The sequence below is a fragment of the Cynocephalus volans genome, chromosome 6 (assembly GCF_027409185.1).
Source record: "Cynocephalus volans isolate mCynVol1 chromosome 6, mCynVol1.pri, whole genome shotgun sequence".
NCBI classification, from domain to species: Eukaryota; Metazoa; Chordata; class Mammalia; order Dermoptera; family Cynocephalidae; genus Cynocephalus; species Cynocephalus volans.
Window position 1 is genome coordinate 118,243,910 of NC_084465.1, and position 107,913 is coordinate 118,351,822.

General features: G+C 43.8%; 5 protein-coding genes across 5 annotated transcripts; 3 read left to right on the forward strand and 2 right to left on the reverse strand.

The window, feature by feature from the left end:
- Positions 1 to 4,992: 4,992 nt before the first annotated feature.
- Positions 4,993 to 22,372, forward strand: ERN2 (endoplasmic reticulum to nucleus signaling 2). Its single transcript, XM_063101118.1, has 22 exons — positions 4,993 to 5,082; positions 6,706 to 6,811; positions 7,151 to 7,184; positions 7,459 to 7,531; positions 9,316 to 9,388; positions 9,535 to 9,642; positions 9,967 to 10,068; positions 10,607 to 10,871; positions 12,507 to 12,585; positions 12,675 to 12,822; positions 12,939 to 13,060; positions 13,719 to 13,874; positions 14,141 to 14,303; positions 18,767 to 18,851; positions 18,999 to 19,188; positions 19,275 to 19,374; positions 19,460 to 19,659; positions 20,900 to 21,047; positions 21,136 to 21,263; positions 21,800 to 21,923; positions 22,007 to 22,074; positions 22,160 to 22,372. The coding sequence occupies exons 1-22, from the start codon at positions 4,993 to 4,995 to the stop codon at positions 22,370 to 22,372; spliced, it is 2,775 nt and encodes a 924-aa protein (XP_062957188.1).
- Positions 22,373 to 22,775: 403 nt separating this feature from the next.
- Positions 22,776 to 34,101, reverse strand: PLK1 (polo like kinase 1). The gene is made up of 10 exons (XM_063100725.1): positions 33,694 to 34,101; positions 32,770 to 32,938; positions 31,851 to 31,995; positions 30,747 to 30,840; positions 29,126 to 29,345; positions 25,144 to 25,299; positions 23,869 to 23,946; positions 23,516 to 23,670; positions 23,229 to 23,411; positions 22,776 to 23,016 (listed from the first exon to the last, which is right to left on the reverse strand). The coding sequence occupies exons 1-10, from the start codon at positions 34,099 to 34,101 to the stop codon at positions 22,810 to 22,812; spliced, it is 1,815 nt and encodes a 604-aa protein (XP_062956795.1). The 3' UTR covers positions 22,776 to 22,809.
- A 4,671-nt stretch (positions 34,102 to 38,772) lies between these two features.
- Positions 38,773 to 62,886, reverse strand: DCTN5 (dynactin subunit 5). Its single transcript, XM_063098854.1, has 6 exons — positions 62,760 to 62,886; positions 61,921 to 61,989; positions 54,932 to 55,050; positions 51,351 to 51,462; positions 47,049 to 47,151; positions 38,773 to 45,500 (listed from the first exon to the last, which is right to left on the reverse strand). Exons 1-6 carry the CDS (start codon positions 62,805 to 62,807, stop codon positions 45,403 to 45,405), a joined length of 549 nt encoding a protein of 182 aa, XP_062954924.1. The 5' UTR covers positions 62,808 to 62,886; the 3' UTR covers positions 38,773 to 45,402.
- A 114-nt stretch (positions 62,887 to 63,000) lies between these two features.
- Positions 63,001 to 87,700, forward strand: PALB2 (partner and localizer of BRCA2). The gene is made up of 13 exons (XM_063099870.1): positions 63,001 to 63,284; positions 65,586 to 65,645; positions 65,765 to 65,867; positions 66,990 to 68,468; positions 71,398 to 72,212; positions 72,566 to 72,637; positions 74,033 to 74,194; positions 75,079 to 75,164; positions 75,587 to 75,748; positions 76,760 to 76,876; positions 81,716 to 81,803; positions 84,520 to 84,668; positions 87,213 to 87,700. Exons 1-13 carry the CDS (start codon positions 63,126 to 63,128, stop codon positions 87,421 to 87,423), a joined length of 3,663 nt encoding a protein of 1,220 aa, XP_062955940.1. The 5' UTR covers positions 63,001 to 63,125; the 3' UTR covers positions 87,424 to 87,700.
- A 9,888-nt stretch (positions 87,701 to 97,588) lies between these two features.
- Positions 97,589 to 106,030, forward strand: NDUFAB1 (NADH:ubiquinone oxidoreductase subunit AB1). The gene is made up of 5 exons (XM_063100328.1): positions 97,589 to 97,785; positions 101,667 to 101,789; positions 103,051 to 103,138; positions 104,509 to 104,608; positions 105,870 to 106,030. The coding sequence occupies exons 1-4, from the start codon at positions 97,618 to 97,620 to the stop codon at positions 104,598 to 104,600; spliced, it is 471 nt and encodes a 156-aa protein (XP_062956398.1). The 5' UTR covers positions 97,589 to 97,617; the 3' UTR covers positions 104,601 to 104,608; positions 105,870 to 106,030.
- The last annotated feature ends 1,883 nt before the right edge of the window (positions 106,031 to 107,913 follow it).

Below are 107,913 nucleotides of genomic sequence, written 5' to 3' on the forward strand. Positions count from 1 at the left end.
TAGTTACTGTGCTAAAATTATATTGATATTGTGGTCTTATAATATGTTCTGATGTCTGGTGAGACCAGCTGCCTTCTCGTTATTCTTTGTTTTCCTTTTCTTGACTATCTCGAGCATTTATTCTTGCATATGATCTTTATTTTAGCCAATTAAAAAAAAACTTTGGATTAATAAGAATCTTATTACACTCATATTTTAATTTGGGGAGAATTGACATTTTAATTATATGAAGTCTTCCCACAGAGCGACATATCTATCCATTTGCTCAGATTTTGTTTTATGTCCTTCATAAGATTTCATAGTTTTCTTTATATATACAGGTTCTGTGCCTTTCTAGTTAAATTTATTCCTAAGCATTTTCTTTGTATTGCTACTATGATTGGAATATTTTTCCCATTTCTATTTTGTTCTGCAACAGAATGGAGAAAAGCTATTGATGTTGTGTGTATGTATCTAGGAACAGAGCACTTAAACGGAGGTGTGGGGAAGAAATGAAATTTTATTTCCTTATAACTTTATAAACTTTATCTTAAGCTTTCTTTGTGCCAGGTGGAAGACATTCAGTCCCATCTGGCTTCTCTCAGCCTTTTTCCCAGGTAGATTTAAGTTCCGTGGAGTTTACCTAGTGCCAGGAGGAAGAGGGCACAGAGTACTCATCACCACCTGTCTCAGCTGGCATCCCCTGAGATGCCCATGGTCTCACTGGGTCCTGTTTTTTGTCCTCACTGGTCTGTGCTGCATGGCCCCTCTCTCCCACCCGAAGTCTCTATCTCTATGTATATTTTGAGCACACACCTCTCTCTCTCTCTCTCTCTCTCCTCTCTCTCTCCCCCTCTCCTACAAGTCCCGCTTTCTAAGGGATCTGCAGCATCTTCTCTTTGTTTCTCCTTGTCCTCCTTCCTCTCCAAGTCTGGGTAATCTTTTCTAGTCTCATTATTTAGTCTCAAATCTAGGTTCATACCCTGAGTTCTTAGAAAACTCAAAAACTTCATATTTTTTTTCTTTTTCTGCTTCCTCATCCCTTCACTGAGGCAATACATTTAAAGCAGTCTTGCTTGAATGGGAGAAGGGCTATCAGGGGAAAAGAAAGCAGCTCTGGAGAAGAAAAACAGGTTAATATTTCAACATAGGATCCCACCAGACAAACAGGCATGGGGGGAAAAACTGGAGGAAATATGGCAATGAACGTTAACAGAGGTGCTCTGCTTCCAGGAGATGGAACCATGAATGAATTTCTTCTTATTTATATTTTTCTGAATTTTACAAAGTTTCTAGAATACATACTTCTTTTATCATCACACACACACACACACACAATTTATTCCAGTTCATTTGTAGTTCGTATTCTATGCAAGCCAAATTTATTGCATGAGAAATGATTATGAATCCAAGCATAGGTAACAAACACAACGTACATTCCAAAATAAATTTACAGTACACAAAATATAAAACGTAAAGAAGAGTTCATTCACACGCTCAGTAGCTTGGGTTAGTTTCTAAAGTGGCAAGCGATCGTTTTCGAAGTTGGGACTACTGTGCAATTTGGGGATATTGGAGCAGCTGAGCATGTGGGAAAAACCAAGTAAACCAAAAGCATCAGGAGGTACATATTTCTAAAAGAGGTTGTGGTGTCTTGAGACAGTTGGGGTTTCTATGGCTACATTTGATGCAAATGTGATCAGAGGGTGTCCTAGATGAGGTATATAAAAGCAGAGCCTGAGACAGGGATTCTTGCTCCAGTGACGTGCTGGGAAGAGCTCTCCAGGAGAAGGGGAATGAGAGGAACAGGTGAGGCAGGAGAAGGAGCCAGGTAAAGAAAGGAGACTGGCTTCAGCCTGATCCCACGGGGACTTCTGCAGCATAAATTCTTCCACAAAGTTGGTTCCACGTTGATGCAAAGGGGCCGGTCTTTTGTACCCCTATGTCACTTGGTCATGGGCAGGGTGGGCACTAGGCTGCTCCAGTCAGCCAAGGGCAATTCTGTAGAGAAGCAGGCACCTGTGAGCCCTTAACAGCCCACCCTTGGAGCAGCTGGGGGATGGGGGCACGAGTCGGACAAGAATCACTTGGGAGAGCCGATTACAGCAAGTATTCAGTGTGCAGAAGCAGGTGTCAGTGAAGTGGACAGTGTGCGTAGAGTAGGGGTGAAGTCAAGGGTGAGAGTAGAGTGAAACGAGAAGAATGAGGAGGGGAGAGGGTCATCCAGTCACTGATTCCAGGTGGCTTGACCTCAGATCTTCCTCTTTCCCCTCCACTGCTGTGCTTCTCAGAGCAGCGGTACCTCTCACAAGCAACTACTCCACCACTTAAGACAGAATAAAGAATCTGCTATGTAGTCTTAGCTATAAATCTGTGGTAATCACACTGGAAAAGATATATTGTTCATCTGCCCAACTTCTCCTTGGAGGTTCATCCATCCCTTCTCAAGTCCATGGACTCTAAATGGGACTGATCCTACCCCCATGCAGGTGAGCATGTGACCCAGGCCTGGCCAATCGGAGTATTCTAGCCCATTAGCCTCAGTGATTGGTTCAGGGATAGACACATAACCCAAGCCGGACCAATCGGAATCATACCAGAGACTTTGGCTTGAGCCCCTTTAAGCACTCACTCTCCACTTGGCTGCAGTTTCCGGCTGACTGTGTACTCAGTCACGTGAGCTGCCCCGCCCCTGTGGGCATCTGAGTGTCCATGCCTGCCTCATCCAGAGCAAGAAACTAATCAAGGAGAGTTAAATAAGTTGTGGTACTAGAGAACAGCAGGGCATTTTGCTTAAGAGTGTGGGCTCTGGAATCAAACCATGTGGGCTTGAATCTTGTCTCCACCACCTATTTGGTCACTGAGGTCATTTTGCTTAAATTCTCTCAGCCTCAGTTTCCTCCTCTGTTAAAGAGAGGTAATAATAGTTCCCTTCATTTGGAGGTTCAGAGGATTATGTAAGATAATTCTAAAGATTATATTTTTATTGGTGGTGTGATTGTCATTGTTATGGTTTATTATTATCCCAGAGGAAGCCAAAAGGGACTGCATCTGAAGAGAGAGGGGCACCATATCCCCTGAAACTTGGGGAAAGGAAGTAAGGGTGGGTATGGCTATCGATGAGCTTCTAGCTAGAGGTGAGAGAGGAAGAAATTTAAAGGATATCATGTACGATGGGCTCACTTTGATTAAAATGTAGGAAGACTTGAGCATTGTCATGGGTTTAGAAGAGTCAGACTCTAAGGGGAATGGGGGAGTGTTGAGAGAGTTGACCAAGTAGAGTAATCAGTGGGTAAACTGGCTGAGGTTTACAGACCTTGGAATAGGAGCAAAGAAGGTGGTTGGTAGCACTTTTTCCAGAATGGGGTATTGTTGGGTTGGAGAGGCAGGGCAAGGAAATTGAGATCACTGATTGCAGTGGATACTGTTGCTGGCCTGGCCAGATTCCCTTCGCGGGGCCAGGAACCCACTCCCTCCCCAACTGCTGAGAGTGAGCTGTTAAGGGGTCACAGCTGCCCCTTCTGCAGAGAATTGCCCTTAGCTGCTGAGAGTTGCTTTGCCTGGGAGATCAGACCCCACCCCCTGGGACAGGCCAGTGGCCAATGGGTGACAGAGTGGGGAGCATTAGGACTGTGGGATCAGGTTGAAGTGAGTCTCCAGCTGAGACCCTATCCTTCTCTAGTCCTCCTCTCCATCGGCCCCCTGCTCTATCTGGCTTCCCTCTCCTCCCTCTCCTCTGGAGAGCATCATCCCAATAAATTACCTTCACAAAAATGGAAACCCAGCCTAAGACAGGGGTATAGCTCAGATGGTCAGCTGGGATGTCCGAACTGGATAAGAATCAGGAAGGGGCTGACAGAGCGGGAGAGATCGAGGGAAAGACGCTATCACATGGGTCAGGGAAGAGGTATAAGGAGAATGAGGGGGTGACATAGCTGCGAGGATAGGAGGCTGCAGTTGGAGAAAGGGACATTGGAGGTAAAGCAGTTCAGGGTGTGACAAGGTCCATCACATGGATATGCAGTGGTGGTGTGGAGGACAGGGTCTCTACAGAGGTTCAGTCACTGAACTGAGAGGCCGGAATGCTGGCTAGGCTGTCTCTGTGGACACTGGAGACACCAATGACAATGGCAGGATTCAGGGTGGAGATGAAGGTTCTAGGCCAGCTACCAAGCCTTCAGTGACTGTGGGGAGTGACCAGGAGGGCCAAGGACGACAAAAGGAAAGGGAGAAGGTAACAGCCTGTCTGCAGGACCCTAATATCAGCAGGCATTTTTACACAAAGATGAAGGAGAAATAAATGAGCCTAAACTTGAAAACAGAATGGACCCTTGCTGCCAGGATCCTGCACACCCTCCCTGGACCAAATCAGGGAGGTCTGCCTGGAGCATGGCCGGTTATTGCCTAGAGAGGCATCCTTCCACGTGGTATTGTCTGATACCCACAGTATAGGAATCTATAAGCTTCACGAACACAGGGATCCTGTTCACCAGGCTGGCCTATAATAGGTCGTAATAAATATTCATTGAATGAATGACTGAATCCATCAGTTAATCTATATTTCATAATAGCTCAGCGGAGGCCACTAGTGCAGTATAAGGAGCACAGCTTTGCGGTGAGACAGATCTGAATTTCGATCCCAGTTCTGAGCCTCAGCTCCTACATCGGTAAAGCTGCCCAGAGGAAATGAGCTACTGATCAATCCGCCCAGTACTTGGCACGTGGTAAGTTCTCCATAAATGGCCTCGGTTAGTAAAAGCCCTTCCCCAGGAGAGCTCAGAGCTGTCCCTGCGGGGTGACTAGGTGGAAGACGCAGCATGAGGGACGCGGACATGAGTGGAAGGGACGGGCGGGAGCAGCAGAGATCTGTAGACTGAGGTCGCGCCCAAGCCTCTGCGTCCCCAACTGGCCCAGCCCGGGGCGGAGTCTCCTCTGGGTCGGGCGGAGGCAGTGCCGTCCCCTGGAGGCACCAAGGGACCCAGCCAGCCGTGAGGCTGCCCACAGCTCTTGCCCATGGCAAGCGCGACGCGGGGGTCTGGGCCTTGGCCCCTGCTCGGGCTCCTGCTCCGGCTCGCGGCGCTGCTCGGGACGCTCGGGCCACAGGTGAGAACCCGGGGGAACGCGAAGCCTCTGAAGTCGAGTCCGCGGGGCAACGGGGGCGCCTCTTCCTCCTTCGGCCCACATCACCCCAGGTCGGCCCCTGGCGAGGGAAAACCTCCCAGTTCCGAGGAACACACCTGGCTGGGGAGACGTGCCAGCGTGGAAAGGTGCAGGTAGACCCAGCAGCCCCCCTCTTCTGCCGCCCTGGGGGGGGGAGGAGGAGCCTGGGGGAGGGGCAGGAAAGCCAGGCCTCTTAAAACTTCTGGGGATCTCGGTTTCCTTTGAAAAAGTGATCAACTTAAGGGCCCTCTGCGAAGAAATGCGCCAACGCACTAGCTGTACAGACAATTTCAGGGGTGCGTCCCTCTTACCTATGACTGGACCCCAGGTTCAGAACTTCTGGGACAAAGGAGCCAGAGGTGTGGGGATTTGATCTAACCCTGCTTGGAGGAGAAGGGAGCCTTAGAGAAATGCAGCCAAACGACCGATGCAGCCAAGCGCCCAGCCTAGAATCCAGTTGTCCAGCCCCCATGAAGCTAAAGGGATCCTGATAGAGTGAGGCACCCCCATTCCCCCTTTCCAGCCCCTGGTCCATCCCATGGTTGCCAGGTAAGAATGTGGGCCCAGTATAGCCAGATGGTCTGTTCCCAGAACAATCAGAAATGAGAAAATCTAGAAATCTGGATTTTTTTAAAAAGTGAAATCTACCAATTAAAAAAAATTGGCAGTTAATTAAAAACAAATTTTTAAACCCTAGCATCATCAAACAAAATTCAATTGTGGGCAACCAGTCTGCAGCGTCTTCTCTAGACCATTCTCCCTCCTATCATGTCACAGATGACAAAATTGAGGCCCAGAAAAGAGGGGAACTAAAAAGCAGTGCCGTCTTGGAGCACGGATGTGGCCTTTGCCGGGGTGCGGCTGGGCCACCCGGATGTTAGGGTTACTGCTCTGAGCTCAGCCTCACCCTGTTTACTCAAGGAGGGGTAGAGCAGGTGAGTTAGCCCAGCAGGGGCCAGGTGTAAGGGGAGCTCCAGTCCAACCTCTGTGACCACCCCCAGTCTGGCTTCAGGGGTCCGGCTGGAACTTGGCACCAAAAGCAGCTGGGCTGGTTTGGGGAGGCAGAAAGGGTCATCCCAAAAGAGGCAGAAATTCTGGCAAAGGAGAAAGAATCAGAGAGGAGGCAACTCAAGTCACAGATTAGCCATTCATTGTCTGTTTGGCTTTAGACCAATTACCTAACCTTCCTGAGCTTCAAGCTCCTCACCCGTACATGGGGAGACTAATAGTCTCCAATCCCATAGGGAGGCTGTAAGCATCAAGAAGTCATTGTGTAAAGGCCTCAGTCTTCTTTGGAAAACCAGAAGGAATTGAGGGGAGGGAGAGGAAGTGGGAATTAGACACATGGAAACCAGAGCACCCTTCCCACCACCGAACCCCTCAGCTCCCACTGTAACCTCTCTCTAGAGTCAAGGAGGTAACTGGTGGAGCCAGCGGCTTCCCCAGTCATCCTTCCACCCCTTCTCTGTTCCCCTCTGGTGAAGGGGAGTCACAGCCAGCCCTGCCTGGAGTGGGCAAAGAGTAGTTCCAGGCCACTCAGAAAGCTGACTTTGTTTCCCACCACAGGTCCAGACCCTCAGGCCGGAGAGCCTCCTGCTGGTGTCCACCTTGGATGGCAGTCTCCATGCACTGGACAAGCAGACAGGGGACTTGAAGTGGACACTGAAGGATGGTGAGCAGCGGACACCCATGCCTCCCTCCCTGGGCCCCAAGTTTGATGGGGGGGGTCACTGTGGCATAGAGGATCCAACAAGCCAGTGCCTGCAGGCAGCTTCACCTCTTACCAGCTGTATGGGCTTGGGAAAGTCACTTTGCCTCTCTGAGCCTCAATGTCCTCACCCATAAAATGGGGCAAAGTGTAACAACCCTACCTCACAGAGTTCTTGAGAAGATGACATTACATTCATGTCACATGCTGGGCTTGGTGTCTGGCACACAATGAATATGAGCTATGCTTTTCATTGGACAGTCTGGAAGGGGCTACTCATGCTCTATGTCGCTATTTCTGCAGATCCCATCATCCAAGGACCAATGTATGTCACAGAGTAAGTGAACCTGGGACCTTTTAAAGAGGGGGCAGCTGGGAAATGGAGGAGCCATAGTTGTCTGGAGAGAGTTCCAGGGGGCAGGTGTTAGAAGTAAGGGAAGAAAAATGGGTCTGGATGTGATATGGGGGAGGAGCTCCAAGGTGTTTCCTAAAAGTTGGAACCTATTACCTCCAACTTTTCAGCTTTTTGCTAGCTAAAAAATTGGAGGTAGTAAGGGCCTCGTGCAACCAGGAGGCATGCGCTCTACTTTGTCTGTGTTTCTACTCCACAGAATGGCCTTTCTCTCAGACCCAGCTGATGGCAGCCTGTACATCTTGGGGACCCAAAAACAACAGGGATTAATGGTGTGTTTCCTACAGTGCTTAGGGATGGGTGGAGCACTGAGGGGTGAAGGGACAGTATGAGCAGTAACTGGGCGTCCTGCAGAGGATGCGAGTCAGGGCTCTGAGTGCATTATGGGAAGCCTCTCTGGAGGGGCCAGATGTGCAGAGAGCTCTGGCTGTGTCTGCAGAGCAGGCTGACTGTCAGGCCTCTGAGGGTACTGCAGGGGCTTCTCCCTAACTCTGAGGGTTTTAAAGGAAATCTATGTACAGTTAGTTTTCACTAAATAAAAACTCAAGGGCTGAAAACCCAAACAATTTATTCAAGTCAAAATTTGGTGGGATGACCATTTAGGCTGGGCCCAGCTGGGAGGTTCTTCTGCTGGTCTTGGTTGAGCTTGCTCATGCATTTGTGATCAGCTGCTGGTCAGCCAGTTGGCTCTGTTTCTGACAGTTGATTGGCAGTTGGCTGGCAACTGGGCCATATGTCTCTCATCCTCTAGCAGGCAATCCTGGGCTTGTTCATATGGTGTCAACAAGGGGCCCAAATGGAGCAAGAGTGGGCAAGCCCAATGCAAAAGCACTTTTCAGGTTTCTGCTTGTATCACATTTGCTAATATCTCATCAGCCGAAGCAAGACACATGGCCAAGCCCAGAGTCCAGGGGAGAAGAAACAGACTCTGTCTTTTTGCAAGAGGAGCCGAAGAGTCACCTTGCAAAGGGACATGCATACAGGGCGAGGAGGAATCTGTGGCCATTTTTGCAATCTGCCACAACAGGACTCTGATGGGTGCTATTGGACTTGGCTCTGGATTTATCACAGGGTATGGGGTAGAATGTGCTTTGTCAGAATTCAGACCATTCCATCAGAAGCCTGCCAGCAAGGTCTTAAGTATGTGATTTAGGAAGCTGAATTGATAAGAAATTTTAGTGTGTAAGTCAGGCCAGGTCCTAGCAGCAAACACGCAGCACACTCAAAGGGTTGTGTAGTTTGAAAGGGTTTTATCAAAGGGATTGCTTACAAAGACGTGGGCAGAGTGTAGGAAACCACCAGGGATAGTGTAGTATCCAATGGCTCACAACAATGGGGTTATCAGCCCTAAGCCTGGAGGGTGGGAGGGAGCAGTTACCACTTCCTGGAGCCAAAGGGAGCTGTACAGAATGGCAGCTGAGGTCTTTGGTGGAGGGATACAACCAACCCATGGTGACTCTGTGGAGAGGAAACCAGGACATGCATACACTGATCTCACTCTGTCCCAATTATCCAAGCCCAACGGGAAGCCAGAGTGCAGTGCACCCACCCCAGACAAGACTGGAGAGAGAGCAGGGTGGAGAAGGGTGCATTTCCACTCATAGCCAACTCCGGGTCATGGTCTCTTTTGTTCTGGAAGAGCTAGAGCTCCTCAGCCTCTCTGAGTCTCTTATGACCGTTGACAGTCTCCGTGTGTGTTTTTGAGGAGGTTGTCAGGTAGCAATCACGTGTATCACGTGGCACGTTAGTACTGGGTGTGGGATTTTCATAGTTCCTCATGAGGCTGTACTGCAAAGTGGTTAAGTGTGCTAGCTCTGGAGCCTGACTGCCTGGGTTCAAGGCCTGTCTCTGCCACTTACTAGCTGTGTGATATTAGCCAAGTTACTTACCCTCTCTGAACTTCCATCTTTCTCACCTGGAAGACGGAAATGATAACAATGGTACCTAATGATTAGGTTGCTATGGAAATGGGTTAACCTTAAAAGGGTGCCTGACACAGAGAGCACTGTAGGTATTTCCACTCTTACTCATTCCTGGAACTTTTCCCTTTCCTTAGAAACTTCCATTCACCATCCCTGAGCTGGTTCATGCCTCTCCTTGTCGCAGTTCTGATGGAGTCTTCTACACAGGTGAGCATCTCTTCAGCGTGTGGGTCCAGGTCCAGCCAGCAAGGACAGGGACTTAGGTCATGATGGGCCAGCTGGGAATAGAAGCGACAAGACACACTCTGCCTCCCATGCTATCTTGAAAGCTGGTGCTCTTTCCACCTCCACAGGCCGGAAGCAGGATGCCTGGTTTGTGGTGGACCCTGAGTCAGGGGAAACCCAGACGACACTGACCACGGATGGTCCCTCTATCCCCCGCCTCTACATTGGCCGAACACGTGAGTCAGGCCCCAGCTGCTCCACAAGCTCTGGGCAGCCCCCTCTTTTGCTTTGCCCAGGCTGGCAGTTGCTATCTGAGTTGAATCCAGGCCAGCCAGTCAATTTGTTAGTCATAAACAAACATTCCACTGAGCTCTGAACAGGTGCTGGAGATATAGGAGTAAACCAGATGGCCCTGGTCTCTGCCATTGTGATGCTCACAGACTTCTGGGCCTCCAGGCCAGGCGCTCAGGAAGCCCCCACTCCCACAAGACGAACAGCCCCTGGGGTTGGGGGAGTATCCCATGGGCATTCCTGGTAACCTTGCTTCTGGGGATCCCCAGAGTACACAGTCACCATGCATGACCCGAGAGCCCCAGCTCTGCGCTGGAACACCACCTACCGCCGCTACACGGCACTCCCCACGGATGGCTCACCTGGGAAATGTGAGTGCCACCTTTCTCTGGCCCCACCTTGGAGCGAGGTGCCCAACTCAGGGAACCCTGAGTGACCAGGTCCCACTCATATTCTAACCACCTGACCTCCTCAGGGACCCCATATTCTGAATGACACAGCCCTGACAGCTTACTTTTAGTGACTCCCTCAACACCCAGACTGACCCTTGTATACCCTGAGCAATCACTCAGCATCCTAACTCTTCTGTACTCCAGTGACCCCAGACAGGTAACCCTGGCTGACTCCCCACATCCTGAGTGATCTCTGTCAAGAGACCTGGACTGACTCACACACCTGACTCACGTTTGGATGACCCTGACTGATCCCCTCCTGTTCAAAGTGACCCCATGAACTCTGACTGACCTTCCCATGTCCTGATAACCTTCCAAGTGATGTTACCTCACCTTGACACACCTGAATGACCCCCCAGGCGACCCACTGTAAGGGCAGTGCCCCCACCCCAGATGCTCTCAGGTGCCTCCCATGAGAGCCCTCTGACCACATCTCCCTAGCCACCTTTCTTGGCAGACATGAGCCACCTGGCATCTTGTGGGATGGGCCTGCTTCTCACTGTGGACCCAGGAAGTGGGATGGTGCTGTGGACACAGGACCTGGGTGTCCCCGTGATGGGAGTCTACGCCTGGCAGCAGGACGGCCTGCGCCAGCTGCCCCACTTCACACTGGCTCGGGACACGCTGCACTTCCTCGCCCTCCGCTGGGGCCACATCCGACTACCTGCCTCGGGCCCCCAGGACACAGCCTCCCACTTCTCTGCCTTGGACACCCAGCTGCTGTAGGTGCCCATGCCTGGGGCCTGGGGAGGGGCCCCTAGAAGTGTTGCAGTCTGGGCCCAATGGCCAGGTGTGATGTTCAGCCATGACACACCAGGACAGCTGAACCACCTGCCGACATATTTCAAACTGGTCATTTACCAAACTGGTTGTAAATAACCAGTGCCCTGCACCTCTGCCATCCACCCAAGTGCTCCACAGACCCCCTGGATAGCCCTACTGTTCAGAATTGATAGGGTAAAATCTGGCCTATGAGGGGGTCTCCAGGTCTCAACCTGTTCTGATTGGTAGGTGGTGTGCCTTATTGATTGTTAAATACTCTAAATATCACCTTTACTTGTAGCACCTAACACCTTAGTGTCCCCATCTTGGGGAACCAGGAGACAGTGGGACTTGTAGGATCATTTCAAAGGTTTGGACATTTTCTCTTAAGACTAAGGAGAAATCCGTAGAGGATTTTAAGCAAGGATCTGATTATATTTTAATTTCAGAAAGATGACTCTGGTTGCAATGTGAAGAATATCATAGAGTGATACAGGGAAGAAATGAACAATTACAAAATACTGTTAGTTCAGGCAAGAAATGAAGATACTTTGGACTGGAGTGGAAACCCTAGAGATGGAAATAAGTAGAGGGTAAGAGATATTAAGAGGAAAATCCAGCAAGAATTTGGTGATTAGGGAGTTTGGTGATTGTGAGCAAAGAGTCAAGGGTCATGCTAGGGTTTCTAGAAGCACATGGCTCTGTCATCTTCAGAGATAGGGATGGCTGGCGGTTGGTTCAGTTGGTTAGAGCACAGCCTTGTAACACTAAGATCAAGTGTTTGGATCCCCATACTGGCCAGCCACCAAACAACAACAACAACAACAAAAAGAGGTAGGAAGCACTAGAGGAGGGAGAGAAAGAAGAAGAAGGAGTGAGGAATGAGGTGATGAGCTCAGATTTAGAAAAAAATTGGGGGGTGGCTGGTCAGTATGGGGATCTGAACCCTTGACCTCGGTGTTACCAGCACCACGCTCTCCTAAGTGAGCTGCCCAGCCAGCCCAGATTTAGAAAATTGAGCTCTTAAAAGAGGTCTAGGCTAGACATAGATTTAGAAATCATAACTGTAGAGTTTGTATCAGTTAGGTTTTGCTGCATAACTAGCCACCCCAAAACTTAGAGCCAAAAAACTTAGAGACAAAAACATATTTATTATTTTTCAAGATTTTGTGGGTTATCCAGATGGTTTTTCCGGTCTCTGCAGTCAGCTGGTGATTTGGTTGAGCCAGGACGATCTAGGATGTCATCACTCTGCTATCTCATAGTTGGCATCACATAGAATTTGGGGGCATCACATAGAATGGTTTGTCTGTGCTCCATGAGGCCTCTCATGCCCCAGAAGACTAGCTGTGGTTTCTTCACACAGTGGTCTCAGGGCCCCAAAGAACAACACAAGACGATGAGCCCCAGTGCATGAGCACTTTTAAACCTCTGCTTGTGTCACATCTGCCATTGTCTCACTGGTCACAACATGTTACATGGCTGAGTCCAGAGTCAACGTGGAAGGGGACTCTACAGGGGCATGGATCCGGTGGTAACTGAAACTACCACTCACCATCATTCATCCTTCTCTTCTTTTTCTTCTTTCGCTCTAGGATGACGCTGTATGTGGGCAAGGATGAAGCTGGCTTCTATGTCTCTAAAGCACTGGTCCATGCAGGAGTGGCCCTGGTGGTGAGAAGGGGTCTCTGAGTGGCCTGAAAAGAGGGGATGGGGCAGCAGAGGCACCTCCCTCACTCATGGCTCTCCATCTCCTGCTATAGCCTCGTGGACTGAGCCTGGCCCCCAAAGATGGCCCCACCACAGATGAGGTGACGCTCCAAGTCTCAGGGGAGCGAAAGGGCTCCCCCAGCACTGCTGTCAGATACCCCTCCGGCAGCGTGGCCCTCCCTAGCCAGTGGCTGCTCATTGGTGAGGTCCCCTGGCTCAAATTTGGAGTACATGAAGATAAAGGACCCAGGAGCTCAGCTTCTGAGCTAGAAGGCTGAGGTCACCTTCAGCCCACTGACCTTTGACCTGCCCCATAGGACACCATGAGCTACCCCCAGTCCTGCACACCACCATGCTGAGGGTCCATCCCACCCCAGGGAGTGGGACTGCTGAGACAAGACCCCCAGAGAGCACCCACACCCCATCCCTCTTCTTGGAGGTCAGTGCTGGAAGGGCAGGGGGTGGGGGTACCCAGCAGGTGCGTGGACAACCCTTGCACTTTTTCCTCAGGCTTCTAGGAATAACATTTGGGGGTGGGCCAATTGACCTCACACAATTTCCCAGTAGACATTTTTTCAGTTGCTGCCAGAAATGTGTTAGAAGTGTCAAAAATGTATTGGCTACCTAAACTGTAAAACATAGGTCACAGTTTTCTATATTCATCTTCAGTGTAAAAATCATAAAATATTCATCAAGTGAGAAATTGAAAACAGAACAACTATAAAAGCTTGCTCTCCTGGGAGAGGGTTGGGTAAGAATCACTAGTAAGTAGTTCAAGGTTAGAAGGAACAGCCATGACCTAGGGAAATAATTCTCAAGTCTGATTGCCCCCCAGAATCACCAAGTTTAGAATCCCTGGATATGGATATATGTATTTTTAAGTGACACCCCATGAGATGCTGGTCATCTATTAGGGTTGGAAAATCACTCTCGGGCACCACGATGTTTCAGCACCACGGACAGCGCCACATTTCCCACTATGTGCAGACCACTCACCAGCCCTTCAGCTAAGCTCAGTCCTGTACTGGGTGATGAAGAAGGGTTAGGGGCTCCACGGTGGGAGGCAGTGCCAAGGGCAAAAGTCTGTTTGTCCCCAGCTCCTGAGCCTGAGCCGGGAGAAACCTTGGGACCTGGAGCTGCATTCTGAAGAGAAAAGCCCAGACTCTTTTGCAGGGCTGGGCCCCCAAGACCTGCTGGCAGCTAGCCTCACTGCTGTCCTCCTGGGAGGGTGGATCCTCTTCCTGATGAGGCAGGTAAGCCCATCATCCTGACCTCAGGTCCATCTTAGTGTCTTCCTAGGGGGCACTCTGCCCCTCCCCCCTGAGATCATTCAGCAACTTTCTCCCTCACCCAGCTCCGACCTTGCCACTGCCTTCCCCCAGCAGCTCCTCAAGCCCCTGCTGTTTGCTGTGCTCTGTAAGTTCATGCTCCAGTGTGAGGCCATCTCAGGCAAGATGCTGGGCCCATGGTGGGCCAGGGCCTGGCCGGGGATGAGCTGTCTTAGGTCCTCATGTTGCAGCAGCAGCATCTGGTGGAGAAGCAGCCACAGACCCCCCTGGCAGCTGCAGGCCCTCCGCACATCTCACAAGATAATCAGCCCCAGCCTTTGGGGACCACCGCACAGGGCCAGAAGAGGCTCCAAAGCCCCTCAGAGCAAGACCAGCCAGTCGATGACCCTGAAGGTGAGCACTAACGAACAAGACAGGGCAGAGTCAGGGACAGAGAAAAGGGAGGGGCAGGTGAAGCTTCAGATTCAGCTTATTAGAAGCCACTATAGTAAGGCAGTTAAGCCTAAATGAGTTAATAAGAGAGTCTCTTGAATAGTTCCTGTTATGTAGTTGAGTACTTTAGAAGCATCTGCTATCATTATTTTATTCTTATTATTTTCGGGGACTCTGGATGTAGGTAGAACTTGGTATAGATCTAATTTCACTGTCTGTTAACTTTGACGGGTTGCTTAACTCCTCCGAGCTTCAGTTTTCTCACCTGTCAAGTGGGAAAAATGACACCCACCTAATTACATCACCGCACCGTAAGACATTACCACCATAGTTATTATTATGTCATATCTCGGTGATATTATTGATATTTGTGCTAAGATAATATTGTATTTGGGAACAATACTAGTAAGTGACCTAGGTACAATTTGGTACCTTTTCCCCTCTTTAGGGCTTTTTATTTTTTTAAACATTGCTCTTGTCTTTTCTCAATTTAATCCTGTGGAAAAAGCCTTTCCAAACTTCCTATGCTTCCTGTGGGATGCTCCTGGGATCTCCACATGGCTTACCGGCCAGCCCAGGCCATCTCTCCTGTTTCTTCAGCTCTGGTCTTGGCACCTCCTGGTCACTGCTCAAACCACTACTTCATGCCTCAGCCCCAACCTACTGTCACCTTACTCCGACTGATGTCCCCACACTTGGCCTCAGGTCTGTCCCCAGCATTCACCTTTGTGTTCACTGTGCTTCAGCTGAGAGGGAAGTAGGTCCTCTTCCTCAGGGGTCAGCTCTTTTAGAGGGCCCCACAGCAGAGATACCTGAGCCCTGAGGTGTTGAAGTTCTTGTCATTTTACTGGCCCAGGGTGGGTCTGAGTAATACTCACCCCATCATGCCCCAAAACATTCATGTCCCTGGACCTCCTGACTCTGGAGCAAGTCTGGTTTGTCTTTTCCTGGACAACCTGGACTCTGTCTTTTCCTGAGGTGATTCTTGTTAAAGAGCCCTTCGACTCCTCCTTGCCATTTTCATCAGCTGCCCCTCACTACCACAGTTCACTAGACCCCAGTCATTAACATGAGTGACATTCCTTCCCCAGGAATCTCCTCAATTCCCATCTAAGTCAGTCGATAGCCCCCTCTCAAGGGAGGGGGATGCAGGAAGAGAAAAGAGGGCATTGAATCCCAGAGGTGGCCCAGCCAGGACACCTAGTTATATGAAATGCCAAAAATTCTTTATCACCATGAGAAAAGAATTAGAACAATATCAGTGCTTTAGGACAAGACTCCAAGTAAATAAAATATTTAGTTAGATCCTGGTATCCTTGTTACTAAATTCCGTGGTAACGATTTCTATATAATACTGGATTTCCTCTATCATTTAAAGAAAACCCTCTATTTCTTTGACTTTCTTTGTTTAAAGTGCTAATAAACTCTTTGCTTTGGCACTTTCATGACCTCTAGGCAGAGCCTAGGGAAAACAGATAATTGCTAGGCAGGGTGATAAATACTGTAATGTGGGGTCATATAGAGACTATGGGAACACAGAGGAGGGGCACATAACCCAGACTTGGGAAATACAAGGTGTCCTAGAAGTGACATTTAAGCCAGGATTTCAAGGAGGGAAGGAATTATCCAAGTGAGTAGAGAGGAGTGGGGCAGGTACATCCTAGGCAGTGCAAACAGCACAAGCAGAAATTAAGAGATGAGAGAAAGCAGGGGACATATTCTAGAAATGGAAAGTAGGATTGCAAACTCACACCCATGGACAGGCCAGGTGGGTAAAGTAAATGAATGAAGCAACTCTGTAGGAGAGAGAATAGGGAGCAGAGAGACTGTGGCCAACTGGGGGACAGCTGCCCTTGTGAGCATGCTGCAGTGGCTATGGCTGTCTTGCTTACCACTGCAACCCATCGACACAGAACCTGGTTCAGTGAACATCTGTGAAATCGGTGACGGCACTAGGCACTGGAGATGCATTCTAAAACAGCAGTTGTCATTAGCTCAGTTGGGTAGAGCACAGCCTTATGACACCAAGGTCATGGGTTCGGATCCCCATGCTGGCCAGCAGCAAAAAAAAAAGAAAAAAGAAAAGAAAAGAAAGAAAAAGAGAAAGAAAGAAAGAAAAAAGAAAGTAGCACTTCTCATAAATAAATATGGAAAGAATAGGCGATGAGCAGGTGTGAGGAAAAGGCAGAGCTGGTTAACAGCCTGGTATTTGCCCATCCTAGGCAGAGTTCAGTGTACCAAAATCTTGGCTTAACCCAGGGAGAGCCAGAACTGTGGCTGATGGCAGAAAAGCTGCAAAAACCACTCCATAAAAACCCTCCAGCATCAGCTCCTTGCAGCAGCCTCTAGCGTGTTCATAGGACATCTATGCCCAGCTCAGGAACTCTGATCATGGAAATCTTGGTCGTCTTATATTGGAGGGAGAGGCATTCCTCGTAGACTTCACATCCTTCTCTCATTAAACTTACCCAGATTCATCTACATGTGCTTGGCTTGGCATCCTTCAGGACGCTGACTGCACCATGTGTTCAACACCAAGTACATGCAATCAAGCCTGCACCAGAGCAGACATTAATATAGTACTTACTGGGTACGGTTCTAAACACTTTGCACCTATTACCTCTTATGATATTCGCAACACTCTTGTGAGGTTGATACTGTTATAGTGCACCTTTTATGGGACAGGAACTGAAGACAAAAAGGTTTACTGACACCTCCCACCCCCACCCTAGGCTCACAAAAGTAATAAGTGGCAGGTCAGATGCTCGAATGCTGGTCAGCTGGCTCCAGTATATGCTCTTGATCTATGTGGGATGGTCCCCTCTTTGAACACTGCCGACACCTATGAAAGAATGTGACCTGATTTTACAGGCTCCCCAACCTGTCTACAAAAAGCAGCAACATTCGTCAGGTACTTAGGATTTGCAAAGGTCATTCTGACTGTGTGCTACTTTCCCCTGACATGACAATTTTTGATTGCTTTAGCACTTGACTCCTGCATGTGCTGGACTCCACCATAATGATGCAGAAGGCTGAGCTAAGTGATGGCAAATACCTATGTGTGCAAATGGAGCCTCTGCCAGCTCATTATTTCTGCAAAGTCTTTGTGGCCATAAGTCTGGCCTCTATCTAGCATTGAGGGTGCTCTGGAACATCTAACCCAGCAAACTCTTAGCAACTGTTTACCCCATGCCAACTGCATGGAGAATGGAGAATGCAGACATGCAAGAGACTGGAAACCCAGCAGAACCCAACAAGTGGTACAAAGAGGGCCTGGAAAGGTGGCCCTCCCCTGGAGTCAGATGAGCAGGGCTCCTTCAAAGAGGTTTTCAAGCAACTATGTCCCTGCTTTCTGAGCCACCTGTCTCTCTTACATGTGGTGATGTGCTTCTAGTAAGGCTGTATCCCATCCACTCCTGAGAGTCCAGTGTATGCCAATTTAGGTTGCTGCCTGCATCCTGCCAACAGATGAGAGTGAACATTTAAGCAAATAATTCACAGCCATACTGAGGCATAGCTTGGTGCTCTTCTCACTGATCCCTAGGGCTGATTCTCATTTGCTTTTCCTAGAATTGATTGAAGCCTGCAGCTCTTCCTAGTAGAGTGCCCTCAGGGCCACTGTGCTGCATAGCTCTGCGGCCACCACATGCATTTAGCTGTGTGGACAGTGCCCCTGGAGCACAACCTGACCAGATGTGCCTGGGTCAGAGTGAAAAGTCTCTCACAGGCTACCCAAAGGGAAAAGTAGTGACTGTCCAAACCCAGAGACCTTTGCCCGCCTGCACCCAGCTCACCCATCTTAATGGGAAACCAAGTCTTTCTCGGCGCTCGCTGCTGCCCTAGAACAAACGCTGGGGATCTAAGCATCCAAATGCCTGCCGCTTGCCCCTGCTGTCTGGGACTGTGCTCACTCGCATCATGCTTCCAGCTGCTAAAACTCACCTTCCTGTTTGAAGTCGATTCAACCTCAATTAAAAGGATTTAGCTACACTAGTGAAGGTGGAGAGAATGACAGAGGACATAGAGGAAGGAAACCTGTGGAAGATGCCAGAAGAGGAAGACAGATAAACAAGGATAATATAGCAAACATCACCTTACTCTTTCTCTCCATGTATTCACTTAATCCTCACGATAGTACACTGTGGGATCATTAACATTTGCTCTGTGTTACAGCTGAGGAAACTGAGGGCGCAGTGGTTAGGTAACTTGCCTAAGCAAACACGAGTAAGTGGCAGCATCAGACATTGGACCACGAAGGCTAGCACGTGGGTCCTTGCTCTCACCCACTGCACCAGGCTGAGCATGGAAGGGTGGAAGTCCAGAGAAAGGTCAAGGTGGCAGGGACGCGTCTGGACAAGGTGTGGATGGCAAAAGTGGGTAGAAGAGTGGTGGCTGTGGGTCCCTGAGATGCTCCTCTCCCGTAGCTGAGCAGCTCACTGTAGTGGGGAAGATTTCCTTCAACCCCAAGGAAGTGCTGGGCCGTGGGGCCGGCGGGACTTTTGTTTTTCGGTGAGTGGCAGCCAGGAGCCAGTCTGGCACTCTCCCTTGGAGAACCATTCTTTCAAAAACTCCCTGAGGTGGGTACAGGTTGATCCCTCGCCCACCAGTTCCTACCTTTTCCTTTATCTGCTCTTTCTGAACGTTCCACCCTCCCAGTGGACAGTTCGAGGGGCGGGCTGTGGCTGTCAAGCGGCTCCTGTGTGAATGCTTCAGCCTGGTTCGGCGGGAGGTCCAGCTGCTGCAAGAGTCTGACAGGCACCCCAATGTGCTCCGCTACTTCTGCACCGAGCGGGGACCCCAGTTCCACTACATTGCCCTGGAGCTCTGCCGGGCCTCACTGCGGGAGGTGAGTTGGGAGGTCAGGGAGGGCCGGGTGGGGTGGCAGGGAGGTCCTAGGCTGGATAGTGACATTTTGCCCCTGCTGCCGCTCAGTACATGGAAAACCCTGACCTGGAGCACTGGGGTCTGGAGCCTAAGATGGTGCTACAGCAGCTGATGTCTGGCCTGGCCCACCTGCATTCCTTACACATAGGTACCCACACCCCTGCCTTCAGCTACCATCCTCAACCCCCTGCAATCAGCAGTCAGCTCCCTCTCTACTCCCCTCCCTGCCACAGTGCACCGGGACCTGAAGCCAGGCAACATTCTCATCACTGGGCCTGACAGCCAGGGCCAAGGCAGGGTGGTCCTCTCAGACTTCGGCCTGTGCAAGAAGCTCTCTGCTGGCCGCCGTAGCTTCAGTCTCCGCTCAGGCATCCCCGGCACGGAAGGCTGGATGGCCCCCGAGCTCCTACGGCTCCTGCCCCCAGACGGCCCTGTGAGTCTTCCCACCAAGCTGCCCGGGCAGATAACCACCCCAGGCCACAGGAATCCCCCCTCTCCAGACGAGGCTCTGTGCCACTTGCTGTGTGACATTGAGCCACTCCTCTGAGCTTCCATTTCTTCATCTGTAAAGTGGGGATAATCTCCCATCTTAACTAGAGCAGTGGTTCTCAATCAGGGACTATTTTGCCACCCAGGGGACATGAGGCAATGTCTGGAGACATTTTTAGTCATCGTGACTTGGGAGGGAAATGCTACTGGCATCTGATGGGTGGAGGCCAGAGACGCTGCTAAACACCCTACAATGCACAGGACAGCCCCTGACAACAAGGAATTATCTGCACCAACATGTCAACAGTGCTGAGGTTGAGAAACCTGAGCTACAAAATGATTTTCAATCCTCACTGTGCTTTACAATCATTAGGGAGTTTTTTAAAAAAAGATGCCCAGGCCCCACACCTAGTGGTTCTGACCTAATTAGCCTGGGGTAGTGCCCCAGGGCAATTTCAATGTGGAGCCAGGGCTGAGACCCACCAGTTTGGAGGGTTTGGGGAGCAACATGTGAGCAGTAAGTATAGTGGAAGCACAGAGCAGTGTCTGACCCCTACAGACACTTGAGTTTGGGGCCCCAAGATTATGACTTTTGAGTCATAGTGTGTGGGTAGAAGATGAAGTCACAGGCATAGATGACAGTAACACAAAAGGACAGTCCCTAGGCAAAGCCACTCCCACTCCTAAAGTCGAAGTGGTGACCTGGAGGTCCAAGGATGAAATGCACTGATGTTATGAGCCTGTATAGTTTATTTTCAAATTTGGGAAATTCCACACAAAAATCTGAATTTCTGGATTCTCTTGGAAAATCAGCTCTGCCACCCTACAGAGTCCTCTGGTGACAACCAGCTGGAGCTAAGGACCAGCTTCTCCTGTGGACAGGACCCGTGCCCAGTCACCACGGTGCTCACTGTCTCTTGTTGCCGCATGCCTGGCCAGCTTTACTCAGCTGTGCCTGCCTATGCCCTGCAGGAATGGAGTTTGGAAACCTGAACTAGAGGCTCTTTATTCCAGATGAAACACATGGGCCCCCTTTAATGGTGCAGAGGGGAGGGGATCTAGAACCGAGGAGGTGCTGCCCAGGAAGCATTCTGGAGCTCTGGGGTCGTCCAGGGGAGAAATTAGCCAGGCCGCCTTCCTGGAAACAGAGACTTCTCTTTCACGCCCATCTCTCTGGCCCCCAGACCAGCGCAGTGGACATCTTCTCCGCAGGCTGCGTGTTCTACTACGTGCTTTCTGGAGGCAGCCACCCCTTTGGAGAGAGTCTATATCGCCAGGCAAACATCCTCATGGGGGCTCCCTGTCTGGCTCACCTGGAGGAAGAGGCCCACGGTGAGAGAGATAGGGCTGGCAGAGCAGGGAGGGAGCAGGGCGTGGAGGCTGGGCGGGCCTGAAGCTGTCCCTCCCCATCTTCCTCCAGACAAGCTCCTTGCCCGGGAACTGGTGGAAGCCATGCTGAGCCCGCTGCCGCAGGCGCGCCCCTCTGCTCACCAGGTGCTGGCCCACCCCTTCTTTTGGAGCAGAGCCAAACAGCTCCAGTTCTTCCAGGTCAGAGGGAAATCTTGGGAATGACCCCCAAAAGTCCCAAGTTTGTGTCAGGGATGTAAGTTTGGCTGGGGGAAACAGGAAGAGCTACCTGTTCCAGGCAGCCTGGCTCTTATCTGAACCAGAGGGGAGCCTGGACCCATAAGCTCTGCAATTTCAGCACTCCACGGTCTGCTCATGACCAGCTTCCCCAGCCCTGCTGCCCTCTGTGTGGGAACAGACCCCATTTCTTCCCACCTGAATTGTCGTCCATGCTATGCCTATGCCCAGACAGCACATTCCACTTCTGACCTTGAGAAAGGGACACTGTGCCTCTGAGCCTGTTTGTTCACCTGTAGAATGGGGATAGCAGTACTACCTCCTCGGCTGGAGGTAAATAACATAGAGGCGTGGCACAGAGAAGCCATACTCCCCAAGGACACAATCCTTATCGTCCTAAACCAAGCTCTGGGCTTCACTCCTCTATGACACACAACACACACCTGGCCTCGTGGCCACTGGTACTGGTTATGAGGCTCAGGAGCTCTGTGGGATCCTAGGATGTCAGTGACTGGCTAGAGAAGGAATCTGAGCAGGGGCCCCTGGTGACGGCACTGGAGGCAGGAGGCCACATGGTGGTCCGGGACAACTGGCACAGACACATCTCCATACCACTGCAGACAGGTAGGGGCCATACTCAGGGTGGACCTGGGAGGCTGAGGGGAGCCCAGTGGGGACAGCTTTGTCACCAACTTCCCTGCCCACAGATCTGAGAAGGTTCCGGTCATATAAGGGGACATCCGTGAGAGACCTGCTCCGTGCTATGAGGAACAAGGTGCGTTTCAGGGCCTGGGTGGGGCCTGGACATGGGGAAGGCCTGGCCACAGCTGAGCCAGGGCTCTGTGCTCTGCCACCCGCAGAAGCACCACTACAGAGAGCTCCCGACCAACGTGCAGCAGACGCTGGGTCAGGTCCCTGACAGCTTCATCCAGTACTTCACAGACCGCTTCCCACGGCTTCTCCTCCACACGCACAAGGCCATGAGGAGCTGCTCCTCTGAAAGCCTCTTCCTCCCCTACTACCCAACAGCCTCAGAGGCCAGGGAGCCATGCGCAGGGGCCGCAGGGAGCTGAGGTAGGCTGGGGGCCCTGGAGGCGGCCTCCACGACAGCCAGCCGAGGACTTGCACCAGAAAAGACAGAGGCTGGGCAGCCTGAGGCTGCTGGAGCAGATGCGCCTGGAGCCCAGGCACCCCTCAGGGAACACAAGAAGAAAAAGAAGATTCACATACGTTTAATGTGCATAAAGCCAAGGAAAGGACAGTCCAGAATTCAATAGAAATATTCTGTACAATTCATGTGGTGTGGTTGAGGGAAGGGGAAGAGAACCCACACCTGAACATGTACAAAAATAATTCACACAGCAACCCCTGCCCGCGAGGGTGATGGAGCTCTCTGCCCAGCCCCCAGGGCTGGGGGCATATTATACAAACAGCACCATGGGAGCTAACAGTGCAGGCCCCAGGAGCTGTGGGAGGTAAAGGGCAGCAGTAGTCCAGGAGGGAGGGAGGCCTAGGCGGAGGCCTTGAGGCGGTTGGAGGCCGAGCGTGAACTCAGCAGCTTATCCACCATGGTGCGGGCGTAGCGGAGCCGGCTGGCCAGCTCCTTGCAGCAGCCGAACTCCTCGAGGAGGCTCAGGCGGTATGTGCGGAAGTCCCGCTTCTCATCGATGTAGGTCACGGCTGCCATCAGTGGGCACAGTATGAGTTTGGTGTGGTCCTATAGGGGGAGAAGGGAAGGGATTGTGTATGTGGGGTGTGCGGTGGAGAGGAAGATACCCCAGCTGACGGTGAGGCAGGCCCCCCACTTTGCTCCCTTCCTACCGCCAAGCACAGGTGCCCACGCCTCCCACCCACCCAACCCATTTGCCACTGCCAGGCACAGACAGCCTGCCCCAACTCTCTCCTGCCCTGGGTTCGCCTCTGGCTCACCTGGAAGAAGTTGATCTGCACGGTGCCATTGCTGAGGTGCAGGATGATGGCACTGCGGGTGCGGAACCAGGTGCGCAGGTAGGGCAGCCGGGCCAGCTCATCGCCCTCCCGAGGCGTGATATTGGCACCCGCCTTCAGCAAGTGTTCGCTCATGTAATTGCGGAAATACTTAAGGAGGGTGATCTGGTTGAAAAGTTGGGGAGGGACTCCAGAGTTACAGTCTGCCCCTGTTTGGCACAAGCTCCACTCCCAGCACCACCAAGCCCCATGGGCCAGCCAGCACTCACCTTCTTCATCAAAGAGTTGGGATGGGAACTAACGGTGAGGTAGGACTCGGTGCCATCACGCTCTATGTACTGCAAGCTGTCGCCGTCGTTGTAGAGGATAAGGCGTGTCGAGTCATTGAAGAGCACCCCCACACTGTTGTCACACAGCTGGTACCCTAGCGGTAGTGGAGAGAGACCTCAGAAAGGGGGAGTAAGGGTAGAGGGGCACTGGGACTGGAACTGGGAGGCCTTGGGATGGAGACAGGAGTGTAGAGAGAAGGGGACTTGGGAGACAAAAAGGGCCAGAGCCTGTAACACATTAAAGGGTCACTTGGCTGTACCAGAGCCACCCATCCATTCTGAAAGAAACCTACCGAGGCCATACTTGTCTGAATAGTCCACCCACTTGCTGACCCAGAAGATGGGGATGCAGGCGGGATCCTCGGCCTCCTCTGGGATAGAAACAGACAACTGATCAGGACCAGGCTCTTCCCCTCTGGCCCATTCATGCAGCCCACACCAGGGAAGTTTGCTGAGCACTGGGCTCAGTCAAGATTTCTGGGACCCCAAGAGGAGCAAAGCAGGGCTTCTGCTGCAAACAAGCTCAGACAAGCAGCAGCAGATGTTTAAGCAGAAAGTTACAGTACAGCACACTGAGTCCCACTCACCCCGTCCCTTTTTTCCATTGACCCGTTTATCAATGGCCTACTGTGTGCCAGGCACTGTCATAGTACAGGCAGCAAGAGACAAAACCCCCAGACTTCATGAAATTTACACACTAGTTATAGAGAGAAAGACTAATCACAATGAGTATGGACAAAATAAGTAAGTTACTTGTATCACGGTAACAGTCAGTGGCTGATATTATCTAGTTTTCCAGTTTGGAGTGATTAGGAAACTGCGAGAAGACAGACAGTTCCAAATACCATACATCAGTACGTTGTGTTCTGTGCATGCAACAACTCCCTTATTTTAAATACAATAAACAGAGAAGGAAATGTTGTAATATGTTGGGTAGAAGTGTTGCAGGAGGGCTGGCCCATGGCTCACTTGGGAGAGCGTGGTGCTGACAACACCAAGTCAGAGGTTAAGATCCCCTTACCAGTCATCTTAAAAAAAAAAGAAAAGAAAAAGAAGTGTTGCAGAGAATTAATGGTAAAGCAGGTAAGGGGGTGAGAAGTGCTATCAGTGGGGACTCATGGAGGTGACACTGGAGCAGACACTTGACAGTGTGAGCCACGCAGATGTCTGGAGGAAGTGCCTTCAAGAGGAGAGAGCAGGATGAGCAGAAGCCGAGGCTGGAGCATGTGTAGGTCTGTTATTTCAACCATCAGGAAAGGTCAGTAGGAACTGACTGAGCAGAACGAGCAGTGTGTACAGGCGTGTGGAGATGGCTTATCAAGGTGCTGCACGGTGCAGCACTTGTGGAGTAAGAGATGGAGCCGGAAAAGAAGGCAGGAGCCCCAACACAGAGGGCCTTGGAGGTCAGCCTAACTCATTTGGATTTTGATTTACAGGAAATGGGGGAATCAAAGGGCTTGTGGAGGCAGGGACCTGGATAAGTTTCCAACACTCTGTTGGCTGAGACTTCCCCTGCCTTCTCCAAGTGCCCAGGCAAACCTCCCCCACCCAGACCCCCCAGTACCCACCTTGCCTCACCAGCCCTCGCTCTGAAGGCTTGGAGGCATTGACGCTGTGGAGCTGCTGCAGCATGTCGCCAAGGTGGCACTCGACGGCCTCACCTGTCTCCCGAACCACTGGTTCCTCTTTTTCCCGGGGACACTCAGACAGAGGGTTCCCCATGCCTAGGAAGGTGACACAGTCATTACTTGGGCACAAAAATGGGGAGGGGGATGGGTGTTGAGAAGGACACAGGACTCCCTGCCACAGCTGGCACTCTATTGTTTTAGGGAAACTGAGTCAGTGCCAAGTTATTTATTTATTTTTTAATTTTATTTTGTCGATATACATTGTGGCTGATTATTGTTGCCCATCACCAAAACCTCCCTCCCTCCTCCCTCCCCCCTCCCCCCCACCGATGTCCCCTCTGTTTGCTTGTCGTATCAACTTCAAGTAATTGTGGTTGTTATATCTTCTTCCCCCGCCCCCGGTTTTTTTTGTGTGTGTGTGTGTGTGTGAATTTATTTATTAATTTTTAGCTCCCACCAATAAGTGAGAACATGTGGTATTTCTCTTTCTGTGCCTGACTTGTTTCACTTAATATAATTCTCTCAAGGTCCATCCATGTTGTTGCAAATGGCAGTAGTGCCAAGTTATTAGAGCAGCAGCACAGTACTCACTGCAAGGCCAGAGCTTCAGATGCTCAGGCCTCTGACCCAATGGCATGGCCCTGCAGGACACCACCTGTCACTCAGGGAAGCAGCTTGACGCCAGCAGCCCGGCTTCAAGCAAAGAATTAAAAGCATCTCCAGCACTGACAGAGATGAGAGGGCTGAGTATATCACAGCTCATCAACAGGATGGATTCAGCAGGCATTTAAATGAAAACGTGGGGCTGGCCAGTTAGCTGAGTTGGTTAGAGTGAAGCCTTGTAACACCACGGTCACAGGTTTGAATCCCCGTACTGGCCAGCCACCAAAACCGAAATAAAATAAATAAATAAAAACATAAGAGATTTTTCCCACCCTAACCAAAAGAGTCTGAAATTTTAACATCGATTATATTTGGGCAGTAGAAGCATGGATGGTTTTTACTGTCTTTATGCTTAAATATTTAACTTTATCCCCCACCAACATGTGCTAGATCTCCTTGTGTAATATAAAATTTTTCTTAAAATAAGTTTTCAATGAAGAAAAACTATGCTGTGATAGGGACTTAAGTTTTATATTACGGATTCACTTTTAAAACTCTAACATAAAGGCAGGGGAGGTGAATAAATGAACCAAATGGGGCCAAATGTTGGTAACTATTGAAAATGGATGAACTCAGGGGACCAGGAAGTTCTCTCTACCTCTGGGTAAGTTTGAAATTTTCCATAACAGGTTTTTTTTAATGCTATATGTTCAAAAATTAAAAGCAAAAGCAAAAAAGTAGTCCTTAAAATAACAGTATGACATTCCAGCCCAAAGAATAAAATAAATACCCATGAGTCCATTACTGACATAAATAAGTAAATGGGAGAGAATGGACAGCTCTTCCTTACAGAAGAATTCCAATTAATAAATGTAGGAGGAGCGAGGAAAAGTGAAAACTCGCCATTAGAATACCACAGTTAATAACTGTTGCAGGCAAGATCCACCCATGGATGCCAGAATTAGTGGGCAGCAGTTTGAGGAGAAACAGGATAATCTCAAAGTAGTTCCCTGCAAGACATTTATTAATTACAGAGGGAAAAATTGTAACTTCGCAGTGGAGAAAGCCATCGGATGCCACCTCAACTGAATGATCAAGATTAACATTATCAATAGAAAGAAAAGTCAACATGTGTCCCTGATATGACACACTGAAAAGGACACACCCTTCTGTGGTATTCTTGACGAAAATGCAGAACATCAATGGACTCATGAGGAAACAGCAAATCCAAACTGAAGGGCATTATAGAAAATAACCTACCAGGGCCAGCCCGGGGCTCACTCGGGAGAGTGGGGTGCTGATAACACCAAGGCCACGGGTTCGGATCCTATATAGGGATGGCCAGTTGGCTCACTGGCTGAGCGTGGTGCTGACAACACCAAGTCAAGGGTTGAGATCCCCTTACCGGTCATCTTTTTAAAAAAAAAAAAAAAAAGAAAAGAAAATAACCTACCAGTGCTCTTCAAAAGAGTCAAAGTCATAAAAGACACAGAAAGACCAAGGTCCTATCACAGGGTGGAAGAGACTAAGGAGACATGACAACTAAATACCATGTGGGGTACCGAACTGAATCCTGGCATGGAAAAGGGATATCGGTGGAAAAAACTGATGAAGTCCAAGGGAAGCCTGGGGCCCGTCAAGAGCATCATCCCAAAGGTTAATATTTTAGTTTTGATGATTCTTCTATGGTTATGCAAGATGCTTACTTCAGGGGAAGCTGGTTGAAGGGTATATGGGAACTCTTTTTTTTGGCAAATTGCCTGTATAAGCCTAAAATTATTCCAAAATAAAGTTAAAAAACAAAAAACAAGTAATTCCCCAAAACAGAAAACTAACTAAAACAAATGAACTTAAGTTTATATGAAATTAGTGATATATCCACAGAGGAAAAAAGTATTTCAAGTGATTTTTTAAAAAACTTATCTATCCTTAGTGAAATATATTTTAAGGACAAATAGAACTGCAAGAAAATAAAACATCATTTAATAATGGGAACTAGTATATGTTAAAAATTTTAAGTATATGGGGCCAGTCCATGGCTCACTTGGGAGAGTGTGTGGTGCTGACAACACCAAGTCAGGGGTTGAGGTTCCCTTACTGGTCATCTTTTAAAAAAAAAATTAAGTATATGAATGTAAGGAAACAAGACTTCAGTTTAAGAGAAAATAAATACAAGTGTAAAATCAAAGAAGTAAACATCCGTTAAAATTACATCTGAATCAGACACTTAAAAATTACCAAAAGATCTTGGCATGCTGTAACTCAAGAAATTAAAAAAAAAAAAAAAAAAAAAAAAAATTACCGAAAGAAAAGCAGTAAGTCCACAGTGGAGAAAAAGATTGCTATAAGACAATATTGTATCAATGTTAAATTTCCTGAACTTATTTTTAGGACATATACACTGAAGAAGAGGACATATACAACTTATTCTCAAATGGTTCAGAAAAGAACATATAGAGAGAGAGAAAGGTTGATAAAGCAAATGTGAAAAAAATGTTAATTGGGGTATCTGGGTAAGGGGAGTTTACAGGAATTTTTGGTCTATTCTTCTATTTTTTCATAAGCTTGAAATAATATCAAAATAAAATGTTAAAAAACACGAATCAGAATATCATAGAGCTGGACAGTTAGCTCAGTTGGTTAGAGCGTGGTGTTGATAACATCAAAGGTCAAGGATTTGGATCTCCAGACCAGCCAGCTGCCAAATTAAAAAAAAGAAAAAAACCATAAACTGAAGGTTTTCTTCCCCCCAAAAATATATATTTCCTAATTCTGTCCTCTGAAGAAACCTAGAAAAAATGACAGCCTAAGCAATGGCATGTGGTTTTAGATTTCTAAGAAAATGTCTATCTTTTTAAAGGGATACATACTGAAATTTATAGGGATAAAATGGCAAGATATCTGGTGTTAACTTCAAAAATATCTCAAAGGAACAAAAAGGATAGATGAAGTGAATGTGATAAAATCTTGATAACTGTCAGGGTCCATTGCATTATGCTCTGTGTGTACACTTGAAATTTTTCATATTTTTTCAATGAACCATTCAAGAATGATATTAGGAATTTTTTTAAGCAATCAGAAGAATTTTTCAAGCTAGGTGTACAGTCCATTTTCTTCTTGGGCCCAAAGAGTTGATCAGCCATGGTAAGGTCTATCTTTCCTGACAAGGCAGAGGGCACAAGGACCATGGATTCAAGGATAGGGGCCTGTCCTACTCCACATCTGAGCTCTGGGGGCCAGGAAGTAAGCCACACACACACACACCTAAAACCTGGGCTCTCTCTGGGGGTCTGCTGTCCTATCCAGACCTTTGTTTTACCTTTATTGAGGACTGTGAGAGGTTTCCGGCTGCTGGGGTCCAGACTGCTGGGAGCGATTGAAAACCTGGGCGGAATGGTGAGGCAGGTGATGGGGAGACGGGCAGGGATGTAGCCAGAAGTAAAGAACTTGTCATCAAGCAGCTCGTTAATGGTTGGGCGGGCAGAGGGATCCGTCTGAAGCATCTTCTGGATGAGGGAGGCAGCCACGGGGTTGATGTGCTGGAGCAGAGAGCGGGAGAGCCATAAGCAGGATGTGAGGGGGGCCCCGAGAATACAGCAGCAGTGCCACAAAGGCCCCCAGCCCACACACAGCCCCCTGGTCTCACATATACCATGGCTCAGTGGCTATAACCAGTGCCAGGTTCTCCACTCTCGGCTTTACTTGGTCAACAATTGTCAACCTAAATTGTGAGAATGCTCATTTCTCCTTCCTCTTGAGCTTCAAGATTAATTTGGGGTAACTTTTTTCCTGAACCTGGCCTTGCATACTTAAATTTGCTCACCACTAGAGTAGCACTTGAAAACACAGGTTTGGAGGCCCTAAAGACCTGGATTTAAATCCCAGTTCTGTTCTTAACACCAACTGTGACAGGTAACCCAGACTTTCTAGGGCCTTTGTATCTGCATCTGTAAAACGGGGATATAGCACTGAGCTTGGAGCCCCACTGAGAAGATTCAATGGGATATAAACTAGCACAAGTCAGACACACAGTCACTGCCTTGCATTAACTCTGCACTTCCTACGTGCTGGAAAAGGGCTCTACGTACTCCCTGTTATTTAACTCATTTAGCCCTCACAAAAACACCTAAAGGTGGGGATACCTATGATCACCCCTCTTTTGTAGATAAGGAAACAGGCACAGAGAAGGTAAAGGCCTTGCCTCAGAGTACAACCCTAATAAGTGGTGGAGCCAGCACTCACACCCCGGCAGTCTAGTTGCCTTAAGCCATTCCATGCTCTGTTTCTCTGACAGCAAAAATCTGACACTTTGTGACAGATTTACTGTGTCTGTCCTTACGGTGACAGTGCTCCTGGCTCCACACAAGAATACTACACTAGAAAGTGGCTTCCCCAGGAACTGGCTATTCCCTTAAATGCATTTATGCGGGTGGCTGTGGAAATTCACACCATTTTGCCACTGGTACGCCCAGAGATTCACAGTGGTTCACGATTCTGTGAGCGCTTACTGTATGCAAGACACTCTATGAGGTACTCCAAGGCAGTAACTCCATTTTATAGATGGGAGACTATGGATCAGAAGATTCAGGCCATTTGCCCCATGTGCTCTGGCTGCTAAGTGGCACAGTGCATTAGGATTAAGACAGTCCACTTCCAGAGCTTAAGCACTTCTGCCTCCTACTCTCTCCCCCTTCCCTTTTTCTGCTTTTTACTCATCTTTTGGGTTATCCACCCAATCTTTTGAGAATCTGCAAACTCTCTTCCCCTAGAAAAAATGCTTATGTATACATATGTGTCAAATTCTGTATGCAATTTCAGATATAGGCTCTCTAAAGCTCCGTAGCTGTCCTAGGGGTGAGATTGACCTATCTCTGTCCCCAGGATGTAGCTGGGCTCAGTAAATAGCTTTTGGGAAAGAAAAATAAAGTATTATTAGTCACCTTGGGAATACTGTATTCATTCTTCTTGATCCGGAGGTAGGTCTCTTTTAGGCAAGAGGTCTCAAAAGGTGGTTTGCCCACTAACAAGGTATACCTGTAAGCACAAGGTGGGATTTGGCTCAAGGCTCCCAGCCAAAACCCAGACACAGGAGGAATCATCTCGGGGCCAGAATGAAAGGCAGGGATCCTTTGGACACCCAGTCTGACTCTGGGGGCCCTGAAGACAATCCCTGAGTCCACTTAGCAGCCCCAGGAGCCAGGACACTGGGTGGGATGAACCCTCAGTAGAATACAGGTGATGAGACCCAGATTCTTACAGGCCAGTGGCTTTTCAACTATAGCCTGCGGTACTCTAGGACTCTGTGCAAGGGTGTCAGAGGCTGCTGGCCATACAAAACAGATCAAAGTGGGTGGGTTACCTGCTCCTACAGAGGTAGCTCCACAGTTAGTAGTTCCGTAATTAAGGGTTAAAGTTTTCATTTGGAAAAAGCTCCATTGCAAAGAAGTATGAAAGCCATTGATACAATTCATTTCTAACTCTCCAGTATGCAGACCAAAAATAACAGAAAAGATAATGCCCGAAAAGGCCCAAGCTCCTGCCTGCCACCACCCTCCTCTGATGGTCTTGATCCAGAGAGACCACAGGCACCTCGTCCAGCCAGCTATAACTCCTGGTCTAATTTCTCCCACGCAATGCTGATCAGTGTTTCTAAATCTCTACTGAGCATGGGAACCACCCAGGGATCTTGTTAAAAATCCAGATTCTGATCCAGTAAGCAGTCTGGATTTTGAAATTCTGCATTTCTAACAAGTTCACATGTGGTGATAATACTGGTCTGTGGACCACTCTAGCAAGGGGCTAGATCAGGTTGAGAGACCTTTCCTTCTCCTTCTCTGGAACCATGGCCCAGGCTACAGGAATCCTACAGGATTCACCAGAGCGACAAGGAAAGACAGGAAGATTAGACTTTATTCTGGGACAACCAGCCCTCTGGAGCAGCCTTTTTGTGAGGCAGAAAGGTCGACAGGACAAGGGCAGCCAGATGAGATGTCCTAAAGTGCTACTGCTGAGGCTGGTAGGTCCTGAGACAACTCCCAACTTACATGATGCACCCAATGGACCACACATCCACCTCGAAACTGTGCCCTTTCTTGCTCAGCACCTCGGGAGCTATGTAATTAGGAGTCCCGCACAGGGTCTTCTTCCGCTCCCCATCATATTCGACTTTGGTTGCCAGTCCAAAATCCCCTGGGACAGAGGGAGGAAGAGGGGGGTACTCAGATGCCAGCCTCTGCCATCTGTCAATGCAGACAGCTGGGTCAGGTTTGACCATCAAGAGCCAGGGTCATTTGATCGCAGAAGCTTCTGCTCCTTATGTGCAGCAAGGCTTGCCCAGGAATCCTACCACCATGCTAGCCCCAGGGAGATGCTCCAAGTGACCCTTCTCACCCCTCCCCTTAGAAAGGAGGGCTATGCTTCTAAAAGGGAGTCAACAGGGATAGCAAAACTCAAATGCTTTCAAGGGTCAAGCAAAGAACCTCCAAGACTGCTACTTGGCAAGTCTGTGAAGCATAACAGTGAGGGGTGGGGGCTGTGGCAATCCAGATGGAATCTCAAGGGAACGGCTGCTTTTCAGCCTACCAAGAAGCTGCCCTAAGGGAATGCTGTCCCTGTATTGCTGGAGATTCAACTCTTTAAAAAGTGCTCCAAATCCAAATTTTTATGTCAATCCTCCCAATTTAAAAAATGAAAACAAATTCAAATTCTTTTTAATAAAAAAATACGGAGTTGAGGTACGGAAATAATGCACCTGCAGGCAAGATACTGACTTGTGCGCTTTGTTTTAAACTTCTGGACTAAAGAGAGAATTCTAGAGGCAATCAGCAGCCCAGACTTCCCACCATCCTCTTCCTCCCTCCCTGTCTCCTTCCTATTTCCTTTCTTCCTCCCTTTCTCCCAGCCTCTTCCTCATTCCTACCTCTTGTAGTGGTGTCAAGCACCCCTGCAGGCCTAGCACCTCACCTATTTTCACCTCCAGATCCTCGTTCAGGAAGAGGTTGCCCAGCTTGAGGTCGCGGTGAATAACCCGGTTTCGGTGCAGGTACTGGCAGCCCAGAACGATCTGCCGCAGGTAGTATCGGGCCTCGGGCTCGGTCAGCGCCTTCCTCCTCTTGTGCAGCTCCAGGAGCGACTGGGGTCGGGGGAGAAATGGGGAGGCGGTATTGAGGCTCAAAGAGGAAGGGAAAGGAGGGGTACAAGGGAGAGGCAGCCCAGGACTGGACCGTGGACTCTCCAGGAAGATGAAGGAGGAGTCTTGACAGATATCTCTCCTTCCCCACTCCCACCCCCAATTCCTTCCCTAGGATAACCGGGATCTGGACCCTGCCCTAACACTGAACACAACCATTCCCAGCACCCCCTCCCCTACTAGCTCTCTCTCTTACCTGGGAACCCTCTTTCGGTCCCACTCCGAAAGCTCGGAGGCTCCAGTATTCACTCCCCAAGCCTCCTCCCAGCAACAGATCCCTTTCTTGACCCCTCTCTTCCCCGGAAGCTCTGAATACTGGCTCCGAACACCCCCTCCCTGACCCAGCCCCCCTCTGTAAGCTCCGGGTCCACGGTACCCTTAACCCAGGATTCGTGTCAGGGCCCTAGTGTCCATTACCACCCCCACCCCACCCCACCCCAGCCAACACCTCCAGTCCAGGAGCTGCTTTCCCCTGCAGCAACATGACTCCGCCTCCACTTACCGGGAACTCCTTTCCCTAGCACTTCCAAGTGCTAAGCACCTTTTACCGGAAACCTTCCCCATCCCTACCTAGCTCGAGGTTCCCAGCACCCCTACTCTAGCAGCTCCAAGTCTTGGGCACCCCTTTCCTGGAAACTCCTTCCCAGCAGCTCCGGGTCCGGGCGCCCCAACCCCGGCCCCCAGGCAGTCCAACTCACCCTCCGGCGGCAGAGCTCCAACACCACGAACACGAAGTCGTTGTCCTCGAAAAAGCCGTGGAAGCCTACGACGTGCTGGTGGGCGAGGCTGCGGTGAATGGATATCTCCATGGACATCTTCTCCTTCTGGTGCGGCTTGAGCAGCAAAGACTTAGGCACGATCTTGCCCGCGAACACCTCCTTGGTGTCCGCGTCGGAGATCTCGAAGCACTTGGCAAAGCCACCCTTGCCCAAAAAGCGGCCGCGGACATAGCGCCGCTGGCTGCGTGGGTCCAGTAGGACCTCCGGGATCTCCTTCGCCGGCGGAGCTGCCGCCGGGGCCCCGGGAGCCGCGACTCCGGGGCCCCCGGCTTTCCCCGTGTCGGCCGGTGCCCGCGTCAGCTTCCCTGCAGTCTCCGCCGCACTCATGCTCCAGGAGTTGCTCGGCGGACCAGGAGGGGTTGGGCAGAGGCTCGGTACAGCTTCGCTGCTCCCCGAATTCAAACGCAGCGCTGGGAACGTTACAAAAGCCTGCGCGCCCCTGATTGGCCGCGGGGATTTAAAATCCAAACCCGCCCGCCGCGCGGCACCATGGGAGCGCCCGCACCGCGGCGCCTTTAAACCCGGCCCGGCGGGCGGAGAGACGTGATTGACAAGCGCCACGGGCGGCGGGCACGTGGGACACCCGGGGAAGCCACACCCGGCGTAGGGAGGCCAAGACCCAGCCCCAGAAGACGCGGAATTCGCACCGGGTTCCTCCCTTTCTCCGGCGGCCGCGGAAGCTCCCGCAGTTGCTCCTCCGGGTAGCCTTTCCTGACCTTCCTCCACTCCACCCCGCCTTCCAGAATGTAAGCTGTGCAAGAGCAGCGCCAGGAAGTAGCAGCTGAAGTCATCAGCTCTCTGCGAAGCCACCCCAAATAAATTAACATTTAAGTAAAAACAAGAGGCTTGTTAGGCAAAAGCACTTTCATAGCAAGTCCCCTAGCCTCCCTCCTTCTAATAACAGCTGCTCCTGAGCCCCTCTGTATTACAAAGCAACTACGCAAGGGAAGGCCCAGAAACCGGCAGCAGCTGGGAGCTTGTTAGAACGGCAAAGGCAACTTTTCAGACTCTACCCCTAACCGACCAAGTCAGAATCTGCCTTTCAACAAGACTACCCAGGTGATTCCTACACACACCGAAGTTTGAGAAGCACCGTATCAGAGCCCCACAAGATGCAAGAAAGCTGTCTGGCTCGCTCACTGCTGCATTTCCCAGTTCCGAAATAGTGGACACTCAATTTTTTGGTCAGAGGGAGTGATGGCCGATTGGAAGAATGCCTACCAAACTGTCAGGTCATGGCCAAATTTGTCGGGAAGGGGGGGCCTGGGAGGTGGGGTGTGTGTGTTTTGTTTGGCCTTCCACTTTTCAAAAATTGAATTCATTTACAGCATTTAAAAAGAGAGCTCACCTAAAAATTCACATTTGTGGCTTTTCCTGAAAAAAACAGCTCTAGAAATTCTAGGTCTACACACTCTACCAGTTTGCCATAGTTTGCAGCTACTTCCTTTCCCCATTTGCCTGTCTGGCTTCTGTAGGCACTTGTGGCCACACTGGAAAGGCAAAACACCCAGGTTAGAAGCTCCTTCTCCGTGCCCCCTTAGCACCCTATGAAGTCTTTGATAGATTTCCAGCAAAACATCGGCCAAATTGTAAGCATCTCTTTACCCACCTCCCAATTAAGCTGAGAGACGATGATGATGGTCTTTTCCACCCCATTTCCCAAACTCCCAGCACAATGCGTTGGTAAAAAGGGGTATTACTAAAATGTTTGAATAAAAGGAAGTTTTTTTTTAAAAAATTAAGTTATTTTTATCTCCATGGTGTGCAATTTTCTATTTTAACTTTTAATTGAAATTGAATATATTTACAGGAAAAATGTACATTTAATTGTACAGCTTATGAATTTCCACAAACTGAATACACCCAGACTGAGAAAAACAGTGCCAACACCCCAGAAGTCCCCCTTATGTACTGTGTGGGTCCCTAACACCACTTCCCAGTTTCATGATTTACTATGAGAGTGACAGGACTCAGCATATAGTCATACTCACAGCTATAATTTATTACAGCAAAAGGCTATGAAGCAAAACCAGCAAAGGCAAAAAGTGCATGGGGCAAAGTCCAGAGGAAACTAGGCACGTGCTTCCCAGAGTCTTCCCAGTGCAGTCACAAAGGACACACTTAATTGCTCCAGCAATGAATTGGAACAACCCATGTGAAATGTTGTATAAAAGGAAAGCTCATTAGAGACTCTGAACCCAGGATTTTTATTGGGAGCTGGTCAGGTCATCATCCTCTGCCTAACACCAACCAAAATTCCAGACTTCCAGAAGGAAAGCAGGTGTTCAGCATAAACCACATTGTTTGCACAAAGAGTTTAGGCACTTTGAGCCACTCTTATTTAGCGAATGGTGAGAACCCTACAGAAATCTAAGCTAACAGATGCCAACCATGGGCCAACCTTGCCAACAGGCCTAAGGATAATAATCTCAGGCCTGGTATGTTATCTCTTTTCTGCACAACCCATTCCCTTGACTAAGGCTTCTTTACAGCAAAATTATCATCAGTAGGACCCCAGGCAAAAAGGTGAAATCAATCTGCAGTATGAACCTCAGTTATTCCTGTTAGGGGTCCTGGATTTAGCCAGTCAGAATAAATCCCACTAACCATAAAAATCCATCTTAGAAAGCTAAGCTAAGTAGCTTACTCCTTAAGTTTCTGTATGAACCATTTACCTGACCTGAGGCATCAATTCAGACACAGCACAACTATGGCCAGTAAAGTTGAAACTGACCTGACTTCCTGGCAGTGTCGTGATAGTTAGGGTCACATACAGAAGTACAATCCCAGAGGGCACAGGTGGTACCCATGGAAACAAAGAATTTACAGTTAGGGCACCCCAAGCAGGACATACATTAGTCAGGCAGTATAGATTAACAGAGCCCCCCAGTGTAGCCTCCTACCATAGAGCCTCCTGCTGGAGCATTTCCAGTCCTGTCTCAAAAGTCCTAGAGTCCTTAGTTTCCGAGGGACTGTGTGAAGGCAGTAAGTTCCAAACACTTTTGCTTGTTCATGATACAAGTTTATTCAGCTCATGAGTGTGGATTACATTTGAAGGTTTTCTTCATGGAAGTGCTGGAGCCAGGCCCCCATCTCTTGACAGCAGTCCGAACACAAAACACTCACAGCAGGTGGAAAGGCAGCACTGGGCATTTTTCTTCAGGAAGAGGAGAAAGCATCTAGGAATAGTTCTGAAGAACAAAGTTCAAGCCTCCCCAGATGCCAGGTTTTTATTTTTTCTCAAATGTCACAAAATCAGTGTGTCCCGTTCAATAATCCTATCTTTACATTTCTCAATCATCTCTCGGGTCTTTTACCTGGAAGGGTTGCATGCAAGAGGCACAAAAACATTTCTGCAGATAAGCATTTTTACACAACTTGACCAGAAGACACATTCAGGAATTGGTAATGATGTGTTACGGGCTCAATTGTGTCCCCATCTCAAGTTCACATGTTGAATTCCTAACCACCAGTACCTTGGAATGTGACTATATTTGGAGACAGGTCTTTAAAGAGGTGATTGAGTTAAAGTGGGGCTGTTAGGGTAGCCTCTAATCCAATATGACTGGTGTCCTTATAAAAAGAGGAGATTAAGACCCAGACACACTGACAGAGGGACTACATGAGGACACAACAAGAAGGCAGCCATATGCAAGCCAAGGAGAGAGGTCTCAGGAGAAACCAAGCCTCTCGACACCTTGCTCTTAGACTTCTAGCCTCCAGAACCGTAAGAAAATAAACTTCTGTTGTTTAAGCAATGCAGTTTGTGATATTTTGTTTCGGTAACAGTAGCAAATGAAAAAAGGATGAAATCCTGAATTATCCAAAATTTCAAAATGAGTTTACATAAGCTTCTACCCTTTTTGTCCTGATTATTTATCCAGTGCGCAGTCTAGAAAAGACCAATCTCTTTCTGAGGACAGCTACATTTTAATAATCAACCTACCTTACTAAGATGTGTGTACTAGGAGAAAAGGGAGGGAAGTTGAGTCAGGCTATCAGTCCATTGTGGCAAGCTGCAACTAATCCAGAAAGCTGAATATGAGTCAGTAGCAGGGAGACAACCCCAGAGAAGGTCCAGAGTTGATCTGTCAAAACCAGTCACAGGGCCAGCCCCGTGGCTCACTCGGGAGAGTACAGGTTCGGATCCTACATAGGGATGGCCGGTGCGCTCACTGGCTGAGCGTGGTGCAGGAAAAAAAAAAAAAAAAAACAGTCACAGTCCCTGTGATGTGCCCTCCTCCAACTTACAGCTTTTGGAGGGGATCGCAAGTTGAGAATGCAATTAGCCTCTGCATTAGAGGCAAAGAGCCCATGAGCAGCTTGATTTTAGATCAGAGAGTAAGCCCTTTCCCATGGGCATTTGTATATGACCCAGATGGTCCAGCCAGCATGCAGGATGTTTTCACAGTTTAGAGCTCCACGGAGGGGGTCCTAAATCTCCAACGGTCCCAGAATCTGAGTACTGTTCCTGGAGCCTGTGCCTGCTTTCAGTTCAGCCTAGCTTGTGCTGAGGCTCCAACAGCCCACAGCAGACAGTAGCAGGTTTCAGTTTAGTTAAGTCCAGGCAATTAGGATCTGTGAATTCAGGATTCCAAACTAGCCAGCAACTTTTCCTCAGTGGCAGTAAAGGCATGCTTAAGTGCCAGACAGCTGTGTCCAAGTCCAAGTCACAAGCAAGGCTTTCTTTTTATCTTCTCAGTCCTAGAGTCCAAATTGACCCACTCAAAAATATACACATCAGACTAGAAAATCATCAGCCTCTAAGGGTCAGACATTTGATTTCAACAAGCGCTCATTAGCAACTTAACTGCTTTTTCAAATTCCAAATGTGTAGTTCCATCTAGAGATTGCCTCTCTTTTCATGTCTCCCTCTTTCCAGAGGCTCTAACAGGCACAAACCACAGCAAAAATCATCAGTTACAGAGACTCATTCTAGTTCCAGTACCCAAAGAATTTAATTATAAACTATCCACTGGTGACAAAAAGGCAAGAAAATTGTATCCCACCAACACCTTTTTTATTTATGACATTACAAGCATATAGCATTTTAAATCTATTTTATCATATATCCAGATGCAACAGACACAAAATATAAAGCCATTTTTTAAAAAAAATTTCCCTTTTTTCACACACTGCAAATTTAATCAAACCCCTAGCAGTAAATTCAGCATTGATAGGGTTAACATTACAAGCCTGCACTGTAAATCTTTTCTGCACAGGCCCCCCTCTAGGAACACTTCTCCAACCCCAACCTAGGGTATCCATATCATAAGGCAGGATTTTTAAGCAATGGAATCAACCAATAAAAACAAGTTAGAGTGTTTTATATTCACACATTCAAAGGCCTGTTGGGGCCCCACTGCATGTATGTTTTACTTGCTCCATTTAGAAACATCTATTAAAAAATGATGAAGCATTTAAGAAAATGTCCCTAATTCCCTTATGTCCTTTAATTAGCTGTGTTCATTTTTTCATATTCTTCCAGTCCTTGTCAACATAGAGTTTCAATTTTATGTAGTTGTAATTATGGTGTATTAATACAATCTATCTACTGAGTATCAGTAATAACAATACTAATAGTGAACCCTTACTGAGCATTTACCATGTGCCAGAAACAAGGCTAAACTAAGAGCTTCTGAGAGATGATCTCATTTACCTTGGGTTACTTACCAAAGATTATACAGCCAGGAGGCAGTAAAGCTTGAATTCCAACCCAGCTCTGCTGACTCCCAAGCACACCACCTGCACACTGCCTCTCAGGCTTTCACTGTCTGTCTGGCAGTCCGTAAATCCCAGACATGTTTATTCACTCACTCACTCACTCCCTACCAAAAAACAGTATCGTTCAAGTTCATGGTCTAAAGAACCCTGGGTTCCAAAGCCAGCTGCTCTCCTTACTAGCTGTGTGACCTTAGGCAAATGATTTAACCTCTCTGTGCCTCAATTTCCATGTCTATAAAATGGGTATAATTACAGTGCCCATTTCCTAGGCTTTGATCTAGATGATGTGCGTATCTCCTAAGGTTCTTGAAAAGAGATTCTGCAAATGTACTGTCAGCACCTCAGACAGTACCAGGCACACGGTTATGTCAGTTGTTGCTGTTGTTACTGAAATAAAGAAGAACCTGTCCGTATTCACAGGAAGCTCAGAGTCTGACAGACCTTTTCAGTTCCTGGGCCTGTCATGTTTCCTTATGTTCCCCAACTTCTCTGGCCCTACTTCCTTATGCTCTGGATGCTCCTCTGGGAAATCAGAAAGAGCACTCAGCAGACACCAAAGGTTAAGATGAACACAGCTGAAAAAGGACAAGAAAAATCATGGCTCTCACAGCCAGAACAGTATGCCGAGAGGCCTCCTTAGGCACCAAGACCCCTTCTTAATAGCTGAGAAACTTCTAAGGATGTATTAAATAGAAGCAATGTTTGTCTGATTAATTTCAAGTCTGCCGTTACCCAGATGGGTCAGTGACTAAGACAGTAACTGTGGCCTTGGGTCTGGTGGGAATTAGTTCATATAGAAGTAACTAATTCAGAAGCCACCACCGACCCCATCCAACCACAATGGATCTGTGCAGCCATACAAAACAGAATCAGTCAACAGGAGTCAATCATTCAACTTTGTTCCCTGCACCAGGGATCCTGCAACATGAGACTTATCTGGAACTGGAGTGGGGCCAGGCGTGGGGCTCATATATGGTCGATCCCTCTGTTAAGCATGTGCTGAATAACCCAGAGGCTCATGCCTGGCTCCTCAGGAAGTCTCAGCTAGTGTGGGATCAGGAAAGATCACAGGTACCTGACTAAAATTCTATCTAGACCCTGACAAGGGACCCTCCATAAGGTGCTATGGGAGCCATAAGGATGCATTTACAGACAAAAGACCATCCTCCAAATGGCTCTTTATGAACACCCCACTTTGGCTAAGCAACATCCTCCCTCTGCCCCCTAATCCAGGCCCAGTACCCCATCAGGAGTTCCCTTAGAAGGTACCTCCCAAGACCAGGAGTAACGAAAGATAGGGCAGGGGGTAAGGGTAGGCAGGGAGAGAGAAGAAAGTGAAGATATCCATGGAAAGGGAAGAGACCTGAACTGGACACCTGATGATTTTTCCTGCCCTGGCACCCTTTTGTCTCTTCTGGTAATAATGCCCTCCACCACAACCAACAGGCAGCAACTCAGTCCCTGTGGGTACCTGCCCAGGCCTAACCAATCAGTGTATTCCATCTTCCTGGCCACAGTGATGACTTGAAGTTGGATACATCCCTGGTCTGGACCAAGGATAACCAAATCCAGGGGTTTTGTCATTGAAAGGGAGCTCTTTCCCCCAATAACTGGAGACATGGGGTCACCCTGTGAAGCCTGAGAATAAAGCCAACTCAACAGAAAGCAGAGCCAAGAGCAGAAGACAGATCCCCGATGACACTGTTTTGAGTCCTGGGATCCAGCCTAAAGCCCAGTGTAGCCCTGGCCTTTTCATCTACATGAGCCAATAAATCCCTACTCTGCCCTAAGCCAACAGGAAACAGGCCCAACCATGGTCTTTCTCATCTGCCTGCTCTTCTGGCAGTATTCGGAGGACAAGAGACTTTTTTCTCTGCGGTTATAAAAGTGTCTGATGGTCTGCAGTCGGGATGTGAATAGAAAAAAAAAAGTGGTGACGGACTGTCCCTGGGGTGAGAGCCACCATGGAGACAGAGTCCAGCTGGGACTGACAACTGTCAACACACTTTCAAACAATATCAGTACATAATTATAGACTCATTTACTGTTTGTCGAAGCTATTGTTTTTGTCTTCCTAGCACCTTGTTTTGGTAATGAACTCTGCTGTTTCCCCACCATGGGAAGATGGAGAAAAGATCATGACCCAGACTGGGTAAATCATAGGGCTAAACTCCCTTGACCACAGTGATTGACCCAAGAGGGCGTGGTACTCATGACAAACCACTGAGAACTTTCTCTGGGACTTTCCAGATTAGAACTGGAAGGGGAAAAAAACCTTTCTTTAAGGGTCACCAAGCTGGAAGGATGCAAGTCTGGAGCTATTAACTGTCATGTCCCCAAATGCATGGAGAAAGCCCACTTGCAGTAGGAGTAAATGAAGGCAATACAGAGGTTTGGTTGAGTTTGCTTGCTGTCTCCCAATGTCCATTCTGCTGCTCTCTGTTTAACTACCAGAACCTTCCTCCTCAGAGTTTTGGCTGCCCAACTAGAGATTTAAATTTCTCTGTAAATTACAAAGATGTAAATGTACAGCTTCCCTTATAGCTAAATGTGGCCATATGACAAGACAGTAGGAATCTGGGTGCCTGATGACATCCTGGAGCCCAGCCACTTACCTGCCCTGGACCACTTGCCTATCTCCACACCGTTAGGCGAGAGAGAAATAAACTTCTAACTTGTCTGAGCCACTGTATTTTGGTGGTTTCTGTGTTACAGCAGCCCAGTCTGTACTTTTACTAATGTGAGATGAAAAATGTATAAAAAACCAAAAGCCCTGGTGGAGTTTAAACCTGTGGATACGGTAGTCCCTATAATAAGTTATTGTGTACACAGTGCTTTGTAAGTGCCAAGAAATGTCCTTAATATTTATATATAGTACCTCATTTAATCCACACCAACTTTCTCAGGTGCTGTTGTTATTCCTGCTGTACAGTTTAGGATACTAGGGCACAGAGAGATTAAATAACTTGGCCAAGGTTCGGATTATATTGCCACTCAAGCTACTGTTTTCCATGATTTGTTGTGTAAGCCAATAATACTCCTTTTTTGCCTAAACTGGTTCAAGTTGGATTTCTGTCACTTGCCACAAAGCTTTCTAACTGGATTTTTGTCTAATCTAGTTTGCATATTCCTCTATAGAATGCCAACTGCATAGTACAAAAATTTAAGACACCATGTAATGATTGGAAGTATAGTTCTCCCAGGAAACCTGCTCTCATTCAACTAGTCAGACCACAATTGTAGCTCCAAGACATAGGGGCACATTGCAAGGAGCCATCTTCTCAGAGGAGACACTGGGCCGATGGCAGACTCTGTTGGATGGCTCATCCAATACCCATTCCCAAACCCCTTTTTCCTTGCTTGCCTGAAAAAGCAAAATACTTTTTTAGCTCCCTGTACAGCAAAGGCTGGCCAGATGACACAATTCTGGGAAATGAAAGGTATTAGAACATGGAGGGATTCCAGCATGGTGGTTAAAAGTATAGGCTCTAGAGTCAGGATGCCCAGATTCATGGTCACGTTAGCTGTATAAATTTGGCAATTTACTTAACCTCTGTTCCTTGGGGATAATAACTGTATCTACCTCATGGTTAATTGTGAGCATTAAAAGAATAGATGTAAAGAACTCAGAAGAGCACTTGGTACATGGTAAACATTCTGTACATGTTAGCAAATGCTATTTTTTTTAATCACCCATAAGTGTCGATATGGAACAATCTCTAAGATATATTACATAAAAGAGGAAAGATGTAGCACAGCACATATCCTATGCTCCCATTTGTGTGAATAATAAGAGAAGTTGGAGTATACATCTATGTCTGCTGGTGCACGCACAGACTTATCTTATAGAACAAAAACTGTTCAGAGAGGTTGCCTCTGGGAAGTAGGATGTGGAACTGAAATTCTATGCTGGGAAGATCTACTTCATTATATATTCCTTTACTAATTGGATTGAATTTTTGAAATTGAATTGAATTACTTAAAGATTTTTAAATTATTTGTTTTAAAAGCCTTAAAAAAATAAACCCATTTTCTCTTAATTTCAGTTGTTCATTAATAAAATAGACAGTGAGCTGCATAAGGTGGCAAGCTTCCTTTTGGATGTATTCAAACACAGCCTGGATGGTAATCTTTCAGGCATGCCCTGGAAGATTTCTGTAGCGAGCAAAAGGTTAGCCTAGAGAGATATAAACTCTGCCAATTCCAAGATCCCCCTTTTCAGTGGCACAAAAAGAGAAAGGACCTCGGGGAGATGCCAAAATGTGACCCCCCAAAACTGCAACCATCAGAGACTGCTGGCATCAGACAGGACGCACAGCAGATGTACTCCAAGGGCAAGCTTGTCTCATCTTTGCAGGGCAGAGCTGAAGAGTGTGGGCTGTTGAGCTAGACAGACATGTTGTGACTCCTGGGTCAGCCATTTCTTCATTGCATGGACTGAACCAAGTTATCTAATGTCTTTGAGCTTTTTTCTCACCTGTAAAATAGGAATAGCATCCGCCTTACAGAGTTGGTGTGAGAAACAAGCAGGCTAGTGACTGTCAAGCCCGTGACACTACACCAGGCATGTTGTGAAGTGCCCGAGGAATAGCAGCAGCCATTGCTGCAGGTAGAGCATGATCACAGTCAAATGACTTGTCCCATGTGTCATTCTTTTAATGTACTAACAAAAAAACAGCAAACCAAAGGAATTTTAAATTGAACTAGTAGAGATGATTACATATAGTAGGTTTTGCAAAGCCCACAACTGGATATTAAGTCAAGATGGCTCCTACTTGACTCTAACCTTCAAGGCTGAACATTGTGCTTTAATCACTTACAGCAGATCAGAGCATTAAGCAAGGCCAACTTCTCAGCCCCTCACTTCTAAATCTTCCTTCTAAACCAAGATGTCAGAGCAGAACCATGAAGCGTTTTACTATTAGCTAGAAGAGATGGTTAAGTACAGCACTGGCAACTTCCTTTACTCCTGGGGCTCTGTGACCACAAGGCAATTTTAAGAGGTCCTCATGTATATACGTGATTAGGATCAAGTACAGATATTTTGGTGTGAAATGTGGAGTTTATAGCAAATACAGGTTGGGTTGAATGGTTCTAGACCAGGGAGCAAGTGTTCACAAATGCTGTGTCATAAATGAAATAAGACAAATACTTTGAAGTAAAGAGTAACTACATGACTGATCCATCCACTTGGAGACCCAAATCTGGAACTTTGCAAAAGCAAAATCTGGGGTGCTGAGGTCCCCCCTTTCAGTAAAAGCCAAAGGCCCTGGTACAGAATGCTAGAAAGTCTTCTATTAACCACCCCTGGGACAACTAAGTTTATTTTGGGAAGAGAAAAATTAACCGCCCCCTCCCTTCAATTTTAATAGCCAACAGGATCTGGGCTCTGAAAAGTGGTGAACATTTTTCTTCCCCAAGATTATGCGAAACTGTGGCAACTGGCCAAGTGCATTAGCAGCAGGAATATAAGCATCATCCATGTGAGTGGTACTCGGTGTGGGCAGTGCATGGCCATGAGTAGCACACCAGCTACACGGCCTCACACTGGGAGAGTGCTGCTCCTCTGCGGGCCTGTTGCAGGCAAGATCCAGCCACCCACAGCACTGAGGAGTTAGAATGTTGGGAGCAGATAATTCTGTGTTCCACAGATAATGGCATGAAGTGACTATTAATAGATAAGGTGTAAGCATAGCATTAGAAGACAACTCCTCCAGAAGTTCTGTTATTAAATTCTTAAGAGCTTAGAGTCTTCATGGATTAAAAAACTAAAGAATTTTTTTTAAAGAAAAGGAGGGTGGAAGGTGTCAAAGACATATGAGCTCTTTGTAGATGCTGACTGGTTCACTGTGTCCCCAAGTTCATCTTAGAGCTCCGGCAAATTCAAGACATGAGGCAGAGACACTAGACTTGTGTGAGGGGCAAAAACTTCTGGTAGTAGCTCTTGGTGACGTCAATCATCAGCTCCTGAGTACACTCTGGGAGCTCCCCTGAGAAGAGTCCTAGGAAAAGAAAGATCTGGTTCTAAGGAACTTGAAGAAGTTAAAAGAGATTAAGATATTTCTCTAGCAATATCCTTCTCACCTCAGATCAAATGCATGTCTGCTAATCACTTAAAACAATCATTGGGCTGTTCTGCTCCAGCACTGTTAGGAACAGCTAAAGTTTTTCACAGTGGAACCCCAATGTGGAGAAAACTACTAAACAAAACTCTCTTCTCTCTCCTCTACAAAAGCAGAGATGTATGACACAGCAGAATGGCCAACTGCCTCCCAGAATCTGAGTGATTATTTTGTACATCTTTGAAACACATATTCAATAATCTGAATGAGATTTTTTTTTTTAATTGGAAAAACAATTAAACCACCCAGCAGTGGTTATCATACACTCTCAAATCTGTCTCTTCATATCATCTTCCATGTATGAATCTGTAGTGCACCTCTGTGTGTGCTACCTGATTTCAACTGTGTAAAATATGGAGAAGGTCTGCTATCTTGAGGTGGGAGTGAGGGAGTGTGAGGTTTTCTTCTTCCTTCTGCTCTTCAGTGTTTCCCAAGTTTTCTGGGATAAGCATGTGTTACTTTTCCCTCCTATTTTGTGATTGGAAGTCTGCACTCACAAGGGTCACCTGTGGGCACTCTACCAGCCACTTCAAGAGACAATGCGTTTGCTCCTCTCAGGTGTCCCAGAGGTATCAGTTTGGGGACTTCAGGACCGTGCAGGAAGTATAAATTCAAACCCCCAACCAATGTGAGGGGCAGCCCATAATTAAAATTCTCTAGACTTTTTCTTTTTCTACCCAAGAGCCCAAGCCAAGAGAGAAATGCTTGTATTTTCCCTGTGTTGGTGGCAGATTTGTTTTATATTAACCTTTCCTTAAGGGAGAACCCTTCAAAGTACTTGAGGATCTCTCTGCCATGTGTGGATCCAAGGCTTTATCTCTCATGCCCTAAACCCACTCTATTATGAAGACAGCATCAACCCATGCAATCTTAAAGTGAGGGTTTACTTTCCTCTTTGTTTTTGACCCTTGATAATTTCCTTGTGAACCCAATTATGCATTTAAAAAGATGCTTGTTATATTTTCGATAGCATTTCTAGGTATAGCCATCCCTCAGTATGGATAGGACATTATTTCCAAGAATCCTCACAGATCCAAAAATCCATGGATGCTCAAGTCCCTTTTATAAAATGGCATAGCATTTCCATATAACCTATGCACATCTTCCTATGTACTTTAAATCATCTCTAGATTACCTGTATTACCAAATACAATGTAAATGCTATATAGATAGTTGTTATACTGTATTTTTTTTTTGTATTATTTTTTTCTTGTTGTATTATTTTTTTTAATTTTTTTTTTCCGAATATTTTTGATCCTTGATTAGTTGAATCTGCAGATATGGAAGCCATGGATATAGACGGCCAACTGTACTTCGTAACAGGTGAATTTTCAAGTTGGACAGAAATTGCATACATTTCTTTTGCAATAAAAAATAAAATTGAGTTTTAAGGAGGTTAAAATAAAAACAATAGACATCCAAGGTTACCTGGGCAGCCTGAGAAGACGGTGAATGGTGGGACTACAGTTTCTGGAGGTAATACTGTGTTGTCAAGAATTTTACAGCAGTCTTTCAACACACACCGACGCCCCTAAAATTAAAATCTTGTTAATAGGAAATAGATAATGAAATGGGAGTAAAAGTTGTCTAGTCTGCTGTGTGGAATGCTATTTTATATTTTCTCCATTCATGATATCATATAATAGCCAGGGACAGTGACAAGAGGCTTGGTCACAATTCCCTGCTTCAGGTGGTACCTGATGAGGAGGTAGGGATGTGTGTGTGTGTGTGTGTGTGTGTGTGTGTGTGTGTGTGTGTGTGTGTGTGTGTGTGTGTGTGTGAGAGAGAGAGAGAGAGAGAGAGAGAGAGAGAGAGAGAGAGAGAGAGAGAACATTGAGGGGAGGGCTGTATACTAGGAACAGTACAGCTTATCTTAGGTATTACAGACTATGTGAATTTTACTCTTCTAAGAGTTCTGTTTAATTTTCTCTTTTATTCGATTTAGTGGATATCTGTTGTTTCACTTGTCCAATATCCATTCCCCTTTCTTCTGGTAACAGAACCTATATTTTCCTTGGAAATCACCCTATCCCCATCTCAATCCATGTGGTTTGCCTCCCAGCCCACACACTAAACCCCAAGCCTGACCACAGCGACTGGTTTAGGGATTCAACATATGTGCCGAATTGGTCTGATGAATCTCAAACTCAGTGCTCCGGCTGGGACTACTGAGAAAAGAAGTGCTTTCCACTGGGGTTTCCAGAAGATAGGATGGAAGCCTGGAACAGCCATCTTATTTCCATGAAGGAGGAGCCACCCTGAGAGTGAACCCCCCAGAGGAAAACAGCAAAGGAATGGAGACTGATTCCCATGACATCATTTGAACGACTGTAGCCATTTGGTTATGACATCAGGACCCACTCCTGTACTCTTGGTTTACATTAGCCAACCCATTCTGTTGTGCACCTACCACTTTACGGGTTGCTTATTTGCTGTTTTGTCAATTCCAACTGGAGAGTCTTGACAAATTCATTTGGATATGAACTTATTAGTTCATTTGTTTTTCCATGGGCAAGTGACAGTTATTTGAATGTTTGGGCTGAACCTTATGTTTGGTTTTATCCACTGTTATCACTTTTCAATTAGGCCACGATCTGTAGCATTTTGAAGGCAAAAAATAAGAGCCAGGAGACTCATCTGTTTCATAAGTTAAGGAAAAAGAGCGGCTTCTGCATACAGTTTAAAATTGTGCCTCACGCTACTTCCTGAGTAAATGAAAATTTCAATCTATATTGACTGTGTTTACATCACCAGGGCCTGTAAGTTCATTTGTATTCTGGTTAGACAATGTGATTAAATATACCTGGCTAAGAATGTGGAAATCTTAACAAATACCAGCATGATGCTAACCTGTCCACTCAGATTTTATCAGAGAACATGAACGGCACTTTCATTTGGTGGTGTTCAAATTTTCCCCCATTATTAAATATGCAAATCATATGTATTTCCAGGAAAAGGTAGATTGCAAAATGAGTTTTTAAAAAAGCTTATACCCCCCAAGGTCTGAATTTCTTAACTGGTTGGCTAAGTTGTCTCCAATTGGGTGGAAAATAAGCTTGACAATAATTGGCAACATCTTTCACTCAGAATTTATGACTATAGCTCTTCATTCCTCCTTGGAAAGTTCTCTTCCATGAATTACCTGCTAGTGGCAATTTCAAAAATATGGCAATTGGCTATCTCCCCTAGTGACCCCCAGAATAATATTAATTCAAAGACTTCCAGTCATGCCTAAGCTCCTAAGAACTCAGACTAAGCACATGGGGCACTGAGTAAAAGGAAATATAACATGCTGCATAAGGCGTGACACATTTCCATGTAGGGATCTGTAGACAAAGGGCCCTGGTAACAGTGGAAAGGAATCTTCACTGTGCACCACCAGCCACCACACAGCCTGTAGGCACCTGCTTTGTCCGCTAGTTGGCCATTCTGCCCACTTCAAGAAATGATGCTTAATTGGGTTTCAGAAGTATTCTGGGTAGACTGATCAGTTAAATAGCAGCAAAATAAAAAATGCAGGTATTTCTTAGGCATAAGTGGCTTGGCAATAGCTGATGATTTAAAAACCACTTCTTTATTCTTCCCTGGAGAACTTTTCAAGGAGGAGTCAAGAACCATATAACTAGTATTACAGCTACCTATATATCCTTATTCAAGTTAGTTAGCACCTCTGAGCCTTGCTTTCCTCATTAAGAAACAGGACATAAAACCAGATATTGTCAAGATTAGAAATAATAAATGTAGGGCCGACCCCATGGCGCACTCGGGAGAGTGCAGCGCTGGGAGCGCGTAGGAGCACTCCCACCGCGGGTTCGGATCCTATATAGGGATGGCCGGTGCGCTCACTGGCTGAGCGCGGTGCAGCCGGTCACAAAAAAGACAAAAAAAAAAAAAAAGAAATAATAAATGTAAAACTCATAGTACAATAACAGTACCTATTAATGTTGCTTGTTAAGCTTTTCCTTCAGGTATTTGAGCAACTCTGATTAACACCTACACCTTCACATATCTAAGCAGAAGTTAGACTACCACATGGGAAGGATCTGTGTGTCATGGAGACAGGGGGACTCTAAAAGAGTTCCTACTAGCTCTGAGAGTCTACAATTCTAAAGGAATCTTTCTCTCAAGATTACTTGAGAATTTGTCAAGGCTTAGCAAGTACTGCCAATACCAAACAATGACTATGTCATAAATTGATATATTGAAAAGTAGCACAAAAAGCAGAGCACCTCACAACAGGACTAGAATTCCCTAAGCACTGGAAATAGAATTTGGATTTTAAACTTTCAAACATTTTGCTATGGAGACAAATGACAAGGTTACAGGACTAAGCTGCTATGGTGATGTCTTCCCTTTGCGAAGGAAAATAACAGAAAAACCAGCTGTGGCTTTGACGGCTAGCTTTTGTCAGTCAGTGTGAGGGGAGAGGATGGGTTTTACTATCTTCCCCCGTTCTTCAACATCAGGCTAAACCAAAGACTTCCTGCCTCACGTACACACTAAGGAATTCCTCTAGAATGAGAGTATCTGGCAGAACGACCACTTCCCTTGACTCTGAGCAGCAAGTCAGATTGACATGGTTTTCACTGCAATGTGGTTCTCCATCGCACCACCCACCATTGCTGTGCCCTCATGGCTCCTACAATGTGAACTGCATGGCTTCTGCACGTTTTTTGATACTTCAGGGTCTGAGTCTTATCCAGAGCAGAGAGCTGGCTCAGTACTAATGCGAGCAGCCATTAAAGAAACATGAAGGGCTGGCTTGTGGCTCACTTGGGAGAGTGTGGTGCTGATAACACCAAGGCCGTGGGTTCGGATCCCTATGATCACCAAGTCAAGGGTTGGGATCCCCTTACCGGTCATCTTTAAAAAAAAAAAAAAAAAAGAAAAGAAAAGAAACATGGTCTTGGCTTTCCCTAGAATCTAGTCTAAGGTACAAATCTAAAACGTAGGAGACATTTTCCCAAACACTGAGGCATTTCACCGCTAGTCATTAACATTCTCACCCAGGATGTTCTCTTAAAATCCCAACTGAAATCAAGCTCTTCATCTAAGAAACAGCAAGAAACTCGGCCTTGTAAAAAGCTTTGGTTGCGTTAGACAAACTGGTGCCAAGGCTTTTATGGACAGAGGCTCTGCAGGTTCTGCTAAGCAAGGGCCCCATGTGTACCCTGAACTACTTGCACTTCCCTTAATGTCGTGCTCTCTGGTGACTCTGACCCTTACACATGCCAATCCCTTTCCTGAAATGACCATCCTCCCCTTGTCTACAGCATCAATGTTGACTCACCCTTCAGATCTCCTTGCCCCCATTAAACTGTAAGCTCCATGAGGTAAGGCAAAAAGCAGACCACATAGCAGCATAGCTAATCATTTTGCCTGTGTTTAAATCCCAGCTCTACTAGCCTTGTCAAATCCCTTACTATCTAAGGCCCTCAGTCTTCTCATCTGCAAAGAGGGTTAATAACAGTACCTAACACCCTCAGATGGTTGTGAGGATTAAATAAAATAATCAAGGGAAAGAGTTTAACATCATACAGAAGAGGTTCTATAAAAGTTAGCCATTATTATTAATGCCTAGAAAAAACCCAAATCCAGCAACAAAGATCCAACCTTGGGAAGATCAGGAACTACTACCCTACTTGCTCACAGAAGCAGAGTCCCAGTGATGTGAGGGATGGGAGTTAGAGGGAAAGTGAGGCTGCCTGGCCAGCCAAGTCTCATACTCACAATCACACAGTTCTTGCCAACATGAACGTAAGAGCCAATCTGAGCTGCATTGACCACACAATCTTCCTCAATAAAGACATGGTCCCCGATATGCAAAGGAAAGAATGCAACGCTAGAGAAGGAAAAGAAGACGAACAAAGAAAAGTCAAGGTGATGTACTTTGGATTAAAGTTTACAGAATTACAGATTGCATCCTCAACTTCATCATCTTTTCTTAATAAGACTGTTTCTAGCCAAAAAAGAATCCTCAGGCTAGAGAAATTTTATTATGTTGAAGATGAATGAGACTACTAGCTAAAAATCAGAAATATCAGCCCAAAGAAATGTGCAAGGAAACAGCAAGGCAAAAGGAGAAGGGGCAAGATCTTCAAAGCTAAAAGGGGGCCGAGCCCGTGGCGCTCTTGGTAGAGTGCTGCGCTGGGAGCGCGGCGACGCTCCCGCCGCGGGTTCGGATCCTATATAGGACGGACCGGTGCACTCACTGGCTGAGTGCCGGTCACGAAAAAACGACAAAAAAAAAAAAAAAAAAAAAAAAAAAAAAAAAAAAAAAGCTAAAAGGGCAGGCATCAAATAAAAATAAATGAATGTTTGCTCATTCCTGCTTCCTTTGAAAGTGCTCACCAATCACATTTTTAGTAATCTGCCCTATAATGTTTCAGGAGACTGACATCAGGTTTATGGACTGTAATTTCCAGCACTCTACATTCTGAAAATTTATTCATTCATCGATTTTACTGAGTGCCTACTTTGTGCTAAATTCTATGCTAGGAATTGGGGATACAATGGTGAGACATAATCCTGTCCATGAGGAGCTTACAATCAAGAGAAGAAACAAGATTAAATAAATTATATAAATAATTAGTTAAAACTGTGATAAGTGCCGCAGAGACAAAATACCAGCTTATCAGAGTGTATAACAAGGAGACTTTACCTAGACCAGGGGTTTAGGAGAAGCTTAATTGAAAGTGACATTTAACCTAACACTTGAATAAAGCAATGGTCCATTCGCATCTGGAATATTATATAAAAGTCTAGCAAGCTGACCTCAAGTGAAGGACAGCTGAAAGCATCATAAGAGTGGAGATATGCTACTTGTAGACTGACCAACAAGATCTCTTTGTGGAAGACAGACCAAGGCTGACCCTGGACATGAATGAAACTTAAAAATGCATAAATTCTATAGACAAGGTAAACACAAGTTTTTTCATTTACCCTTGAAATTCCAGAAACTAAAATTTTGAATGAACATAAACACTTTATTTTGAATATGCTATTTTCTTAGAAAATTAACCTGCTTTACATAGGTGCTCAGTTTATATTCCTAGAAGAGAACCTTATTTTTAAAGCTGGGTGGGATAGACAGCTGAGTGAGTGAGTGAGTGAGTGAGTGAGTGCGTGAGTGAGTGAGTGAGAGTGTGTGTGTGTGTGTGTGTGTGTGTGTGTGTGTGTGTGTTTTGTATTATGCAGATTCAATTATAAGAATAACAGGGACCATTAAAAGTAAAACTTAACTGAACTGAAAATTTAATTAGGATTTGTGAAACTTGTCATGCCTTAAAATGTGTATTGCCTGGGATTTTGCATGAAAATATAGAGTAGTTTTGTAAGTAGAACAAAATAAATAATATATGCTCTGGAAAAAAAGAAAAAAGAAAAAAAAAAAAGAAAGTGACATTTAAGCCAAGACTTGTAGTATGAGTAGGAATTAGCAGGTTTTCTCCTGACTTCTGACATCATTCCCATTCTCCAGGATTCCTCAAATGTCACTGACAGTTCTGTGATCACATTTATTAGTAATTTCAGTACCTCGGGATGTAAAATCTTTGGACTGGAACTAATATAAAGTAGCCAGATGGTCACTAGCTCTTTCCAGTCCTGTTCTATTCTGTCGGGAATACTTTGTCAGAAATGATGCTTGTCCTTCATGACCTATAATTTATTTTTTTTTTTTCACATTTTTTTCCTCTACAGGTTCTAGATTTTGAGACCTATAATTTATTTAAATCTTCCTTAATCCATTAGTATTTTTAGTTTGCACCCCTTGTGCGGCAATGAATTCCTTGATCTCATCATAGTCTACAGCAGTACTGACAGTTCTTTAACTTTAAATTAAAAACTCCAAATTTTATAGGTTCTGGTATGATATGCAGGGGGAAAAATCCACATGCACGTTTTCTTCATGTTTTTTTCATATTTCTATATTTCTCACGTGGACTATTCCTATTTACACATCCCTCCATTCACCAATAACCCCCTGGTTCATTCTTGGTGCTTTTCCTGGGCCATATCCAGGTCAATAATGCCATTATCAGAAATTGGAATCAACAACTCTAGCAGAGTACCAGTCACTGTATGAAACCACAAAAGGGTACACAAGGTTTTCTGGTTATTCCAATAGCCAGAAAGTTAATATTTTTCATATGAATGATTTACAATGACTCCCTGATCCAATTCCTGTATGTAAGGGAAAGCCTGGAGTCCAACATCATTATTGGAAATGTGGGATCACTCCTGCATGATATACTTCTAAGTATAGTTAGTTTGAATTAGTTGCTCCCTTCTCTGTTCCTCCCTAACCATGTTCATATCCCTGTGACAGGGGTGTCACATTATATAGTAGCTATCATATTATAGTATCACACTATGTACTAGCTATTTGTTTCTACCACTAGATTTTGAAAACCTTGAGGCAGGAACTCTCTTTTATCTATCTTTATATATGCTCAGTTTATAGCACAGTGGCTGGCATAAGAAAGGCACTCAATAAGTGCTTGCTGACTTATTGGATGGTGCCATAGGTAGGAACCAGGAAGGCAATTAGCCAGGGAGAAGAGAGGCAAAAAGAATTCCACTGCAACAGGCATGGTGGTCTCTTTTCCTGCCCCGTCCATGTCCTTTCTCGGACAGTCCTTATTTCCATTGAGGGATCAGTGGGACTGACTTGACCCAGCCTTCTGAGTCACAGCTGTTTAGACCAGGGATTGGTACTTAACTCAAGCTGAGGCAGTCAGATTTTTTCTCTCGAGTATATGGGATTAATACATAAGATCTCTGGTTGGTATCTGTGGGAAGCCTAAATGGAGACATGATCTAAATAAGGGGCAGAGGCAGCAAAGTGGACCCCATGAGCAAAGGGGGCAGATATAGCCAATCTGAGAGAGAGATGAGGGAAGCAGAAATGTGAACAGAAGGACAGTATAGAAGAAACACTATAAGCTTGGAGACAGAGAAGGGTGGATAGAACAGTTGTCTTGATTCTGGTTAGCTGTCCTATTCCAGGTTCTAGCCCCTTGTGAAGCCTGGCTTCTTTTTCTTCTCTTAGGTTTCATCAAATATGCCCATGTCTGTTTAATCAGAACACCCTTTGCTTTGACAAGCTTAAGTAGATTCTATTTCTAGCAACCAACCATCAACCGGACTAAGACAGCCACCACCAGAGTTGTGTTCATTATGGCAAACTCTTACCCAGTGCTCAAAACAACAGGATAGACCTGCTCATTGCACCACAACTCAACACATGTAGACCATCACCGCTGGCAGCATCTTGCCCAAGACTGAAACAAAGTAATCAAATCACATACCCTTTGCTAAATTTCTTGAAGGGTGGTCTTATGACACTACGACTCTTTACAACACAATGGCGTCCAACTCTTACATTTGCCAGATCCCCTCGGATAATACAGTCATTCATCACAATGGTCTATAAAACAAAACATATTTTTAAAAATTACCAACATAGCCTAAAACATAACAACAAAAAAGAGTAGGTAACAGGACACTGATTGTGAATTATGTTATGACTCACTGCATCAAATGTTCTGTCAAAAGAGACAACCTTTTGGGGCCGAGCCCGTGGCGCACTCGGGAGAGTGCAGCGCTGGGAGCGCAGCGACGCTCCCGCCGCAGGTTCGGATCCCATATAGGAATGGCCGGTTCACTCACTGGCTGAGTGCCGGTCACGAAAAAGACAAAAAAAAAAAAAAAAAAAAAAAAAAGAGACAACCTTTTGTAAGGTAAAAAGAGAATTGTTCTCATGACACTGACTGCAGTTAGTGATGTTGCCAGTATATCACAAGATTTGCCCTTAATACCTGATGAATAGAATTCACTGAATGAACATTTATTGAGAACACCTAGAGCAGACCCAGTTTATACATCTCTTTAGATTCACTCAGGTCCATCTGTTCCCCAAGCCTTGGCTATTTGCTCATTGAGAATCCTGGCTACTCCTACCTTTGTCTTATTTCCTAACACTATTGATTATTTCCAACTTCATGCTTACAGAGGTGGACCCACTGAAGTTCTGCTTCATCTCCCAACCTCTGGAATCAGATTAAGTGCTACACTGAAAGGCATAAGATCTGGCTTCAGTAGAGATTGCCTGGAGGGGCTGAGTAACACAACCCAGTAGCCTAGAGGGATTAATGCCCTATACTTGGTAAAGAATGGGCATTTTTGAAATGTCTGTTGAATAAATGAATAGAGTAAAAAATTATTTTTAAAAAGTACATATGGCTGAAGTTATAGCAGAAAAAGCAAGCAAGAGACCAGATCATGATGAATTGTGTATGTTAAGCATCGAAGCTTAGACTTATCTTCCCTAGAGGATATAAGGAATCAAAAAAAAATTTTAAACAGAGGATTAACATAACTAAATTATCATTTTAGAAATATTACTCTGGAAGCAGTCTGGAGTATGAATGGAGGATACAGGTGAGACTATAGGGAAAATGACTCTTTAGGTGACTATACTGGATCAAGGTAAATAGAAATAAAGGGGCTTATCCAAGGCAATAGCTGTGCGTGTGGAAAAGAGAAATAAATAGAAAGTAAATTAATCTGATCAAGCCTCTAGATCTAACCATCAATTTGGAGGGGCATAAAGGCCACATTGAACAACTCCATGTAGAGATAATCAGCCAAATTTAGAAATATGAAAATTCTAAGGGACAGTGATCCAGTTTCTGCAATATATAAATAGCATGAAGAAAAAGAGGAGTTGGGGAAAGAGGACTGTTACAGATTAAAAGAGACTTAAGAGACATATCAACAAAACACAATGTGTGCATGACTTTGTTTGGATTCTGATTTGAATAAACCATCTGTAAAAAGATATCTTGAGATGCTGGAGACACTGAACATGGATTGAGAATTAGATGATATTAGGGAAGTACTTTAAAAATATTTATTATAATAGGGACTGACCAGTTAGCTTAGTTGGTTAGAGCATGGTGCTGGTAACAACAAGGTCCAAGATTCGATCCCTGTACCAGCCAGCCAACAACAAAAAAAAATAAGAAAATAAAATAAAATAATAATAATAATAATGGTACTGTAGTCACTTTTTAAATCTTTAAATATTTTTGATAAACACTGAAGTATTTATGAGGTGAAATAATATAAGGTTTGCAATTTGCTTTAAAATACTCCAGCCTCCCATATCCCACCCCAGTGAAACTAGGTCTAGTCAAACTAGGATGGGTTTAGAGATGAAACAAGAATGTCAGAATATTACTAATTGTAGAAGCTGGCAAAATTCATTATATATTCTCTCTACTTCTGTACCTGTCTTAAAAGTTCCACAATAATATTGCTTGGCTACAAAAAGGGATAAACTAAAAATCTACTAATATATGCAATGAGATGGATAAATCTCAAAAATATTATGCTGAAAGAAGCCTGACTTAAAAGGGTATGTGATTCTAGTTATAAGAAACTCTAGAAAATGCAAAACTAATCTACATTAATTTTACATCAGTAGTTGCCTAGGGCCACGGGTAGATGGGGATTGACTGCAAAGGGGCACAAGGAAGCTAGGGTGGTGGAAATATTTTACAGACTGATTGTGGTAGTGGTTGCACAGAATGTACATATCAGTCAAAACTTGTCAAACTACACACTTAAAATGGGTACATTTTACTATATGTAAATTATACCTCACTAAAGATGAATTTTTTAATGTTCCATAATAAATTGTTGAAAAAGAAAAAAAGGAAGAGAATCTATATGACTTGGTCATTGTTTGGCTGTTGGGGTAAGAGAAAGAGAATCTAGAATAGGCTAAGTAATTATGAGTATTATAATTTAAGTTCTGAAATGTTGAATTTGAGGCATCTGTGAGATGAGCAATAGGCAGTCAAAAATAAAGGTCTGGGGCCCAATACAGAAGGTCAGCCTAAACAGGTATTTGAGGAACACCTGACATATAGGTGAATGTAGATAAATCACTAGCCTAAACACCAGGCTCTGAGAAGATACTAAAAGAGAAATGGACTCATACCTGGAAGAGTTTACCAATCTCACCTGCATATGTTCAGTCTTTAAAACCACTACTAGCAAAAAAAACCACTTTCACATCTGCTGCTGACTGTAAAGTACTACAGTTCCTCTTTATTTTCAAAAGCTATCTTCTTCAAGCTTAAAGACATGTCTATTTTTAGTATATGCTTCTTTCATCTGATATCTTTAATTTACTTCTATCTTTGTTTTCAGTTTTATGTTTCTATCTATAATCAGAGAAAATGGCTTCCTGTTCTGTTTGAAGAAAACAGAATTCCAAGAGTTCCAGGTATTTGGTAATTGTTGTTGTTTTATTGTTTTAAATAAATATGGCTCTTAATCTGGAAATAAAGAAAATCCATATGAATCCCTCAGACAGCCTAAATTACACTCCCTCTGAAGAAGCAAACACACACACAAAAAATAAGAAGTAAATTATACCACAGGTAGTCAAAGAAATTTAGGAAGGACTCAAATCCTGATTTCCTATCTCACAGGAGCGGAGCTGAGGAAGAAAATTCAGATTCAAAATAGAAGCAACAGAGCATTAAAATGAAAGAGGGTGGCTATAAGCACCCTTATAGGGAAGAAAATGATACCAAAGCAGAGAGCTGATTGAACTCAACAATGGACAAGGCAGAGGTAGCAAATTCGAGGTCAAACGATGGCACCTGCAAACATATTTTGTTTGGTCCATGCAGCACTTTATAAAATCATTTAAATTAGATGTTGCTATTTGAATAGTAGAGCATTTTGCATTTAAAAAAATCCAGATTTTCAGTTTCTTTTGGAAAAAAATCAGAAGCTCTGGACGTACAGGCTTGTATTCCCCCACAGCAACAATCAGCTTAAGCTTAGATTGGTCATATATTCTCCAAGTCACCAGGCCCCATCACTCTGTTGTTCACACAGTCTTCTTTACTTATTTGATCCCTCTATATCCCCAAAGGCACTGTGACATCTGATATAAGAGCTCAGGAAAACAGAAATGACAAAGTTCTGAAAAGAAGATGGGCAGGAAATATAAATGGATTGTTCATAAGAACAAAAAACTGGAAACGAAGTAACTATCCACCAATAGGAGAGTGGATAAATGGAACTGTACACAGCAGTGAAAATGCAAAGACCACAATGAATCTTAGAAATGGAAACTGAAAATAATGAAACTTAGTAAGTGTAATATAAGTGTTTCCTACTGTCATTATTATAATAATTGAATTTATTTTTTTAAAAAAGTCACAGAAAACCAAGGAAAGTTAAACAATATAACAATATACAGGCATATTATTTAGGGATACATATGTATGTGGTAATTTTTTTTAAATAACAATAATTTTATAAGACACAAAATTCAAGATAGTGGTTTCCTCTTGGAGGGAGGCAGAAGAAAGGGGCAGAACGTGAAGATAGTATTTGTTATTGTATGTTAATTATGTTCTAGTTCTTCAGTTGGGTGGTAGGTTCATGGGGTGTTGATTTAATTTTCATGCTTTATAACATATATTCATATATACTTTTTTGTGTACATATTGTCAAATAAAACATCTTTTTAAAAAGACAGGGCCTTGAATAGCCAAACAATCTTAAAAAAGAACAAAGTTGGAAGGCTCATATGTCCTGAATAAAAACTTACTACAAAGCTACAGTAATCAAAACTGTATAGTGCTACATAAGGACAGACATATAGACCAAGCAAATAGAATTGAGAGTATGGAAATAAATTCATACATACATCTATGACCAACTGATTTTCTACAGGAGTGCCAGGATCATTCAATAGCGAAAGAATAGTCTCTTCAACAAATGGTGCCGGGACAACTGTATTTACATATCCAAATGAATTAAGTTGGCCTTCTACCTCATACCATGTAAAAAATTAACTCAAAATGAATCAATGACCTAAATATAAGCACTAAAACCATAACACCCTTAGAAGAAAACATAGCAGTAAATCTTCATGATCTTAGGTTTGGCAATGCATTCTTAGAGAGGGCACCAAAAACATGAGCAACAAAAGAAAAAACAGATAAACTGGACTTCACTGAAATTAAAAACTTTTGTGCATCAAAGGACACTATCTACCAGCCAGCCATTAAAAAAAAAAGGCACTATGAAGAAAGACAACGCAATCTACAAAAAGGGGGGAAATATTTGCAAACCATATATCTGATAAGGGTTTAATATCCAGAATACATAAAGAAGTCCTACAACTCAACAACAAAAAAGACAACACAATTTAAAAATGGGCAAAAGACATTTCTCTAAAGATATAAAAATGGCCAATAAGCACATGAAAAGATGCTCAACATTATTAATCATTGGGGAAATGCAAATCAAAATCACAATGAGATACCACTTCAAACCCACTAAGATGGCTATCATCCAAACAGCAGAAAATAACAAGTGTTGGGGAGAATGTGGAGGAACTGGAACCCTGTACATTGCTGGTAGGAATGTAAAATGGTGCAGCATTGTGGAAAACAGTTTGGAAGTTTCTCAAAAAGTTAAACATAGAATCTCCATACAACCCAGCAATCCTACTCCTAGGCATATGAGGGTATTTCAAAAGTTCATGGAAAAATCGAATTACAAGATAATATGAATCTTTCCTTGAACTTTTTGAAGTACCGTCATATACTCAAAATAACGGAAGACAGGGACTCAAACAGATACTTGTACGTCAATATCCATTGGAACATTATTCACAATAGCCAAAATGTGAAAACAACCTGTGTCCATCAACAATGAATAGATAATGGGCCGGCCCCGTGGCGCACTCGGGAGAGTGCAGCGCTTGGGAGCACAGCGGCGCTCCCGCCGCCGGTTCGGATCCTATATAGGAATGGCCGGTCGCTCACTGGCTGAGCGCGGTGCGAACGACACCAAGCCAAGGGTTGCGATCCCCTTACCGGTCACAAAAAGACAAAAAAAAAAAAAAAAAAAAAAACAATGAATAGATAAACAAAATGTGGTACATTCATACAATAGAATATTATTCAGCTATGAAAAGGAATAAAGTTCTGATATGCTACAACATGGATAAACCTTGAAAACATTATCCTGAGTGAAATAAGACAGACAAAAAAGTACAAATATTACATGATTCTACTTGTGTGAAATATCTAGAATAGGCAAATTCATAGAGAAAGAAGGCAGATTGAAGCTACCAGGGAATGAGGAGAATGGGAAATGAGGAGTTATTCCATAACAAGTACAGAGTTTCTGTTTGGAGTGATGAAAAAGTTTTGGAAGTAGTGGTGATGGTTGCACAACACTGTGAATGTAATTAATGCCAATTAATTATACACTTAAAAATGGTTGGAAAAGAAATGGTTGAAATGGCAAGTTGTTATACATATTTCATCACAAGAAAATAAAAAAACTTCCCTATGAAGTCACAGAAAGCATCTCAGAATTTGCTGAAGGATTTCTTTAAAAACCTCTACACATTTGCTAATGAGTCTCATGGAGTTAACTGAATTTTCTAATTCTGTGCTGAAACAGTGTGTCTGAGTTGCAATTACTGAACTATATTTCTTTTCCATTAAAACTTATGGTATGATGGGCTTAATGGAGAATAATTGTGTCTCTACTGAAAATATTTGTGATCTTTTGGTTATAGTGTCTGGAAGTTAGAGATGTAACACTTAAAGGAAAATTAATTTCAAAATTAGGTGTTCCAGGTGGCAGAAAAAAAAACTATGAACTTCAGTGTTTGTCAAGCTTATATAGATCTTGTGATATTTTCTCTGGTTTTGAAATATTCTAATATTATACCCAGGTTTATATTCACCTCTTTGCTATTTCAATTTATTCAGACTATAAGATTCCAAGCCTTTCAGATTCCATTTTGTATATTTGTCTCATATTTTAATACCTTTCCCAATTCTCACGTTAATTTTAAGAGTTTAATACCGAATTATAAATTATTATTAAACAGACAGTTTTATGAGCATTACTTGAGTTGCTACTTTAAAAAACTTTATTGCCTACTTGTGTTTGGTGTCCAGTAGTTTAGGGCATGCTACAATACTGTACAATAATTTTGGTTCTAGGTACCATTGTATTTTGCGCCTGGCATACAAAGAAAAAGGCTTTCTTTTGCCTCCTTTTATTGAACCTTGTTTTGCATTCAATAAACTCCAATTTGGAGACTAAAAATAAAAAAGAAAGAGAATTGGAAAGTGTACAATAAATGGGAGACGTGACAACATTCTCTCAGCCCTGCTAATGTGATAATTAGTGGAAAGCAAGCAAAGCTATGCATCCTGGAGCTGACTTTGTACCTTACCTTGCCATTGAGAACGATGTTCTGGCTCCCACACAACACTGACTGGCGACTAACCTTGTTCCCAGACGCCTAAAAGAAACAACAGAAAACTGAGGTGAGCAAACTGCACGGGTGTCTGGGCTACAGGTCTCCATCAAGAAAGCTCATACTGGAGAGGAAAAGACTTGAAATGAGGTGCTGTCTACAACGGAATGAGTCTGGAACATCAAAAAGGCAAGGATGGATTAGGATACTAGGGATTCAAGCAATGGATGCAGAATTTGGAGTGATAGGTTTATCGTTTAGTGGCATCAGGCAGAGACGTGGATTCAAGTCCCAGTTCCATACTTCAGTTTTACAGCCCTAAAGCGAGGATAGTGACTTTCCCCGTATCAAACAGCTGTGAGATTGCAGAGAGAAACAAAATAATAGTAACGTTAATTGAGCACTTGCCCTGTTTTTACCGTTTTACATACCTATCACGTATTGACTATAAAGAACCTAATAGTTTTTAATACACGTTAACAGATTACGAAACGTTAGTTCAAAAAAAAAAAAAATAGTTTAAAAGGGCCCAAAGCCTGGAATTGTCAGTAATATTGGGATGGATGGGACTTGTCCTGCCATGCGGAAGGTACTTAATCCCTCCGAGAAAATCGGGAATAAATATAAAAAGCCGAAACCGGCCATGCACGGACTAAATAACAAGGCCAGACGACACAAGAAGCATCACTAGGTAATCCCGGACTAATTGCTGAAGGGGCCCAGTGTGGGTGGGGCGGGGACCAGACGCGGCCGCGGCCAGGCCTCAAAGGGACTCAGGCTTGGAAAGGGGAGGGCGGACGTCTGGACACGCGCACCGTCTCGATGTACTCGGACTTGTTGTAGAGCAGTTCGCCCAACTCCATGGCCTTCTCCTCCTTTCCTCAGCGCCGGCTCCTGTCAAAGCCCGTCTTTCCGCGTGGAGTTCCGTCTACTTCCGGCCGCTCCTCCACTTCCGCTCTCGGTGGTCTTGGGGTTCGCCGACAGCTCGGCTCTCTTCTAGAAGGCCCGCTCTATTGCTCGGCAGTCTCTGGCTGCGCATGCGCAGGCCGAACGATGGGCTTAACTGTCAGGGGTTGATGGCGCACGTGGCCGCGTGGGTCAACTGACCCACCTCTGAGGGGATCCCGGGCCCCCTATTCCTTCTCGGGGCGCCTCCTGGGCCCAGGGTTGACTGGGTCCCCATGTCCGCAGGCCCTGGCCTGGCAACGGCCACCGGCCCGGCAACGGCCACCGGCCCGGCAACGGTCACCGGCCCGACAACGGCCACCGGCCCGGCAACGGCCACCGGCCAGATGGAAGAGCCTCCCGAGAAGCGCCTCAGCTCTGAGGAGAGGAAAAAGGTGCCGGGGTGCAGGGAGGTTTTGTTTCCTCGGCCGTGGGCTGAGGGGCCCAGGAAATGAAGCGCGGCGTTTACAGAACCAGTTTTCAATGCAGTAGCAGTGCCTAAATACAAAATGTCAGACTTTACAGTTTAACGGCTCCTTTGACGCCCTTCTTCCTCCCCCTCCCCCTCCCCCACTCTCAGTCTTGACTTCTCCCGCTCCACCCCCTGAGGTAAATCTTTCTACAGTCTGGTACTTCCAGATCTTTCCGTGGGGTGGGTAATCCCTAACCACCGGAAAGTAATATGCATTTTTCGGAGAGGGGAATGTTTATAAATGGTATCATCTGAATGGGCTGCAACTTCCCGTTTTCTCCGTGTTTAACATCCGTGTTAGGGCGTATTAACCTACTATGTTTTTTTAAGTTGCATATAGTATTCTGTAGTTTGGAAGTACCCTCGTTTCTTTATATATTACTCTGCGTATAGACTTTTAGGTTGTTTCCTGCTTGTGCTGATGTTCACTTGAACGTGTCTTGTGCTTGCCGTGCTAAACTATGCTAAACTCATTCACTTCAACTCATCAGTCCTCTTATCCTGCCTTATTTTCTAGTGGGGGTGAGAGAGATTACGGGTAAACAGGATAATTTCCAGATATCGGTAAGGTAGGTGGGAAGCAGGCTAGCATAGAGGCTAAGAGCACAGGGACTAGAGTTTGAATCATGCCATTTATAAACTGCATGATCTTGGACAGATTGCTTAATCTATGTTTCAGTGTGCTTATCTGTAAACTGGGGATGATAGTAGTAGAATCTACTAGTTAGGGTTATTGGGAGTCTTAAATGAGTCAGTATGTAGAAGTCACTTGGAAAGCTCCCTAGCACCTAGACATTATAAGAATGTCAGCCATTTTTATTGCTGTGTAATTGACAATGAGTAGGGAGAGAGGTGACTCCATTAACACTAGAAGTGCTATGGTAAACAGCATGCTCTAGTAAACAGCATGCTCTGGAAACTGAGAAAAATTAAGTGATTAAGAAAAATCACGCAGTTGGCAACTTGCTTATTAATGAGTTTTGCAGGTAGTAGGTCTTTTTTTTTTTTTTTTTTTTTCTTAAGGTAAATACTGAGGATAGAAATCCTGGTGATGTTTCATTGGCTGACGCTGAAGGACCAGTGCTTCTAAAAGTTTCTTAGAGAGCAGAAAAAACAGGTGTGGCTTTGCCGCTGAGAGAATCCTTTGAACCACAGAAGCAAGAGGGGAAAAGGGATCTAAACTTTCAGATAATTGTAATTTGACTCAGCCCAATTCATTTATCTATTTAATAAATCTTTGTTGAAGGCCTACTGTGTGCTGGGCTGGGAACTCAGCAGTGAAATTCTGTGGTCTTCTGTGAATTCCTCACTTAGCCCGTTGCACCATTGAACTTTTAGTTTTGTGGTTCCCTCTGCCTGGGATACCTTTGCTCTGATCTTCCCAAAGCTAGGTCCTTTCTCCTCTGCTAGGCTCAAATGGTAGTCTTCAGAAATACCTTCCTGAGCACCCTAGCTAAAGTAATCCCTTCAGTAAGCCAGTCACTCTCTCACATCAGTCTGTTTTTCTAGGTATTTATTATTTTGCAAAATCAACTTACCTTTTTCTTGTTTATTATCTGTATCCCTCATATGTAAATCGCCTTGACCACCCTGTATCTCTAGCACCTGGAATAATAACTTACACATAGTGGATATCAGTTATTGTTCTAGGTGCTAGAAATACTGAGACCATTAACTGACAAATAAGAGATTCATTTGTTGAATGAATGACTGACTGAGGATGACAGTTCCTGCTACCTTCAAGGCTCTTACAGTGATAGGGAGAAACAGAGAAGTAAACAGACAACATAGTGTAAGTAATATGATGGTCAAAGGTTTGGATCCCTGTACCAGCCAGCCACACACACAAAAAAATCATTTGTATATTGTGGTAAGGGAAGCACAAAGGAGGGGTGGAGTGTCTAACCTAGACTTGGAGTAGGGCCTAGAAGTCTACCCAGGGGAATGAAAGTCTAAGCTGAGGTTTGAGGAATCAGTAGGAATTAGCAAAGGGAGGGAATGCTCCAGGTGGTAGGAACAGTTTATGCAAAGGTCCTGAGATAGTAAAGAGCATGGTGCTTTGTGAGAACTGAAAATAAGTCAGTATGGGCCAGTGCTACTCCCTCGATTGCCTCTTGCTGAGGGAGCCCGCTGAGCACTGCATACACATGTCTGATAGGCACTGTATCCCTTCCCTCTGACTCTACCTTCCACTTGCTCAGTATTCTTGGTGTTTTTCTTCCAGTTGAAAGAAAAATTAGCTTTCTTGAAAAAGGAATACAGCAAGACATTGGCCCGCCTTGAGGTAAGTGAATCTATCCTCTCAAATTAAGGTGGTGTAGTATAAACTATGTAATGACAGTTCTTGACAGTAATAGAGCTTTAAAGAAAATTTATTTCTTGAGCTGCTTTTGTTTTCTCTAGCGTGCCCAAAGAGCTGAGAAGGTTAAGAATTCTATTAAGAAAACAGGAGAAGAGCAAGATTGCTTGCTCCAACAGGAAATCTTACCACACCTAAACCACTCAGGTAAATCTAGCCCATTCACTTGTGCTTGCTTTCTTATTCATTTCCCAGGTATATGTGGCTGTTCTTTTCCCCACAGCCAGGAGATAAGGACTAGCAATAGACTCTTTAATTAACATAAAATTTATATGCCATAAAATTCACTCAATAAATTATACTTTCAATTGGATTGTTTATTCAGTTGCTCTTTTTCTCTCTCAACTTTTACAAATTACATTTCATGTTTAAATATTAGAAAGATGTGATTTTTTTTTTTTTTTAAAATGTAAGTATCTATATATACACAGAGAAAAATACCTGGATGGAAATACCCTAAAAAACAATGGTTAAACTTGGTGTTAAAATTCAAGTAATTTATTGGGGCCGGCCCGTGGCTCACTCGGGAGAGTGCGGTGCTAATAACACCAAGGCCCCGGGTTCGGATCCCATATACAGATGGCCGGTTCGCTCACTGGGTGAGCGTGGTGCTGACCACACCAAGTCAAGGGTTAAGATCCCCTTACCAGTCATCTTTAAAAAAAAAAAAAAAAAAAAATTCAAGTAATTTATAATGATAAAATTAGGTGCTGTTGAAATAGGTAAGTGGTATTAAAATCACTTCAGCCGGGCCGAGCCTGTGGCGCACTTGGTAGAGTGCTGCGCTGGGAGCGCGGCAACGCTCCCGCCGCGGGTTCGGATCCTATATAGGACTGACCAGTGCACTCACTGGCTGAGTGCCGGTCACGAAAAAACGACAAAAAAAAAAAAAAAAGAAAATATATGTTTAAAAAAAAAAAAAAAAAAATCACTTCAGCCACCCATCCCCAAAAAAGAAAGAAACACATGAGATAAAAAAAATTAGGGAGATTAAAAAATTAAGAGAAAACATGATTGCAATAAAGAATATATAATCTTTTAGTTTAAAAACACTTTTTCCAGCACAATTCTATTTGTTCATTTACTTAAAATTCTGCAGTTTACTAGAATTTTTAAAACTTGAACCTTGATCTGTCTAAAAGAAATGCCATCGATTCTTTCTTAAATAAATGTTTGGTAGTACTTTCATACAATATTTAAAAATAAATATTTTTTTTTGTTTCATTTTAAAAGGAAAATACTGATTACATACATTTTGTTCCTCCTCAGAGCCTAAAAATAAAGTATCTCCTCGTGACAAGTTACAAATCAATACCCTTCTTGATAAAGAAACTGAAAAAAAGACATCTGTCACACTTGATGTTGAGCCTGAATACTTTAACTCTGGAGATGGCCCAGAAGAAGGATTACGTGCACAAAAAACAGATGACATTAAAGTACATTTTTCCTGCAGTGTCAGTGGCCCTGATGATGAGAAAAGGCAAAGTAAACTGCCAGAGAGAAGAAAGCAGCAGCAGAAGAGAGCATTCATTTCACAGGAGAGAGACTGTATCTTTGACACTGATTCAATAATACTCTCCAGAAAAAGACTAAAGGAACAAGAAGAAATCAATAGCAAAAATCCTAGGTCACCAATAACTGAAATAAGAACTCACCTTTCAAGTCCTGGGTCAGAAATTCTGGATTCTCCAGCATCAGTTACAGAAACTAATGGAGAGAGTGTTTTAATTCCGCCAACTGCCAAACCAGAAAGAGGTGCTGATACACTCTTAAGAGGAAATAATTTCCCCAAGGAGACTGCAGTTCCTTTGCATACTTCATCAGATAGCAATAGTAGTCAGCACTTTGAACGTACACCTCCTAAAGGTAACTGTGAACTTATTACTCAAGGCTTAAGAAACATTAGCCCTGCTTCACCTGTAAACTTGAAGGCACAAGGCAAAAAAATTACTCTCTTTACTGATAACCCAGTAGTAAATAAAGCTATAAGTGCAAGTAGCCAACTGCCTAGAAGTCCTAACTTAGAAGCAGATAGTTCATGTTCTATAAATGAACTTACTTATTGTAACTTATCAATAAATGAAAGCCAAAAATTAAAAGAACAGAATCATACAGAGAAGTCTTTAAAATCTGCTGGTAACGCTCTTGATGGTAGAAATGAAAGCCTTCAGGAAAATGAGGTTTTAAATCAATCTGAGGGTGTTAGCCTAGAAGCAATCTCTCCTGTTTCTACAGAAAAGCAAATACATTCTTGCACAGTGCTTGAAGGCCTTCTCTTTCCTGCAGAATATTATGTTAGAACAACACGAAGTATGTCAAATTGTCAGAGGAAAGTAGCCCTAGAGGCTGTAATTCAAAGTCATTTGGGTGTCAGGAAGAAAGGATGTAAAAATAAAAATAAGGAAAGATCTAAAAACGTAAATCTTTCCAGTGAAGAAACTGACCAAAGTGAAATTAGGATGTCTGGCACATGCGTAGGACAACCAGGTTCAACAAGTCGTCCTCAGAAACTTCTCTCATTAACTGAAATCAGCTCTCCCACTAGGCCCACTGAAGATAATGACTTTTCTAGGAAGGCAATTACCTGGCCATCTGGTAAAAAACAAAGGGGAAAAAGAAAGTCAATCACCACCCCAGCATTAGATCATCCTGAACTACTTTTGCCAACTTCTGGCACATCAGGTGTTAACAGATCCAAGGAAGAAATCACTTTGGACGAATACCAAAACAAAAAAGCGGTTATTCATGGTAAGAAGAGAGTTAAAGGTAAATCAAGGTGTGTTTGTTGATGATAACGATAATAGCTAACAATTACTATGTGCCTGGTGCCTTCTAAAAGCTGTACAGAATACTAACTCATTAAATCATCACAGCAGGGCTGGCCACTTAGTGCATTTGGGAGAACGTGGTGCTGATAACATCATGGTCAAGGGTTTGGATCCCCATACCGGCCAGCCACACACACACACACACAAAATCATCACAGCAACCCTACATGAGGTAGAATCTATTCTATGATTCTTTTTTTTTTTTTCCTTGGTGGCTGGCCGGCCTGGGGTTCCGAACCCATGACCTTTGTGTTACAAGGCTGTACTCTAACCAACTGAGTTAACTGGCCAGGCAAGGTAGAATCTATTTTTATCCTCCCTTAATAGATGAGGAAACTAAGGCATAAGGATATTAAAGTGACTTTAATCAATTTAATTAAAATGACAGACCTAGGATTCAAAGTTGACAGTGTGGTTCACTAACATGTTTGTATTAGTCCGTTTGTGTTGCTTATAACAAAATACCTGAAATTGGGTGATTTGTAAAGAAAAATGACATTTATTGCTTACAGTTTCTGAGGCTGGGAAGTCCAAAATCCATCCAGTGGTGGCAACAGCAACCCAAGGGTCTCACTTTGCAAGGTGGTGGAAGCAGAGAGAAAGACAGACTCTTCTCTTTTTTTAAAGCCCTCAGAACCACACCCTAGACCACCATTTTTAATCCATTCATTAATGCAAGGTCCTACAATCCAATCTCTTTAAGGCTCCACCTTTCAATTGCCATAATAGGATTTCCCACCTTCTTAATAGTCACAGTGGGGGCTAAGTTTCTAATAACATAAAACTTGGGGGACTCAATTCAAGCTTCAGGGAGTTTGGAGAGGACATAATTCAATCCACTACAGTGGTTGAAAAAGTTGACAGTGAAAAGAAAAATATATTGGGTGTTTATCTAAAATTAGTATTTACGCAGGTACAGCACACTCTTTATGGGTAGAAGCTTTATAACTAACATGGGAAGAATTTTTGAAGTAAAATGAAATGTCTTAGAGTAAGAATCCACTGACAAACTCTGTTAGAAGTGATCATGTAATAAAAAGGCGTGAGCAACTTTTTAGGATAAAATATCTAATGCAGTCTTTCTTAGGTCCAAGCAACATAAGATTATGGAGGATAGCAGGCAAAGATATGTTTTAATTTAAATGTTTTAATTTAAACTTTTTATTCATTTGGAGTTAATTATATCTGATAAACTGAGCACAAAAACTGAACAATTCATTGTGGCTCTAAACTAGGGATCAGCAAACTTTCTGTAATGGGCCAGATAGTAAATATTTAATCTTTGTACTCTCTCTCAACTATTCAACTACAGTGCAAAAGCAGCCATAGGCAAAATGTAAATGTGACTGTGTTCCAATAAAGTTTATGTACAAAAATAGGCAGCAGTTTGCTTAGTACCATTGGACATAGACTTTGGTCTATTAAAAAATTAATTTTTAGGGGCTGGCCCATGGCTCACTTGGGAGAATGTGGTGCTGATGGCACCAAGGCCACGGATTTGGATCCCTATATATGGATGGCCGGTTAGCTCACTTGGGAGAACGTGGTGCTGACAACACCAAGTCAAGGGTTAAGATCCCCTTACTGGTTATCTTTTAAAAAAAAGAAAAAAATAATAATTAATTTTTTAAAAACAATCATGACTTCTTTCATCATCTTTTAAGTCAAAAAGAATACAAAGGAATAAAAAGTAGACAATCCACTAATAATCCAGAAACATCCTTTTTTGTTCTTTGAAATAATCTGCTGTGATTTTAGTAACCTGCAGCTACATTTAAAATCTTTTTTTTGTGAGTTGACATTCACATAACATAAAATTAACCATTTTAATTTGTGGGCAATTTAGTGGTTTTAGTACATTTACACTGTTGTGCAACTGCCACCTCTGTCTAGTTCCAAAACATTTTTATCACCACAAAAGGAAACCTCATACCCGTTAAGCAGCTGCTTCCCATTTCCTCTCCCCACCCCTGGGCCTGGGCAACCACCAATCTGTATTCTGTCTATGTGTTTACCTACTCTGGATATGAATGGAATAATGTTTTCCAGGTACATCCACATTGTAGTATGTATCAGTACTTCATTCTTTTCTATGGCTGAATAATAATTCCACTCTGTGTGTACCAGTTTATCCATTCATCAGCTGGATACAGCTACATTTTGAATAATATAGGATTCTAGTCGCAATAAGAGCAGTAAATTACTCTTTGCCTGGAAAGGGGACTAAGTTTTCTTTAGTGAGAAGAGCCAGTGTTTTGTTTAATGTACTCTGGTAGTCTCTTGGAATCATAGTTTTAGAGATGGGAAGGACTTTAGAGATTTTTAGTCTGTTTCCCTTATGAGGGACAATAAGAGAGGAGGGCATATGAAGTGTATTGACTTACCCAAGGTTACACAGCAAATCAGTGGCGGAGCTGGGACTCAACCCCAGTCTTTCTTCTCCCAATTAATGTTGTCAGCACCACTCCATTTGGGGTACCACAAAAGGCTAGTTGCTAGTTAACACTAACCTATGACCTTTTTTTTTTTTAAAAGATGACCGGTAAGGGGATCTTAACCCTTGACTTGGTGTTGTCAGCACCACGCTCACCCAATGAGCTAACCGGCCATCCCTATATGGGGTCCGAACCCATGGCCTTGGTGTTATCAGCACCACACTCTCCCGAGTGAGCCATGGGCCAGCCCTATGACCATTTTTTGAACCCTTAACTCGGATTTCAACATCATGAATGGAAAAAGTAATGAACATTTTTCACTGTATTTGGGTTTAGAGCTCACTCTTTGTTGGGTTTTAATGTCTCTTTTGTTGGGTTTTATTACTACTGTTCTCACTTATTTTTCTATTTTAGGGCAAGAAGATTGTTGTCAAAAAAAGGACTCCCTTTCTTCCAGTAACAGTACTTATTTAGCTTTGGATGATGATGCTTTCAGTGCTCCATTTCATAAGAGTGAAACGCTGAATTTAAAGCAAATGTCATCTTTTCCTAATATCACAGACTTTCAGTTACCTGATGAAGACTTTGGGCCTCTTAAGCTTGAAAAATTGAAGTCCATCTCAGAAAAGCCAGTTGAGCCTTTTGAATCAAAAATGCACAGAGAGAGGCATCTTAAAGAGGGAAATTGTATTGGTCTGGAGGAACTGTTTCCTAAACCTATACATACAGAGTTAGAGGACTTGGAACAGGAACCAAAAGCACATCCTAACATGCCAAACCTGAAAAGCCAGCCTACAAAGAAGGGCCTTTCTTCATCCATATTACTTTTCACTCCTTTAAATACCATTGCACCTGATGATAATGACAGACCTACCACAGACATATGTTCACCTGCTTTCCCAGTCGTAGGTACCACTCCAGCTTTTGGCTCCCAAACATACTCTGAAAAAGTGTGTACAGAGGTTGTTGGACAGACTTACTCTACACCCCAACTCGCTCATCTGAAAGACACAGTCAGACTTGCTAGTGATAGTAAACAATGTGACAGTTCAACCAGCCCACCAAAACTGGATACGAGCCTGCCTGTGTCGGGTAGGCAAGGGCAACCAGCCTGTGACTGTGACTTTGGCCCCCAAGCAACATCTCTACCCATTGAGTCATTCACTTTGCAAGAAACTCAGCTCTCTGGAAATACATGCCTGGAGTTGCATAACCATTCTGTTCAAGAGGTACAATCCATTTCCTTTGTGAAATTTTTAAAATTTTATCTGAAGGACTGAAATGTCTTAGTGAATGTGAACAGCATGACTTTCTTACACATCAGCCCCTGATATTTAAGAATGTCTTAACATGTTGCTTTGATACGACTTCATTATAAACATTAAGCTCATTCTGGGGAAATTAAGGTTAATTAAAATATATTTTTTAGATTTGGGGAATCCTGTTCAAATCAATGAAGCAGTTGCATGTGGAGCTTTGTTAGCAGAGGAAATAAAACCATATGAAGTAGACATTTTGATGAGTGAGTGATGCAGGCAGATATACATGCAGTGTAGATTAATAGTGTGACTTGTTTCCACAGACTGAAGTAGCAGATCTTCCTGCTTGTGACAGCTTAAAGCCAAGCAACCTACAATTGGTGTCACAGTTAAAGGTCAGATGGATATTCCCTTATAATGTGCCTTAACATTAATTAAAAATTTAATGAATTAATAAGAAAATTGAAAAGAATTCAATAATATATTGTAGCTTATAGTTCTTTATTTAATACTATTCAATAAATTGTTAAACAGGTTTAGAAAAACGGATTTGAATTCTCTATTTTTCTCAATATTTACCTGTATTTATATTTTGAGCTCTTTTCCTGAAGTTTATATGTCAAGCTATTGCCAAGAAAAATTTAAGCTAAATAATTCAACTTTGTATCTAAATTTAGATTGGGCATTTTGACAGAGTTAAGACAGGAGTCATTCGTGCCTCTCCTACCCAAATGGTATATGTTTCCAGAAGAATCACTTATGGTGATGTATAAGAAAATGGTTAGCAGTTCTTGATTTTTTAAGATTTTCTGGGGGGTGGGGGGTAGGCAACTGGCTGGTAAGGAGATCGGAACCCTTGACCTTGGTGTTACCAGCACACACTCTTCCAAGTGAGCTAACTGGCCAGCTCTATTTCTTGATTTTGATATAGTGAATGGTTAATTTTTCTCTATGCTATGTGATAACCAAAAATGTCTTCAGACATTGCTAAATGTCCTCCTCAGGGGTGGGGGTAGGGGTGCAGAATCCCTCCCAGTTGAGAATCCTGATATCGAGGAAAAGCCTCAAATCCACATAAAGTGCCAGTTACTGGCTGGGTGACCTTGGACAAGTTATTTAGCCTCTGAGCCCAGATTCCTTTTCTATAAAAGGTACATAGTATGTAATACCCATGCATTGTTTCAAAACTATTCTTGAGTCAATTTGATTTATTTATTTTTGGCATCTGGCTGGTACAGGGATCTGAACTCTTGACTTTGATGTTATCAACAACACAATGCTGTAACGACCTGAGCTAAACAGCCAACCCTTTGAGTCAATTTTAATAACTTAGTTTCTTAAGGAATCAACCATTTCTTTCATATTTCCAAATTTGTAGGTAAAAATTTATTATAGATTTTTTTCATCTGTGTATATTTAATTAAGCCTCTCTTCCCTCTTTCCCCCATTTCTAAAAGTATTTTTTTTTCCCTACATCAGACTTAAGAATGGGATGTTTAGTTTTCAAACGAATAAGTTCTTATGGGCTATCTTTTTGTGGTTAAATCTGAATTTATTCCATTCTGGAGCTATACATTTTTAAATCTATCACAATGTAAGTGTGTATAGGCAACTTTTTTTAGTTACATGAGGCCAACAAAGCTGTTTCTTTTTACATGCATAAAATTGTAATTTCACTTACCTGGTATTTTGTCTAATCCTTGTAATTCATCACTTTTCATATTTTTTCTTTTCATAAAACAGACCTCGAGTATCTCTTTAACATAACTGTTATTGCCATCCTGTGTCAGAATCCCTCAGGTTCCTGTTCTGTGGATGTGAGTGCCATGTGGTGGGAACAAGCTGGTTTTAAAGAGCCATGTATCATAACTGCTTGTGAATATGTAGTTTCTCTTTGGAAAACTCAGGACTCTTGGCAGTGGAAAGAAATTTATACCTGGCACTTCACAGAGGTAAGTCAGAATCCTAGAGCTAAAGAGACTTTGTAGTCACTTGCATACAGTCATTTGCAACTTACCAGAATTGGAATCTGTGCCCATGCAAGGCAAAACAGGGAGGTGAGGTTTTTCCCCAACATTATACTATGAAAATTTTCAAACATACAGAAAAGTTGTACAGTGCATACCCATGTATCCACCATCTAAATTCTACCATTAACATTGTGCATTATTTGCTTTATCATGTGTTTATCTAGAGATGGATTTTTACACTAGACCTGTTGGAGAGCTTGGAATTTCATGTCTATTCTGACTTCTAAACTTGCTGATACTAACATTACTTACCCTTCACCAAAACATTATTTCTGCTTCATTTCTATAAGTATTTCCTTCTACATACATATCTTACATGGTTGCAATCCTAGTGTGCTTAAAATTTTTAAATCTGTCTTTTCTCACTTAGCATATAAACATTTTTTCCTGTTTTGGCATATTCTTCATTCTTGTTTATACCTCATTCTTGTTCTCTGCTATATCCACAACTTAGTGCTGTGCTTTGCACAGAGGTGCTCTATAAATATTTATTCAGATAATAAACATATCATTTTAAATGGCTGCATAATATTCTCTTCATTCACATGCCAGAATCTACTTAATTATTCCCCTATTAGAAGTGTAGATTGCATTAAATAAATGCTAAGTAAACACTATAATACATATAGCTTATTTGGATTTACAGCTTATAAAAAGAGGGTGTTTTTCGAACCTTCTCACATTTGTTCAAATGTTGGAAACTATCCTAGTACAGTGAGAATACAAAAGAATTTGATAAATTTGGGAAAATTTAGATTAAAAATGAAACAACCAAGTATAATTTATGGCTGCTTTGTTTTATTTAGGTTCCAGTATTACAAATAGTTCCAGTGCCTGATGTTTGTAATCTTGTGTGTATAGCTTTGGGAAATTTGGAAATCAGAGAAATCAGGTGTGTAATTCCCAGGGAGTGATTTATTTTTTTTCCCTTTACCTTTGTCTCTGTCAGCTTGTTTTGATTGCGTGTTATAACCTAGGCTTAAGACTTCAAATCTGTATTTAGGTCTATGGAGAGATTTGTTTTAAAAAAAATCAGTAGATGGGCCAGCCCTGTGGCTCACACGGGAGAGTGCAGCACTGGTAGCACCAAGGCCATGGGTTCGGATCCTATATAGGGTTGGCCAGTGTGCTCACTGGCTGAGCATGATGCGGACCACACCATGCCGAGGGTTGCGATCCCCTTACTGGTCAAAAAAAAAAAAAACAGTAGAATAACATCCCTGACTGAAACTTCTATTTAAAATCTGAAACTGGTCCTTTAATATTAAAGACATACTCCTGACTTCTCCCCATTTTTTCATATATTTGGTTTAGGACATTGCTTTGTTCCTCTGATGATGAAAGTGAAAAGCAAGTACTACTGAAATCTGGAAATATAAAAGCTGTACTTGGCCTGACAGAGAGGAGGCTAGTCAGTAGCAGTGGGACCCTTTGTGATCAGCAAGTAGAAATCATGACATTTGCAGAAGATGGAGGGTAAGAAAAGCATTGGTTGATTTTAACTATTAAATAAAGAATGATTTTATCACAAGTTTCAGAGAAAGTTGGATTACTAGTATCTTGTGTTTCTGTGCTGTAGGCGTTGTATGACAGGTACTGCCTCAACACTGGGTTAGAGAGATGGAAGCCAGGCATGGTAGGGAAGAAATCAATTGAGTGGAGAGCCTCAGTAAATGTAACTTCTTCTTTCTTCAGTCTTCCTTGAAATCTCTGTATGTCCCTTAAATATTAAAAGTACTGCAGAGTCCTAGATCCTGTCCTTGTTCCACACTTTGTGTCGATTGCTTCAGTGACCATCTAGGTGCTGACTACTTGCAAACATACATTTCTAGCACTGAGCTCTTTCTCAGCCTCTTTATTAGACATCTTGCAGATACCTCAAATTCAACATGTTGAAAACTGAACTCATAGTATCCTCTCTATCATATACTTGTTACATTTTTTTATGATTATTTATCTGTCTTTCCTAGTAACGGAGGTCAGGGACCTTTTTTGTTTTATTTTTTCATGAACTGTTGCAGCAACCTAGGCAACAGACAATTGTTTGCTTAAATTAGAAAAGTGTTCATGGAGATGGGAGGACACAGACAGATTTGTAAGAGATGAGATGATAAAACCGCTAGGATTTGGTGATTGACTGGATCAAGAGAAAGGAGACAAGGTAAAGTCCAGATATCAGGATTGATCACCTGGGTAGATGGTGGTGCAGTTCATTGAGACAGGAATGCAGAAACAAACAAGAGTTTAATGAGAAAGTTGGTAAGTTTAATTCCAAATTCCAAAATGATGAATTTGAGGTGCTTGCAACATATCCAAGTAGATAATGTGAAAGTAATACATGTTCATTGTAGAAAGCTTAGGATACACATTTTCTGTTTTAATTTTTTTTTTTCTGGTATTAGGGTAGTTTTCATTATGCAGAGTTCAATAATATGTAGAAGAGCTTTGGTGCCAAAATACCGATTTTTAATACTATTTTAAATGCAGAAGCAAAGAAAAACAGTTTCTGATGCCCGCTGAAGAGACTATACTAACTTTTGCTGAGGTCCAAGGGATGCAGGAAGCTCTGCTTGGTACTACTATCATGAACAACATTGTTATGTGGTAAGCTTTCCCTCTAAGTCTTCAGTTTCCTCATCTGTAGTGTGAGGCTATACCTCTAATTTTACAGAGTTGTTGTGAAGATTAGATAAGAGACTATGTGTAAAATGATTGTGTTTTGTTTTCTTACTGTCAGAGACTATATACTTGCCTTATCAAGAACATCATATTAATTCAGACATTATGAAAAAGATCAATCTGAGTAGACTATTTTAAAATAAATAGAATTCTATTAGCAAAAATGTATAGTTGTTTCTGCTTCTGGTTAATGGCTGAGTAGCCTCTATCAGACCAACTCTCCTACCTCAAATAACTATAAACTCTAGACAACATATAAAAAACAACTATCTGAAGGTACCAAGAGCAAGAAAAAGAAGATAGATATTGGAGGAGTTTCTGCACTTGGAAGAAAGAAATGGCACAGGGCAAGTTTCCCATTCTTATGTCTTTAAGCCAGAGGGCAGGCCTCAGTCTGTGCACTGGGTGACTAAAAGCCTAATAGAAAATCTTTTGTCTTATTGGCCTAAAGAACCAAAGGACAAAGTTCACGGTAACCACAGCAGCTAGAAAGTGAGGGAGAAAATTTCCGAAAAGGAGAGAGCCAAAAAAGGAACCCTAAATGCTGAGTATAATCTTTGCCTGAATATCTGGCTGACCCTTTAAATTACATGTGCATGGGGCAGACTCCAAGCAGCCCAGGTAAGGCTGAAAGAACTGAACTGGGATTTTAGCGTTCAGAGTTTGAGTTTAGCCAAGTTAACAAACAAACAAACAAATTATTATTCTTCATAGGAACCTAACAGAATCTAGAGTTCTTGCAACCTATCATTATATCTAGGATACAGTCCAAAATTACTAGATATACAAAAAAAAAAAAAAAAAGTATTCACAAGAATCAAATTAACAAATTGTGATTAACAAAAGTTGAGGAGTCCCCAGCCACCTGTTTTCATACTACAGTGAAGAACCATACCCAACCATAGGCATTAACAAGTTTAATTTGTATTAGAATAGATTGGGTTGGCCTGGCTCACTCGGGAGAGTATGGTGCTGATAACACCAAGGCCACGGTTCGGATCCCTATATAGGGATGGCTGGTTAGCTCACTGGCTGAGCATGGTGCTGACAACACCAAGCCAAGGGTTAAGATCCCCTTACCGGTCATCTTTTTAAAAAAAAAAAAAAAAAAGAATAGATTGATTTTTTTTTTCCCCCCAGAATCCTTGTTCATTAACTGTTTCCTTAGGGCTAGAATGGGTCTTTGTAAAAGAAAGTTATGATATTAGTGTTGCTACCACTCTACCTGTTCTGCACCATCCAACCCTAACCCTCTCGGAATAAATTAGGAGAGCATGGCCCCTGAGAGAAACTTTGTCCCCTGCCTACCAGGGAGCCTCTGAAATTTGACTATGTTCTAACGTGCCAGGAGACCCTGTTTATAGATGTCCTGATGTCTGGAACAGCAGTTGTCTGCCTTTGGCACTTTGCCCAGGGTTTCTACACAACAGTCTTATTTGAGGACAATGTTCTTTTGAAAAGTCATCTTTTGTATTCTTTCTGCTATTTCTGTAGTCCAGACCTTAATTATTTGACTCCTGGACTATTACTATAATCTAGTAATTGGTCTCCTTGCCATCAGTCAATATTTAACCTCTAGATCGTCTTTTATACTATTACTTTGTAAACTCTTCCTCCCAACCCAAACCCCCCCATAACACCTTCACTGGGGCCAATGTTTGCTTTTTTCCAGCTTCTACTTTCCCAGTGCGCTATTACAAAACCGTCCTCTTCAGCTATGCCATACTCCTTAGCTCCCTTTTTTCTTTCCATCTCTCAGTTCTACCCTTTTTCTAATAGTAGTCCTTTGGCATTTAATATATAATAGGTCACAAAGAAATTTGAGGTTGGGGAGGGATCTCTATACTTAAGGGGTCTGGCAGGTTAGCTCACTTGGTTAAAGCATGGTACTGGTAACACTGAAGTCAAGGGTTCGGATCCCTATACTGACCAGCTACCAAAAAGGAAAAACCAGATATATTTCCTTTAAGGGTTATCTTCAGCCCCACAGCTGCCTTGAGTTCTGTATCATCTCCGCCTTCATTGATGTTTCCTCTCTGAATATTGCCTTTATTTTATTTTATTTTATTTCATTTCATCAGTATACAATGTCGTTGATTTTCGTGTCCCTTTACTGATTCCTCCTCCCTCTCTCCCCCCTCACAATTGCCTTTATTTTTAACTTAGCATTTGCTACTTTGTATTGTTTATCTTTCTGGTCCTTGAAGATAGGTACCATGGCTTAGGTTTATTCTTGAGTGCCTGCCTTAGCTCCTTGCTTAGGGAGCAAAGATGTGTTGGTCATACTTTCTACCAAAATCTATCATTTACCTTTTCAGCTCTAATTTTATGTTTACTTATAGTATCTGTTCACCTATCTTACTTAACTCCTGATTTGTTAGATGTCTAAAGTGATTCATGTGATTCATGTTATATTCAAGATTCAAGTGGCTTGTTTTTTTTTCTCAGTTGGCATTTTTGCGATTCTAGCATCCTGCAACATGTTGTTCCATAAAATAGAATAAGTGTTCCTGCAAGTGGCTTTTTTTTTAAAACTATTGCTGAAGGCCTAAATATTTCATCTTAGTTAAGCTATATTGACTAAGCACCATCTTCAAACATTCAATAGATATTTGAGTGTCTACTAATGTACGATTCTCTGGGAGAGATGCAGAGATGAATCAGATGTGAATTCTGGTCCTAACGCCCCTAAAATCTAGTTGGTAAATGAGATTCCTTTACAACTCAAAGTGTACAAATTCTTTACAATTCCAATGCAATTCCTTTATAGTTCACACAAGATCAAAGTGATAGAGATTTGGACAAAATACTTTGGGATTTGGGGAAAGAGCACTTACTAAATACAAAGCATATACTAACTTCTAAGGGGGATAAACCTATTTTGGTGTCCCTGATAGGAAGAAAACTTTGCATATGCACTTGAAAATTTAATTTCGTTCTTCAGCTTTTTACACACGGTACCTGGCCCCTAGAAAGCTTTATATTTTTTTAAAAATTGTTGAATGAAATCATTATACCCTATTGCAGTATATATTAAATATAAAATGAGGAATAGGGACAGTACTACACAGAATTAGAAGAGAGGAGATGACTATGGACTGGTGTGGACAGGGAAGAATGAGAGTGTCTAAATTGAGTTCAGGCAGCTTAGAGGAGGTGAGATGTAATCTAGGCCTTAAGAAGTGAATGGGAGGGCCGGCCTGTGGCTCACTCGGGAGAGTGCGGTGCTGATAACACCAAGGCCCCGGGTTCGGATCCCATATACGGATGGCCGGTTCGCTCACTGGCTGAGCGTGGTGCTCACAACACCAAGTCAAGGGTTAAGATCCCCTTACCGGTCATCTTTAAAAAAAAAAAAAAAAAAAAAAAAAAAAGGTGGTAAGATTTCAGGAAAGGGAGCAGTGAGTAATTAGCATTGCAGCGCTGCATTCATGAGGGTTATAATACAATGAAAAGGAACTTGGACTTTATCTTATAGCTAACGGGGATCCGACTGAAAGTTTTCATCAGCAGAATAACATGACAGAGGGCCGGCCCGTGGCTCACTCGGGAGAGTGCGGTGCTGATAACACCAAGGCCCCGGGTTCGGATCCCATATACGGATGGCCGGTTCGCTCACTGGCTGAGCGTGGTGCTGACAACACCAAGTCAAGGGTTAAGATCCCCTTACCGGTCATCTTTTAAAAAAAAAAAAAAAAAAAAAAAAAGAAGTGAATGGGAATTGGTCAGTAATGATGAGAATTGGTCAGTAATGTGGAAGGCATTGGAAGGAATAGCTTGAGCAACGGTCTGAAGCCAGGGACATGCATAATATGTTCTACAGGTGGTAAGATTTCAGGAAAGGGAGCAGTGAGTAATTAGCATTGCAGCGCTGCATTCATGAGGGTTATAATACAATGAAAAGGAACTTGGACTTTATCTTATAGCTAACGGGGATCCGACTGAAAGTTTTCATCAGCAGAATAACATGACAGAGGGCCGGCCCGTGGCTCACTCGGGAGAGTGCGGTGCTGAGAACACCAAGGCCCCGGGTTCGGATCCCATATACGGATGGCCGGTTCGCTCACTGGCTGAGCGTGGTGCTCACAACACCAAGTCAAGGGTTAAGATCCCCTTACCGGTCATCTTTTTTTAAAAAAAAAAAAAGAAAAGAAAAAAAAAAAAAAAAAGAATAACATGACAGAGCAGTTACAATGGTACAAATCCCTGATAAAGCTGAGGAGTGGTTCCAACAAACTTTCTCTTCTTTATATTCACCTTCTCTCTTTTCCTTTTGCTACTTTTTACCCCATTTCAGTCTTCCCTTCTCTCTCCATTATCTTGGTCTAGCTCTAGTATAAACATACATAATAGAGATAATTATAAGTCTGTCTTAGGTGTCGTCTCTCACACAACCAAATTTGGTTTCCTGACCATTGTCTTCCATGGAAAATTTAAGCATAATGAGAAGTATCACAAAATTATGATAGCGCTATACCATGCATCTAATTTCACTACCAAATAAAATGAGATAATGGAAAATTTTTCTCATGTAATTTGGAGAGATTTATCTGTACTGGCATAGCAGATTCAATCTAAGGCTAAACTGTTAAGCTATTGACAAAGTTAACCTATAGTTCTTCTTTTAGCTGAATCTGTGATTAAACAAAATTAAGGAACTGTGTCCCTTAGTTTTTCCCTTGGTCACCTAAAAGATGCTGTGATGAATGTGAAAACCAGTTTGCTAGAAGAATATAATCAGCTTATTTATTTTTGGTGTCTAAGGAATTTAAAAACTGGTCAACTCCTGAAAAAGATACACATCGATGATTCTTACCAAACTTCAGTCTGTCACAAAGCCTATTCTGAAATGGTAAGTAATGATCTGCTGGGACCACTTTGTGTTTCCCTTATGTGTTCCTATTGGTCTCACTAGGTGAGAGCAATAACTTAGTAAGTAGGAATTAACAAACCCTCCCTGCTGCCTATTTTTTCAAAATTGGATCACAGTGTTTGTTCTTTCTTGAAATTTATGGATGAAAATAAGTGTGGGTACAATGTGATTGCTTGGTAAATTTTCTGGCTATATGACTTAAAGGCAAACATTTATTTCTAGCTTTGAATTTGTACTGAGAAATATTATGCCTATTATCAGACTTGGCTCCCAACCACATTGTCATAAGTGATTTATGATGTGAATGAGCACCTTTAGTGAGGATGATTAAATGGTCCTAGACATGTTTTTCTCTTAGGCTTTTTTAGTTTCTCATACAGAAAGTTACTTAGCCATTGTGTTAACAGATTTTGGGTTACAGTCCAATTTTGACATTTAAACAGGTTGAAGGTAGTTGTCTAAGAGTGAGGAGAACTACTTGAGTATCCACTGTTGAAACCACAGGCAGAGGCAGCAGTAGCAGACTCAGCACTTGTGTAGAGTCTGACATGCCTAGTATCATTGGTTACCCAGAGGGCATCAGCAGCACCCAGAGGCTCTGAATGCAGAGAATGCATCTTTTCCTAGCCTAGCAGGATCTGTGAAATTGAACTCTAAAGTATGATTGTAGGCAACTCACTCTGGGGTCAGCCCACACTTTGCCTATGAAGTATGTATTCCTTATTCTTTACATTAAACCTTTCACTTTCTTTCTTTTTTTTTTTAAAGATGACTGGTAAGGGGATCTTAACCCTTGACTTGGTGTTGTCAGCACCACGCTCTCCCAAGTGAGCTAATCGGCCATCCCTATATAGGAATCCGAACCTGTAGCCTCAGTATTATCAGCACCACACATTCCCAAGTGAGCCACAGGCCGTCCCCAACCTGTTTTCACTTTCTAAAAAAAAAAAAAAGTATGATTGTAGATAATCTGTCACATGATCTTGAGCCTAACTTTTTTCATCCTTTAAATAAGAGGGTTGAACTCTTCTCTAGAATTTACCTGTTATGCATTTAAATAATGGTATATCTTTTGTATTATAACATTAGTACCTATTTGATATTAACATTTGGTAATATGTTAATGTTATGTTTGGTAATATCAAATGTTTTGGTAATAGCAAATGTTTTTGATATTACCAAATATCAAATTTTTGATAAAAACATTTGGGCTGGCCAGTTAGCTCAGTTGGTTAGAACATGGTATTATAACACCAAGGTCAAGAGTTCTGATTCCTGTACCAGCCATATGCCAAAAAACAAAAAAATTTTTAGAAGTGCATGAAAAAATATTTTTAAAAAACACAAAACATTTAACACAGAAATGTGTAATATGGTAAGTAAAAGTTCCCCATAAAGCCAACCTTCAGACATAATAGTTTATTATTTATTGCACTGTTGTTTAGTACAGGGATTAGTAAACTTTTCACATAAGAAAGTGCTGGCCATACAGCCTCTGTTGTAAGTGCTCTGCCACTGTGACACAAAACCAGCCATAGACAATATATAAACAAATAGATGTGGCTGTTTTCTAATAAAATTATGGATACTGAAACTTGAATTTTATATAATTTCCAGGTATTACATAATATTCTTCTGATTTTTTTTCCAATCATTTGAAACTGTGAAAACACTGTCAGCTCATGGGACATGTAAAAATTTATGGACACTGAAACTTGAATTTTATATAGTTTTTAAGTGTCACAAAATCATCTTCTTCTGATTTTTTTCCAACCATTTGAAACTGTGAAAAACATTCTCAGCTCATGGTCCATATAAAAATAAGCATTGGGCCAGATTTGGGCTGTTGGCCACAGTTTGTCCACCCCTTGTTAAGCATATGACATTTAACATTTTAAGATTCTTGGTTGTTTTCTAAATACAAAAGTAATTCATTTTCATTAAAAATTCAATCATTCTAGGAATGTATAAAGTAGAAAATGAATACTAATTCTAAAATGGCCCTGTAGTTTAATTTTCCCCTTCTTACTCCCAAAGAGAACTACTTTCAACATATACATCTGTATATGTATGTGTGCATATACACACATGTTAATATTATTAGAACTTATAATTTTAAAGCTGGGACACATCTCTCTAACACAGTTTTCCACAGAAACAGCCATGGGTGATGGTATCTTTTTTTGGTCACTCTCCCTCTTAGTAGAGTAGCAGTGTCTGAATTTTAAATGGGCTATTGTGGGCTGACCTAAGACTCCACTTACAAGATTATTTCTGTGGGAAAATGTGTTATGAACTTTCCAAAACCAGCTTACAAATGAATATTTCTAATTTGAGGATCCCCTGCACATGTTTATATGTCCTCTTTCCCTGTACCAACATTTCCCCAAATGCATGGCATGAGATGCAGTAGTATCTAAGGTGGAGGAAATTAATTAGTCACCTAGATTCATGCCTGGCAAGACTGGCTGAAAAAAAACTTTGGGAGCCTTATGCTAGAGAAACCAGAAATCCAGCCCAGTGATAATCTCAACAGTTCCTGCCTATTAAAAAATGAAGCCAGTGCTTAAAATCCTGGATACTTAAGAGCCTATTGATCATTCTTATAATTCTTTGGTTTTGTCTCTGCCATCCCTTTTTCCCAACATACTCTTGATGATGATCTATTTAGTTATAAATTTTCCTCCTAAATTAGGGGCTCATGTTTGTTGTTCTGAGTCATCCTTGTGCCAAAGAGAGTGATTCGTTGGGAAGCCCTGTGTTTCAGCTGATTGCGATGAACCCTAAGACGACCCTGAATGTGGGTGTGACGCTGTGCTGTCTTCCTCAGGGGCAGGCTGGAAGGCAAGTTTGCTGATATTCAGCGGATACGACATTTTGAAAAGCAGTGTGTAAATACAAAACCTGGGTATTTCTATTACTTAGATGAATGGAAAACATGAAATACTGCAGATCATAATAAGAATGTTAAGAAGCAGGATGAAGTTTAGTGGATTTGAGTCAAACCCCAGCTCCCGTACTCTCTAAACCCCACCAGTATGGGGTTACACAGATTTTTATGTGTATTCAAGCTCTGGGGGTTTTTTTCTGTCTGTTCTCTCTCTCTTTTTCTTTTCTTTCTTTCTTTCTTTTTTTTTTTTTTTTTTTTGCACTTTTAATCAAGTATAATAGCATCTCTGGTTTTCTTTTTTCCTATAGGAAAGCATTTTAAATACAAACAGTAATGAATGTTTCTACAAAAAATTGTAATTTATGTTCTTTCCATAAAATCTAAATTAAGAAAGTTTTAAATGTACTTTAGGAAGACATCTTCACTTTGAAATCTGACTGAGCCTCTATCACACAGACAGTTGATATTATCTGTTTATTTGTTGACTGATGCCAATGACACAGTTATTGGCATACCAAGAGTTTTCTGAACTTGTATAAAATTTTGAAGTGATGCTGTTATTGTTAGGTCAACCCAGCAACATCTGAACATGTAATTCCTAAAGACTGCCTTTATTAATGTTTGAAATTAGCAGCAAGGATTGAAAACAGACCTAATAAACCAAGATCACAAAATTTGGCTTTAATAACTCACGAGCGTAAGGAAACTTGATAGTTTGTTTCTCTCGCATGTTTCTTTGGATCTTGTACAAAGCTTGCTTGATCAGAGCATGTTCTAAAAGGCATTGTCTCTCTCTTTGCACTTAGCCAGCTGTGGCCCTTCTGCAGATGTTCTTAACAAGAACCTTGGAACTATCAACTGCAATATGTGCTTGCACATAGAACTTGCTTTCTTGTATACGAAGAGAGAACCATAGTCATTGGGCTAGCAGTTGAGGATAAAGATAACTGCTTGGTCAATCATTTCCTTTGTCACTTTTAAAACCTATTTGCTCAGCAAACTTTAAAAGCCTATTTCCTGTAGGAAGCATGTCTTAGTCCACTTGGGCTGCTAAAACTAAACACCATAGACTACGTAGCTTATAAACAACAGAAATTTATTTTCACAGTTCTCTAGGCTGTGAAGTCCAAGATCAAGGTGCTGGCAGACTTGGTGTCTGGAGAGGGCCCGTTTTCTGGCTCATAAATGTCACCTTCTCACTGTGTCCTCACATGATAGAAGGGGCAAGGCAGATCTCTGGGGCCTCTTTTATAAGTGCACTGATCGCATTCATGAGGGTTCTTCCCTCACGACCTAATCACCTTCTAAAGGCCCCACCTACATCACATTGGGGATTAGGTTTCAACAAATGAATTTGGGGGGGACACAAATATTCAGACCATAGCATAAAACTATTCTTTCTAATCTCATGGAAGTCAGAATAGTAGTGACTACTGTTCCGTGCACACAGTGCCATGCATGAGGTTTGCACTGGGAGCCCAAGGATGGAGGGGTATCTTTACTGGCAGTGGAGGGTTGGGGAGATACTGTCAAAGAAGACTTCATGGAGTTTCTAAAGGTGAGTTAGGAGTTAGCTACACAAAGTTGGGTGGGTGGGAGCCAGGGATTAAAAGTATTGTTCAGTTCACTCAGAGAGTATTCATTGAAGCCTGACTATGACCAGGTAGGTACTCTGCAAAGTGCTGGTGATACTGCAGTAATAATAATAGCTAATTTTTATTGAGTACTTCCCGTGTGCCAAGTACTGTGCTAAGCTTTTTATATGAACTGTTTCATTCAGCCTCACAATAGTCCTATGAAGTAGGTGCTTTTATCATCGTCCCTATTTTGCTGATGAAGCTAAATAACTTGCCCAGGGTTGCACAGTCGTTACATTGTAGAGTTAGAATTGAAATCCAGATAGTTGACTGCAGAGCCCCTTTCTTAAAAATGCAGCCAAATTTCTGCTTCATGATGCTTACATTTTTGTGGGGGAGATACCCACTCAATATCCAAATAGGTTAATCTCACATAGTGAAAAGTGCTGTGACGATAAGAACAAATAATGTAACAGAGAGGGAGCAGAGTATGTGTGCACGCTGCTTCAGGTAGCTGATGGGGATGAACTTTCTATGGAGGTGACAAGCCTGAATGATGATGAGAATGCAGCCATGCTGAGATCCGGGGATAAAGCCTGCCAGGAGAGAGAACAGCAAGAGCAAAGACACTGAGGTGAGACCGAATCCAGCTGGTGTGAAGAGGGGGAGGAAGGCCACTGTGAGCTCAAGTGCAAGTGGCACAAGATACATCAGAGAGATAGGCAGGGACTGGACATGTGACTACACCCCAAACCGCAACACTCTAGCTGGCAGTCCTGGAGGATTGCAGGTGTAGGCATTTGTAGCTGCAGGGACTTTTGTTCTAGTTGATGCTTTGGGGAGCATGGTTTAGGCCTTTTTTTTTTTTTTTTAATATTTTTGAGATGTGATCTGCATGATCTTTTCTCTGCTTGTTATCAGGTTCCTGGAAGGTGATGTGAAAGATCATCATGCAGCAGCAGTTTTGACTTCTGGAACAATTGCCATCTGGGACTTACTTCTAGGTGATTGTACTGCTCTCATTCCACCTGTCTCTGACCAAAATTGGTCTTTTGTTAAATGGTCAGGTACAGATTCTCATTTGCTAGCTGGACAAAAAGATGGAAATATATTTGTATACCGCTACTCATAAGAGATGAAAACAGTTTTCTGGGTATATTGGCCTCTTAGGTTTTTGTTGGAGTTGTAACTGTAAAGGAGAATATCTGAATGACATTTAAAATAATTACTTGTATGTGTCCAAACAGACATTTTTTATTCTGAAGGTGGTAGCACTACTGATCTTAAATGTTCATTTATACTTACTTTGGGGGAAAGTTTTTTGTTTGATTTCTGTAATTCCCCACGTTTGCACATTTGAATTTAAAGGTATTTATAAAGCTTCAAATGTCAATAAATATTTATTCTGATACAGTCTGCTTGGCATATTATTTTTTTCCAATTCTATTCAGATATTTTCAGAAACAACTAATTATTATACAACTAGAATATTTAGGCAATGTTTGCATAGGAGTAAATTTCAGTTAACTTAGTATACTAATATGCAATGTACTTTTATGCTATTTCTAATACTTTATTTTCACATATGTATTGAAGTAATATAAAACTACTATAATATCCTAACTTAGAAATGCTGTTCTTTTCATTCTCACATTCATCCCTGGTACCAGTGCCTGCACTATCATTAGTCACTTTGAGTCAATGACAGAGCTTTACCGATTACATTATCTTCAACTTTGCCTAAATGATTTGAAGGACAAATTTTTAAATTACTAATCTGCTGGTTTCATTAGAAATGTTATCCCAAACTACAAGTATTTACTTGCCTAACATTCTTAAGGTATATTTTTTAAAGATACTTGATGGATCTTGGACATGACCGGCACCACTGTGCACACAATAAGCACAAAATAGCCACCGGCCTTGTCTTCCACTCCAACACCAAACCCCTTCCCCCTTCCCTTTACAAGAAGCCTCGTGACTCAAACAGAAACCCTTTTGCTTCTGCAAGGGCATAGTTCTCCACCCTGGTTGCATAGCTTCCACATTAGCATAATGCCCCTCCTTGATTATATCAGCCAGCCCTTGGCACCCTGTATAAGCTATACCACCCCCATACCTGGTGCTGTCCCCCATTTTGAGGGCAGCCCCAGGCTGTCCATCACTTTGAGTGCAGCCCGGCAGATTCTTTTCCTTTAATAAAGCTTGAACAGTACGTGGCATCTCTGCTCACTTTCTTTCATTTTGGTGCCAAAACCCGAAACCTGGGAAGGTTGTTGGATGATCCCCTCTCTCTTGGGTCGATTGGCCCTCAGCCGCCCTTCCCGGACCTGTTGAACCAGGTACCTCCGGGACTCTCTTCTTTTTGCCGTTTCAGACCAACGCATCCAATATCAGCCTCAATTCAGGGTGAGTCAGTGTGTCTGTCCTGCTTCTACGAGTTAACCTGACTACTCTCTACCACTATGGTCTCTACGAAGCCCAGGCACCTGCCGAGGGAATTTTTCTCGTGCCCCCCAGCTATTGGAGGACGCTTCATTAGCTGGTCATGGCTTTTCTCTCAAAAAGAAGGTGGACACCAAAGAGGAATCTCTGCTGGCATTCTTCTCCTACCAGGACTACCCATTCCCTTTCTCACCCTCTACATGGGATCCTCACAATCCAAACCTCCATGCTCTATGCCTCTGGGCCATCTCCTGGCCAATTTCTTGGCCTCCAGGGAAACATTAAACCTAAACGCCTTGTTTTCTACTGTACTCTGTGCTCTACACCTCCACGCTGTCTTCTGGACAACCTTTCAGCCTCCAGGGAGACATTGAAACTTGAACACCTCTGTTACAGTGGATCCCAGTGGCCACAAGATGGCACTCTCTATTTAGATACTCACCGAGACAGCAAAAGTTGGAGAGATTCCTTTATGTTCAAGCCTTCTTCTATCTCTGAATGCGTTCTCTCTGTCAAAACTGTCCTACTTCTCAAATTCTCCTAGCTCATGCCTGACCTCCTCTTCCAGACTCGGATTAATCTTTTAACCTGTCAGCCTACTCTGCTCGCTGTACGGGCCACCTCAACTACCTCCTTACGCTCCAAATCCTTCACCAGCTCCTCCACGTTTTCCCTCTCTTCATCCTCAGCCCTGGCTCCTTTATACCCCCTTCTATGAAGTGGCTGCGATGGAGGGATTGTCTGAGTTCATGTCCCCTTTTCTCTTTCGGACCTTTCCCAACTCGAAAAACGACTGGGATCCTTCCAGTCCGACCCAGACATGTATCTGTCCCCTGAAGACAGGGAGCAGGTCTGCATAGCGGCCCAGCAGGCAGATGAAGTACATGCTGAAAATAATAGGTGGCCTGTGGGAGCCATCACTGTTCCCTGCATGGACCCAAATTAGGCCTATGAGGCCGGCCATGGGGATTGCGATCTCCAGGATAATATGATCACACACCTACTTCACAGCCTCCAAAAGGCTACTCACAAGTCAGTCAATTATGACAAGCTTAGAGAGATCACACAGAGATCCACCAAAAATCCCAGCAAGTTCCTAACCTGCCTCTCTGAAGCCCTACATAAATACACACATATAGATCCAAACTCCCCTGCAGGCATGGCCCTTGTACACTACCTCCTCAGTGCAGCTTTCAAGGCTTTTAACAATAGGGAGGAAGAGGAGAAAAAGGACCATTTTTAAAAAGATCAGGCCAAATACCAAATCCTGGCTAATACCATCCGAGGCTCACATACTCCAAAGCTGGCTGCCTGTAGGGACAAGCCACCTGAGAACTGCTTCAAATGCGGTCAACTGGGCCACTCAGCACAGGCCTATTCTAACCCCAGGCCCCCTCCCAGGCCCTGTCCTCACTACAAACAGCCAAATCACTGGGGGTTTGGCTGTTCCACTTGCCAGAGAGGGAGTGGCCCAGTCCCACAGCCATCCCTACTGGAACTTCTCAGCTTTGCCAAGGAGGAGGACTGACGATGCCCAGGGCCCGAGGCCCCCACAGAGATCACCATGCGTGAGCCCAGGGTAACTCACCTCATAACAGGTAAGCTAATCTCTTTTGTCATCGATACAGGGGCCACTTACTTTACCCTTCCTAAATATGAAGGACCAACAACCCTGTCCTCTATCACAATAGTAGGGGTCACGGGATCAGATACCACCCACGGATCACTCAACCCCTTTCCTGCCCCCTACATCACACCCAATTCACACAGAAATTTTTAATAATGCCTCAATGCCCAACCCCCTTACTGGGACAGGACATCATTTTCAAATTCAAAGCTACTCTTACACTAACACTTTAACTCCAGCTACAATACTCCTGTTACAGGCCACCCAGATCTGCCCCCTGAGGTTTTCACTTTCCCCCCTCCCCATCGGATAAGGTTAATCCCATAGTAGGAGACACTTCTCCCTCCATTGCTATGCATCATTCCCCTATCCTTGTTAAGTAGCAGAACCCCTCTTTGTTCCCTAATGTCCCACAATACCCCATCGCTAATAAACACATAATAGGGTTAAAGCCCCTTATAATCAAACTCTTTTCTTCTCATCTCTCACGGCCTACTTGCTCACCTTTTAATACACCCATCCTTCTGGTTATAAAGCCTAACAGCTCATACCATGTAGTAGAGGACTAATCCTGACACGTGTCATTCCCAACAACTCACCTGGACAGTATTACCTCAGGGGTTTCAGGATAGCCCCCACTTTTTCGGCCAGGCCTTAGCTCAAGATTTATCTGAACTTCCCCTAACCTCTAGCACTTTAATACAATATGTGGATGAACTCCTCTTTTGAAGCCCCTCCTATGAGGATTCACAGGCCCACACTGTTGCTCTCCTTAATTTCCTGGCCTCCAGGGGATGTCGAATGTCCCCCAGTAAGGCCCAAATTTCTTCACCTTCAGTCACCTACTTGGGAGTCTACCTCATGCCCAACACTAGAGAAATAACAATGGATTGCAAAAGTTTAATTTCTGAACTACCAACTCCCACCACAAAGAGTGACATTCTCTCTTTCCTGGGGCTTGCAGTATATCTCTGCATGTGGATCCCCAACTTTGGCATGCTAGCAAAGCCACTTTATGAGGCAACCAAAGGGGATTCTGCCATTCCTTTAGATCCCACAAAGTCCATTCATTCTCCCTTCCAGCGACTAAAAGCCACTCTCCTCTCAGCCCCGGCTCTCTCTCTCCCAAACCTATCTCATCCTTTTATCCAATACATCACCGAAACCGAAGGATTGGCAGTTGGTGTTTTGGGAAAAGAGGCAGGAGATATTTTCTCTCCAGTTACATACCTCTCTAAACAACTAGACACCACAGCTCGAGAATGGGTCCGTCCCTGTTTACAGGCCTTGGTGGCAGCCGCCCTTACAGCACAAGAAAGCTCTAAACTAACTTCTGTCTTTTTTTTTTTTTTTTTTTGTGACCGGCCACACCGCGCTCAGCCAGTGAGCGCACAGGCCATCCTTATATAGGATCTGAACCCATGGCGGGAGCGCTGCTGCACTCCCAGCGCCGCACTCTCCCGAGTGTGCCACGGGGTCCGCCATCTAAACTAACTTTTGGACAACAATCAAGACCTTCTCAGCCATAAGGCCAAGTCAATTCTCTCCCCTTCCTGCCTACAACTTATTCACCTTAATTCCTGATGGAGTGTGGATGTGTTGTCCCCTCCAAAACTCATGCGGAATTTTGTTCTCCAATGTGGCAGTGTTGGAAACTGATTGAGTCATGGGGGCGGGTCACTTATGAATGGATTAATGCTCTCCTTGGGGGCGGGGGGGGATTAATGAGTGAGTTCTTGCTCTATTAATTCCCACGAGAGCTTCTTGCTTAAAAAAAGACCCTGGCACCTTCTCTCTTTCTCTTGCTTCCTCTCACCATGTGATCTGCTTGTACCCACCGGCTGCCTGCCACTTTCCGCCATGAGTAGAAGAAGCCTGAGGCTCACACCAGATGCAGCTGTTCCAGAATCGTAAGCCAAATAAACCTCTTTCCTTCATAAACTACCCAGTCTCGGGTATTTCTGTTATAGCAACACAAAACGGACTAAAACACTTCTATTGAAAACTCCCAGTTCTCCTTCAAACCTTGCCCTCCTAAGCTTAAACCCAGCCACTCTCATCCCAAAACACTCACGACCCTTAGAACACAATTGCATGGAGGCTTTAGAGCTCTTTCTCAATCCTTTTCCACACATCTCCCCGCATCCCATTATGTGGTTCATAGATGGAAGCGTCACCTCCAAGCTCAGCCATGTGGAAGGAGAGAGGATACATGACCACTCAGGAAGGGCCCATAAAAAATGAACATCTTATCAAGATACTTCTTGAGGCTGCACAACTCCCAAAGGAGGTTGGGGTTATATACTGCAGAGGACACCAAACCTCCAATGACCCCATAGCCCAGGGAAACAAACTGGCAAATCTAACAACAAAACAGTCTGCTCAGTCACCAGGCCGCAACACCAAACGCTGCCACTCACTTACCCTCCTCATCCACGCCCTAAAACCGGAATATATTTCCTTTGTAAAACTACATTATCCTGTTGCCTGCCCCCTAAAGGGATTTCTTGCATATTCGTTTGGCTCATCCCAGACATCACAGTCCAGATAGAGGAAGGGATGGAGATAGGACTGGGACTAACTTGGGCACTTTGGCTGAAGTGGCCCTCCCCTCAGGAAGTGCCCCCCCCCACTCCCGTAGGGCACTAACTGTACCTTTTAATTGGGGCAGGGATCCTTCCTGCAACTGGGACTGGCATAGCGGGCCCTGCTACTGCCTCTCAATTCTATCAAAAACTCTAAGAACTAAGTATAGATAGCATCTCCTCCCTCCAGTGACAGGTCACACAGTTGCTTTACAGAACCGTTGGGCCCTTGACTTCCTTATAGTAGAGAAGGAAGGCATCTGCCTCTTCTTGGGGGAGGAATGCTGTTATTACATAAATGAGTCCGCAGTGATCCAAAACAAACCATTTAAAGGCAAGCTCTAATGACGGACGCAAAGGGTTACAAAACACAAACACACCTGGGGGGTGGCCCCAGTCACTGAATCCTTGGATACCCTGGCCTATGCCCCTACTAGGACCCCTAAATGTGCCTCATCCTACTTTTTGGTCTCTGTCTCTTGGTGTTTCTCTAATTTCTTACAGGAACGTATGCAGGCTTTCACCAACCAAAAGGTCACCAAATTGTTCCTGCGAGGAGGATATCAGCCCCTCAGAATCAGCGACCCTCCCCCAGAAGAATACAGCCTCCCCACACGAAACCAGTATCCTGCCACCTAATTGTTTTACCTGCCAACATAAATCTTTTATTTTTTTCCATATCTTCCTCCTTCTCCAGCAGGAAGTAGCTTCAGAAGAACAAGACCTTTGCCCCCTTTCCCTTCTCCCTATATTTAAAAGGCGGGAATGATGGTTCTTGGAAGTGACTGGTGCCACTGTGCACACAATAAGCACAAAATAGCCGCTGGCCTTGTCTTCCACTTCAGCACCAAACCCCTCCCCCCTTCCCTTTACGAGAAGCCTTGTGACTTAAACAGAAACACTTTTGCTTCTGCAAGGGCGCAATTCTCCACCCTGGTTGCATAGCTTCCACATTAGCATAATGCCCCTCCTTGATTATATCAGCCAGCCCTTGGCACCCTGTATAAGCTATACCACCCCCATACCTGGTGCTGTCCCCCATTTTGAGGGCAGCCCCAGGTTGCCTGTCACTTTGGGCGCAGCCCAGCAGATCCTTTTCCTTTAATAAAGCTTGAACGGTACCTGGTGTCTCGGCTCACTTTCTTTCAGTACTTTTTTATGATGTTTACTGTATTAGTTTTTGCTACTTTATAGATTATCTGGTAGGAATGTTGAATAGGACTGTGAAGCTCAGAGAAAAGGCCAGGGGCTAGATGCAGGTGGGAATTAAATCTTCTTGAGTGAAGCAACTGTGAAAACTTGTATGTATAAAGTCAAGAGAGGAGGGCTGGCTGGTTAGCTCAGTTGGTTAGCACACAGTGTTATAACACCAAGGTCAAGGGTTGAGATCCCCAGACCTGCCAGCCTCCAAAAAACAAAAGTACAAAGTCAAGAGAGGGTCAAGGACAGAGCCCTAGGGACCAATGTTTAAATGATGAGTGTAGGAGATAGAGCCATGAAAAAGCCAGAAAAGGAATGGCCAGTGGGGGTGCATCTGTTGGCTTTGGCAATGTGAGATGCAGTGATGAACTTTATGAAAAGTTTCAATGGTTGGGGGAGAGCTGCGTTTAGAATCTAGTGGATAAAGGAGTGCATAGAATGTAAGGAATTTGTTGCTTTGCCTCTCACGGATTTGTCACCCCCTTTCCCCTGGGTGACAGAGCCGCCAAAGATTACTCAAAGCCCATCTCATCTGAGCAGTGAGAAGCCCTGAAAAGGGGTTAATCTCCTAGAACTCTCAAGATAGAAGAATTCCTTCCATTTGGGAAATTAACCACGAATTGGGGTTTTCTTCCCGCATTTATTCTCCAGACCAGGAAGTTACAGGAAGAGAACATAGGTGGGGTTTTTGCTAAGTATAGTTTAACAAGTTTAACAATAGAAACTGGTAACATTCAGTAAGACAAGCAAGGTGACATTCCATAATGCAATTTGTAACAAAAGCTTGATTTTTAGGAAACATTCTCTTCTTACAGCAATTTCCCAGTATCTTTACATATCAACCAGTAACCTGTCTGTCTTTGAGCCAGCAACCTTGTCCTGTTACAATTCTTTATCTTACAACAGAGACTATAGCCTGGGCAAAATTTCCTGTCCTTTGCAAGGTCAATATTTGCAACTGCAAGGCCTTGGAAAACCAGGCCCTGTGAAGTACATTTGCTTTATGCATACTCCACAGAATTAAAGAAACAGTGTTGATTATTCCTTCAAGAAGCTTGACTGTGAAAGGAAGGAGGAATGGTGGTGTTAGAGATCTGAGTATATGAAGGGTCAGCTGAGGAGGCCTCTGGCTTTGTTTTTAGGCTAAGAGAAACTTTGGGATATTTATGGACTCAGGAAAAAGCCAGAAGAAAGAGAGAGGTTATGGTTCAGATCCCCATACTGGCCAGCCACACACACACACACACACACACACACAAAAGGTTAAAGATATAAGGAAAAAGAGATAACTCTTGGTACAAGGTCCCAGGGGAACAGGAGGAGATGAGACTATATTGCAGATGGGCTGAAAAGAGGGAGGGATAACTGGTGGGATGGTTGGGGTGGGGTGTGGGGGAAGCTGACATTGTTTATGGTTTCTCATCCTTTGATGGGAGTGCTACTGAAAAGCACACACATCCACTCTTAAATCTTCCCCAGCTGCCAAGGACTTAATCTTAATATTGGACCTCTTACGCTATACACCATGTAGGCTGACATTTTCTCTTTATGTATTTGCTGAAGGGAAAAGTAGCTCTCCCAAATTCTACCATTTATGAGATCATTTATTATGTTTGACAAAAGAATTAACTATAACAGAAAAACTAGATAGGTCATGGGAAGAGATGGTCCCTAGTGTGGGCTTAGTAGGCTATCTGGTTCTTCCTGAGCACTACCTCTTATGTCAATGGTCACCATTGCATGGTCACCATCATGGGTCTGTTCTCTGAGTCTGCTCCAGTGTGGCCAGGAAGGAGTAATCAGGGGCAGGTGTGTCACTGGTGACTTCAGCAGATCTATGATCCTACAATTCCAGTCAGGTTTTTGGTGCCAGACAGTTTTCTGCAGGAATGGAAGACTGCTGCTTACAATGGAGCTTGGCCAGTTACTCAGTGATATTTCACAAAGAGGTGATACAACTGCTCTTCCAATTGTTTAATAAGCAGGGAGGTGGTGGTGATGAAGCAGGATGCAGGAGAAGCCTGGTGTGGCCTGCTGGCACTGCCATGGAGACTGGCTGTCATCACCATCAGTAGGATGATGCTGTTTACCATCCCTGGATTTGTTAAGAGGTTGGCTCTAATATTACCTCCTAAAACTGGCCTTCAGGGACCACCTTATCAAAAGTAATATACCCCCTGCACCCCTCACTATCCCCTTCCCTGTTTTGTTCTTCATTGTGCTTATCACTACTTCCTGGAGTTTTGGTGTTTTTGTTTTCTGTATAGTTTTATTTGTTTATTGTTCATCTTTTCTCACTAGAATGTAAACTCTATGAAAATAGACTGCCTGTCTGGCTTGCTTACTGCTGGGGCCTGGACATAACAGATACTCAATTTTTCAATGAATGCATAAATAGAACAAAGAAAGAGAGCCGAGATGCCATCTACCTTTCAAGTTTTATTAAAGGAAGAAAATCTGCTGGGCTGTGCTCAAAGTAGCAGGCAGCCCAGGGCTGCCCTGAAAAGGGGACAGCACCAGGTGTGGGGGTGGTAGAGCTTATATAGTGCACCAAGGGCTGGCTGATACCATCAAGAAGGGTCATTATGCTAATATGGATCAGGGTGGAGAACGGCGTCCTTGTGGGAAGCAAAAGGGGTTTCTGTTTAAGTCAGGAAGCTTCTGTAAAGGGAAAGGGGGCGGGGAGGGGAGGGGGTGGATGGTGCCATTTTGTACTTGAGCTTGTCTAAAGTGGTGCTGGTTATGTTGCAGATTAAGAACTAATTTTACAACAGTGGGATCATATTTTGCATTCTATTTTAACGGCATTACATTTTATTTTACTTGGATTTAACAAAAGTAAAAAACAAGTAAAACTGAAGGCAGTATGCAGTTTAGAGTCACTGTTCTATATGTTTCGATTTCAATCAATATCCTTAGGCTCCCTGCTAAGAAATAGGAGGGAAGTAGCATACTTAAACTCTTCCCCCACTTACTCATTTTTGTTAGTGATGTTATTTACACTTTGTCAAGTTTTAAAACATGTACATTGTTCTTATTATAACTCCCACATTTATCAGTCTTAGTTATATATTTAAATCGATTATTTTCTTCACATTCTTATATTACACTTTTTGACCTATTAAATAAATGTTAACACCTGTGCAAGAATCGCGGCATCAAAACTTTTAAGTAAATGTATTTCAGAACTTTCAGAGAAGAAATAAAAATAAATTCCCCTGTGTGAATTTGTGTGTAGGGAAAGACGGCGTCTCCGTTCTGAGCATGAATGAATGGCACGAAGTAGCCCTTTGCCTCCTAACCTGGTTGGCAGGACCGCACGGCAAGGGTGCAGTGCCTCCAGGGGCCGCCAGGGGCCGCCACCCCCCGGCGCCGAAAAACAGCGCCACTCCGTGCGCCGCTCACGCGCAGCCGCAGAGAAAACCCAGGCTGTAGGCCGTGGCGCAGTGCATCCTGGGTCGGCGTAGCCATGGCGGGTCGTGTCCTTTCCTCCTGCGTCCGCCGCCTGTCCGCAGCCTTAGCGCCGCTGCCCCCGGTTCCCACGCTGGCCGTGGCCCGGCCGCTAAGCACCGCTCTGTGTGCTGCGGGTGCCTGGACGAGGCCCGAGGCCCCTCAGCTGTCCTCGGCGCTCGCGCAGGTGACTCGCGGTGACTTTGCCGGCCTTGGCAGGGGTCAGGGACCGTGCCCGCCCGTGGGGGGGAGGGGGAGGGCAGCCGCGCCCACTGCAGGCGAGAGTGGCCCGGGGGTCTCTTTGCTCACAGCCCCGCTTTCTGTTAGTGTTTGGTCGACCCCTGCCGGGAGGCCGGATAACCTAGTGATTGCGAGCAAGAGCACAGACTCACGTCAGATACCCGGGGTTCGAATTCTGGCTGACACTTCCGAGACTTTGGACAAGTCTCGTAACCTCGCTAAACCTCAGACTGAAGCGCTTGGGTGGGACACCAGTCTGTACCTGGTGGAGTGGGCAGTGAGGTTTAGACGATAGTGCAGGGAGAGCCCCTCGTGCCACCTGTCTGGCGAGCTTCGAAACAGTGGTGCCCTTAGGTGTGGTGATGGTAAACACCGTGGTCGCTTTCTGCGGAAGTCCAGTAACGGTACGAAGAGGAAACCACACTGGCTTTTCTGAGGCGAAGGTCATGTCTTATTCATCCTTGTATTTCCAGCCGTCGCACAGTCCTTGGCACACCGGTACAGCTTGCCGGCAGCCGGGACAGTCACGTAAGTGGATAAAGGAGAGACGGTGCCCCATGCGGGAACAGGTGTGTGGGCAGAGCAGAAGCAAGAAGAGGGACTGACCAATCTCCAGTGCGTACGGTCTTGAAGGCTTGTGCTGAGGTCAGGAAGAGCCAGGCACTTATGAGGGTACTTCAGAAAGTCCGTGGAAAAATAGAATTAAAAGATAATACGAAGCTTTCCGTGAACTTTTGAAGTACCGTCGTACATCTTTATGGTTGACTCTTAGGGTGTCTGTGCAAGGGAGAGTTTCGGTGGGAAGACGGTAGGCATGTTGCGAAGGGCACTGTATGCCACAGTGTGGACGTTCTCTGCCATGGTCACAGGGAATGAACATGAAGCAAGGTTTGTTAAAGGAATAAGTGAGACTTTTCCTCCCAACCAGCCATGCTGGGTGACCGAGTAAACGTGACGGTAAAAGCATGGGAAGCATGGAGGTTGACTGTCAGGTTTCTGGCTAGACCCCAGGTGGTGGAGAGGAATAGAAGGCTGCGAGCAGTAGACAGATAGCGAGTTGTTTCCAGACAGTTGAGTTTGAGATGTCTGGGCTACCCGTGTAGAGCTGTCCAGGCTACCTGTGTAGAGCTGTCCAGGGGGCAGTTTACAGAGATGGCTTTTAGAGCTGTTACCTTAGCTTCCTCTGAGTTTCCCTCAGACAGAGATGGACGCTAGTGGAGTAAGATGGATTCTGATGGAAAATAATCAGTTTGAGTTATTAGTTCAGAGGGTAGTCACTCTTCCTGCAGTGTCTTTGATGTCTGGGGGAGTTGATTTATGTCTCAAGTGTAGATCTTGGAAAAGAAAACTCATGTTGGCTGTTTTGGGGATGCTTACCCATTCTATATCCTTTTTTTCCTAAACAACTGAGCTCTAGCAGGAAAGAACAGTAAGACCCTCCAGGAGACCATTCTGGGAGACCTGGGGTGGGATACCTAATCTTTCTCTGCCTCAGTTTTCTCATCTGTAAAAGGGGAGGACCACGTATCTCAAGGGATTACTGTGAGAGCTAAAGGAGAGATGTGTGTAAATTGCTTAGAGCAGTATCATAGCCTGACTCAGTGACAAGAAATCAATAAACCAGAAGCGGGGGCATGAGAAGGAAAGAGGTGGATCAAGTATTTGGGGGCTCCTCTACAGCCATGGTGTCAAACTAGCAGGTCATTATCACGATCCTACTAGAAAACCCAGGGTACTTTGGAAGTTTGTGGAAAAATAGAATTAAAAGATAGTATGAATCTTTCCAAGAACTTTTTGAAGACCCCCTCATATGTGCCAGGCAGTGTTCTAAGCCCTTCATCTCACTGGTGACTCACAACAATCGTGTGAGCATGGTACTATTGTTTATCCGTATTTTACAGATAAGGAAACTAAGGTGTAGAAGGTTAAGTAACTTGTCCCGGGCCATACAGCTAGTAAGAGCCAGTGCCAGGGCGCACACACAGGCAGTCTAGTTCCAGAGTCTGAGCTCTTGCCCACTACACCTTATTGCCTCATGCTGACTCCACTGCAGCAACCCACCTCGAGCTGCGAGCTGCACGGGGACTCCAGATGGAGACCTTTGTAATTTAATTTAATCACATGATACCTATCTGACCCCTGTAGGCACTTGCCCATGCTACTGGGGACGATGTTGACACCTAGTGAGCCACATGGGTAGCTACCTATTAACATACCCTCACTAGCCGCTTCCTTTCCTTTTGGGCCCTGTGCAGATGTCAGCCTCCACCTTTTCTTTCCCCGTCTCTTCACCGCTAATTCCATCTCATATGTTTCTTGATATGCACACAGACAGGGCAGGGCCTCTGTTAGATTAGATCCTTCTGATTCAAACTTCTTTTCTGTCATTACCACTATTAACTCATTTCTTCTCCCTCTTTCTCTTTACTCCTTTCTGCTTCTTCATTTTGTTTGTGTCTTAGAAACCTCTTCTAGTCACTGTTGATAAGTAGGCCTGGTGATATGCCCTATCAAGGATTTCCTTAACCCATGCTGTAATGGGAAAGGAAAGGAGAACATAAATTTAGACAAAAAAGAACAGTGCTCTAAAACTCTTGAAAGTACTCAGAAATACTCTTTAGATAGCCATAGAACTCTTCGACCAACCTCTTTAGCTTGCTGATTAAACCTGATTTCAATACCTGATTTTTATGCAAGATAAATGTTCTATATATAGAGGTATATACTGGTTTGGTTCCTTTGCCAGTGTTTTTTACTAGGATTGTTTTCTTTTTTATCCCTCACCCAATTTTCAGATTTATTAGGATTTTTTATAGACCTTTGTGAGTCTCAGGAACCTGAGCCACAACAAGCAAACCTGCTCTCTATAGGGAAATGCCCTAAGAACTCCTTAAAATCAACTTTAGAAGGTAAACAGACCAATTTAGATTAGGGACTTCCATAGTAAGCAAAACTGCCAGACACCTGTTTTGTTTTCTCTTGTTTTGCATGTGTACCTTCCATGGCATTAAACCCCTGACCTCTGAGTTGGAGCTTATCCTGCATCTGGTGAATGAAGTCTGGTCAAGACCTTAATACCTAGTTGAATATCAAACAGGCTAACATCAAAGACATTTGAGATATTATTCTATCATGGTAAAGATCAGAAAGCCTATGGTTTGGCTGGTGGCTATAAGGCAGGGCTACCTGGAAGGGAAATGGGTTGCAACAGATGACTGTCATGTTCCCTCATCCTCTCCGTTGGGTTGGTGGCTATCTTCAGTTGTCCTGGCTGAGGTTAGTGTAATTACCACTGGTGTCAAATTAGACCCTTCTCTTGTATGGTCATCAGTTTAAATTGCCTTTCAGCTCACCATGACACTGTACCATGTTCTTCCATGACAGTTCTTTCCACGTGGGTTATTTTGACTCAGGTCTGCCTATTAAAGGTGACATAGAGGCTGTGGGATGCTGAAGATGCTGTGAGAAGACTTAGGCTTTTCTGCAAACCCTAGACAATTTGAGTGGCAGTTAGTCTCACTGAGCATGATGGATATCTAAAGCCTGAGGGCTGAACCCAGGAGGCAGAGGGGCCAGTCCTGCCTCTGAGGGGAAAGGAGGCCCATTTTGATGCTGCTGACCTGCTAAGGCTTCTGAGACTACCAACCATGGGTAAGGATGAGGGACCCAGCATTGTGATTTGGTGTGTCCTAATGGCCACAATTAGAATCAAGTGATGTTGGTTCCATAAAGCCCAAAAGACCTTGTGAAAGATATCTGTAGGCTTGTGCATTTATTTAGAGGCATTTTAGGTTCAATGACAATGTTTTCTTCTTCCCCGTACTCTAGGTTCCAGGTAGAGTTACACAGTTGTGCCGCCAGTATAGCGACGCTCCCCCTTTGACGTTAGAGGGAATCAAGGACCGTGTTCTCTATGTCTTGAAACTCTATGACAAGATTGACCCAGAAAAGGTAATTGATGGTGGTTTAAATTTTTTACTTTAAATTTAGAGTATTTTATCACAAAATATGATATTTAAAGGGTCCAAAAGGACACTCAGTAAAGTTTCCAGGCTCCCAACTACCCAGTTCCCCTCAGAGAGACAAGCCAGTGTTAACAGCTTCTTCTGTGTCTTTCCAGATACTCAATGCATATATAAGGAAGTATACACACATATGTGTACATTGTACATATTTATGTATATATCTCCCACCCTTTTTATTTTTTTGAAATTTTGGGGGTGGGGTGGCTGGCCAGCATGCGGATCTGAACCCTTGACCTTGGTGTTATCAGCACCATGCTCTCCCAAGTGAGCTAACTGTCCAGCTCCCTCCCACGCTTTTTAAAAACACAAGTGTGTAGTTACTGTAAACACTGCTCTGCCACTTGCTTTTTTTTTTTTTTTTTTTTTAAATTTTGGTGGCAGGCCAGTACAGGGATCTGAACCCGTGACCTTGGTGTATTCACTTGCTTTTTTTAACTTAAAACTCTTGGAATTTTTCTCATAGTTGTACATTTTTTAAATAAATAAGTAAGTAAGTAAGTAAGTAAGTAAGTAAATAAATAAATAAATCCTTTAATTGAATCTGTTGTGTGGGTTGAATTGTTTTTGGTACGGGTTTTTGAAGAATTCTGCCTGGTGATATTGAGGTTTAAGTTAAAGACAGGGTGATAATAAACACGTTGTAATTTGAAGCTGCCTACAGTTTGCTATAGTCTGATATTCTTGAGGGAGAGGAATGCCACTTCTAAGGTATGGGGTCTAATTTGTCAGTAAGGCAGCAAGAAAAACCAAACTCCTGATGTCATTCTGAGCACTGATCAAAGATCTCACTGAAAATGTAAAGTGAGGGCTGGACAGTTTGCTCAGTTGGTTAGAGCACCACCTTGTAACACCAAGATCAAGGGTTTAGATCCCCATACCGGCCACCGGCAAAAAACTAAACAAGAAAATGTAAAGTGAAATCTTCCATTAGGTTTTTGTAAATATTGTTAACCACTGCAAAGCAAAGTTAAATGGGGGGGTGGGGGGGATAAAAGTAAAAAAGTCAAAAGAATATATAAGGCATGCCATGTACGTTCCAGCAGAGGTTAAATATGTTAGTTGTATATTTAACCTCTGCATTTCAAAAAATTTTCTGTATAATGATTGAGTGGCTTGTACCACTCTCTTTTATTGCGAAGCAAATGCTTCACATATTAAGTTTTGTGTTTGGTGTTCCTTTCTTGCAGCTTTCGGTAAATTCCCATTTTATGAAAGATCTGGGCTTAGACAGTTTGGACCAAGTGGAGATAATCATGGCCATGGAAGACGAATTTGGTAACACACACAGTAGTATTGGCTCTTCATTTTTTGATTCTTGATTTAGATTAAATTAAAAGAAATGCTAGGAGTCTGAATTGGAATTGGAATCAATAGAAACAGTAGCATCCACCCCACCGCCGCCCCCTCCCCGCCCACTTACCATCAGGTGAGGTAAGTGTTAGTGACAGTGAATTTATTCGGACAGCACTTAGTGCAGGCCTGGCAGAGTGCCCAGTGTGGTACCAAGGGCTGAATGATCAGAATGGCCTAAGGGAGTATGGGACTTAGATTCTTAAGATGGGGTTCCAAGACAAAGGGCAAAACTCTCACCTGTAGAGATGATTACACCTCAGCCCCTGTCATGAGCTGGGGTAACATGAGCTAGGTGGAAGTAACAGGTGTGCTGAGGACAAGACACACAGCCCTCTGGCCTTGGCCTCCTACAGTGCCTCACGTGTACACTCCAAGTTGTCTGTTTGGGACTGTTAGTAAATGAGACTTTTATAAGGCTCCATGGCTCATTTCTGGCTGATTGCTTGAATAGGAAGCCAAGGGACTTCTCTGCCATCCTAAAGAGCAGGACTTAGTTAAAATGCCTCACAGATTATGCTGACTAGAGGGGTGGTATCATTTGCTTAATGGTCAAGACTACCAGGTCTGGAATTAGGCTTAGACGTGTACAAGCCTGGACAAGTAAGTGCATCTCTCACAGCCTATTTCCTCAGCTATAAAATGGGGAGGATAATAGTAGGAACTTTGGGATTGAGACTGCTGTGAGAATTAAAGAGAAGTTATGTGTAAAATGCTCAGCAGTGTTTGGCCCAAAGTAAGCACTCAGTAAATGTTAACTATCAAAACCCAACCATTCATAAATAGGAATGAAGTATGATACATGTTACAGCATGGACAAACCTTGAGAATATGCTAAGTGAAAGAAGCCAGACACAAAAGGCCACATATTGTATGATTCCATTTATATGAACTGTCAAGAAGAGGCAAATCAATAGAGACAGAACATAGATTGGTGGTTGCCAGGGTGGGGACAGTGAGGAGTGATTGCTAACCAGCACTGAGATTCTTTTGGGGATGATAAAAATGTTCTAGTGATAGTTGCACAACTTTGTGAATATACTAAAAACCACTGAATTATATACTTTAAAAGGAGGATTTTGTATTATGCAAATTATATCTTTAAAAAACCCACAACCAATATAGCCAACACACTATATACATTTTGTTTGGAACCTAACTGGCTCACAACCTAAATGGGATTAAGGGTTGCTGGAAATTTTTTGTATACTTGTAGGTGTTACCAAAGGGTTAGGCGCTTTCGGTTCTAAAGGATTTGCTTTTTCTACACTTACACATTGTAAAATTTTTTTTAGGGTTTGAAATTCCTGACATAGATGCGGAAAAGTTAATGTGCCCACAAGAAATTGTAGATTACATTGCAGATAAGAAGGATGTATATGAATAAAATATCAGGTAAATAAGTGGACTTGTAAAATGATGCTCTCCCATAGAATTAATCTGTGGTTCTTCAATTACAGCAAGACTCAAGAAGTGAAAAGATGGAAATGCTTGACAGATTTTCCCTAGTTATAAAATGCAAGCCCCTCCCAGTTATCTGCCACTCAGAGGAGGCCAGCCCAGTGATGATCTTTATCCTTGAGAGAGGTTGAGAGCAGTTATTACTGCATTGTCAGCCCTCCTTGTGAAAGCAATCTTGTACAAATTACCGAGCAGGGTAACCCAGAAACAGACCTCTGACTCTGTCAGTTACCTACCTAAGGCAAGCCCAGCTGCTGTCCGGGAATCTGAGATGACCTGGAAGGACTCTGTAGTCAGAGACCCTATATTAGTCATGGTTCTCCAGAGAGATAGAATCAATAGGATATGTTATAAATACATGAGAGGGGATTTATTAGGGGAATTAGGTCACATGATTATGAAGAAAAGTCCCAGAATAGGCTGTCTGCAAACTGGATGCCAGTAGTATGGCTCAGTCCAAGTCTGAAGGCCTCAAAACCAGGGAAGCTGATGGTGTCCTTGGTGTGAATCCTGGAACCCAAAAGCTGAAGAATCTCAAGCTCTGATGTCCACAGACAGGAGAGAGGAGTATATCCCAGCTCCAGTGGATAGAAAGAGAGATTCACCTTTTTTCTCTGTCTTTTTCTCTCTGGGCCCCCAGCAGATTGGATGGTTCCTGCCCACATTGAGGGCGGGTCTTTCCCACCCAGTCCACTCAAGCTCTCATGCTAATCTCTGCTGGAAACACCCTCATGGACACACCTAAAAAGATACAGCTTTATCAGATTTCTCGGCATTCCTTAACCTAATCAAGTTGACACCTAGAATTAACCTTCACAGACCCCCAAAAGTTTATTCTCCGCTCTGCCACATTCTGTAAGTCTGGTGATCTCAGGCAGGCTGCATAGCTCTGTAGGCCTCAGTTTCCTTATGTGTAAAATGGGAATAATGATAGGACCTACCTGGGGCTTTTGTGAATGTGAAATTGACTAGTGTGTGTACATTGCTTAACATAATGCCTTAAGTAAAGAAGCTTCTCAGTAAATACTAGCTATTGTTAGGCTGTAGAATAATCGAATGTTAATACTTTTAAATTAAAACATTGTATTAGTGTTTATAACTTTTAGTTTCCCTAGATTTAGCACTTTAAAAATGTCATTTAGAGTCAGTAACTGAATGCCAAAAAGAAACACTGAACTTATTTTGTCTTTGCTAGACCTTTTTCTTCACTGAGAGAAGACTCAGGTGATGCTGATTAGTGTCTGCAAGTGAGAATGCATCTTGGCATTATTGCTGGCTTTGGCAGAGTAATTCTGTTGGATTTGTATTTAAGTTGTCTAAGTGTTTTGCCCATTGAAAATAAATCTGTAAAACCAACACTTTACTCAGTCTTCAGTTTTTTGATGATATGTACAACGTGCCTTTTTATATTGACATTGCTTAATATTTTTAGATTTGTCTGATTTATCATTGGTACTCATGCATGTCAAAAATAATGGCTTTCCCAGCAGTGTACTTGAACTAAGTTTCTCTTCCCTGCCTTCAGTATAAGGAATGTGTCACCTCTTGCAGAGTGATGGAGATGCAAGATTACTCAGAGCCCATGAATTCAGAGAAATGAGAAGCCCTAAGGTACTGCACCAAGGGAAAACCTTCAATAGAGGAGAGCCCAGGCACAGCCCTGAGTCAGCTTTTTTTTTGTCTTTTTCGTGACCGAGTGCCCAGCCAGTCCTATATAGGATCCAAACCCGCAGCGGGAGCGTCGCTGCGCTCCCAGCGCCGCACTCTCCCGAGTGCGCCACGGGCTCGGCCCCTGAGTCAGCTTTTGCTTCAGTTTTTATTGTAAAGACAAAGTTACAGAAGAAAAACAGGTGGTTAAATCAATTGTAGTGAAAACATAAACAAACTGGCTAGACAATCTTTATTAAAGCAGGTGTAGTTTAAAATAGTTTAAGCAATTTACCATCAAAAGGAGTCATAAAACTAAGCTATGTGACGTAAAAATGAAACAATGAGATAATCACCAAAGCACTTAACTTGTGGAGAAACTCAAAGAAACAGCTTAGGGCAAGAAGTGGAACATCCCCCAAGCACTAACTAGCAGAATATCCCTGAAGGTTTTAGCTCACATACTTTCCCAGCGTTTCGGTTTAGCTGCAGCAAGGGCAACTGCCCGCAGAGCAGTCACTTTTCACTGTGCTTCAATTCTCTTATCTACATCAAAGGCTTTAGTCCTGTGATAGTTTTCTGGTCTTTCTTAATCTTAGCATTTGTATGCGTTTTCCTAAAGGGTAAACTAGAGGCTTTGGCCTTCTAAACTATAGAACTTTGGTCCTCTAAACTACAGGCTTTGGCCAAAGTCCTGTGAAATACATGTGTTTTATTTCTGTCTCATTAATAACTTCTTAGTCAATATCCTCTACAGAAATGAATGTATTCATGATAAAAGGCCTTTCTGCTTCAAAAAATCTGTTGCTTTTATTAGTTTATTGATTATCAGATGTATTAGCTGACATTAGCATGTGAAATTAATTTTCCATCCTTGTCCTGAGGATCCCTTTCCAAATTAAAAGAATTTGGGCCAGCTGGTTAGCTCAGTTGGCTAGAACACAGCCTTATAACCTCAAGGTCACAGGTTCAGATCCCTGTACAGCCAGCCACCAAAAAAAAAAAAAAAAAAAAAAAGACTCACAAAAGAATTTAATAATCTTGGGTGATAGGGACTATCTTTCCTCCTGGAAGGTAAATTTGAATTGTGTCCCTTTGTCACATCAGTAAGTATTGATTTCTGCCCCTTCTATTCTTAGCACTGTGTGAGTTCCTTGGGATTGATGTAGACAACACGTATGTATGCGTAGCTGTGGATGAGGTTGAGTCATGTCAGAAAATAATTGCTCTTCTTTTACTGAAACTTCTAGTTTGTAGGAGGGAGGGGAACCAAGGACCTGCAGTATAAGTAAGTAGCATCACTGAGGTGGAGGGATTTAGCCAGCAGATAATCGCATGGCTGAGGGATGAGGTGGTGGGAGGACATGAGTCGGCTCTGGGATTGACACTCATACCTGGAGGTCCCCAATGTTGCCAGGTCCTGTGTCGCTTCGGAGTTATTCCAGGCATATCTGGCAGACATATTCCCTACTTTTCAGTAATAGGAAGCATTCATTGTTATGCTGGTTTTTTTTTTTTTAAATACTTAACAAGGTATCTTGGAAAACTGCCAAATTGATTCAACAAATAGCTTGAGTACTTATTAGGCACTA

Bases quoted from the DNA above. Each gene is read 5' to 3' on its own strand.
- PLK1 (XM_063100725.1), bottom strand. From the start codon at position 34,101: ATGAGTGCGGCGGAGACTGCAGGGAAGCTGACGCGGGCACCGGCCGAC. The intron at 32,939-33,693 runs GTGAGTTGGACT...CCCCGACCCCAG, and splicing joins TGGAGCTCTGCCGCCGGAGG to TCGCTCCTGGAGCTGCACAA. The intron at 31,996-32,769 runs GTGAGGTGCTAG...CCTCTGTCCCAG, and splicing joins GGATCTGGAGGTGAAAATAG to GGGATTTTGGACTGGCAACC.
- PALB2 (XM_063099870.1), top strand. From the start codon at position 63,126: ATGTCCGCAGGCCCTGGCCTGGCAACGGCCACCGGCCCGGCAACGGCC. The intron at 65,646-65,764 runs GTAAGTGAATCT...TGTTTTCTCTAG, and splicing joins AGACATTGGCCCGCCTTGAG to CGTGCCCAAAGAGCTGAGAA. The intron at 74,195-75,078 runs GTAAGTCAGAAT...TGTTTTATTTAG, and splicing joins ATACCTGGCACTTCACAGAG to GTTCCAGTATTACAAATAGT.
- DCTN5 (XM_063098854.1), bottom strand. From the start codon at position 62,807: ATGGAGTTGGGCGAACTGCTCTACAACAAGTCCGAGTACATCGAGACG. The intron at 47,152-51,350 runs GTGAGTATGAGA...TTTTAATTTTAG, and splicing joins TTGGCAAGAACTGTGTGATT to GGGCGTCGGTGTGTGTTGAA. The intron at 45,501-47,048 runs GTAACCTTGGAT...TTCTTTTCCTAG, and splicing joins CGTCTTCTCAGGCTGCCCAG to GACTCTTCTCAGGGGAGCTC.
- ERN2 (XM_063101118.1), top strand. From the start codon at position 4,993: ATGGCAAGCGCGACGCGGGGGTCTGGGCCTTGGCCCCTGCTCGGGCTC. The intron at 12,823-12,938 runs GTGAGGTCCCCT...CCTGCCCCATAG, and splicing joins TAGCCAGTGGCTGCTCATTG to GACACCATGAGCTACCCCCA. The intron at 19,375-19,459 runs GTACCCACACCC...TCCCTGCCACAG, and splicing joins CCTGCATTCCTTACACATAG to TGCACCGGGACCTGAAGCCA.
- NDUFAB1 (XM_063100328.1), top strand. From the start codon at position 97,618: ATGGCGGGTCGTGTCCTTTCCTCCTGCGTCCGCCGCCTGTCCGCAGCC. The intron at 97,786-101,666 runs GTGACTCGCGGT...CCCGTACTCTAG, and splicing joins TGTCCTCGGCGCTCGCGCAG to GTTCCAGGTAGAGTTACACA. The intron at 101,790-103,050 runs GTAATTGATGGT...CCTTTCTTGCAG, and splicing joins ACAAGATTGACCCAGAAAAG to CTTTCGGTAAATTCCCATTT.